Source organism: Diplotaxodon limnothrissa, linkage group LG12 (assembly GCF_057381915.1).
Source record: "Diplotaxodon limnothrissa isolate DT_005_m linkage group LG12, D_limnothrissa_male_GT1.1, whole genome shotgun sequence".
In the NCBI taxonomy this organism is placed as follows: Eukaryota; Metazoa; Chordata; class Actinopteri; order Cichliformes; family Cichlidae; genus Diplotaxodon; species Diplotaxodon limnothrissa.
In genome coordinates, this window is record NC_140607.1 from 9,998,849 (window position 1) to 10,143,022 (window position 144,174).

Below are 144,174 nucleotides of genomic sequence, written 5' to 3' on the forward strand. Positions count from 1 at the left end.
TCAGACAGTGAATGGACTGATTCTTATATGGCGCTTTTCTAATCTCCCAGATTACTCAAAGTGCTCTATACAACATGCCACCCAATCACACAATTTCGCTTAACTGAGGGCATTCATACACATTCATACTCTTGACATGCAGACTGGAGGAGGCAGGGATCTAACCACTAACCTTCCGATCCGTTTGTAACCTGCTTTACCACCTGAGCTACAGCCTCCCACTGGCAAAGATGAGTAAACCCTCACTAGGTTTTGGATAAAGTACACTCACAAACCTGTCAAACCTGCATTTGAGACATTGGCTACCATAGCAGTATAGTATTGCAACATGGCATTTGGGTCTTCTAACTAAAATAGGAAAATAGGAACATAAATAGTGCCATTATTGCCAGACGTGGCCCACATCTGGTTGACATACACCCTGCCATGACACCAGTCAGTCAGAAGTGCCAGCTTGATGCCAGATCCGGGCTAGACCTGTTTTCCATGAGCCTGGGCCCCATAACCCAAACCATAATCGGGCCAGTTATTGCATGCCAACGCATAAACAGTGGCATCATTGACAGACCTGGCACACATCTGGTTGACATACACTCTGCCAAAACACCAGTCAGTCAGAAGTGGCAACTTGATGCCAGATCGGGACCAGACCTGTTTTCTGTGGATCTGGGCCACATAAACCAAACCACAATCGAGCCAAATATGGCATGCCATCACATAGTGCCATCTATGCCAGACCTGGCCCATATCTGGATGACATACGTCTTATCATGCCAGAAGTCAGCTAGCAGTGCTGACTTGATACCAGATCCGGGCCAGACCTGTGGGGGTTGGTTTTGTAATGTGCTAACAAGATGGACTGATGAGAGCACAACATCTGTTTGTTAAACAAGCTGAGGGAACAAATTCAGGCCAGGGACTGTGTTCAATGATTACAGAGTTAAAGCACAGGATGAGCTGCATTTGCAGAAAGATTTGGACCAAAACCAATCCATCTTAGTTGCTTTGTCTTATTAGACATTATGAGACAGCTCTATAGCAATACTTGTCCTAAATACATGTTGCAAATATAGACTGTATATAAAAGATGCACAAACACACTGTTAGTTCACCCACTGATTTCTAGACTGATCATTTTGAAACTTTAGCATTAGCATATTGGCGGCCCATGTTGAATGAGGAGTAACTTTGGAGTAGAGAGTGGTCAGATAACACTAGCATGGTTATCTATTTAGGTTCTCAGTCATCCAGGCCGTGGTAGCCTTGCATGCTCGGTTAGCAATCTGTATCCATAAAATGTACAGGAACAGGTAACATAACTATGTCCCTTTGATACAATTATGAAAACTGCAAAATGTCCAATAATGCCCAACCTGTTTTTGTACCAACTGGGTTATTTTAACATGGGAGGTTATAGGGATGGTCTTAGTTTTAGAAACAACCTCAAGTGTCCATGATAAGATCAAAATGAACCAAGCAAGACAAATTAGCATAATTTGCCACAATCAGGAAAAAAGTGCAGATAGGGAAACATAGACGTGATGGGAGTTTATGTGATTTATAACGCATGCTTCTTTGGTGTTCTTTTTGGAGAGAAGATGAACAAACTTAAATTATACGTTTTCAGTAAGTTTTCAAAATGTATGAAATGGTTGAAGGTTCAAGTTAACATGGCGCCATAGACCTTCGTGTGTTCAGTGGACCAGACAGACAAATGGTGCCACTCCCAGGTGAATAAAGTTTTTACATTATGGTACAAACAAGACATGACTGTGATTGGTTAAAAAGTTGGGGAAGAGCCTTGGCTCTCCCGCATTTGGCACTTGGTTTGACTCCTGGCTCATCTTACATTCAAGTCCAGTTGGGCATTTCCGTGTGAAGAGAAAAAGGGGAAAAAACTCCTCCCTACTTAGTCAAAGGAGCTTGCAAAGAAAAGCGTCTGGACTTCTTTAAGTTGCTTGAAGACGTTTCACCTCTCACCCGAGAAGCTTCTTCAGTTCTAAGGTCAAATGGTGGGGAGTCCTAGATTTAAACCCAGTGGGAGTATCCCCCCACAGAGGGACAAAAGGACCCCCTGATGATCAGCCAGGGTTTCAGGTGAGCTCATTGTGAAACCTGGCCCCACCTTATCATGTGAATTCCTGAGGTCAGATGGCCCAGGATGTGAGTGGGCGTTTCACAATGAGCTCACCCGAAACCCTGGCTGACTGGGACCCACACCCATTTTCACACCTTGGCTCAGGCGATTGGAGGATCATCAGGGGGTTCTAAGCCATTTATCAACAACAGCACAAATAAAAGGAAACTGCATGAATCCAGTCTTGATGACTGTTATGTGACCCCATTAAAAAATCCCTTTGATCCAAAGGCTTTGTCCCCTGACCTCGGGTGTTTTGTGGACTACTGCAGCACTCCTCTGAGACATTAATCAACATCAAATTCTGAACTGACAGATAAGACATAAGATGTGAGCTCTCAGCTGCCCTCAAAGGATGCAAAGTATGGGTCTTCCACAGATCAAGGAGGCAAAAAAGAGACCAAAGCACAAAACTTGATGTGTGAGAGGATGCTCTTAACCTTCCTGCCTTCTTGGGACCTTTTTGTGCCACTGCTATGTGTTAAATGGCTGCCATTTCCACTGTGTTCAGTGGAATATAACCAAACTTGCCACAGGATAGTTTTTACCTGTCAATGTTAATATTCCAGTGTGAATTCCTTAAATCAGCCTAAAATGGCTGAGCAGCAGAAATCCCCACACCCATCACCCTGGGGACCATTTTCTGCCCATTGACTTCCATTATAAACGCTATTTTTCAACCCCAAATTATCATCATATGATTTTATTTTTTCTTCTTTTCTTGGATGTCAATGAAGACTCAGGGCCTTGAAGTTTTAATTTTTAAATTGCAAAAAAAATGCAAAAAAAATAATGGCAGGTCAAAATGTATGTTGGTGCCAATCTTTGGTCCATCTAAAGGCCTACTTATAATGACAATCACATATTACTTCAACTGGTTTTTTGTGGAAATATTTAGTTTCGTTTTTTGGTTTTTGGGGCTTATAACACAGGGCGCTCATGTAATAACACTGGGATTTGAAGGGTTAAAACAACGAAAATATAATTAAAACTTTACATGAATATTTCAGGGAGAAGTAGTTTTACAAGGTTGGCTAATTTAAAGTGGAATAAAATATGGATATATGGTCTTTTTATGGCGTGGCTGAGAATGGTCCCTAGGGTGATGGGTGTGAGTTTTTTAAAGGATGGCAGGAGGGTTAAACCCCTCACCAACATTTGACTACAATGGACATCTTGTTATCCACATTGTATCCCTTTAAGATTTTTGGAAGATGAAGACAGCTACAGTACAAAAATCAAAGTTGCCAAATATTTCAAGATGGACTATTTCCCATTGCTGGACTCACTGTGAAAGATCTGGACCCCACACAGCATTCAGGTGACCACAAAAATGTTCCTTTGTGGTTTGGCACCATGATCTTTTCCTGACACTCAGCTTGCAGCTGACTCCATACTTCACACTCTCTCGTCTCAGGTCCCTGGAATCAGGAAAAGGAAGAAGACGTCGTTAGCACCTGCCCAATCAGCCTTCCTGGCAGAGCACCTTGGCTCCACTGCAACACCGCTCCGCTGCAGCGGAGCCAGAGACCACACCCCTGCCACAGATTTAGACCTCACAAGTTAACTGATAACTTGCCTTTCTATTTTCCGTTCATCCCACAGACTCTCCGGAGCTGAGGGAGGAGGGCGATGCATTCTATCTATCCTGCTAGGAGATCAAACAGAACAGGATTACACTGACTGACTCCCAGAAAAAGAAGAAACTCCTAAAGGAAAAGCAAGAGAGCTCTGAAGAGCATTGTAGTACACAGCAGGTATCGTTAAATAAAAAGGAAAGCAACAGGATGATGTAATTGCCACTGATTAGTTGGCAAAATGTCATATGACATTAGCCTGAAATGTTGGAGTGTTTCAAATCTGCAACTCATTCAGCTTTTAATGACAGAAAAGTCATCTTATCAAAATTCCAAATACTACACACAATGTTTCTGTTAGCAGTTCTATTGTGAAAGAATTGTTCAGTTGTTTTTCTTAAATAATCAAAAGAACCAGATTTTAAAATTCATGATCATTACCACAGAGTAGAGATTACGATAAATACAAACACTGTGATGTGTGTGTTTCACTACTCCCTCTCTCTTTTTTTTCTCCTTGCCTTTCCCTGTATCTACAGGTGCCCGGAAACTCCTGCTGGGAAGGTCTCTGCTGAAGTAGCTCACTGTATATACCGTAATACAGATTTAAAGTTGGTTGTGTCAACAAACAGGTACAATAGGAAAATATTTATGCATTTGTAGAGCAGTTTTAAAGTACAAAAAGTGCATTTTCTATTGTGAAAGAATCAGCTGCTTTTGATAGAAAATCAGTGTAGTGCATAAAACTCTTACTTGACTTCATCACTGCCTGAATGACATGACAATAAACGTATTTTAAAATTACTTTTCTCTGTTTGTTCAATCAAGTATACTTTTTATGTATGGTTTTTACTTACCTTCACTTCAGCATTGTTACTTACACAGGATACTTTCACTTGTATCTACTTGTAAAATATTATATTGGTTCTATTGTGAGATATATACACATTTCTGCAAATACAAAATTGAAATAATCTTCTATATGAATTTGCCCCAAAAAACCACAAGGTGGGAGCATCAGAAAACGGCTCAGCCACTTGAGGTAGATGAACATGTGTTACAATGTTTCTTTCATACTTGAATATAGCCATAATTTGTAAATTATGTCATATACAATGCAGTGAATTTATCAGAGAATGTATCTCTTTATTCATTTATTTAAGCTGGATAAAATAAAGTGGGATCAGCAGGCTCCATTTCCACAGGAAGCTGAGATGTATGCAGTAAAGAGGCCTGTTCTCTGCTGCGGTCAACTGGGGAGCAGCCTCGGAGCTGGGGGAGCTGGGGGAAACCAACAGACTGACTACACTGATTAAGAAGGTTGGCTCTGTGACTGGCTGTAGACTCAACACTTTTAAAGCTGTGATGTGGAGGAGGTCACTGAGCAAACTGTTACCCTTCATGGATAATTGTGACTATCCTATGCTTCACTTACTTGATAGGCAGCAGAGCAGTTTATACGGACAGACAAAAAATCCTTTATACCTCTTGCTGTTCCCCTCTGGCATGTTCTCTGTATTTAAAATGTTCATTGCCATTAAAAGATATACCATATTTATCTATCATTCTATGAGACAGTGAGAGAGATGACACAGAGAGCAATGAGATTTAAAAAACAAAAAACTATATATATATATATATATATATATATATATATATATATATATATATATATATTAGGGGTGCAACGATATTCGTATCGATATTGAACCGTTCGATACAGTGCTTTCGGTTCGGTACGCATATGTATCGAACAATACAACATTTGTAATTTATTTTATCAATTTTCCTTCTGACGATGCTGTCTGTGTTGAGCGCTCAGTGAATCTGTGTTCGACTACTCCGCCTAGGCTGCACTGTCGAGCGCAGATCCACTGAGCGCTCAACACAGACAGCATAGTCAGAGGGAAGAGCGCAGGGCAAGCTAGCGAGACAGAAGTTAAGCTCTCCTTGCAACAGGCAAATTGAACGTCATTCAGATCTGGCGTTTGGAATTATTTTGGTTTTCATGTGACGTATGACCCTGAAGGTAAGCGAGTCATGGACTAAAGTAAAACAGTATGTTGAATGTGCCATGCAATGCTCAATTACATTGGTGTGAACTAGTGTGTTAGCGCAGTTAGCTCGTTAACGTGTTGGCCGTCTAGCCCCATGCACGGAGTGATCGGCGGTAGCTCGTTAACGGAGATTTGCCGTGTTGTGGCGTTAAGGTAATTTCAACGAGATTAACCTGAAAGCACTAGTGGGAACACGACGAATATGACTGCACATTTACGCCGACATCATCGTAGTGCAAAGACAAGTGGAAGCAGACAAAAAAAAGCAAGCATGCTACTAACTTTAGCCGAGTCATTTAGACAGCTGTTAGCACATGATTCTCCTTATGCTGCTGAGAATATAGCCCAGAAGAAGCGGATAGTATAGCTTTTATTTTGGAAAGAGACATTTCTCTGTAATAAACTCTCTTTTCCAAAGATGAGTGATTCCTCAATCAGATACAGGGCTTGCAATATCGCTAGCCCGACGTCCCGGAGCTAGCGATTTTTTCAGTCGGGCTACCAAAATCTCTCTTCCCTGCCCGTCGGGCTATTGTAGGAAAAATATATGTCAATGCTTTTGCATTCTTTCGGAAATGTAGCTGGGTAATTATGTCATTGGCATCGGTGAGCCACTGTCAATATGTGACATATTGAAGTCGCGTTTGAATTTGCGCTTGTTTTTTTGCTTTCACTTTGCAATCGTGCGAACTGTGTATAGAGAGCGACAGCACTGATCTGTGAGTGATGATAATTTGTGCACCAATTCCTCTGACATCGTCTTATTAATCGTTAGCTTACTATGCAAACATGACAAGTGAAATCTCCCGCAGCTTAAACATGTGAGAGGTTGATCGTGCAGAGAATCGCTGAGCTTATGTGAGTGAGTGTGTAAAAGCATTTCAGTTCTGCTGAGCCAAATAAGACAGGTCAGGGTGAAGAAGTGACAGCCAAAGAAAAGCTTACCACAAAACGGAGAAGTTATGACAAATCAGACTATGAGGCAAAAAGAAAGTGCAGCTTTATGGTTTCATGGACAAAAGAATTTCTGTGGCTGCAATATGATGAGCTAAATAACCAGGGCTGCACATAAGTGGTCCGCAGGTGCGCATTCGCTGTCAAAATAAAAAACACGCACAAGGGTTAGGGTTAAATTTAAAAACTGTACTTTTGAGTTAAAATATATATTTATAATTTTAATAAATGACAAATTAAAAATGCATGAACATTTTTTTGTATCGAAAAAATATCGAACCATGACACCAAAGTATCGAACCGAACCGAACCGTGAATTTTGTGTATCGTTGCACCCCTAATATATATATATATATATATATATATATATATATATATATATAAAAAAACACCCAGCACGCCCCTGCGGGCGGTTTATCCTTCAAGCTCGGGTCCTCTACCAGAGGCCTGGGAGCTTGAGGGTCCTGCGCAGTATCTTAGCTGTTCCCAGGACTGCGCTCTTCTGGACAGAGATCTCCGATGTTGTTCCTGGGATCTGCTGGAGCCACTCGCCTAGCTTGGGAGTCACCGCACCTAGTGCTCCGATTACCACGGGGACCACCGTTACCTTCACCCTCCACATCCTCTCGAGCTCTTCTCTGAGCCCTTGGTATTTCTCCAGCTTCTCGTGTTCCTTCTTCCTGATATTGCTGTCATTCGGAACCGCTACATCGATCACTACGGCCATCTTCTTCTGTTTGTCTACCACCACTATGTCCGGTTGGTTAGCCACCACCATTTTGTCCGTCTGTATCTGGAAGTCCCACAGGATCTTAGCTCGGTCATTCTCCACCACCCTTGGGGGCATCTCCCATTTTGACCTCGGGACTTCCAGGTTATACTCGGCACAGATGTTCCTGTACACTATGCCAGCCACTTGGTTATGGCGTTCCATGTATGCCTTGCCTGCTAGCATCTTGCACCCTGCTGTTATGTGCTGGATTGTCTCTGGGGCATCTTTACACAGCCTGCACCTGGGGTCTTGCCTGGTGTGATAGACCCCAGCCTCTATGGATCTTGTGCTCAGAGCTTGTTCTTGTGCTGCCATGATTAGTGCCTCTGTGCTGTCTTTCAGTCCAGCTTTGTCCAGCCACTGGTAGGATTTCTGGATATCAGCCACCTCCTCTATCTGCCGGTGGTACATACCGTGCAGGGGCCTGTCCTTCCATGATGGTTCCTCGTCTCCCTCCTCTTTCTTGGGTTTCTGCTGCCTGAGGTATTCACTGAGCACTCGGTCAGTTGGGGCCATCTTCCTAATGTATTCTTGGATGTTCGTTGTCTCATCCTGGACTGTGGTGCTGACACTCACCAGTCCCCGGCCCCCTTCCTTCCGCTTAGCGTACAGCCTCAGGGTGCTGGATTTGGGGTGAAACCCTCCATGCATGGTAAGGAGCTTTCTTGTCTTTATGTCAGTGGCTTCTATCTCCTCCTTTGGCCAGCCTATTACCCCAGCAGGGTACCTGATCACGGGCAGGGCGTACGTGTTGATGGCCCGGATCTTGTTCTTACCATTCAGCTGACTCCTCAGGACTTGCCTGACCCTCTGCAGGTACTTGGTGGTTGCAGCTTTTCTAGCGGCCTCTTCATGGTTCCCATTCGCCTGTGGGATCCCCAAGTACTTGTAACTGTCCTCTATGTCTGCAATGTTGCCTTCTGGTAGTTCAATCCCCTCAGTTCTGACTACCTTCCCTCTCTTTGTTACCATCCGACTACACTTCTCCAGTCCGAACGACATTCCAATGTCATTGCTGTATAGCCTGGTAGTGTGGATCAGTGAATCGATGTCTCGTTCACTCTTGGCATACAGCTTGATGTCATCCATGTACAGGAGGTGGCTGACAACTGCTCCGTTCTGTAGTCGGTATCCGTAGCCAGTCTTGTTAATGATCTCACTGAGGGGGTTCAGGCCTATGCAGAACAGCAGTATATATATATATATATATATATATATATATATATATATATATATATATATATATATATATATATATATATATATATATATATATATATATATATATATATATATTTAAAAAAGCAGCTGGATAGCGTAGTGGTTAGACTACACGCCTTTGGAACAGAGGATCGCAAGTTCGATTCCTGCCTGGGGCGTCTGTATCCAGTAAGGGTCCTAAGGCTAGACCCCCTATGCTAAGCAAGCCTACCGCAGACATGAGCGAGACAGATAAATATGAAGGCATGCCGGCTCGGACGTCGCCCGGATCAACAAGGTCCGCGTCAGGTGTTGAGGAACCAGGGCACCCTGACGAAAAGTGGGCTACTGGAACAAGAAGGCATCGGTGGGCAAGAGACGAAATATATATATATATATATATATATATATATATATATATATATATATATATATATATATATATATATATATATTTAAAAAATCCCTGAATATAGAATAATAATTATAGTAAATGAAATGGTGACTTGTTATGTCTACCCTTTAGGTAATTTGAGATAAGGTGTCTAAAATAGTATAGCCAGTAGGCTTAATTAAAGTTACAGTTAGAGCTTTGCATTCAGAAATAAACAGTTTAATCCAAAACCTGATAACATATAAACCCTTGGTCCTGAGATTTTAAAGTTTTGACATTATCTTTTTGTCTCTCAGCTTGTTGGTTGGAGCTAAGCTGCTAGGTTTTCTAAGCTGAATCTATAAACCATAGAGGTGCAGGGTAAAGCCAAAACTGACGCTCTAACTTCTTGAACAGTGTGTGGCCATATTATTTGTCAGATAATACCATAAAAAATGCTCTAACATGCACCAACAGCACAAATCCTGTCAAGCGGTCTAGCTCAGTGACTCTAATTAGTGAAGTAAAGCCAAGGAGACGACTACCAGCTATAGCTTTAATTGACAGGTGTGCTGACAAACCTGTTAATTAAAGCATCCACTACCCAAACTGCAAGGCTTACCACTATCAAAATAGAGGAAAAATATATAAAGAAAATTACCTGCACACAGTTGTTACTCTAGCCTCAGAGAGCAAAACAAGTTTTAGTAAAACAGCAATAAAGAGTGCAGTTTCAGTGCATGCACAGTCACATGCAGTTTCACACATAAACTGCAAGCAGCTATCCAGCACATTCAGTGTTAATAATAATAATAATAATAATAATAATAATGGATTGCATTTGTATAGCACTTTTCGGGACCCTCAAAGCGCTGTACAATTCCACTATTCATTCACTCTCACATTCACACACTGGTGGAGGCAGCTACAGTTTCAGCCACAGCTGCCCTGGGGCAGACTGACAGAAGCGAGGCTGCCATATCACACCATCGGCCCCTCTGGCCAACATCAGTAGGCGGTAGGTGAAGTATCTTGCCCAAGGACACAACAACCGAGACTGTCCGAGCCGGGGCTCGAACTGGCAACCTTCTGGTTACAAGACGAACTGCCAACTCTTTGAGCCTAACACCCTTTTAACTACAGGATGACACAAGAAAGCCAGATATGTAGCACTGCAGCTATCCACCCAACACACGCCACCTCCCCTTGGGAAATGAATGATATTCTATCTGGGCTAGTGGCCTGCATCATTCTGTTGGCAAATGGTGGTTTCACCTCTATCATCACACTCTTCTTCCTCCTCCAGGTTTCTCTGGGCTTCTGTGCCATCATATGTCATCTACAACGTAAAACAAAGCAGGTCACTCAGGTAAGTAGGTCATCGCACAGCTGAAGTTGCGAATCCCTCCGGCTTCAGCACATGGCTATGTACTGCGCATGTTGCTACTCTGCCAACTGCTCCCCAAAGACATCAGACATGTGGAGACAAGGCACGTTTCTCTGCTGGAGACTCAATGTGCCAAGTGACCTGCTCATTTTCCACCCGCGTCAGCTCCTGCCTTAATTGAATAAGAGGAATTCTATTTTTTCCTCTCTGTTTGTCTACTTTCTTTACAGCATAGTTTGTACTTGGTGGCAACAACAAACACATTCATTTTAGCTCTTTAGCTATGAACTGCAACCAGCGACATTAATCTTTCATGTATGGAGGAGTAGCTCTCGAGAAAGCTGCGTTCTCCCTGTTCTGAACAGCCTGTTTTTAATGTTCAAAATCTGTTTGCTTGCTTTTTTTTCTGGTCTGGTGCACTGGTAAGGTGCACATTTACCAATTACCTGCATGTCAGTGTATTAGCAAATATCTGTAAACTGTAGTACTTACATAGCAGAGAAATATGGGCACAAGAATAGTTTTCACCACAAACAACTGCATCCCTATGGTTATGCCAGGTTGCCAACTCTTTTAATTATAATGCTTTTGGTGTCTGAAACATTTAGTCTCAGAGCCACAGCATCCATCCATTGAAGTAGAGGGAGCCTCAACCAGGCCTGTGGTTTGATTCCGAGCTCTTTGCACGTCGAAGATACTTGGCAAGATACTGACCCCCTGAGTTACCACAATGTGGACATCACTGTGTGTGTGCATGTGAATGCTTAATAAAAAGTGCTCAAGGTTTTGAATGTGCGTGTGAAAGAGATTTGAGTACTCAGTTACAGTAGAAAAGGACTGTTTAGGTCCTGGTCCATATTCTCACAGTGCTCAAGAAGTTCAAACAACTATTTTCAAAGAGATGAGTTTAGCATCAGCAGTAAGGCCCAGTATAAGGTGAGTAAGGATTATTTTGCACTGCTTTATGCAAAGCTAAGAATAAAGATATGAAGGTATGCAAATGTGCAGAATGGGTTACATTTTAAGAACAAGTCCCCCTTCCCTAAAGAAATATACTCATATGCTTTTGGAACCCGAATTTCCCAGAGGAACCCACCCGAGGGATTAATAAAGTTTTATCTTATCTTATCTTATCTCTTATCTTATCTTATATGGAGAGAGAGAGACAGACAATTTTTCCAACCTTTCCTTTTTGAGATTGCACACTAGTTGAGCCAGAATAATTATACACATGCACCTGCTGCAGGTCTTCTTTTCTCTATGGCCTGCAATTAAATCCTGCTGAACAAGATTAAACACTGTGGTGATGCCTCTATGGACTCACATGGTTCTTTTTCTTTATGGAGGTGTGTAGCCAGTGGTGAGAGTTAATAACATGGTCTTAACCACATGAACTAAATAAGGTTCCTGAGCACACACTTTGTTAACATATACACTGACCAGGACAGAGAAATAAAGTGCAATCCACTCAGTTTGACAGATTAAACTGATTAATAGACTAGTACTGACTTCAATTGACATAACACCTAAATGTTTACCTCTTCTATATCCCCTTTTGTAATAATATTAGCATGTTTGAGCACTAGCTCACAATACGAGTTGTATAGCATGGAATAGGCTAATATTTTTTTCAATATTTAAAACAAGATGTTCATAGAGCATTTTAAAAGCATTGTTTTTTCTAAAGAAATACACCAACTGTGTAGTAAGAGGTTGTTTCTTGTACTGGTTAAGAATGCACTAGCTTATTCTATATTTATCTATTTTAGGATGTTATTAATGCTGAATGATAAATTGAATTTTCATTGATTTTGTTTTTTTATGCTCAATGTAGACACTGCAGATGACTACCTAATGTTACCAGTAAAGAAAGACAGAAAAAAGAAAGAAACATTTACATGTTTTTGCATGACAATGCATTCAATCTCAGCATTTAACCATTTATCAAATTAGCCCTGGATTCATTAAATTAATTCCAATTTCATAACACATAATAACAATTTCTATAATTTTTGATACACCTAAAACTGATTGCTTGATTGAATTTGTTTACTTGATCATATTTTTGGTTTAAAGTTCAGATTTTTGATAGTATCATTAAAAATTTAAAACTTAACTAACAGGTTCAGTACTAACTTGTAATGATGTTGACCTTATTCACACACTAAGCTTTGCATGATATCATTCTAATGTTTACTAATAGTCATTAAACATGAAGTACAGCTAAAGCTGATGGGAATGACAATTTGTTCATTACAATAATGAACTGTGAAGAAACTGTGTGATAGCTTGGAAATTAAGGTATTACTGTCACTTATGAACCTACCATATTCCTCGATGCAAAGGTTATATATTTATGGTTATCTTGATTAATGCTTTGTTTACATGCTAAAGAGCTGCACGCTAATGGCCTAAATCTATTTAGCTGAGGCTATTAAAAATGTAGTTTATAAGGTTGTAACCAATTACTGTAAAGTGGCACTGCAATTAATTTGCAATTAATGATTGCAAAAGATTAGAAGTGAGAAAATGTTTATATGTTGATAATTTACTGCTAGATTTTGTTATGGAAATCCACTTAAAACCAGATCCAGTACTGTCAATTTCATAATTGTGATAGAGAATTGTTACCCTACATGAAGCTAAAACTCTAACAATGACCTAAAAAAAGCAAAGATAATATACTGCGAATCAGCAGTGGAATATTAAGTTCTGTTCTTTGTACAGGTTCCAGCTGGACAGTCCTGTTGGAAATGGATGGTAATTTGGCAGGATTTGCATAGTAATAGGGAACTCAATCTCTAGACCCAGGGACAGTTTAGCCAACTTATCACTTGACTGACAGCTGGAGGGAAAACAAGTAAATAGCACAAACTTTCCTTTGCTCAGTTTTGTGTCCCATGCTCTTGTGTGATGACTTTTGTTGTGTAGCTCAATCAGAGGAAATAATAAGGCTTTTTTAAAATCTGACAATATTTGGAACAGTGCTCATATTTCATATCCAGGGGAAATGATAAGAGAGATAAAGTTGTTTCCACATGAATAAGCCTTCGACTATGCATAATTAATGTGAACAGTAAGTAAGAATGGCTGGAAGATAGGCATTCTGTTTGAAGTTGACCCAAATGTTATCACTTAAACAATTTGGGATTGTATCCTCTGACAGCCAGAACTGAACTGGATTTATTATTTAAAAAACATTTTTTGAGTCAGCGTGTATTTTGGGGTTCACAAGAAACCCAAAACACATGAGTTTCATCAACCTTTGCTGATGAAAATATCATCAGCAAAGGTGAGAGACAGCATAAATTGGTTACTCTGAATTAGACAATAATTGCAGGCCAGGGATGAGCTGAAGTTTGCATGGGTAGGCAGGACTTTAACTAGTGTATGCTACGTACAAACTATTTCAAAAAATGTCTACAAGAAGGATCTTAACACTTTGGAGTCTAAGTCATAACCATGATGAACCTTAACCCTAACTCTACCCCCAGGTAATTGCAATTTGTCCTTTTATTCTAATATGTTTTGCCAATCAAGGAATAAAACAACAATCATTCTAACTGACACATGTTAAAAACAATTTACATTTTTTCCAAAAATCTGTTGAGTACATCACTGCTTTCTGTATGCTGCTGCTAAATGGCCATCCCCAAATATCTGCAGACTTTCCCATTGGTTGGTATTTATCTATAAATCTCTCCTTGGGCTGGTTCCCTCTTATCTGTGTGTTTATATGCATAAAAGCTACCACCAGTATAGCCTTCATTCTCATAATGTTGAATGATTTGTCCTGAAAACAGAATTGTCAAAAAATAAAATTATTTAATACTCTGCACCTGTTTCCTGGAATGGTCTACAGAAGGAAATGAAATTGTCTTCTTATAGTTCAATGGGATTTAGGTGTCGAGCCTCACAAGATGTCCCTATTGCCAATCTTGGCAGCCGGGGGTCAGTCCGCCAGGGCCTCCGCTCCTGGCCGCCACCCGGCACACAGGAGAAGGGAGCCGGAGATCGACAGACGGATTAGGGCTGCAGCTGCAGTAATGCAGACGCTGCACCGGTCCATCGTGGTGAAGAGGGAGCTGAGTGTAAAAGCGAAGCTCTCAATTTACCGGTCGATCTACGTCCCTACCCTCACCTATGGCCACGAGCTGTGGGTAGTGACCGAAAGAACGAGATCGCGGATACAAGCGGCAGAAATGAGCTTCCTCCGAAGGGCGCCTCCTGGGTGAGGTGTCCCACAGGCATGTCCCACCGGGAGGAGGCCCCGGGGCAGACCCAGGACACGCTGGAGAGATTATATCTCTCGGCTGGCCTGGGAACGTCTTGGTGTTCCCCCGGATAAGCTGGAGGAGGTGGCTGGGGAGAGAGAGGTCTGGGCCTCTTTGCTTAGGCTGCTGCCCCCGCGACCCGGCCTCGGATAAAGCGGATGAGGATAGACTGTTCATAGACTGTTCTTGAGCCAATCTGAAGGCAACATGATGTTTGCAGGTCTGTAGCGACTGACTGCAGACACTTGGCGACCACTGCACACATAGCCCCTCAGCACCTACTGACCCCTCTGTGTTATTTTACATCCCCTACCACTTCACGGCTGACTTGCCATCATCCCCAATCCCTTCCACTTTATTATTATACCACTAACAGATGCCCGTGGAACGCAATATACAAACAGAATAAACAAAAGACTTGGCTATATCTGCATTGTATTCATAACTAGCCTAGTGTACTCTACTGGACTCAAGTAAACAGATAAGGTGCTAAACACTTGCAGGTAAAACAATGAAGAAAGAAATACAGGCTCCACTGTCTTCTAAATCTCTATCCTAAGCCACAGATGACATCCTGTGTTTCAATGCCCAGCCTCACCTATTCCTGTGTCAGAGCTGACCTCCCCTGTTCTGGTGTCTAAGGTGGCTTCACCTGTGCCTGTCACTGTGTTGTTCTCCCCTTTTCCTGTTCCATTCACCTGCCTCCCTGTCACATTGCCAGCCTCACAGTTTCTGTCACAATGCTGGTCCTCTCGGCTCCTGTCAATCTGCCACTCCAAACAGTTGAAAATGTAGGCCAGTATACCAGTAACACCTGGGTTAACCAAAGAAATGTTTCTAGGACCAGAGGTTTTCTTTTGGAAATATGCCATCAATATGTTCGGCCTCTTTGGGTTCTCACAGACTAGTTCCAGTATGTTGTGTGACCCAAAAAACAAGTTAGTTTAAATTTTGTTTCCATGTACAAGTACACATCTGTATATGGTGCTTTTGTAAAATATATAAAAAAAAAACAATATGAAGATATGAGGCAGGCATAGTCTCCATTTGTATATGCTTGATCTGTCTTTTTTTTTTTATTTCATTCTGCAGTGTAGCTTGTTTCCTTTGATAGTCTGAATCATATTGCACAAATATTTTCATTGACTAAAAGAAGTGCAATATGGTAAATTACACCCCCACCCCCCCCACCCCCATTTGCAAAAAAAAACAAAAAACAGTCTTTACATGCACAGGTAGACCACTTGTTGTTGTTTCTGGGTTTGCTAATGCTAATGCTGTGAAGAAGAAAAGAGTGAGAACATCTTTTTAAAATCACTGCTATAAATAGCAGCTGCAGAGAACTGTGTATGTCTATTTTGGTTCAGTGATGCTTGCATGCTTAGTTGAGACGTTTGGGGATGGGGGTGGTGGGCCCACTTGGTGTGAGTCATCGAGTCGTCAGACATCTAAAAAAAGCACACTGATCATAATCCTCATGACTGGCGTCACCAAAGAGACCCAGTTTTCACATCAGGTGTAGAAAGTTCTGAATTGTTACTGCAGCAACACCTCGACTCACAAGTTCAATACTATTGCTAAATTTTATAGAAAGGCCTCAGCGTGAAAGAGCTCGAGGCTGTGTGATTAATGACTGCAAACAGCTGTTTATTCATGTGTCTGTCATACACATACTCACTAAATCAGAACATAAAGATTTTAATGTATGCTGGTGTGCTCTGTTCTGTCCATCTATTGAACCATCAGTACAACTGTAGGGGTTTTACGCCTTGTGGTGACAGTTGTTGTGATTTGGTTCTATATAAATAAAAACTGAACCGAACTGAATTGAATTGAATTGAATCTCACTCTGGGCTTAATCCTTTGTCTCATTTATGTCACTTAGATTGATACACTAAATTAGCTCAAGAAGTAAAGTCCAAGGGGCAAACTCTGCAGCTGAAAACTTAAGCCAGAATTGCCAAAAACTGCAGTTCCTCAACAGGCTCTAAAACGCCAACTTTAAAACTATATTTACAGCCTGGTTCAACAAACAGGTTTGACTTCTACGGATAGTTTTGACCTTTATGACAATTCTGCATGTTTTCTATCATCCAGCTGAATTAGGGGTGTGTTCATATTGAGTGACAGGTGTCCCAACACAGAAAGCTAGAGCCTACTGGTGCCTGAGAAGCCTCATCCACTACTTTAGTCATTAAACTGGACATCTTCGCTGTGTGTGCTTTTGGAGCATTTTGGATTCTGTTATTATCTGTTAACAACAATGCGACAACACTCCCCAGATCCCAATCTGATCCAGGATCTTTGAGACTTTCCAGTGAAAACGCTCCAATGAAGGCACAAAAGCCTCAACCACAGAACCTAAAGTCCCCGTTCCAGACTCTGCAGGATGCCCCTTAAGGTCCCAGGTCTATGCTCCAACTTGTCAGAGTTGTTTTGGTGGAAGAAGGGGGAGCTACACAATCTCAGGGGTGAGTGGTTGTTGCTGACTGTATTATCTGCTTCACCATCTGGTTGCTATAAACCTTCATGGACTTGCAGTCCAGCTGCTTTTAGGCAAAAAGCTTTTTACTTTCTGATCTTCTTGTGTACTTGAAAAGTGGTGGCAATAAATTGATCACAAAACTAGTTAGAAGTATGTGACTCTTCACAAAGACAGAGAGAGTGAGAAACTTTAACTACTGCCAAAAAAGAATATGTTCAATATGCCCAATGATCTTGAAAGAACAAGTTCTAATAATTGATTTAATATTATATAACACATTATCCGCAGGTGGGTGTTAAATATTAATCAGTTTATTAATCAGACTATTTAAATCACAGATAATAGACAGCTAAGGTGAATAACTTTATACAGGCTGGATCTGGAACTGAGAAATATGGAGAATGTAGGTTCAAGGATATGCCATCCAAAGCATAAATTGCAACTCTTAACCTCTACGCCATTCTTGGCATGCTCTCAGCATCGCTAGACTAGTGATATATAAATGCATTAATACAGAACTTCCAAGGTTAGAATTTCCCTTTTAAATCAATGAAGGGCAAATAGATCTCTTGGCAAATAACATTACCGTAAGACTAAAGGCCGGTAATGATGCACTCCACACTGTATATAAATGCCACTTGTTTTGCACATATTCAACTCTGTATATTTTATATATTTTATTATTATTATTATTATTATTATTTTATTTTATTTTTTTACTATTTAATTTGTAAAAATGTGTATACACACACACACACACACACACACACACACACACACACACACACACACGTAGGAAAATATTTAGTATACACATCCAGAATTGCATACACTATTATATATTGTACATATATTTATTAGTTTCAGGTTGGCCATTCTTGTATTTTGCTCGTTTGTGTTGTTGTGTTTGCACATCTCTGTTGCTTGTGGGGCTCGCACACAAGAATTTCACTCGCATGTGCTGTGCCAGTGTGCCTGCACATGTGATGTGACAATAAAAAGTGATTTGATTTGATTTGATTTGATTTGATTTGATAAGAAGCTGCTCTGCTAATTCGGTATCCAATATTGTCAGGTGCACTTTTTCAGCTGCATTTTAACACTGGTCAGCAATACCATTTATATTCATAACTCAGGTGTTTGGGAAGACTGTCCTTGAATATTAATTTGTAATTTAGTCACGTGTCACAAGAGTGTGTTCCTATACATATAACTTGGACTAATAACACCAAAAAAAGGTTTTCAGGAAAATTGCACAAATCTTTGAATTATTTTACCACCATACTGCAAAAGCCTGATTTAAAACAGCATTTCTTCCACAATGATATGTTGACCTGCATGTGACCTACTACACAAAACATTTGAAAATATGAAATGAGGTTAGAAAATACGACGTGGACACTGTGAACCTTTGCTGTTTCTTTGTCTGCAACCCTGTAATTTTACAAATCTGCTAAGTGCATTCCCTGCCTCATAAAACATTTATAAAGCAGATTTGTAATGCACTTTAATCTGGCATCAGTGTTTTACACCATGCAGTCTTCTTATTAGCTAGCTTTGACATCAAATTTATGAATCTATGTTGGAATGTATTTATATCTTTATACCATGGTCTGTCTGTCTGTCTGTCTATCTATCTCAATTCATTATTGTCCCACAAGGGGAAATTAGTTTAGCAGCAGGATAAAAATAAACAGAACAATTCTATAAAATAATAATGACAATAATAGTGATAGAAAGTCCAAGGACAGTTCTTTGCCATTAAGGAGACAAGATGCAGTAGGGATAAAAGAGACCTGAAGTCTTTTAGTCTTCCTCACAGGTACTCTAAAACGGCGGCCTGAAGGCAACAACTCAAACTCACTGTGAAGTGGATGGTTCAAACAATTAATAATAGAACGAGCCTTTCTAAGCACATTTCTAATGTAGATGGCCAAAAGACCATCTTGCGAGCGCCCTGAAATTTTTGCTAGCAGTTTTTACCAGAAGTCCCAACCAATTGTTATTCTTCACCGTCAGGTTACCAAACCAGGCAGCTATACAAAAAGACATCACAAATTCGATGAAACTTCTATAAAACAAAGACAACATCTCAGATGAGACATTAAAAGATCTAATTTTCCTTAAAAAGAACAGTCTTTGTTGAACTTTTTTAGTAGTGGCATCAGCATGAGATTCAAAACAGTTTATGGTCAAGTACCACACCTAGATATGTATAACTCTGAACTATCCCAATATTGGCAGTTCTAATGATAGCAGGTGATGAGCTATAAGAGGACTTCCTAAAATCAATAATCATGTCTTTAGTTTTTGCTGGGGGATTCCCATGATGCATTGAGTATTTCCTTTTCAGTCACCTTTCTCACTCAACATGTGTTACAATAGACCTCTCTTCACTGAATCTTCCTTCTTATTACCTCTGTCACTCTTCCACAGCATGTCTTTATCCTGTCTTCCTTCTCTCACCCCAACTGTTCGCAGCAGATGGCCCCGCCCCTCCCTGAGCCTGGTTCTGCTGGAGGTTTCTTCCTGTTAAAAGCGAATTTTTCTTTCCCACTGTCACCAAAGTGCTTGCACATAGGGGGTCATATGACTGTTGGGTTTTTCTCTGTAAGTGTCATTGTAGGGTCGCCTTTACTATATAAAGTGTCTTAATGCTGTATGAATAAAATTGAACTGAACTGAATATAGACTGAGATGCTCATTACTGAATGGATTACATTTCATTACATTGGTTTAGTTGGACGTGCTTTTAGAATCTTTAGTACCAAAAACATTTTTGTTAAGGTCTAGGCGCAGATCGAGAGAAGTTTTCTTTGGGTGGCATGAGGATGGCATAGAAATTGGATACAGACATTCTCAAGGAATTGAGAAAAGATTATCTCATCCTTATCTCAAAAATTAATAACAATAACATTGATATGAATTTGTATTTTGAGTAACAAACAAACAAATTAACCCAATCACATAAGCTTGATGGTGGTAAAATTTTGGTTAAATCTATCTTTACGCAATCCTGGGTATCTTTTAGTCTGCAAATGTTCATGATTTGTTTGTATTATTATAAGATTAATGATTAAAACTATATGCACCCCATATAGTGTAAAAATATAGGTTTTTACTATAAAATTCTTCACAGTCCTAAATTCTGTGTAAGTACCAGTGACAGTATAAGGTCTTCACTCCCTCTGGTTAACATCCACATAAATGCAGTAATTCTGAGCGCTGAATTTAGATCTAGATTTTGTGCTCTTCACCCATCTTTTTCAATGCCTTGGCAGTTACATTGTAATAATGAGGTCAAAGTGATTGAGCATTGCCTGAGAACAGCAAGAGACTCAAAACTTTATAAAACAACAGTTAAAAGCTGACTGTTGCACAGCAAGAACTGGCTGTTGTATCCTTGCCTATAGGCAAACCACAGGTTCTGTACATACATTATGTGACTGCTGCACTCCTTCTCCAAGGAAGGACCAGTGCTGCTGAGCACTGATGGGACTTTTCCCACGGTCAACATTTTTCTTAAACATGTTGATGGGACTTTTTCTTCCTATCGGGTGTCTTATTCACGTAATCTGTGTCACTGAGGTGGCACTCATCTTATAAGGAACACTGGAGACTGGAAACAAACACAGGTAACAGAACTAGAACACGGTCTACTGGCTGAAAATGGCTACTAGCTCACAAGCAGTGTGCAACTTCTTCCTAAGGGAACTCACATAGCTTGTAATATGCTAAGTGTGGTCTGATCAGCAAGCCACTTCTCCTGCCACAACTACAGTGGTTTACATACAGTCAGCCTGAAAACCAGCTCAGCTGGACTAAAACCAAGTGAGTCCTATGTGGTTTCACGAATGGCAGACTACATCAATGACAGCCCACTCTTTGGATTCTACACAATATTTATGTAGCATGGATTTCGAAGCCTGGTAGAAACCTCCTAGCACCCCCTGACTCTCTCAGTGATCGGCACCATGTGCTTAATAGGAAGCTCTGATATGATGACATACCAGATATGTTCAATAGTGAAGACACAGGATGCATTACATGTTTATGTGCCCATGTGTGTGTATGTGTCTGAAGTAGGCAATGAAAATGTCATCAGAATGCTGAGCTGTTCTCTAGCTATAGCACAAACACAAATTATCACTTGGTATTGAAATAACACAAAATTACTTTTTATTTCTGTAGAACATTAGACCCGTTCAAGAATGTGTCTCGAAATGTCCACCAAATCACCAAGCTTATGAGCCTGGGCACACCTAACGATGCATGCCAGAAAAACTGAAGAAACATCAAGCGCAAGCTCAGCATGAACACTCACATCAGTGCTTCTGGAATGGTAAGAAACACTTTCCCTACAGCCAAATCATTACCAAGAATCAGGTCAACCTAGCAACAGGCAGCTGATCCCGCACTGTGCTAGAAAAAATTATAACTGTGTGAAGTGGCAAATGCAAGACACTCATTTTTATTCCCCACACCATCAAATATGAGCCACAGCATGACTGGCTAGAAAAAAAGCACTACATCATGTAGTTCCACATAATGTTTCACACCAGTATCTCTCAAAATAGTCATCGGAACATGAGTCCACCTCATTGTCAGATTGTGAAAAGAAACCCTGAAACACTTCATCTGCTTTATGTGACAGCAGAGTGACACTGAATTGGCCCTACATCAGGCAGACATGGGACAGAGGAAGACTGGTAAAAAAAAAGAAAGATATATTTCGAGGTTAGGTGATTCTTGATGAGCTTTCAAGTGTAGTAGAGAAATGTGATGCTTTGGGTGTATTGGTGTCTCCGGTTGTCTTTGCAGCTCATTGCAAAGATGAATGCAAATATGTGTTTGAATGAAGAAAATGTGATTACATTACTTATATACTTGTAAGTCTTGCCAGGGCAATGATGTGGACATTGTAAAACCTCTGCAGTTTACTTAAGGCATGAGAGGGGAGGGAGAGAGAAGAGCTGGTTTGGTGGCATGACAGTGGCATTACAGTGCCGGTAACAGACAAGGAATGACAACAGGAAAAAGGGGAAGAGACTTTTGACATTTATACCTCACTGACATTTGGGTCCACTACAGGGATATACAATTATCCAAACTACACTAAATATGATCAGAGCTCACTGGTTGAGTAGCATCATCCATCTCTGTTTCAGTCTGAGCATGTGCTGTGCTTTCACGTTCATGAATGGCTCCCCCACAATTGTTCTCATTCCTCCTGCCTATATTTCATCCTTTCCTCCAGTCCTATAGCTTACAGTGGCTGAGAAATGGCAGCAAACTATTGGAGAAGTGGGAGCATCGGGTAAGTCCACGTCTCCAGTCAATTACAGGATCTTGGTTTAATTGTTTAAAGAGATAGAGAAGTGAGAGGACGGGAAAAGAAGCAGTTGGAATATATTTAAATAGGTGCTCATAATCTTCACCAAGTAGTTGACTCATGGAGATTGAATTGACTGCATATCCTTGAGCATTTGTAAGCAGCTTGAATATAAAAGCATCTTTAATGTGCCCCACATTGCACTGGGAGAGATGCTCACAGATGGCCTCTATAAAGCTTTGGTAACCAAAAATACAGGAATTTAGATTCAAAAAGTAAGCAAGACTAGGAAGTCTATGACCATATTCATTCAAGAATAATTTGGAGTATAAAGTCCAAAATGGTTCCAGTGATAATAGGAGTGCCAACCCCCAGACTTGAAGAGTAGCTTCTAAAACATAATATTAAGGTTAGGGTAAGGTTGAGGTTATCACCGATAATAGCTTAAACTTCACACACACTTAAAAAGCACGCCACATCTGAGGGTTCTTCTGCTGTGTCAGGGCTTGCTGTATGCTCATTTAGTATGAATGACCACAGAGATAATATTACCAGGCCCAGGCTGACAGGGTGGTGACTGCAAAGCAGCAAACAGAGTAACATTGAGACAACAGTTACTCATTCTAACTTATTGTACAGAGTGGGCCATTTATATGGATACACCGTAATAACATGGGAATGGTTGGTGATATTAAAGTCCTGTTTGTGACACATTAGTATATGTGAGGGGGCAAACTCCTCAAGATGGGTGGTGACCATGGTGGCCATTTAGAAGTCGGCCATCTTGGATACAACTTTTGTTTTTTCAATAGGAAGAGGGTCATGTGACACATCAAACTTATTGGTAATGTCACAAGAAAAACAATGGTGTGCTTGGTTTCAACGTAACTTTATTCTTTCATGAGTTATTTACAAGTTTCAGACCACTTATAAAATGTGCTCAATGTGCTGCCCATTGTGTTGGATTGTCAGTGCAACCCTCTTCTCCCACTCTTCATACACTGACAGCAACACCGCAGGAGAAATGCCAGCACAGGCATCCAGTATCCGTAGTTTCAGGTGCTGCACATCTCGTATCTTCACACCATAGACAATTGCCTTCAGATGACCCCAAAGATAAAAGTCTAATGGGGTCAGATCGGGAGACCTTGGGGGCCATTCAACTGGCCCACAACGATCAATCCACTTTCCAGGAAACTGTTCATCTAGGAATGCTCAGACCTGGCACCCATAATGTGGTGGTGCACCATGTTGCTGGAAAAACTCAGGGAACGTGCCAGCTTCAGTGCATAAAGAGGGAAACACATCATCATGTAGCAATTTCAAATATCCAGTGGCCTTGAGGTTTCCATTGATGAAGAATAGACACACTATCGTTGTACCCCATATACCACACCAAACCATGACTTTTGTTGTTCCAACAGTCTTGAAGGGATCCATCCAATGTGGGTTAGTGTGAGACCAATAGCGGTGGTTTTGTTTGTTAACTTCACCATTCACATAAAAGTTTGCCTCATCACTGAACAAAATCTTCTGCGTGAACTGAGGTTCCTGTTCCAATTTTTGTTTTGCCCATTCTGCAAATTCTGTGCGCCAATCTGCATCATCCTCGCTGAGATGCTGCAGTAGCTGGAGTTTGTAAGGGTGCCATTTGTGAGTAGCTAATATCCGCTGAAGGGATGTTCGACTAATGCCACTCTCCAGTGACATTTTGAGCCTCGTTAACAACCCGGCATTTCATCTCCGACAAAGTTATCCCAGAGAGAAGTAAAGCAAGTGTGTAAGTTCATCTCTGAATGTTTGTAAAGCATTCCAGCGTTAAGCTTAACAACCGATATATGGGGCGACTGCCTCTCTCTCTCTCCCTCTCCTGCTGCTACTTCAACCAGTCTGAGCGACCCAGGATCCCTGAGCAGTTATGGACTTGTTATTGTGATATGTATTTGTAAGTCTATGCTTCTGTTCCGGTTTTCCACTTGTTGTATGTGTAGGCGTGTGTAGGTATATGTGTATATATATGTGTGTGTGGATGCCAAGCACCTGCAGGCCTGATGGGCGTGGTCCTGCTAGAGGATTGGCCATGCCTGAAGCCCCACACAAACCTGCTGCTGATCAGGCTCGTCGGGGGAGCTATTTAGGAGACTGATGGAGCTCCCACCGACGCGGGATCATTGCATGAGACTTCACCTCAGTCTTAGCTCAGTTAAAGTCTGTGAGTGTATGCCTACTGGAATACAGTGGCACTGAGGTCTGAAAAAGAGGTCTGAAAAAGGAAAAAGCAGTCATTTATATTTGGTGGCACAGCTCTATTCTAAGACCTCCCTGATCTTTCATATGTGACGCGAAGCACAAAGCAATGACAACAGATATGACACTAATTTAGTGAACGGGCACAACTTGAACTCAAAGTGTTTTAACACCATGTCTCAGTCACCCATTCACACACACACAAACATTGGGTGAATGTATTTCTAATAACTTAGGATTCAGTATGTGGCCCAAGGATACTTTGAAATGCAGACTGGAGCAGCCTTCCAATTAGCAGATTACCTGCTCTACCTCCTGAGCCACATCCACCCATGTGCCCGCTGCAAAGTGTTTGCAGATATGCAGCAAAAGTTGGTGGTTACAGCTGTTTTAATAGCATGCATTGCATGAAATAACCAACTGGATATGCAGAAGGGTCTGCCACTGGCTCATCCAATTTAATTGCTCTACAAGACTGTGCTATCAAATATTAGAATATATCCCCCTTAATCCTGTGAGATTGAAGTGAACACTGCTATGACCTTAACCCCTGTGCCATCACAATAGCCTGGTGATGCTATTGTTTAACATGGGCCTGATCATAAAACCTTACAGCCTAATATTTGCATTTCATCATGTCCCCTACTTTCTATGAATAATGTGCACTTTGTACCTATACTTAATCATTCATTTTTAATTCTTAAATGTTTCCTATACAGCTGTTTGTTGATATGAATTGGAAATCAAAAATAATTGCTTTCTAATTATTTCTAATTAGTAGATTGCCTGGAGTGGATAACTGATGCAGGACAAACAGTCTAATTGCTTTTAAATGAAGCAGCAGATCATAAGTAATTTCCACACAGACAATATTGAGCTAAAAGTATAGATCTATTAAACACGATGATTCATTTCTTATTCACTGCGGCACTGACTCTCTGAATTCTCTCGGTGGACTGAATTTGTTTTAGTGTGAAATTTTATGCAGATTTATCGCCCACATGTGGTACTCAGAGGTCATATGAAGACAGTGATCAAACCTGGCTTCAGGCTGTCGATTTCCCCATCAACTTAGGCTCCCAGGTAAGATTGCAGTGTTTAATGTCCCAAGACCTCCATAAAACTTCTCCCAGTCACTTGTAAAATTTCAGATGAGGATCTGCCAGCTGAAACTGAGCAGACCTTCAGTGAGGTTCACCCTCAGGTAACAGAATGCTTCTGGTTATGTGTTTTTTCCCCTCCCCTGTGCCTGTCAGTCTGCTGCCCTTCCCTTATTACTCGACTTGCACGTCGGTGATACAGAAAACATCAGTGCAGCTGATCAGACATGTCGTGCTGCTTTTCAACCTGGAAAGTGTACTCCACAGTTAATCATAATTGCCTCTCCTTATCATCACACCAGACAAAAAACAGTATCTACTTGTGTTAAAAGGTTTTAAACAACTGCAGGTTTCCTGCTAGCTTTGAGTGCATTGGTGGTTCCTAATGGTCTAAAGGTGTGCTTCATGCAGTCCAGCTTCTGCAAACTCTAGTATTTCAGATTCACAGACAGAAACCTCCAGTAACCTTGTGTGACTGTTGCCTCGGTTTTGTAGATGGGTGTGTGAGGCAAACATCAGCATAAAAATCAGTGGTTGATTAAAAATTCATACAGTCGATTTGTTAAAGCGCTCTGCTCACCACTGCCATATCAGCTTCACGTACTGCAGGAGGACATGAAAGTGAGAAAAGCAAAGAAGAGAGAGGAAGGCGGGATAACGAGGGACGAGAAAAGGGTGCAGTAAAGGATGAGGGGACCGAAGGTTCTGTTCCCTCACACGCACACATCCAAGGTGATATGACAGTGCTTTATGAAATTTGAGCTTGCTATTTCCTCTTTCTGATGCTCTCCATTGAGCTTATTAAGATGACAAAAAGCATGGATAATTCAGTGATGTATTTAGTCTTCAAGCCAAACCAAACAGCACTCCTAACACTGTGCATCCAGGCTACTTGAAGTCTGGTCACACTGCTCGTTTTGGATACTCATCAGTCAGTATTATCTGTCACTACACTTTGTAGGGCTGGGAGTTTGGGTGATCCGTCTGACAGATGACAGCACTTTACTCAAACAAATCATGCCATTTATATTCACAGCTGCTCTCAAGGTAATCCAAACCCTTGACTTGCAAACAAGACGTTTCCAGCACTGGACTACCTAAGTTTCCACTTTAAAACACTTTAAATTTGTAGAAATTTATAGATCGTGACTTTAGGCACCAAAGAAATAAGTGCTTGTTTGTGTGTGTGTGTGTGTGTGTGTGTGTGTGTGTGTGTGTGTGTGTGTGTGTGTGTGTGTGTGTGTGAGTAGAGAAATTTGTAGCAATCACACCAAGATACCACTGGATCTATGCATGTAAGCTTTGCTAACCAGTAAGTGTCAGGTTTTGTTGTGCTATTGTGTTATTTTGTTGTATTAGCGCATTAAGCATTTGTGCATATTTAACCCCTTAATAAAGGCCAAAAATTTGCAAAAGTTACTCATTTTTTAAAAAGATCCAAAAATAAAAGCCTGTGATTTTGGCAAACATTCTAAATAGCTGTTGTAACATTTCAGCTTGAGAAAAAGGTTCATTAAGCAAAAAAGCTGATACTGTTCATGTGGACGTAACATGTTCAGTAGGAGAAATGTTTTGTCACTCATACAAGTGACTTCTTCAGTCTTAGCTGACTGCTAAGACTGACACAGTACATTTGCATAATAACTGAAACTAGCACCACTGACAATGAACTGATTCAGAGATGGTCTTTCCCTTTTCACATAAATGGCTTTCTTGACTCTCTGCTCAAACCAGCGTTCCACCCTGTCCAGGACGTCTACATCCTCATCATCAACAGAGTGTCCAGTGTAGGTGTAAAAAGACTGCTGGCCTGACAAGTTAGCTCTTCTGTGTTATGCCATCCATTTAACTAGATCAAGAAACTGACCTCACAGCCCATTATCTGTCAGTGCTGCTAGTTTCAGTAATTGTGCAAAGGTGCCATTGGGGAAACCTGCAGTCAGTCTGAAGAAGTCACTCGTATGAGTACTGAAAACGCTACATCCAGATGAACAGAATCAACTTTTTTGGGATTTCCTTACCTGGATGATATAGCATGCATCAAGACCTATTAAGCTACTATTAAGCTTAAATGTGCAAAGAAGATGAGACCACTTTGATGTCTGCAGCTCTCGACACTCAATGCATGCAATAACTCATGGAGCAATAAACACTCCTGTCAAGGCAAAAATATGTTTCACGGTTTGTCAGCAGTATGCACACTTAGCCCTGCAATATTAATTAGCCAACTGTTTTTTGTGTTTTTTACTTTCAGGTATTACATCAATTACATAGCACTATGTTGTCCTACACATCTGTCACATCAGCTTTTACACACAGATTACACTTTAATACAGAGGAATACTTTGTAGCAAAGCAAACTATTCTTTACATGAACCCTGATTCCAGCTGAGCTGTCCAGGTTACTCTCCCAAGACATTACATATGTTGCAGAACATATTGCTGTCCATTGTGTTGTCTCACACAGGTTGTGAGATTGTTGTTTTTGGAGCGAGGTGCATGTGGAATGTTTGCACTTGTCCTGTATTTTCAGATTGCACGTAACAAGCTGTGCCTGTTTTGCTAATAAATGACTTGCACCCTCATCACATCTGCTGTTTGTGACCCACTAATTTGTGCTGCTCCTGACTGAGTGTGTTGGCCATTATTGGTCATTATCTGCGTTCACAAATTAGGTCACTCAAAGCTTTCCCAACCCATCCACAATTGTGGCCTCACATTATTTGACCTGCCACTTAGTTTCAGAATTGTATTTTAATCTGGACAGGAAGAACCTGAGACAGTTGGAAACAACGATGCAGACTCACATTCACTTCCTGATTAAGTAGCAAGCGTATTGATTCTTTATAGCACTTTTCACTGACAGGAGTTAAAAGTGCCCTAAAGGAGGAAAAGAAATGAAGAAGACAGGAGATGCTCGTATACCTTAGATCACTTTATCCTTCTTGTGTGAGTAGGCTGCTTTATTTGCTTTGACCTGACTCACAAGTCTAGTTTTGTACTACTGCCAGAACTGCCTTATGCTCATGTGTAAGGGTCCCATTATGACCACCCCATAGGTGGCTTTGCACTTGACATCATCACACAGCCATATCTATCAATGCTCGCCATTGAGGCACCGGCTCCCACTGCAGTATTCCACTGAACGGTCGTCACACAGACAAAACCTCCACATCAGCGCAGGTATTGGAGGAGAAGAATTAAAACTAAAAGCAAAGAGGTTTTTAATTACACTTTGTTCAAGTCTGATGTATTCAAACTGTTGTAACATCTCCCCCTGTACAATCTTTGAATCTCTGAGCTTCTGGACTGATATATCATTATACTGATACATCATCTGGCTGTGGTGGCAGCAGCACAATGCACCAGGTTACAAAAATCAAAAGGTGCATGACCAGCAGACACAGCAGCTTGCGACAGCATGTATATTGTCAATTTGATGTCCATTTTGTTGTACGATGCAGTGGACACTGTATAACAGGGCCTTCATAGTTCTAGCTCATCATCCCTTCAAGACTTACTTTCTGCCACTCCTTCTGCTGCTGTATCGTCTGGTAACCCACCAAGTCTTTTTACAATTGTCAGTGTTGGCAGTGGCGTGCTATGATTTTAACAAAAAAGGCAAGCAGAGACAATAACAAATAAATGATCAGTCAATAATTTCAGTGGTAGGTTTATTTGAACAGTGAGAGACAGAACATTAACCAAAAAAATTCAGAAAAATGCATTTCAAAAAAGTTAAAATTCATTTCCACTTCATGAATGAAATAAATACTTGATACCTTTGCAAAACCTACTTGGTCTTGCACATGTCTTGTAGTTGGCCACAAGTTTTGCACATATCTCAGGGGAGATTTTGTTCCATCTGTCTTTGCAGATCCTCTCCAATCCCTAATGTGTCATGGCTGATGTTCGAACCTTCAGCTCCCTCCACAGATTTTCTAAGGTCTGGAGACTGACTAGGCCACTCCAAGACCTTAACATGCTCCTTCTTGAGCCAATCATTTGTTGCCTTGGCCGTGTGTTTTGGATAATTGCTAGAGTGCACTATCTGAGGGAAGGAGGTTCTCACCCAAGATCTGACGGTACATGGCCCCATCCATCCTCTCTTTGATGCAGTGCAGTTGTCCTGTCCCCTTGGCAGAAAAACACCACCAAAGCATAATGTTTCCTTCCCCATGGTTGACGGTGGGAATGGTGTTCTTGGAGTTATAGGCAGCATCATTGAGATGTTCAGTGGCAAACTTCAAACAGGCCTGTGTATGCGCTTTCTTGAGGAGGGGACATCACAGGCAATGAAGGATTTCAGTCCTTCACGCCATAGTGTGTTACCAACTGTTTTCTTGGTAACTATGGTCCCAGCTGGTTTGAGGTCACTGACACGTTCCTCCCAAGTAGTTCTGGGCTGGTTCTACACCATTTTCGTTATGATTGAAACTCCACGTTCTGGGGGCGCTCCGTCTCTGGGCTGGGGCCCGGGCCGGGCCTCGGGGGCTTGGGTCCTGGTTGGTGTGTTGCCGGGGTTGTGGGCGGGTGGGTGCATGGGGGCCCGGCCCTGGAGCAGGGTGCCGCCGGTGCGTCGAGCCGCCTGGGGGGCTCTTCAACTGGTGGGGGGGATGGTCACATCTTGCAGGAGCTTTCTTCTCTTCAGGAACTCTCTGCAGGAGGGGGAGATACAGGAGAGGTGGAGGAAGATCTCAGCCTGGGCGTTTACCGTCTTATGTAGTCTGGAAGATGTGTGGATGGTGGGGTGGGTGCAGTTTTCTCTGTGGTGGGGTTGGGTGGACTGTCCAGGGCTCTGTGGAGCCGGGGGGCGCTACTGCACTGGGCCCCGGTCTGATGGGCCTGGGCCCCCCTTCCCTGGCGGGTCGCGGAGGGTGGGAGTGCCTACTGGGGTCAGCGGGGGAGCTGGCCCCAGGGAGGGGTTACCTGCCCCTCCCTTCCTTCCCTCCCCATCTCCAGCTGCCTCCCTCTTCCCGCTCCTCCACAACCACCCACACATGCAGGGCCTTGGAGTGGGGGTATGTCACCAGGGTGCAGAGGAGGCTACCCCCCCCCCCCCCCCCCCCCCCCCCCCCTGTCCCCTTCTGGCTGCCTCTGCCTCAATTTTATCCCACAACTTAGACATTCACATTATTCACACTCTCATTACACATACATATAGGATCTTGGGGGTGGGCACAATCACGGAGTCCAAATCACCATCAGGGTGTATACCTCACCCCTGACGTCGTTGCCCACCTCTCAATTTTAAATACACTTAGTCATTGAGGGCTAGCAGGAGGGACTATGCGCTTACCTGCTGCTCCTTGGCAGGTAGCTCCATGCCCTCCTGGGTTTTAATTGCACCTTAGAACACATATGCATCAACACTACAATGAGCGGGTGGAGGGAGGTTTGGAGTCTTCTCCCACCCCCATTCTCTGCGGCCTGCTGGAGCGGGAGGGCTAGTAGGAGGAGTTGGCCGTCCGACTGCGGTCTGGGGTGTGGGGCCTCCCTGCTGCTGCGGAGTCGGGGTGGTCTGCCTCTCCCCACCGCAGGGAAAAGGGTAACACCACCTGGGTCTGGGTGCAATTCCCCCCTCCAGGGGCAAGGGTACCTAGACCCGGTTTGTAGAGTACGCTTGGGGAGTGTGATTGTGTGTACAGCGTCTCTTTATGTCTGTCTCCACGTTGGTTGAGTGTGGAGTGAGTGCATATGAGAGCATGAGGGTGGGAATGGATGTTTGTGTCTGTGTGTGCCTGTATGTCTGTGTCTATATGTCAGGTTGGGTATCAGACGCCACCTCTCTGGGGACACCTCAGGCCCTCCAAGGTTTGGAGGCCTATCTCCACCCACCACCACTTCCCCTGCCGGTGGCGGACTCCCTCAGGTGTCGGTGTGTTGGTGGTTCTTTGTGTCTGGGGGTGGGCGTCCGGGTACACACCGGCTCACTCCTTGGCGGCCGCTTGTCGGGGCCTGGGGCCTGGGGCTCGCTCGGGCCCCTTTGGAGGTGGGGTGCCCCCGGCCTCTCGGCCTGGGGCTCGGTCACTCAGGCACAGCTGGGGGCCGGCGGAGCTCACGGGCGCGTCACTGCAACTCCCCCTGACTTCTGCTCCGCGGCTGCTGGGCGAGCCCTCATCTGGGACTCTCCTCAGCTCTTACTGGAACAGTGGCGCGGCTGCCCCTCTGTTGGTCTTCCATGGTCTCTTGTGTTCTGGGGGCCTCTGGATGTCTGGAGTTTTGATCTCCTCCATACCTGCTTCACACCCTGGAGGACGGGGCTGTGGCCCCCCCACACTCCCTAGCAGATCATTACATGGAGAAACCTTTGGAATGCAAGCATGCTGATCCACACAGGTATGCACACATGGGTATTCACAGACGCGGACTAAAGCTTTCTTGGCTGCTGCCTCAAAGCACACTGTGCGCTGTCTATCTTGCGTGCTGCACAATATCGTTTATTATTTAGTAAATATTGATATCTATGACTAGCTAGTTTATTGTGATGGTGCTTTGTTTTCTCTATTATTATGTTGCTCTTTGTTGTTTGCTGTCTCCTCTGTTTGTTTTTTTTTGTTTGTTTGTTTTTTTTTCTCCATACAGGTGACCCAGGAGTTCTTTTTTTTTTCTCTCTCTTCCCCCCCCTTCTCACCGTCTCTTCTCCCCTTTGGTTTTCTTTCTTTCTCTCCCCCTCTTTCTCTCATTCATTCCCCCTGTCCTATTTATTAAAAAAAAAAAAAAAAAAAAAAATGACAAAGGATGAACTGAAGCTCTGCCATCACGTAATGTCGCATACTGCTGTTTCTGATGTCATTTAACAAGAAAAAAAAAAAAAAAAAAAATGATTGAAACTCCACGAGGTGAGATCTTGGGTGGAGTTTGGCAGTTATTTTATGGTTTTTCCATTTGCGAATAATCGCACCTACTGTTGTCACCTTATCACCCAGCTGCTTGGTAATGGTCTTACAACCCATTCCAGCCTTGCCTAGGTCCACAATCTTGTCCCTGTCATCCTTGGAAAGCTCTTTAGTCATAGCTATAGTGCAGAGTTTGGAATCTGGAATGATGAATGATGGACAGCTTTTATACAGGTAACGAATTGAGAAGGCTCCCAATGTCAGCTTGACACCTGTATAAAATACACCTGGGAGCCAGAAGTCTTGCTGGGGATCAAATACTTATTTCATTCATGAAAATGCGAATTAATTTATAACTTTTTTGAAATGCATTTTTCTGTATTTTTTGGTTGTTGTTCTGTCTCTCACTGTTCGGATAAACCTACCACTAAAATTATAGACTGATCATTTCTTTGTTAGTGGGGGAACTTATAAAGTCAGCTTCAGTTCAAATCATTTTTTTTCCCTGACTGTATGTTTAAGGTTGAGCTCATTTACTTGAATATAAATTTACTTGAATATAAAGTATTTACTAAATTCATTATATGTCCTGTGAGGACAACATATCTATTAAAATTAATTGTGTGCAATCTGATAGTGTTGAGAGCCTGTACCTAGTCAACTTCCCTTTTTTTTAGGCCAGACATGGGTATAGCTGCTTTCCCCTCTCCATTAACATCAACATTTTCCTTGCTTATGTACTAAAGGAGTTTTTAACAACTTTTTCATCCATGTTTTCTGTATCACACATATTGGCCAAGGTGGTTAGCAAGAGGAAACGTATCTGTTACGATGCCTACGATGACTTCATTTAAATCAACTTCATTTAATCATGACTTCATGTTCATGACAGTGACTTTCATGAACATGAAAACATAGATTATTGTTTTCATCACTATTTTACAAACTTCTGCATAACCGAGGTGGTCCAAAAGACATTTTTCCAGAAGTCTTGTGTTGTGTTTAATGCAAGTTGTGCATATGATTAAAAAATTGACAATTTATGTTTGCATTTAATGTATGAAATATGATTCAATAAACATGTCTGTGGTTGTTACAAAAATATATATAACTTTTTCTACTCTGACTTTATGTGTTTTGTCTGATTTTAGATCAATTGTGTTAATACAGTATGTCAAAATGAAAACATAACTGTAAATTCAGACACGTGAGGTTGTGCTAAAAAGAATGATACCAAACAAGGCACAGTAAATAGTTTTTAAAGGTGAAATGTAGAGGTCAAATCAAAAAGTAGGTAAAAATGGCCAATTATACCCTGGACTCCAGAGGGTTAAATTTTTTTTTTAAAGTAACGCAATAGTTACTTTTCAACAACTGAGGGGAACAACTGAGATAATCCATCCACAATACAAGGTTAGTCATTAATATTCTGCTGCATGGGCTGGGCTGTAGTAATAGCATAAGGTTTTAAAAATCGAGCTTTAAAATGAATAGTGATAATAAAAACACAGAGAGGCCGACAGTGATCAGTAACTGTTTTCAGGAGCTTGTTCAGATGAAATAGAACAAGATACAAAACAATAAAATATGTTAAAAACACAACAGCTTTAATAAATAAATAGTAGTTTGGACCCGGAAGCAGGGTTCATACGTCACCGCTTAACGAATGGATTGTTTTATACAATAGTGGTTCCTATTAAACCAGAGGATTTGCCCCCTGTTGGCCATTGGAAAGAATATAGGTTCAACATACCCCAAGTGATGCAAAAGGAAGGGAACGCCCTGGACAAAGCACCACTGGGGAAACAAAGAAAATAATCATTCTAACTAAAACTACTTTTAACTCAAAAAAAAAAAGAAGTCATCATTAACAGTGACACAATATCCTCAGTGAAAACCCATGCAGGTTTCATGCTTTAAGATAACACTCACTACTACCCCTCTAGGCCATTTAGCATAAAGATCATGTTGTGTTAATTTTTTGGATGCATCAAAAAATAATGTTGCCAGTGCTATATTGAAGTTCCAATTACCCAGCTCTGTGTGTTGAATTAAGAAATGTCCATGCAGGGAAAAAAAATAAAAACAAAACACTAGTCTGTTGTGCCCACACATTTCATTAGCAGTGACATTCTGATTTTTTTTTCCTTATATTAGAATCAGGGGCTTACAAATCCCTGCCCAAGCACTCAGGGTGATAATCCCAAGTGTTAGCCTTGAGCCCCAGAGCATCCACACTCCAACTGGACAGAAATCTGAAAGGTCATGAGCATTATGTTACATATCTTACATGCTTTCATAAACACAATAGGGAAATGAATTGGCTTCTTCCACAATGGTTGAATATTGACATTGTATTGATTTTGTTTTCCCGGTAAGCAAAACATATTCTGCAAGACTCCCAGGTCAATAGATACAATAGTGGTAGTGGAAATTGATTTTCTTCTGTTTTTCTGTTCTGCTGTTGTCTACTGTTAACCTAATCTAATCACCATCAGCAGCTTTTGATTATTTGCTTGGAGGTACCATCCAGTTGGTTAAATCTTCAGCTATTGCAATGTCCCAAAGTAGCTTAGCCATCATGTGAATGACAGGAAAGTAAAATTAGTTGAGTCATTTTATAATACAAAATGCCACAATAAAGCACTGTTGTGGATAGCCCTTATTACAGAGTGCAGATTTAACACAAACCATGTTAATTTAAAACATTCATATTTCTTAATTGCATGTAGACTGGCCTGTTCCTCAAAAGTAGGGCACTCAGTGCTGCCAGCAAAGGCCAGAGGAGATATATTGAGAGAACTTTCTATGTATTTTCGAGTCGCAGAGAAACCTCATTTCATATTGAATTTTATAGCAATGCACATTGCATTTTTGCTTCATGCTTTTGTGTATTTGCATATGTTCATTTACAAGGAACAAGCAAGAAAGCAGATAAAAAGAAAACAAGGGGCAAAAGGCAACTGTTTATCAGATTACAATAATTGAATTGATACATTTGTGGCTCTAATGACTAATCACTCTGATCATCTCTATCTCTGATTAATTAGCAGGAAAGTTTCATCAACCATTATAATTTAAATTCCAATGACTTGGTGATCCCATAACCTTTTCTTCATTAGGCCTAAATTTCGGTTACTATGATTCTTTGTACTATTGATTTTTTTTTTTACACCAAAGATCAATTCAGATCAACAAACAGAAAAACAACAACAAAGAAACAAAAAACAGAATGATGGGAAGAGAAAAACATGCATCTGAAACAAACATGGTGGAGGTAATGTTATTGCATTGGTATGTCGAATGCGGTCACAAGTGTGTGACTGTTAATAGATATGTCAGGGTGAACTGAAGTGCACAGGGCTATACTCTGCTTAGATTCAGCCAAATGCTCCAAAACTATGTGGACAGAAATTCACAGTTAAAGAAATAATGAGCCAAAGTACACTACAAAAGCAACCAATGGGTTTGTGAAGGCAAAGAGATGGGATATCCTTCAATGGCCAATTCAGTCACATTATCTCCACCCAACAGATTGTGCTTTTCAATTTCTGCCTTCAGTTTTTCCTTCAGTAAGCACCACAAACAAGCAGCAAGTAACTGCTGCTGCAATAACGACCTAACAGATAATGCGAAAGTAAGAAATGTAGCACATCCCTCCATCCCTCCCTCCTCCAATGTCAACAACAGGAGCGAGGCACTGAATGAACTGTACCAGCACATCAGTGAGCAGCAGACAGCCCATCCTGATGCTTTTCTCATCCTGGCTGGGGATTTCAATCATGCAGACTTAAAGTGCGTGTTTCCAAAAATACAACAACACATAGACTTTCCAACAAGGGGAAATAACACACTGGACTTTGTTTACACCACCCAGAGAGGAGCTTACAAAGCTTTTCCCCTCCCCCACCTCGGCGCCTCAGACCATATCACTGTCATGCTAATGCCTGCTTACAGACCGCTCGTTAAAGCCACCAAACCGGTTCGTAAGCAGATACAAGTGTGGCCAGAAGGGTCTTCAGAGGCTTTACAGGACTGCTTTAACACCACAGACTGGAACATGTTTAAGCAGGCTGCCACCTACAACAACACCACTGACCTCCAGGAGTACGCAGAGACTGTTACAGCCTACATCAACAAGTGCATTGAGGATGTAACAGTCACGAAAACCATAACTGTCCGGGCCAATCAAAAACCATGGATGACAGGAGAGGTCTACAGGCTGCTGAAAGCTCGGAATGTTGCCTTCAGAGATGGAGACGAGGCGAGCCTGAGGACAGCTAGGGCCAACCTTTCCCGTGGCATCAGAGAGGCTAAGAGACAGTACTCCAGGAAAATATCCCATCACTTCAAAGACAGCAGAGACTCACGGAGCCTGTGGCGGGGCATTCAGACCATCACAGATTACAAGCCCCCACCACAGACTTGTGACAGTACTATCCCCCTGCTGAACGAGCTGAACACTTTCTTTGCTCGCTTTGAAGTCCGAAACAGCACCACTGCACAGAAGACCCCACCCCCTCCTGGTGACCAGGTGATGACTCTGTCCCCGGACAGCGTGAGGAGATCCCTCAGCAGGATCAATGCACGTAAAGCTCCGGGTCCTGACAACATTCCTGGTCGTGCACTGAGAGACTGTGCAGTGGAACTCACTGATGTCTTCACAGACATCTTCAACATATCACTCATCCAGGCTGTCGTCCCCACATGTTTTAAAGCCACCACAATCATTCCGGTCCCAAAAAAGTCATCTCCCTCCTGCTTTAATGACTACCGTCCTGTTGCACTTACTCCCATCCTGATGAAGTGCTTCGAACGACTAGTCATGCAGCACATCAAGACTGTCCTGCCTCCCTCCCTGGACCCCTTCCAGTTTGCGTATCGGCCCAATCGCTCAACCGATGATGCCATCTCCACTGCACTCCACTCAGCACTCACACACCTGGACAAAAAAGATTCATATGTTCGAATGCTGTTCATAGACTTCAGTTCAGCATTCAACACTATAATCCCCCAACAGCTCACTCAAAAACTGGTCCAGCTGGGGCTCAACACCTCACTGTGCAACTGGCTGTTGGATTTCCTCACCGGAAGACCTCAAGCAGTACGGGTCGGCAGTAATACATCCAGCACCATCATTTTAAACACGGGGGCCCCGCAGGGATGTGTGCTGAGCCCCCTCCTCTTCACTCTGCTGACCCATGACTGCACTCCATCACACAGCTCCAACCTCTTCATCAAGTTTGCGGACGACACAACGGTGGTGGGTCTCATTAGCAACAGGGATGAGACCGACTACAGAAGTGAGGTGAAATGCCTGGCCACGTGGTGTGCTGACAACAATCTCTCTCTGAATGTGGAGAAGACGAAGGAGATTGTTGTGGACTTCAGGAGAATGCACACCCAACATGCTCCTCTGACCATTGATGGAGCGTCTGTGGAGAGAGTGAGCAGCACCAAGTTCTTGGGTGTGCACATCACAGAGGATCTCTCCTGGACGTACAACACCACAGCACTGGCCAAGAAATCACAGCAGCGTCTCTTCTTTCTCCGCAAACTAAGAAGAGCAGGAGCTCCAGCCCCCATCATGTACACTTTCTACAGAGGCACCATCGAGAGCATCCTGTCGAGCTGCATCACTGTGTGGTTTGGAGCCTGCAATGCATCCTGCCATAGAACCCTCCAACGCATAGTGAGAGCTGCAGAGAGGATCATTGGTGTCTCTCTCCCCTCCCTCCAGGACATTTACAGCACCCGTCTCACTAAAAAAGCCCTTTGCATAGCGGCTGATCCCACGCACCCAATGCAAAGCTTCTTCAAGCTGCTGCCGTCAGGGAGGAGACTGCGGAGTCTCCAGGCCAGGACCAGCAGACTGAAGGACAGCTTCATCCATCAGGCTGTCAGGAAGCTAAACTCCCTCCCGATTCTGCCCCCCTCTCCCCTCTTCTCCACCACGGTCTCACTGAACTCTGTCACACACACACTCACTCTCTGACGCACTCACTGGCCTGCTCCAGTCACTTTGTGGAGCATTGGACTGCCATTACCTCATAAGACTTTGCTGTTACACTATCTCTTACCGTACACTACTAAATCTCCATTTGCACTATTTGCCTATTTTGCACCACTATGCCTTCTTACTTGAATATTGTATATTGTATATTTCATAGCTTTTTTTTTTTTTTTGTTATACGTAAAATTGTATTGTATTTATTTAAATTTTTACTTTTTAATTATTTTATTTGCATTTTTCTAATCACTAGGGTTTGAGAGTAACGCAATTTCTATTCTGTGTATGTCCTGTACATGTGGCAGAATTGACAATTAAAGTTGACTTGACTTGACTTGACTTGACTTGACATGCTGATGTTACATGGGTTTGCAGCCACTGCCAGCAAACAATCTTCATCCAAGGATTAAAAACAATGCTTATGTTTTAAATTATGTTAGTTTGTCCAATTGTTTTTGTACCTCTGAAATTGCAGGAAAATGGCTGTAAAGCCACTTTAATTAAAATTGAACATCTGCACTTAAATCATGGACTTAAAATAGTGCATGAAAGCTAAATTGCAAAAATTGTGTCATTGTCCAAATACATAAGGACCTAGATAACGGTACTATCCTTTCATCAGCTGGAACATTTTCTCAACTGCTATTCCAATTCAGGGTCACTGAGGAGCTGAAGTCTATCCCACCTGAAATTTGGGGTACATCCTGAACATGTCACAGGACTCAGAGCAAAATTAAACATTATTATTTGTGAGAAGAGTAACAGATTTGTGCCATCTTTATCTGCTGCAAGAGCATTCAAACCTGTGACAACAAGTACATTTTTTTTCCAACTGAACTAGCTGATAATTGAAGTGACTTGACTTAACCTCCTAGGACCTGGCAGCCACATATGTGGACATCACATTGTGGGTTATTTAGACCAAAATACTCAATTGTGCTCAACAGGGGTCTGATATCCACTTACGAGGACATTATACTGCTACTGTTCTATCAAAATTTCAAATGAATATCCTCATATGTGGCCCTCATTTTTCTTAGAAACAGAAATCAGGTAAAAAAAAAAAATCTGGTTATTCTTTGTTTTTACATTCACTGGGTCCCAATATGCCCAAATATCAAAGATAAATTTAAAATGCATGCCGTGGAAGAGTTCGGGTCTTAGGAGGTTAAAGGCTTTGCTAATGAAAAATAGGACATTACCATCCTTGCATTAGCAAAGTTTCTTGTACATTCTGTATGTTCTAGTTGAGTGACTCACACTCACTTGATGTTTGCAGACCTCTAAACAAACACCAAATAAAAGCAGAGTTTTGGGAGTGACAGATTGCTAACCCTCTTTTGAGGATCAGTACTAACAAGTGACCCACTAAACCACAGACACTTGGAACTGCTAGAGTTCAGACTGGGCCACATCCCACATTATGTACTAATGCAGTCTCCATTCTCAGATGCTTTTGTTAAGAGAACTATCAGAGTGAACAATAATTCCTAATAGCAGAAACGTGTATGGGAAATGGGATCAAAGTACAGCACACATATAAAACATTATAACTGCGCAGTATGCTGTCACACCAACCCAAATGTTACCAAATTTGAGTCGTTTTATGTAAAAGCTTTGCCACATCTCACTGATATGTCACCTCAGACAGAGAATTTTAAAAAGCCCCACTCACGATGTTGGAAACAAAGTAAAACACAAGAAGTATCTCAGCAGGTTTAAAATGTGATATTACTGTTTGCGCCCGTCTGTCCCCACAGTCTCTGAATGATAAGCGGCGTGATTACTTGTGGGCTCGAGTGTCCACACCTCTTTTCATCTCACATACACCCGTGTAATGAAGCAGCGTGTTCTCCTCCTCTCGCTGCTGCCCACCCCGCACCTGTCCGCGCTGTGCGGCAGCCACGAGGGCTGCTCTTCCTTTTATGGTCTGGCTTCCTTTGTGGACACGTTAGTTGGATGAGGAGAGCAGAGCATAGCGCGGTGGTCCATATTCCCCGCATCTTCCAGTTGCGCTCCTGCGCTTTACGCAGAGTCCGCGGCTCCTCTGGAACACTCAGCTTTCTCTTTCTAAACACCGAGATGAACATGAGATGATTGAGCTCGTGGGCCGTGCGCACTGATGCTTCTCATTTTGCCGTTTCCTCGCGGTTTTTTCCTCTCCTGTCTGCATCCTTCGCCGACCAATCTGTGGAATGGTCTGCGTTTTCTCCCCTGGGTTGTTTCCACTTCAGCATGGGAACTGCGGTGTCCAAAAGGAAGAATCTGAGGAGTGATGCGATTTCTTCCGTGGCCGCAAAAGTTAGGTGAGTGCGCCCGGGGGAGCAGGGGATGTGAAGCGGAGGTCTGAGCGCTCTGAAGCCGACGGAGCACAGAGGAGAAGACTCTGGCAGCCGTAGAAGTGATAGTTTGCAGATGACTGCACATTTCCCTAAACTAGTTTAAAGGGATAACGTTCACATGAGAATAATTACTGTAATTTTATATATTTATAATATATTAATGGATACACATAAATTAGGATATATTTCATGGTGTAAAAACAGCTCCTCCACTCTCTCAGGGCTGTTTTAGAGCTTTTAATTTAGCTGCTTTAATTTTGCTTTTCTTCTTCTTCTTCTTCTTCTTCTTCTTCTTCTTATTATTATTATTATTATTATTATTATTATTATTATTGTTATTAATGATATATATATATATATTTACTTTTTATGTCTCTTTTAAGTAAGTGTGACAGAATGAATCAATCTCTTCTTGTTTGTATTGGTTAGTGTACTTGTATTTCTACTGCCTTGCATAAGGTTCTTTGCTTTTTGATTCATGCGTGCAACCTTATGATTAGCAGAAGTAGTGAATCCAAAGAATCAAATCAGGGTTGTTGTTTTTTTCAGGGTTTTTTTTATCATTATTATTATATATGTTTATTTTTATGCTTTTACGTTTGCTGTCTGATGTAAGCCAAACTTTAATTTAAGGACATTTGTGTTATTTTAATTGTCCTGAAGCCCGTTGACAGATTGATGACCTGTCCAGGGTGTACTCTGATATATCCTCTAATTCTGACTCTAACACAGGTCATTAACACACTGGCATTATACGATACACACACACAGTATAGCTGTGACATGTGAAAAGCTTTATTTATCCCCTTAACATCTACTAGCTTACTGGGGACCTATTAATGGAGGTTTGGAAAGTGGAAATCTCTCTGTGACTCACCACATTTCAGTTCACCAACTTAAAATGGTTTAAGGGTCAACAGTTGCAGCAAGTTACTCAGGGGCCCCTAAACTGTGTGTTGCACACAAGAAAAAGCACAGAAATCAAACCCCAAATGGGTCTATTAAAAAATGCTGACCTCAGATCAAAGGTGGGTAGGCTTAGGTGCATATACCAAGCATTTGGGTTTAGATTGGCCAGGCCCTCTGAGATCTAAGTCATCGTCAGCAAAACTCCCTAACCATAACTGTAACCCTGTGATTGGAATATGTCATTTGTGGTTTTATTATATTATTTCAAAGTCTTGGCAAACAGATAACAAAAAAATAAAAATAAAATAAAATAATTATTATAATCAATACACATCAAAATCTACTCATTATATAGACTGTAGGGTTATTGGGAGGATTAGCACCTGTGACTTAGAGCACCATGTTAGAGTTACAGTTTGACCCTCTTTAGGGTGAAACAAATTCACCTTTTGTCATTTTTTCATGTATAATTTTTGTACAAATGAGAATACTATTGAAATGTACGTGTAAGTATTACTTCAGGATTTTGCTTATGTTGTGGTAGATGGAGTGAGCACTTTTTTTCTTAAGGACCCGCTTGGTTCATTTCACTCAGCTTGTGAGTAATTCTGATGACTTTTAGCTTTGAGTCATAACATTAAGGTCACGTCATGGGTGTCAGATCAGTGCGTTCTCAGTCCGAAGGACACAGGATGACCAGGCCTTATGGTAGGAGATTTTGTTGGTGTCACCCACTGATTAATTTCAGACACCACGGTCGAATCAAGCACTTCGTCTCTCAGTGACCTATGTGTGTATGTGCTTTTCTTCTTTAAGTGATCGCATGGTTGAACTGAAGCAAAGGCAAACTGTTTTCTTTCCATCCACTTCTAAAGTCACCTCCATGCTCACTTTTGCACACATTGTCCAATTCTGTTTGTCCTCGTCTTCCTTTTTTCTATTTGTATGTTTATCTCCTTCCTCCTTCCTTCCTTGCTGCCTCACTCACTTTTTCACACCTCACGCTTTAACTCTTCATAAATCATGCTGATCGCAGCCGGTAGCTCAAGACCGTGTATGCAGACCACAGCCAAGGCTCGAACAGTATACGATATACCTCCTCTCTGTCAGTGGTTGTGAGCAGCACTCCAGTTGATGGGGAATTTAATGGCACTCTGAGAACAATAGCACTTCCCCCTGAATCCCAACTGAGCCGGATTAGTAATGTCTCCAGTCTGCCAGATGATCTGAGTTTATCTGTTGTGCAGTGAATGAGCAGGGCAAAGCCATTTCACCTTTTCTACTTCCTTATCTTTGTCTTTCTGTGACTGTGAATAGCAAAAGCAAGGGGATTGTTCTAGAAGAATGTCTAATAGGCCCCTCTTCTTCTCTCTGACCTTAAAACATCTGTCTCTGTGTAATGTCACTCTGTCTCCTATTTCACTGTTCTGAGTAATACAGGCAAGGTTGAGTAGGAACGCACTGATCGGACCCGGTAAGAATAAATTAATAGAACAGTTTTTAACTTTGTCATCTGAAACTGACATTCACATCGCCTGTTTTCACAGTGATTCTTATTAATCACCAAATGGAACTAGAATAGAGTGGATGGCTAAAAGCTTGGTGGTTTATGAGCTGCTTTTCATCCAATGAAGAGGGATGAAATCTAATTCTGAAATTAGGTAAACTGTGAACAAAGATCCATGATTCATGTTCAAAGTGTGGGGCCTTAAGGTTAAAAGAAAATCCACATCGACTAAATTAATCTCACTTGTTAATTGTTTTAAAGCATAAATTATACACTAACATTTTCAATCATTTACATTCATATACATTCATTCACATCAAAGTGTGATGTCATTAACGTTGAATCACTTCAAAGAAGAAGATTCAACAGAAGTCAGCTGATCTGAAGTCAGCAAGCTCCCTGTCCTGAGAAATCTGGGCTTATCATTTTGTTTGTTTTCCTGTCCTGTCGTTTGCTCACTCTTGGTTGGAATGAATCAGAACCGCCAAACAGGTTGACGAGCGCATGTGTGCTGTTTACTGACAACACCTTGCCGGATTTTTGGGGATATTCCTGATGATATTCAGTTTGGAGGATCTCAGCGGGACGTTGTTTTATGGTTTATGAGGATCAGTCCTCCTGTTGTCAGTATTCATGACAGCACTGAATGTTGTCATTAACCAGAAATTAAACCATGGAACTAATTATTTCCAGTACATGCAGCCATGTTCCAGAATGCATCATACTTGTTTTGGCTGCATGTGTGGCCGCTTCCTGGCAGAACTGGGCTCATTAAGAAATAGGGAAGAAGAGTTTCCTTGCATAGAAATGCAGGAAAGAGAAAACAGACATGCATTTGAAAATTGGCTGATTCCGAGTGGACAGCCTCTTATGCATTTTAGTTATCTCTTGCATTGTAATGCTGGTGTCTCTGCACTGGCTCTTTTTTAATATGCTCAACAGATGTGCAGAAAAAGAAAGGTTAAAAAAGTCAATGAAAGTCTTCTAGGCTTTAGGCTTGCTGTCTTTTACTGTGCATTTAATTGTGTGTTTTAATGACCACTTTTTAAGCAAAGTTAGAGGAAAATTTGTTGTCCTTTATGCACCCTATGCCTGAAGCACTTTAGTAATAGGCCAAACTGTCTCCCTGCCCTGTTTATGACAAATCTTTGTGGAGGAGTACGCCAAAACCGACCCGTCTGCTTTGATCAGCCACTTGATAGGAAAGATTACAAGGGCTTTAAAGCTAATGTTGTCTTTAATATTTCAAGAATGTCTGAGTCACTACTGAAAGGAATTGCACAGCACAACACTTTTCAGGCCTTAATAGTTTCCACTTTGGTGAAAATGTGATTTCATGGGCTCTTTCCCACAAGACTCTGTGACCAGCAGCCACCCTGTACTTATTGCTGCACAAATTCGCTCTAGCCACGGTCCAGTGTGGACGTTAGCTATAAAACATCTGGGCACCTCTGTAAAGCATAAACCTGTCACTGGAGGAAAACTATATATGAAACTTCCAAGGTCAAATATAACAGAGTTTTTAAACCAACAGTGTTAATAGAGTCTGTTTAGAATACTTAATATTGGTGTGGTGTGTTTGGGTGTATTACACAGCTCATCTTTAGATTTGAAATCATATGCAGAGAGGTGAGTGTTTCAGGTTATAGTGGATGTGTAAATGTAGCAACACAGACTCACCTTTTCAGGAGAGTCCACATATTTTGAAAGCTGTTCACAGCTTTGGGAAGTCTTGTTTGAAAAGCTTCATTTGAAATTGTTCGTCATCATAACGCACACTAGGTCCCAGGCACCCTGTTTAGGATTAGTGTTACTCGTCTGGCTTGGGTAATGTTTTGTTACCTCCACCAACGAGGTTATTCTTTCTGTCTGTAAATATGATAGGTTTAAAAGCTTTAAATAAATCTTGATAAAATATTGTAGTGTGTGGAGGGGGGTTCATGTTAATAATCCATTCAAATTTGGCTTACACCCACCACAGTCTTAAACTGCAACTCGAAGATTTATTGGTCGAAAATTGACAAAAAGCCTATTCTTACGACTGTGGCGTGTATTGTCGACATAGGTATAAAGATTTTAAATATCATGTTAGGGCTGCTCAATTAATCGAATTTTAATCACGATTACGATCTGGGCTTTCAACGATCATTAAAAATGACTGAGCCGATTATTAGCCCCTCCCTCATTTATCCGCGACACCTTAAAGGCCGGTCCGTGAAAATATTGTCGGGCATAAACCGGTCCGTGGCGCAAAAAAGGTTGGAGACCGCTGATTAAGAGGACCCGAGGGAAGCTCGGAAAGCTAAGCAGAAGTTATTTGGAGAGTGACTGCCGTTGGTTGAAAAGAGAGTTTAAAAAAAAAAACTTCAGTGGTGTTGCACACTATTTTATATTATTTTTTTAAAGTCATTGTTAACCCTTTAAAGCCGGTCAGAGCAGCACGCTCCGTTTTGCGTAACTATTGTTAAATCCCTGTAGAACCTGAACCGTGTAAGCTAGCACAATAATTTGTTTTGCATATGAAACCGGAGGAGTTGTACTTACATCTGATGCCATCAGCTTGTCCTCGGTCACGGTTTCCTTCCACATATAGCTTTGCAAAAATTGCATAAAAAGCGCTTGCAGGAACAAAAACATAATATTCCAGAAACACGCTTCGCCGTTCCTATCAGCTGGTCGTAACACTTCCCACAGTGAAATGATGCATATGCTGTTTTCTTTGCAAATTTGCATCATAGGATTGTTTTTTGTTTTTCCTGCAGTATATAAAAATTGCTGTATCTCCAAAATAAAACTATGAAGACACTCAAAATAAATTTCCTGTGGTGGGAAACTATTTTTTGCAACTTTATTGTATTTAAAGTTTTGAGGGATAAACCTCTTAAATTTCTCCAAGTAGAAATATATGTAAACAAAACAAACGCGATTTTCAATTTTTTTTGTAGTTTATTGCACTTTTTTGCAATTTATGTAATTACTATGCACTTAATGCATACATATTATTAAAATATGGGCTATAACAGTTGTATTGATGTATAGCAACTTGAAATGCTCCCACAAATGGCACTACAGCATGTAAAAAAATAATATAAGCTCTGGTGGACTTGGTTCTATAGTAGGTCTTAAAGGGTTAAATAAATATCGTCAAATAATCGTGATCTCAATTTCAGTGAAAATAATCGTGATTATCATTTTTGCCATAATCGAGCAGCCCTATATCATGTTACATTTGACCTCTCCTTCAAGGTCAATAGATTGATCTGAATGTCAAAGTGACAATAACGCTGCATAGAGCTATTTAAAACTCTGTTTCCTACTGCCATTGTTTGTATTGGCAACATATAGACACATAGGGAATCATATCTGGGTATTGTAAATATCACATTAATTTGGACTTCAGACCTCGTCTTCAATGTCAAATAAGGTCCAACTTTCATAAAATGCTAAATTTAAAATACATGGCTGAATATAAAGTTACATACAAAATTTCCAATGTTCACAAGTGCTCAAGGTGTTGCCCTCTGGACACACAGCCTACGTCTATACAGTGGTCAAGCTCATCCCATAATTTTGTGAGCATGCCTGGTGTTACTGCTGTTCTTATGTTACCTACGATCAACCTCGTGAAACTCACAAACCAGGTCGCTGTATCAGTATGTGTTTCATTCAATCCTGGTAAACTAAACACTGCTCAGACACACACAGATTACCTCTTGGTTCGAACATGTTATGATGCTATCGCACTGGGGTTTTTTCCAGTCTTATTTTTTTTAATGAAGAATTACCTGGTAATCTTCCTTTTGTCACCCTCTTTAAGCTTCGGTTTCAGTGGCAGCAAGCCTCAGAGCATGATACTTATTTAATGATTATTACTTTTTGATTTTATTGTGTCTTTCACAAGGAAATGACAGAAAATGTTGGTTGAAGAATGATAAAGAATGATACGCAGTAAAGTTGGATACAAAAAGGTTGAAGATTTAGGCCAACCAGGGACACCTTAACGTTATTGAAGGCCTTGTGGCCATGAATGTTATGCTCACTGAGTAAAGTTATGTGCATATTGAGTCACTTTCCTCTGGTTTAAGTGCAGTGGGCCTTTTTATTTTGAAGATGACAGAGCTGTCCCTGTCAGACAGTCACCTAACTAGGGGCTCATAAAACATAGAAATTAGAGCTCAAGTCTCACGAGACCCCCGGTTGGTCTCATAACAGTAAGCCTTTGCATTAAGGAAAGGCCAAGTTTGACCTAGTTTTCTGCTCTCAGTATAACCCAATTGAGCTTTTGTGGGAGATACATTCACCTTTGTCCTGTTTTTGCTCAGGTGAAGCCTGTCTGTCTTTTTCGGCGAAAGATTAACAAGTTAACATAGCTGGACTAGCCATCGGACATTTGCAGGATGGGCTGATGACTTTTTTTTTTTTTTTTTTGTAACGGCATGAACAATGAGAGGTGGTGGATTGGCCAGATGCAGGTCGATGTGTAAAAATAACTCAGTTGTTTGGTGGTGGCTATGGCGGAGCTTCCACAGAGGCAACAGGTGGATGAGGGAAGGGGAGGCAGGAGGAGGAGAGACCCGAGGCAGCCGCCGGTCCGAGTATCAGGTGAACTGAACTTCAGGTAAGAAGTTATGACCTGCATTCTATCTGGGTCAGATATAAACCAAGTTTAGGTGGAGTTTATTTTCGTTGTGCTAGCGTGACAGAGTTTCTATACAGCTGTTCGGTTGCTATGATGTTACTGATAGTGAACTTTATATTATTCATAAGGTTAGTTAGTAGAGTTGCCAACGGCTCCTTAAAAAATGGAATGGTCCCTCATTCAGAGAAAATATTATGTGTTTTGTATTGAGCTGAGAAGAGACGCAGTTTGCTTTAGCTAGAATGGAAAAAGACACAAAGCTGGAGTTATTCTGTCTTTACGCTGCACAGCTGCCTCTTCTCTTATCCCCCCCCCCCCCCCCCCCCCCCCTCTCTCTTCTGTTTCTACTTCAATTATGAAACTGATCAATGATCAGCTGATCGGCTTTTCTCTCTTGTTTATTTATCGCCCACTTTCCGCCAGAAACAGGAAACCAGCGGATGTCGCGCTAAACGACAGTAGCACGTTTAAGCTTGATCAGCTGTTGTTAGAATTTATTTAATATTAATTTCTAGTATCAGCTGATGTTTGCTGGAGCCACAGCTGTAAACCTGCTGGTCATGATATCGGTTTGGATATGTGGTGAGAGGGAAACATGAGGATGAAACCAGGAGATGTCCTTACTGAATCATCAGAGCTGAACAGGTGATGGAGAAACAGGTTTACCTTTTAGGTGACATAAATGAGTTGAAGGGAAGTTATGAACTGTTTCTGAGAGACAAATAACACCAGGATCCTTTTCTAAGCAGCTGACAGCTGATAGCTGTGCAGGGGCGGATCTAGCAAAGTGTTGCCAGGGGGCCAGGTAGGGCATTAACAGGGAGAGGTGGGGCACAAAGAAATACTTTTCTTTCTTATTCTCATTTCAAATATTTAGCTTTTATTAAATAATTATCTGAATCTTGCGAACAAAGTTTTTATCTGACGTAAAATGTATAGAAATCATACATATACCATAAGACAGTGTACATCACTGTCACAACAGCATTTGTTTTCATTCAAAGGCTTTATGGCTTTAATACCTGGTGGGCCGGTCTGTAGTGAAAATGCCCGATTTTCTGTCCCAGTCCAGCCCTGCAGGTTAATACTGGCAGTGTCACCATGCCAGCTGACTGTATTTCATCATCAGCCAGTGTTGTTCTTTTTACATCAATATTACCAAAGTTTACCATAAGGCAGCATATAAAGTATTTTCTTGCTTTCAGGTTTTAGTCAAATGTTAGTCTTTTCATTTGTTTCCCCACTTTTTTCCTGTTTCAAAATCAAACACCGGTTTGTGAGAAGATTATCTTCTTTTTTTAATAGGCATTGGTTTTGCATTGGCATTGGCTAATTTGCCAGTTGTATGTTAAAAATGTTCGTATTTTAATATTCAAAAATGTTTTTGCCCAAAACATATGTGCACTGCATGTCAGTAAAAATACTATGCAAATATTGATGTCCTTGACTGCTGAATAAACACTAACTGATTATATCTCTTGTACATTATCAACGCAGTATCTAAAAACTTTGCACCGTAGTGGTTAAAATCTCATTCTAATAAGAGTTAAAAGCGCATTCAGTTATTAGGTTTATAGGGTTATTGAATTATGGTTAACGGTTGGTAGAATTGTTTTTAACATTATCTGCCAATTACATCTGCCACCCTTCTCCAAATCTGTGCCCCTACCTGGCCCCCCCAACAAAAATTTTCTAGACACGCCACTGGGTTCAGCTGTAACCAAATGTTAAGTGTTTGCGTTCCTTTATCACTCAGCAGTTGCCAAGACTAGATAGTGAATCCAAACTAGGAAATAATTAAAAACAGAGCAGTGAACATTAATAAAAAAAATGTTCTCATATTGAGATTAAATTTAGACAATTATAGCACATTAAAGTCAGGGATATTTAAATACTCTTTGTTTGGGGATGCTTAAGACTTGTATGTTTCATTCAAGTTTTTAAGACTGATAATTACAGTCCTGCCAGACTGTGTCATATATGTGGCAGAAAATAACATGCCTGTTTTCAAGGGGGAAAAAAACTCTGGGATAGGTCATGGATGATTGCTACTCACACTCTGTGTTGTAAATGGTCATTAAGTCTTCAGTAACCTTTGCTGACCTTCATCGGGTAGAAGGAATTGGAATATCAGTGAATCAGGGCCATACTCCACCCCACTCCACACTCTCCTGTTAATGGTTACTGAGCTATAATTGACCTTTAATTAAACAGAGCAGAGGTCAAACAGAAATGGATTATGAGCAGATGATGCAGGGTTCTTCAGTTTACTTCAGCACCAAGAATGTGAAACTATCCATAGTTTGTTTTAGAATGTTTGTGAATTGTGTTTGGGGGTTTTGGGAGCATCTTGAAAATCAAGTTGGTGACGAGGCTGGGGAGAATGGGATGGAAAGTGAGTTTTGAAAGCCACAAAACTCATAACCTGGCCAATCTCCAGAGAAATATATTATGGTCATTTAGTGCTTAAGGGCAATAAACCTCTTACCTGGTGCCCCTTTAATGAAAAACCAATAACTGCCCAGTAAGTCCTTGGAGCAACGGAAAAAAATTTCACCCCGTGTGAACCTGAGACTGCTCTGGTTAACCGTAGCATCCCGCCTTGTGTCTCTTTAGATTTTACACTTTACAATTTTTTTTTTTTCATGCCCTATTGTAAATCTCCTGGGAGATAGGGTAATTGCCTGACTCCTGGCCTTTGGAGTGCAGCAGAGCAAATGTCTCCTAATGAAGTCATCTGCCATTACCAGCCAGCCTTCATAGTGTGTGCTTTGCACAGACATGAGGCAAACACGGACACAGAGAAGTAACAGTGAACACAGGTCAAATTGGCATTGTATAAATTTAGAGTAGTGCCCACACTCTGCACCACTACTTTGTTTTGTTCTTTTCTCTGCTATCAATTTGAATAATCATTTAATTCATTTCCGTAATAAATTCATAAATCAGTTTTAATTATACAGTACCAAATCACAACAACAGTGCCTCAAGGTGCTTTATATTGTAAGGTAGACCCTACAATACATACAAACAATGACCATGATGCTTGAGCATGCATCAAGACATTTGCAACTTTTGTTTTCATCCATTTCAAGTACATCACTAAATGAACTGTAAATTTCCTAAGACATAATTATTTTTCACTTGTATTACAGCAGTGTACTATTGCTGTTCTGTTGTGATGAGATGCACTGAGGTAGAGTAACTGAATTATTACCTTTTCTGAACTAAAACTGTTAAAGAGGCCAAAGAAGAGTTTTGATCAGTGGGGCTGTGATAACCTTCTCATCTGCTGAACATGTTGGAGCACCATCAGGTAACCCAGTGAAGCCTCCTGCTGCCTAAAACAGCATCAGACACTCATTTAATCATTTTTACCTCTGTGAGGATGAAAACTTTGCTGTTGTGGAGTTAAGGCATTCTGCCAGAAATCTAATTCTTTTCCCTGTTACGACTTTTCAACAAGGTCCCAGCAGGACAGCAACGTGAAAACAAAGTGTGCCAACCATCATCATTTTTATTTATTTAATGGACCGCGTAGCTGAAGAATACGAAAGAGAAGAGGAGATGTAGGAAAAGCGATATAAAACTAAAAAAGGGCACAAAGAATAGAGCAGAAAAAAGGACAAGCAATGATAACAGTACTAAGAAGGCTGGGAGATATCTTTGCTTTATTCTATTATCTTGACTATTAATGGTCTTGTTTGTGAATTTCACCATCCTGCTATTTGATGTAAACACTTCCCCAGGCATCTGTAAGCTTTGCTTTTTTTCATATGCATAGTCCTCCAATTCCTTCACAAAGAAGGAGGCCTAGAATATGACCAAATTCTAATATCAACTCCTTTCCAGATCATCTGTCTCCCGGCTGTCCCCTACCCCCACTCCTTTTTTAATAGTCTTTCTTTACATATTATGCCTCTGTTCTTCATTACACTTCCCACCCTCATCCCAACTTTATATTTTGGTTTTATAAACACATTTACAGCTTGTTGGCTCTTTTCAAGCCACAGTGAGAGGATTAATACTATGATGTATAATTCACAAGCTAGAAATCTCTGACACATTATTATAACTGTTGTTTCAGAGACCTCTGGAGTTATAAAAAATATCTATTGCCAAGATAAAGCTTCTCTGGTAATCACTTTGGCCTGAGGGGTGTGTGCTAATGTAATACATTAGTGTGTTTCTTTGTCTGAATCTTCCTTATTAACACCCGACTACAGAAAGACAGATTCTAAAGATATGGCTTAAATTCAGCTAAAAACATTAATTTTGACACCAGTTAAACTCTCCATAAAAATGTTAATTAAAAGATTATTATAGTTTAATAATAAATGTGTAACTGTAAATATTAGCAGCCATAGTATAAGATATTGTCTGTAAACCACTAGTTTTCATTGTCCAGTGATGTTTCAAAAATCTTTTCATGTGTGTTGTAAGCCTTGAGTTGGTTAAAAAAAAAAAAAAGGAAAATCAAAAACTGACTTCTATTTTTTAATGGTGAAGGAACAACTTATCCCAGAATGCATTGCAAATCCCAGACTTCACCACAAACTTGCATTCCCCAAGTCATCTGATGTTTGCGGGAATGTTTGCGTAAACCTTAACATGGTAGGAGTGACCAATCAAATCCCTCGCTGTTTCATTTGGTGCAGTAGTTCTTTTCAATGAGTAAAACCTTTTTTGTTGTTGTTGATACAGACACCTAAAGACTTGTGGTTTCTGCAAGAGTGCATGCCATTGTTTTTTTCAGTTTGGATAGTTCCAATATTATCGCTCATAGCAAAATCCATATAGCAAATATAAATGGGGTTTTTACTTCTTACTCCTGGAACCTCTATGGAGTCTACTTGCTGGTTTTTAGAGCCCCCGAGAGCAGCCAGTTGGCTTTTCTACCTTTAAAACCCGCCTTCCAGCCAAATGGCTTTTAGCTAGGCTTTAGCTTCAGCCAAGTGGAAGCTAAATTGGCTAGTCATTCATATGTAAATTAGGTTGTTACCTGAGAATTCTGGAGGGGAGTAGGGGTGTGTGAATGATTGCTAATTTCTAACTGCCAACTGCCTCTTTGTTTGTCGGGGGGGGGGGGGGGGGGGGGGGGGGGGAGCTGCTAAAAGCTGTGAACTTCCTTTTGTGTTCGTCTTGATGCATTCTCAATCATCCAGGGAAATAAATCTCCAAAAGTCACCAACTTGGAGTGTTTCAGTTTGCCATCTTAGGGAGAAATCAACACACATGGGTGTATGTCCTTTGTTGCTGAGATTTATTGATAAAAACAGTACAAAAAACCAACCATTTGTACACATATTTACAAATAATAATAAAAAGTGAGTGAGTACATTTCAACATTTTCAGCAATCACTCACAATCCTGGCACTGCCATGGTATCTGTAGTCTGCATTTACCACATGTGTATCTGTAGCCAAACGGAAGAAGACCGTCTATATTCTTAGCAGCATGCACAGCGTGGTTCAGACTGATAACACTACCAAAAGGAAGCCAAACCCTGTCACCCTTTACAACAAAACAAAGTGTGGCGTGGATGTGATGGACCAGATGTGTCAGGGGTAGACATTTGTTCAAACACAAGTAAGAGAAATGAGACAACTGCAGACCGACTCAGAGTGTAATTAGAAAACGTGCGCACGGGTGAATGTCTCTGAGAAGACAAAACACACCGAGCACAGGCTTGCTTGCTTTATTTATAAGGCAAAAATGGGTTACATAGTACTTCCTCTTTTAACTGTCAGGGAAGAGGTTAAACATTAAATCAGCTTATCTGATCTTTCACACACTGGGATAAGAATACAGAAGTATATCATGCTTTATCTGACATCACAGACACTGAAGTGAAGAATGCATCATTATATCATGCTGTCAAACATCTCAGACACTGAGGTAAGGAATGCATCAGTTTTCCTTTAACAATAGACTTGGTTAGGTGATTCTTCAACAATAGGCTTGGTTATGTGAAAATATATGAACACACAAAATATAAGGCATACTTGGTTAGAATATAAGGCTTACTTGGTTAGAATATAAGGCTTACTTGATTATATTGTATTATAGAGATTTGGTTATAATGTATAATGTAGAAAATCTCTAACAAGATGGTTCGGGAGTACACTGTCCGCAGAGGAACACGGCGCTGGCCAGTTGCCGTGTTTTATAACATGATTGACATGGCAGCACTGAATGCACATGTGCTGTATCAAGCATGCACCGGGACGAAGGAAAGACGGGTGGACTTCCTGGTGGAGCTTGCAAGAGAGTTGGCTCACTCTCATGTAGCTGGGAAGAAGGCAAGAAAAGAACAGTTGCTTTGGACACAACCCTCCACACCTAGCCCTGGAAAAAAAGCCATGTGTCAGGTCAAACACAAATGCAAGAACAATCATGCCACTGTGTGATGTGTTCACTGCTAAAGATACACATGTGGTAAATGCAGACTACAGATACCATGGCAGTGCCAGGATTGTGAGTGATTGCTGAAAATGTTGAAATGTACTCACTCACTTTTTATTATTATTTGTAAATATGTGTACAAATGGTTGGTTTTTTGTACTGTTTTTATCAATAAATCTCAGCAACAAAGGAAATACACCCATGTGTGTTGATTTCTCCCTAAGATGGCAAACTGAAACACTCCAAGTTGGTGACTTTTGGAGATTTATTTCCCTGGATGATTGAGAATGCATCAAGACGAACACAAAAGGAAGTTCACAGCTTTTAGCAGCTCCCCCACCCCCTCATTCACACACCCCCACTCCCCTCCAGAATTCCCAGGTAACAACCTAATTTACATATGAATGACTAGCCAATTCAGCTTCCACTTGGCTGAAGCTAAAGCCTAGCTAAAAGCCTACCAGCCATTTGGCTAGAAGGCGGGTTTTTAAAGGTAGAAAGGTAGAAGCCTGGCCGGCGGGTGTTAACTTCTATATTATTCAGTTCAGATGAGTTCAGTTTTATTTATAGAGTGACAGATTTCAACAACAGTTGCCTCTATTTTACGAGAACGTAAAATAATATAGAGAAAACCCCAACAATCATATGACCCCTTATGGCAGTCCATTATTATCATTTTAAATTATATTTAAATTTGCTAAATAGCTAACATAGTTAGCTAACAAAATTTCTCACCTAACTATGTGTCAGTGATTCACAACTTTTCGGTGAAGTGGTTTATATTCCAACATAGGCCATTAAAAGTAAAAGTTATTTATATTCTATGACTGTAAATGATATTTCATGATATTTCCAGACTTCAACAAACTGTTCCTTCTCTCTTTGACCTTTGACCTTGACTTTGTAATACGTGAATGTGCTTGTGATTCCTGTGGGAAACACTGCAGTACAATTTTCATGATCAGTATAATCATGACAGTGAATTCTAATAGTTTATACCAATCTCAGCTTGAATGAACTTCTGTGCACTGCTGACAGAAAGTGCTGCTGTGTTTTCACATCCTCCTTCTCTCAGCACAGCATATGGCATTTTTATTGGGGGGAGTGCACACAGTCAAGCAGATAGATCACAGATGATTGCATTTTCTTCCTCGTGCCGTCCTTTGCCTTCTCCTCCTTCTCTATATCAGCCAGGGTAGGAGGGGGTTTTCACGAGGAGCACTGCACGTGCTGCCTCATATTTAATTACTTAGGCATGTAGGCTAAAGCAACACAACAATTCCATTTCACTGCAGCCCCCTGAGATTTTATCCCTGTGTACAAAGCATGTTGCATGTGTGTGTGTGTTGCGTACCCTATTTATTTCTCTGCCTGCTGTTCCACATGGAGACTCTGAGCATGGGAGACCTGGTGTGTGTATCTGTGTTTGCAGATGGCAGGAATGCCAGGTCGGAGTGAGTGGGAGGAGAGTGATTATAGGCTGTGTTGCTTCTTTATAGGTGTGTTTGAGGGTAGCCTATATCTTTTATAAGATTGTTATCATATTGTATTTGTATGTGGGTGTTTTACATTATAGAACAACTGCTGATCTTACTGTGTATGCACCAACTAAGAGTCTCACTTGCTTGCAGGATATTATGATTGAAACATATAGCTGAAGTGAAGACTTTTTCTTCTTCTTCTTTTTAAATTGACCATAGCAATAGCTCAGGTAGGCCATTAAATCTAGCTCAGTTCCAATACTGGCAGATCAAGCCATCTTCGTTCAAGCATGCATCACCTGATGCCTCAGTTGATTGTCTTCTATCCAGCTGGCAAATCTCTAATGTGTAATCACACATTACAGAGCATCTGCAAACCACTCTGCAACCCACCTCTACCCCAATGCTTCCTCCCTGTATCTGACATAATCAGTGTAGGATTTGTTGTTGTGGATGTTTTATTGTGGAAAGATACAGACCTCTCCCTGACTCTTTCCTTTTTCTTTTTTTTTCCCGTCTTCTAAAGATATAAAATGTCAATACAAAAATATAACATTATAATCTGTAATTTCACAGTCCACACAAATTTTTGGTATCATTTAAGTAGTTATATGTCTAAAAAGACAAATGATGTTGCTTTACATTTGTAAAGCACAAATAGTGAAAAAATATGCAAAGCTGAAAATAAAGGTGCTGTATTCTTTTTAAAAAATATATTATATCACATAAAATACTTTGATGAACCCACTCCTTCCTGCTGTGTTAGACTAAATCAGTCCTTTGGGTTGTCTTCGTTGCCTGCTCTGTTCTGTGATGGGTTTTGCTCTTCATGCCTTTTACGTTCCATTATTGCACACTGAAGGTGGGAAAGTCTCAGTAAAGAGTTATACCACCGTATATAAATTACTGCAGGTGGAACTAGCAATCTTCTCTTGGCAATAGAGTTGTTAACGCTAGTGTATTTTCAGTTTAAACTATGAATAATTGTGTGACTTATCCTCAAACAAAGGAATTTCAAGCCAAACAGGTTAATACATACCATATAGTGAAGCATTGTGCTGGTGTACTGTGGAGACGTTTTTTGGCTGTGGGAACTGGAACTGAATGCAAGCAATGTACGGAGACATCCTTGATGATAATCTGCTTCAGAGCACCAAAAGGACGACGACCCTAAACACACAGCCAAGATAACAAAGTAGTGGTTTCGGGAAAACTCTGTCAATGTCCTTGAGTCGCTTCAGCCAGACCCAGAGTGGAAGCCAACTGAACATCTATGGAGAAATCTGAAAATGGCTGTGCACTGACCCTCCCCATCCAAGTTGATGAAGCTTGAGAGGTTCTGCAAAGAAGAATGGGAAAAACTGCCTGAAAATGGATGTGCCTAGTTTGTATCATACAGAAAGGCTTGAGGCTGTAATTGCTGTCAAAGTACTTCGATAAAGTACTGAGCAACGACTGAATGCTTCTATGCATTAGCATTCATATTACACATTTCAGCCCACTTTTTTATCGTCATTATGGGGTTTTGTGTGTAGATTTTAAAATGAAAAATGAATGTAACTGTTTTTGAATAAGGCTGTAAGCATGGCAAAATGTGTGACATGATGCACTGCATATCCTTGTGTACAATATACCCTACATACAGAAAGTATGCTGACAAGATGGTGGCTCAGTGGTTTGCACAGCAAAAGACACCTGAGGTTAAACACTGGCCAAGACCCTTTCAATGTGAAGTTTACATGTTGTCCCTATGCTTGCACAGATTTCCTTGAGGATTTGTGATCTCTCCCATCATTAAAAAAAACATGCCGTATAAAGGTGTCCTTGACCGTAGAGGTGGCATTGGTCCCTGGGTCCTGCATGTTTCCCACAGCTAATTCTGAGGATGTGTTAAATACAGAGAGTGAATTTCCCTGTGGGGATTAATAAAGGATAAGTTAATTTATACAGTACAAAGGTTGACTGACCCCATTATTTGCTAGAATAAGAGTTTCTTTTCTTTTCTTTTTTAATTAGCAAGGCATGAAGGCCTTTTGAATCATAGATATGGTTAGTGAGCTAATTGCACTCAATCAAGACTGTTCCTCATTTCAGAGGTAGTAGATTGAACTGCTGTGACTTTTTCTCTTCTGCAGACCCACCCACACTCAGCTATATATGTATTGTATACCGTGCCAGTTCCTCAATGTTCCTGCCATATGGATGTTTTATGCCATACACATGATTGAATTTATTTCCTGTTTTTCTGGATGGCAAAAGCAACGACACCGTCCTCTGTGTAGGGCAGGGGAGATGGATAAGCTTTGTCATGAAAGAAAACTAGAGCAAATTTATGAATTTGTTTGTCTTTAAATCTTTATATATTTCACTTATTTTCATGTAACATAATTATAATAAAATAGAAAGTGAACGTAATGTGTGAGAAAAATACTAAAGTAGTTACTTACATGAATCAATCATATTGATATATAAGACATATTGAGCCACTGACCACCGAAAGGATATGAAAGCAATTAAAATGGTTATTAAAATTGGAAAATCTTCATATAAATGTCAGTTCATTTCCATTTCAATATTTTAGTAAGCTATAAAAATATGTAATAGAAAGCTTTCATTCTTTTTCCCTTCCCGACTTTAGCCAAGATCAGCCTGTAACTGTGTTGAGTGATGGCAGATAGCGAGTATGGATTCAGGACATTAACAGCTCCTCTCACAGAGTGCTGTGGTGATGTAACCTACTTGCAGTGAAGAGGGCCTTAGAGAGAAAAAGCTCAGACAGCCTGTTTAGGTGGAGAGAATCCTGTGAAATGTTTGTGAGTCACTTTGCTATGTTTGACAGCAACAGTTGTGCAAAATAGCTCAGAGTGAAGTCTTGCACTTGTGTCTCTACAGAGCAGCCAGAGCATTTGGAGAATACCTGTCCAATACCAATCCAGAGAACCGCAACGGAGCAGGTAGGTGGCACACTTAGTAGTCCTACAACAATACTATATCAGTATTAGAGCAATATAGTATTTAGTCGGAAATATCAGTTTCTCCGGCTTCACACGTATTTCCTACTCCCAAAAATACCTTAAAATATTTCTGTGTGAAATATTGGCCTGTGACATGTCGGATAATCAGTTATTAAAATATTTTAAAAATGCTGATGTTTATGTAATAAACGCTCAGCTTCAGGGTGCAGTCACACCACAACAGCAATGTTTCACAGGTTATCCCCAAAACCATAAGTATTTGATCACCCTAAAATCAGCTGCAGCGAACTATACTGTCACCTGGTAAGTGCTGAAAAATTGGAATTGGAAATTGGGCAAGTGTAAGGCTCTGAACAATTTTGACAGGGGCCAACCTGTGAGAGCAGGGTGACTGGTTCAGAAAATCAGCACGTATTGTGGGTGGTTCTCAGAATGCAGTGGTTAAAGCTTACCAGAAGTGGCTGCAGACCATGTGGACAAGTTCAAGGCATCAGTGTTCCTTGATGGCAGTGGCTTCTTGAAGGACATGTATGGTATGGCATAAGGAACTTGACAGAGAACTGACTCCAGATTGCTCTATCCTGCTGCTCGATTCCGTTGTGAATCCTGATACTACAGGACACCATCCAAGGTCTTCTAAAGTCCATACCTCAACAATTCTAAGCAGGATATCTTAATGTTGCAGATTACTGATATATCTGCAAGTTCTTCCCCCCTGCTGTTGGCAAGTGCTGTTCATAGAGGATTATCATATTGTAGGGTTTTTACTTTAACATGTAAAGCACTGTAAGATGACTATTTTTGTAAACTGATTATGAAAAAACAAAACTGAATTGGTAATGTAATTGAGGATTTATATTTTCAGTAGTAATTTATATTTGTTAGCATGCTCTTTTTAGTGCAAATATGTGGAATACATAAAGTAGCAGAAAACATGACAATTGAGATGGGGCTGAAGTTAGGTGCAAAGTGGCCTGCAGATACGCAGCATCTGTGGGCAGGCTAAAACAGGATTGTGTGCTTGCCAATTGGGAAGGGTCTGGAAGGGTATCAAGCGAGCTATCAGATGCACTGAGACCAGCTTACCTACTGGGATTGTGGTTGAGCCTAACTTAGTAACCTACTCAGTCTAATACTATGCTCAGTTTAATTATATCCTGGAAAAGCTGTTGTGACTAACTAGCACTTCCCTTTCCCCTACCTTTGCAATATCGCTTTTCTGTGTATGATTTCAACTTTATAAAAGGGAATCTTACAAATCTGTTTGCTTTCCACTCAGTTTTTCTTCAGTATAACTTAGTAAGTAAAGTACAGTAAAATTTTATTTATAAAGCACCTTTCAAGATAAAAATCAAAAAGTGCTTCACAGAAGCTAAAACCTAAAAATAAAAATCAACCAAAAGCAAGTTTAAAAAGATGAGTCTTTAGCTGTTTTTTAAAAGCGACCACGGAGTCCACAGATCTCAGGCTCAAAGGGAGAGAGTTCCACAATCTGGGGGCCACAGTTACAAAAGCTTTGTTGCCTTTTGTTTTCAGCCTCATGTGTAGGATAACCAGCAAGCCCTAGTCACATTACCTCAGGGACCTGCTGGTAATGTATGGATGTAAAAGTTCACTTATACAGGGAGTGCAGAATTATTAGGCAAGTTGTATTTTTGAGGAATAATTTTATTATTGAACAACAACCATGTTCTCAATGAACCCAAAAAACACATTAATATCAAAGCTGAATGTTTTTGGAAGTAGTTTTTAGTTTGTTTTTAGTTTTAGCTATTTTAGGGGGATATCTGTGTGTGCAGGTGACTATTACTGTGCATAATTATTAGGCAACTTAACAAAAAACAAATATATACCCATTTCAATTATTTATTTTTACCAGTGAAACCAATATAACATCTCCACATTCACAAATATACATTTCTGACATTCAAAAACAAAACAAAAACAAATCAGCGACCAATATAGCCACCTTTCTTTGCAAGGACACTCAAAAGCCTGCCATCCATGGATTCTGTCAGTGTTTTGATCTGTTCACCATCAACATTGCGTGCAGCAGCAACCACAGCCTCCCAGACACTGTTCAGAGAGGTGTACTGTTTTCCCTCCTTGTAAATCTCACATTTGATGATGGACCACAGGTTCTCAATGGGGTTCCGATCAGGTGAACAAGGTGGCCATGTCATTAGTTTTTCTTCTTTTATACCCTTTCTTGCCAGCCACGCTGTGGAGTACTTGGACGCGTGTGATGGAGCATTGTCCTGCATGAAAATCATGTTTTTCTTGAAGGATGCAGACTTCTTCCTGTACCACTGCTTGAAGAAGGTGTCTTCCAGGAACTGGCAGTAGGACTGGGAGTTGAGCTTGACTTCATCCTCAACCCGAAAAGGCCCCACAAGCTCATCTTTGATGATACCAGCCCAAACCAGTACTCCACCTCCACCTTGCTGGCGTCTGAGTCAGACTGGAGCTCTCTGCCCTTTACCAATCCAGCCACGGGCCCATCCATCTGGCCCATGAAGACTCACTCTCATTTCATCAGTCCATAAAACCTTAGAAAAATCAGTCTTGAGATATTTCTTGGCCCAGTCTTGACGTTTCAGCTTGTGTGCCTTGTTCAGTGGTGGTCGTCTTTCAGCCTTTCTTACCTTGGCCATGTCTCTGAGTATTGCACACCTTGTGCTTTTGGGCACTCCAGTGATGTTGCAGCTCTGAAATATGGCCAAACTGGTGGCAAGTGGCATCTTGGCAGCTGCACGCTTGACTTTTCTCAGTTCATGGGCAGTTATTTTGCGCCTTGGTTTTTCCACACGCTTCTTGCGACCCTGTTGACTATTTTGAATGAAACGCTTGATTGTTCGATGATCACGCTTCAGAAGTTTTGCAATTTTGAGACTGCTGCATCCCTCTGCAAGACATCTCACTATTTTTGACTTTTCTGAGCCTGTCAAGTCCTTCTTTTGACCCATTTTGCCAAAGGGAAGGACGTTGCCTAATAATTATGCACACCTGATATAGGGTGTTGATGTCATTAGACCACACCCCTTCTCATTACAGCGATGCACATCACCTAATATGCTTAATTGGTAGTAGGCTTTCGAGCCTATACAGCTTGGAGTAAGACAACATGCATGAAGAGGATGATGTGGACAAAATACTCATTTGCCTAATAATTCTGCACTATATATGTTGGCGTTTGTCTATGCAGAGCCCTGAAAGTCAAGGTCAAAACCTTAAAGTGGATTCTGAATTTATCGGGGAGCCAGTGCAGCTGAATCAGCAGGGGTGTGACATGGGAGTACTTGGAGGACTTGGTCAGAAGCTTTGCAGCAGCGTTCTGAACAACTTGCAGATGCTCCAAAGAGGCTTTACATAAACAACTAAGCAAAAAATTACAATAATCCAGACGAGATGAAACAAATGCATGAATGACAATTTCTAATTTGGAGCGCGATACAATGGGACTCAGCTTAGCAGTGTTTCTCAAGTGATAAAAACAGGAGCGAACCAGAGATTTTACATGGGCATCCAAAGTCAGACCTGAGTCAATAGTAACACCAAGGTTCCTGATAGACGGTTTGGCAAATGTAGCAAGTGGACCCAAGTTTTCCATAACACTAGGTACAAAATGTTTAGGAGCACAAACAAGGACTTCAGTCTTCTCCTCATTTAGTTGAAGAAAGTTTACAGCCATCCAACCTCTAATGGAGTCTATGCACTTATGCAAAATCTGTAGCTTGGAAACATCATGGGGCTTAAAGGAGATATATAACTGAATATCATCTGCATAGCAGTGATACGAAATGTCCTTAAAAGTGCTCAATAAGTGTTGAAGAGGAAGTAAATACAGCAAGAACAATAAAGGCCCCAAAACTGAACCTTGTGGCACACCATAGGCAAGAAAAGTAGAAGAGGAACTGTACTTAAAGGTAGCCGCAGAAAAGGATCGTTCATGCAAATAGGATTCAAACCAGGCCAAAGCAGCCCCTGATATACCCGCCCAGTGTCTCAGCCTATCTAGCAGAATATGATGGTCCACAGTATCAAAGGCGGAGGTCAGGTCCAACATCAACAGAACGGAGCATTCTCCTGCATCACATCTCATCAAAATGTCGTTGGAGACTCTAAGAAGTGTAGTTTCAGTAGAGTGAGCTCTACGAAAGCCAGATTGGAATTTATCCAGAATGCTGTATTCTAGAACAGCTATAAGCTTTTCTAAAATCTTAGCAATGAACGGTAATTTTGAAATCGGTCTGTAGCTACTAAGAACAGAAGCATCAAGCTTAGGTTTTTTTAACAGTGGGTGAATGACAGCATTCTTACAATAAACAGGGATCTGACCAGAAACCAGTGAGGTATTGATAATTGTGAGCACACAGGGACCAATAGACCAAAAAGACATTTTTAAATAAAAATCCAGGTAAAATATCCAGAGAGCAGGAGGACGCTTTCATCGAATTAACTAACTTGAACAGCTCTGGTAAGGACACAGGTAAAAATCTTCCTAAAATTACAGGCCTAGCTTGAGTTGGAGCAGATAAGAGAGACACAGAAGGAGAGATATTGTTCCTCACGTTACTGACATTTTCAACGAAGAAAGAAAGAAATTTTTCACAATCTTCATTTGATGAATTTGGGACAGCAGGTGGAGCAGGAGTAACAATATCACTAATGGTGTTGAATAGTACCATAGATAGAAGGTTACCTCTGCTCTTAGACACTAAGTCTGAGAAATACGCAGCCCTCGCATCTCGAAGTGAAGTGTTAAAAGGGACTAAAAGGTCCTTTAAATGAAGGAGATGGACATGCAAACGTGCACAGCAAATCCAGCATGTCCAAATTAACACTGTCGGATTTGATTTCAACACTATTAAAGTGTCTATATGGGTCCACACCAGAGAGTGTTAATTTAACTCTTTTTGGAGAGTTGGTACGTTAACTCTGATTTAGTGTTAAACACCAAATCTGTCTGGAGTTGATAATTTAACACTTGGTGTTAAGAGTTTATATATTAACTCTCAAAGAGTATTTTAGTTTAACTACGTAAGAGTTATCTTCTAATTCATTCTTAAAAGCGGGAATTTTACTGTTCTGAACTTCTAGAAATTTCTTTTGGAAATAAACATTTACTAAAAAGATGCAATGGTTTTTTAAAAACATTTATTCTGAACTGTGCACCACAATTTCAAAACATTTTCTGAAAGATGTAACAGTATACATGTTCTCACTTTCATTAGAACTTTGTTTATCAAAAGGTCTGACATGGTAAATGCAAATAACAGCATTCTCATCACTTATTTCTTCAATACAATATGCATGTCCTTCATTCATCCCTTTGTGGAACTTCAACGCACTTCTGCTCTCCCCCATATTCCATCTTCACAAGCATATCCTGTGCGGAGATTGAATAAAAATTAGTTGACACTAATTAATGGCACAAATAATCCAGTAAACAATTGCAGCACAGTTAAAAAAAAAAAAAAAAGGAATCCTCTTTGAGCCATTACTTGTGTAAAGTATTTTCCCAAAAGACAAAGACACAGGCAGCAGGTAATACTGAACTAAATGTAAAACCTCAACCTTTTTAATTTTTACCTAAACCGTGTGCACAAAACTCTGGAGGGATCTATGCTAACGTAGAACCCAGTCAGGACGTCTGCTACTGCTGTTTGCTCTTTTTTTTTTATGGGCGATCGTTTTCAGGCTTCAAGTAGCACCATTATACCAACATTTCACATTCTAGACATTGTTTTAGGTGTATTTGACCAAAGATTTGACTGAAAATTCACATGCAAGCTTTTTTTCAAGGCTGTGGCATTTGCCCGCAGACAATACCTTTCAGCTAGCTAAAACAGAATATTATGCTATCACCGAGCAACATGGCTAATGCCTTTCACACAGCTTTGTCTCAACTCCAAAGAGCCACAGAAGTAAAAGCTCATAATAATTGAAACAATCTTTGAAAAAATGACTTACCAAGCATGGCAAACAACTCAAATATGTAGAGCAAAATGTTCTGAAACGGCTTCACTTCAGCTTCGATTGGAGCCGTGCTGGGGGCGGAGTCTGTGAATTTACTCTGTTGGTGTCATAGCCCCTGTAGGAGTTCAGAGTTAAGAGGTCAAGAGTTAATGTTTCCATTGTAACACCTCCAGATTTGACAGAGAAACACTCATTTTTAACACTCGATTTTAACTACTATCATTTTACACCTCAGAGTTACATTAAAAGAATGTGACTCTGCTTAGAGTAAAATTAACTCTACTTTTGCAAGAAGACTATTAACACCAAAACATTTAACACTTTTGAATTTGCTGTGTGTTTTCCTCCATAAACGCTCAACCTTACAGCGGCAACGCTTTGAGAGGCGAATGGTGTCATTTATCCAGGGAGACGACTTTGAAACCGGAGCTAGTCTTGTTTAGACAGGACAAACATTGTCTAAAATAGAAAGACAATGATTATTAAAAATATTTGTTAAAAAAATGAACATCGTTATAAGGAGATAAAACTAAATTAAAGGCATCGGAAAATTATCACTATACCCATACTTATTTATCCACAGGACACACAAAATGAAAAACTAGCAAGTCCCATCAGATTACACTTGCTTTCAAGCCTGCAGCATTGCAACCATTTATACAGTGAGAAGAACTATTCATCCTTCATGATCCTACAGGACAACTGGGCTTCTTGGACTGTACCGGCTCATCCATTTCTGAATCTTTCATCTTTCCGCTATTTGTTTTTTTTCCATCACTATGCCACCTCTCTATTTTCCTCATGTGCTCACAAAAGCTTTGCAGCTAGTAAATGTTTACCACTCTGCTGCCAGAGCTACAAATCCCAAAGAGACACAAGCAAGCTCCCTGTTAACTCTATTTACATAGAAAGCATTTATCTGATGTCCGTTTATGAAAGCTATATAGAAAACAGACAGCATGATTTATCTCTCACTTGCTATGTTTTCTTGTTAATTTTGCTTCATCCCCTTTCTCTTTATCCCCAGATCATCTACTGTCTGAAACTTTCTCTGGCCAGGACTCTCCAGACGTCAGTCACTTGCATAACAACAATCTGCCACCACAGAGCCGTTGTTTATCCATAGCTAAACCCGCCCAGTCCAGCCAGTCTAATCCCAGCACTAACCCACAGTCTCAATCTCAAGTCAACACTCTCCAGGCTCAAGCATCACTTGGCCCCTCCAAACGGCGACTCTCTGCCGAACGCAGTCTTTCCATAGAGGACCCACCTGCTGCCAGGGGTTCACAGGGGCCTGTTGCTGTGAAGCCAGCCAGGGTGTACACAATCACCAGGGAAGGCGGGATGACCCTCGGGGGCCGTGGCAGTGAGGAGAGCCTGGAGTTGGAGGTGCTGAAGGGCTCCCGGGAGCAGCCTCTCTCACAGAGCACTTCTGCTGCCAGTCATGGCCTATCCTGCACCAGCCAACCAACCGCCTCAGCTGCCCGTGGCAGCCATCACCGTAGCAGCCATCACCGCAGTAACCAACATCATGCCCAGCAGCATCACGGAGGCCCAACGTCATCATCGCAGCCGCTGCAGAGCTCAGGTAGCGCTGGCAACATTCGTGATTGGGGAATGAGGAGAGGTGGGTCGCGGGATGACTACACCCCAGACTGCGTTGCCTGCATTCGGGCTCCATGCCAAAGTCAGCGCTCCCTGGACCTAGATACCTCACCCCGAGATGGAGGGAAGCAACGCAAAAAACTGGAGAGAATGTACAGCGAGGACAGAGCATCTACAGATGACAGGGGTATAAAACTAAATGTGAAGGTTTAAACGAATAAACAAACTGAGCCTAAATTTAAACACGTTCTCACCATGTTTTTATTCACCTCCACTGCTATTTGTAAGGCCTGTGTTTGAATGTAATGCTCACTGACACACACCTTCCTTTTCTTATTTGTGTTTGCAGAGGACAATCCTAACAGCTGGTTCCCCAAAGAGAATATGTTCAGCTTTCAGACAGCCACCACCACCATGCAGGCGTGAGTATGGCATGGAAATCCACCTTCACTCCCACTCTGTGCATCACAGCATCTCGCTGCCATGTTGGCAGGATACGGCCCCAGTCTTTTCCTTCCAAGAGACAAATGTAACATTCTAATACAAAGTCTTAATGAGCTTTCACACCTTTATGCTCGTTGGTTTTATTAATATAGGAAGCCACTTTGACATTTTTTTTAGAAATAAGCAGTTGCCCATAGAAAAACTGGATGTTTTAGATCTGTACTGGTAGAAGCACAGTTTAGTAATTTTAACAACATGGTCCAACAAGTGTCCCAGTAAACAATGATACCAGCTGAATGGAACGCACCTGTTTCCAGTGTTGTGCATAGTACTTGTTCCTCTAAATTGAGCAGCCAAGAGTCTTTGAAATCAACACATTTAGAAAGCTGGAAATGTGTTGGTCTAGATCGTGTACGTGCCTTAACCAAGACACACATACACGCAGACACACAACTCCGTTCCAGTCTTGCTGACAGGTTAATTATCACCTATCACCCTGACCTTATAATTATGACTCTCAAACAGACAAAGCGCACCCACCATGATCTTTTTTTCCCTTCTTCTCTCCCACACTCCCTCTTTGCTATCCATATGTCTCACCTTCCTTTCCCCATCTGTTTCCGACTGCCTGTGTCCGTATTAGAGTCAAACTGATATATGGGTCTGACTCTCACTTTTGATTTAAATGGCAGGCTGAATGATGGATATATCACAGTTTAATTGACTACACATTATTGACTACACATTAAACTAAGTGTTTGGTTATAGCCAGTCCTTGAGAACCAACTGGTGAGATATTTTGGTACACTTTAGATGTACATACATGTACATATTTCATCAGTCATCATCTCCTCTTCCTCACTTCTTTCAATGTGCATGTCATATTTGAATCCCAGTCCCTGCTCACTTATTTATAGGTAGGATTCTTCCATTTTGTCTCTCCTGAAAATGAGAACTGGAACATAAATCTCACTCCAAAATTTGGGTATGTGGAGTATTTGGCTGGCCCTATTGCTAACTTCTCTTTCATTTTTGTCTCCTCTTCTTCCTCTCCACACTGTGTGGCGGCCTTCCAAACCACGACTGTAGAATATCGTGAGTAAATCTTTCAAACGCCCCCACTGTTCTTCCTTGTTGCTTTTTCTTTTTTTTTTGCTATGCCAGTTAGGTAACTCGCATTGAACTCTGTTCCTCATGTGGCTTTGTGCTAGTCAGTCTACTGTGTCCTTATTCCCCAACCTCGATGTCTGCTGGATGGGATGTCAATATGTGGATGTAAGATTAAAGGCAAGGAAGGTTTGGTAGGAATGAAAAGTAGGTCATGCCAAGCATTATTTAAATAGCAACAATTCTTTGTTGAAATGAACTCCTTTGATATATTTCTGATAAAGACAGTGTAGCAGTGGTGACTTGACTACCAAAGTTACGTCTGAAAACTAAAACCATGAACTCAAAGCTGTTTTCTTGTGCATAAGTCTATAGATAAATCTTAGTAATGCTGTTTAACCCTCTGAGGTCTGAGTCGTACAGCAACCCTAAAAGGTCAAATGCATAGCAACTTAAGAAAACAATGGCAAATAGAAAAAAGCTGAATAAAACACATAAGAAAAAGGAAAAACACAACATAAGCTCACAAAAAAATAGCTCACAAAACACAGCGGAGGCTTTTTTGGGGAGACAATACTATAGAAAACTTGCAGAGATAAGTTAGCTATAGCTAACTAGCTATAAGCAGTGAACAGCTAATAGCAGACGTGTTTTTACAGTGTTTTATAAATCATGTGATTAAATCACACGTCACCTGCCTCTTTTGTCCCTCACAACACCAATGAAACCTTTGTTTCATTCTTGTAATGTCTCAGTGCAGTCCTTTGCACATTTTGCTTCCTGTCCCTTCCATAGCTATACTGTCACATTCATATCTCCACGAAAACACTTTGGTTGTTTTATAAGATTTTATTTTTTTTTACTCTATGAAACTACACCTGCCTCCTGCTAAAAGATAGTGTAAACTGTATTTTAGCAGGCTGTCAGCTTTTAAATATTGTGATGATGGTTTCAGAGTAAGAACCAGATTATAATGTGTGGTTTCAAAGAGGTTAAGGTGAGAACAGTTCGGTGACCCAGCTTGAGGCTTCAAAAATGGGAATTCAAAAACAAGAAGGGTTGGTGGCAACATCCAGCTAGTCTAAGTGTGGGCATTTGATTTTCCCAAGGGGTCACAATTAGGATCTACTTGTAACATCTACTATTACCATTAGTGGTTTATAAAGGGATAACATTTCCAATAAAATTACTATTGAGCAGAATTGGACTGAATATATCCGTAGCAGTCCCAGTTTCTCATTTCTCTTTGGGAAAATTATTTTCCTGGCCCCAGCAATCTATGGTCACATCACTATGTTCTGCAAAAACAGTTGTCTAGTCAGTATCTAACACCATTACTTACATACAGGGGATGTGACTGTGAATCACTTATCTTTAAAGGAATTTAAAGGAATTTAATAAAGGGACATGAGCGTTTTCATACATTATGTGTTTGAACAAGCAGTAATCTAAACTGCAATGTGACCAATCAACGACCAGGTGATAATTTTAGTCTTTTTTTTTAATAAGGTTGATCACACATGTGATATCCGTTCTTGCTGGTGTCAAAAGTAGACTGTATGGCTTTACTGTAGAGAAAGATAAACAAGAGTCTCTAAGGCTTTTTGGTTGCTAATGATTCCATCTATTAAGGTAAACTGGGAACTCCTATTAAACTTAGATTACTGGACTTGGTTGATCAAATTCTGGAAACAACATTTTTCCCAAGTTTCTTGGTAAACTTTCAAGGTGACCATGCATCATGTGAGACATGATGAAATTCTAGATCATACACTTTTTCAAATGTTTGCTAACTCTCATTTGCAACTACCAATCTAGCTGTCAGCAGACATAAAGCCGCCCCCAGTACTGCTTAAGTTTCAATACTTTAATATCTTCAGATCTTTAGTATTATAACTTATCTTCTCATATTTAACTCTCTAAGGTCTAAGTCACCATCATCAGCAAATAACCCAAACCTTAACTCAGAATATGTAGGTCACTTTTGCTTTTAGTGTTTTCACCTTTGATGGCTTAGACTTCACAGGCTTAAGCTTATGTAAACCACTGTTTGAAACTATAAAACCGCATGTGCCTACTGCCAAAGACAGTGAAAAATCTGTTTTTCTTCTTCTCTCTCTGCTGGCTGCTTGATAAATTTGGCAGAAAATTTAAAGGATTGCTTTATCGCACAATAGAGGAAGTAGGCTGTCAGCTTTTAAATATACTTGTGATAGCAGATGGTGGAAGGAGGGACAGGCTGAAGGAAACATCTCTTCCAACCTGTTTGTTTTTGCAGTGAGAAGGAACAAAACGTGAGTGAATTCACGAGGGGGAAAAATTCTGCAATAGCAATGCAGAGAGCTTTTGGATAATAATCAGACTCCAGTGAATTCAGCCTCATGTTTTGTCATCCCAGGGCTCATCAGCTGCCTGCCTGTCTGTCTGTCCGTTGGTGAAAACCAGACCGTAGGACCGGACTTTGTTTTTGACATACGCTGTCACAGATGATTCTCATTATGTCTGACGCCCTGTCAGAACCATTACTGTCCCTACTGGGAAAGGCACCTCGGTGTAGGCATACTGTTACACACTTGGCAGAATGGTTAATAATGTGTTGCAAAAATTGTGGTGCAGAAATATTTCTCAGTACATCAAAATGTGAAACAGAGGATGTCACATCTCAGCACTGGTCTGATAATCCATTTCTGAAGTTTAACTGGGTTCTCTTTCAACCTCCTACAAGTAAGGGAACACAATGAGTTTCTGTGCTATCAGGAAATAGCTAGTCTTTCCTAGAGGCTTTTCATAAAGATGAGATAAATTGGTCAGAAGACAGCCAGGGCAACAAGTTCTAAAAGTCTTGATTAGGCCTGACCTTTTGAGACCTACACAAAATAATACGACCCCACCAACCAAGAAAAAAACCAATACATCCCATAATGGCTGTTGAAGCTGCACAAAAAAGAATTTAACATTCATATTTAAATGAATATAAAGTCGTCTTTTGTTCCCTCAGTGTCTTTTCCTACATTGTGGTTGTAGTTTGTGAGTGTGTGTGCGTGAGTGTACATGCAATTATCCTCAATGTCCTCTGCCTTTGGTGGATTAGATGTCCCTGTGCTGCTAACTTTAACTACTCACCAAAGCTAACTAAACTCTCACTAACCCTACTGGACTTCAAACCTCTCACCTTTGACACCTTTAGTGTCTTCCCATACCACCCTAACTAAACTTTATGCCCGAACCCAACTAGACCCTATGGGCTTTTTAGTTTCCTTTTGTTACTGTGTGGCATTTTAGTTAGTTTTGTTTATAACAAACATCAACTTAAAAGCTGCATTAATTTCTAAGCTCACCAGATATAGCAAGTAATAGTAGAGCTTTTTAGCCCTTGGGTCAGATTGGGTTCAGACAAAAAAATCCTTGGTTGCTGTCAGGCGAAGCTAAAACGAAAACCTATATTTCCAAACAAAACAACTTAATGCTTTGACGTCCCGGCAGGGCTTTCCGAGGCATTGCTGAGAGAAAGAGACGGAAAAGAGAGCAGGAGGCAGCCACCATGATGGAGAGGTACCGTGCCCTGTCCTGTCCTGTGTGGTGCTGTTATAGTTACCCTATTACCCAACAAAGAAAACAACTTCTTGAACAGAAATGCCTTTTATCCGATTTTAAAATAATTTTTTTCGTAGTCTTTTCAACCTCGTTTCTATTTATATTTCAAGTGTTGTAGACCAGGGGCCGGCAACCCTGGGCACTCATGCTGGCACGCGAAGGGTTAACTGATGGCACAACATGCACAGAGAAGGTGCATTAAAAACTAAATATCTATTACCAGTGCATATCACAAATTAGCTTGCATAGACACATCAGTTGCGCCATTTCTTAATCATTGCATCTTAGCTAACAACCCCACCCACCGAGTTCAACTTGTAATTGGCTAAAAATCACTTAGCCTACCGGCGAGAGGGATGTTGCTAACTAATCAGTCCTGTGAAATATGGCCTTGAAGCAAGCGAAAAAAAGATAATTTTATGATCTTGTATTCGCCAAATCGTCTTTTAAGACGGGGGTTTTGTTCAACAGAAAGATAGTGCTGTATGTGCTCTTTTCCTTGAGAGTGTTATTTGCCAAGTATGATCTCCAGATAAGAGAACTGGCAAAATACAAAGCAGGGGGGGATCACATTAACATGTATATCCCTGTAATAACAAGCATGTCTTATTGGCCCAGTTTATTTTTTCTTATCATTGTTATGAGGAGAGCATAAATAGCATTTGCATTTTCTGTTGTATAGTTTCTTTGCTGTTCTTGTTATGGATAAAAAGTGTTTTTTGAGTAACTGTTGCTATGCAGAGTTATTAAATTTATCGTTAATACAATGGTTATTATGGCACATTGACTTCACTGGACATGACCTGAACTATGGTGCATGCATTCTGTGATAGCAGAACTTCATTGAGAAGTTTTTGGTATGACCACACAATTTTCATTTACCAGCTGTCCTAATTGCACAACTTGTAAGTCCATTCACTTCCTCACGATGAAATGAACATTTTTCTTTTGTTTTTCAACAAACTGGAGGACAACTACTCTCTATTGCACAGTCACATTTACCAAGGAACATGATCAGACTTCTATGGCGTGACCTAAAAAAACTCTGAAAAAAGTTCAGAGTTGCAAGAGAAGATGACCTTGATGTGAGGTCAGCCACGTAAAAAGAAAATTAAAATATCTCCTAGTAATGATGAACATCTAATCATGCTTTCTGTATTAATGTTCCTGTTACTCTAATCTAGACCATCTGAATCTTGATAGGGTGATGTTTCACCATAGACTATGTCTAACCAGCGCACAGTAAACCCAGCACTCAAGTGTTTTTCCTGTTACCATATTCTGCTCTGACTGTTTGCTGGTGAACATTCACTTTGTGTATTTTGACTCTCTGCATGAGGAACTCACCGTGCCTTCCAATCCCTACCTAAGGGGTATTTATTATTTTCTTCTTAAGGGGTATTTATTATTTTCTTCTTTTTTTTGGGTTGTATGGAAGCCCCAAACGCAATTTCATTGTTCTTGACAATGACAATAAATAAATAAATACTAAATACTAAAAAAAAAAAAAATCACATGGCTCGTAAAAGCATTCTCCGGCGCACATGTGTGTGTGTGTGTGTGTGTGTGTGTGTGTGTGTGTGTGTGTGTGTGTGTGTGTGTGTGTGTGTGTGTGTCGTGAATCGTGGAGGCTGTGGGTGGCAGGTTTAATAAATGTTCCTCACTGAACACTGAAGTGTAAAAACGGATCTGTCAATATACTGCTGCAGCTCTGCACTCTGTGGCTGGCAGTCAAAGCCAATGAATTGATCAATATTTGGCAACGGGCCTCACATCCACCAAGGCTGAGACATTCCATATGCTGTATGAGCTTGTGTGTGTGTGTGTGTGTGTGTGTGTGTGTGTGTGTGTGTGTGTGCGTGCGTGCGTGCGTGCGTGCATACCGAGCTGTGTCACATAGAGTGCAATGCTTTTAATAGAAAGGTACATCTCAGTTAGTTTCAAAAATTAAATTATTCATGGTTTAATGAGGATAATTTTGCAAAGTGTTTTGTAAGGTCACAGAAGGAAAGCGAAGGTTAGGGGCGATTTATTTGCAGAAATATGAATTCACACATACATATACTGGCAGGAATTTGACTTTATTATCTTGGTGTGCAGGTGGTAGATTTAAAAAGCTAGTTGTCACACAGTATGAAAATACAACTCTGACTGACGGATGGGTCCCCCTCTCCTCTGAGTCATCTCTCTATTTTAGGCGCTGCCTTCACCATTCCTGCAATCAACACTGACATGTCAGGGGTGTTTTTGGATTGCCTCCAACTGTGCTCTGGATTCAAATATCTTTAAATGGTGCATGTAGGGATGTGAGCTTTGCATTTTGCTTTTGCACGTTTCTTTTTGCTATTTAGCCATGATGAAACTAGAAAATTATGTTGGTAGTTTTTTGCTATGTTACCCCTGCATCAGATTGATGACCTGTCCGGGGTGCACCCAGTGTTGTGCAGTGCCACCAAAAACAGATACTATATGGGGCAGACAACCTTTAATAGAGGTGGGGCTTATTATAAATAATTAGCTATAGGGTTGCGACCCATTCTCATCAGTTTCCGTGAACCTTATCACAGTACCATGTGCCTCAACTACATAGAGCAGAAGAGTCCACACACTGATTTACCCGTTCATCCTATTTTTGATGTGATTTTTTCAGAAAGCTAGATAGGCAACCTTAGCTACCCAACAGCGAGGAAGACAAAATAGACACACAAAACAAAATAGAATCTATGGCTTAACCTCTAGGAAGTAGAAGCAAACCAATGCCACAAACAAAACCACAAAGTTATCCTTTGAGAATATGGTTAAGTTTAGGCTGTTGCCTAAACTTAACCATATTCTCAAAAGATAACTTTGTGGTTTTGTAAGCATAAAGGCCTTTAAACACTGAGCACATTGCAGAAAATTAAAAAGATTCACAATAATTAAGACATGATTGAAAAATTTATTCTCACAAAATGCACTACAAAAAAAAAAAAAATAAATAAATAAATAAATATATATATATATATATATATATATATATGTGTGTGTATATATATATATATATATATATATATATATATATATATATATATATATATATATATATATATATATGTGTGCACTGCCTGGATTGATTACAAGAAGGCCTATGACTCAATGCCCCACAGCTGGATACTGGAATGCCTAGAATTGTACAAGATCAATGGGACCCTAAGAGCCTTCATCAGGAACTCAATGGGGATGTGGCGTACAACACTAGAGGCCAACTCCAAGCCCATAGCACAAGTCACCATCAAGTGCGGGATCTACCAAGGAGATGCTCTGTCCCCACTGCTGTTCTGCATAGGCCTGAACCCCCTCAGTGAGATCATTAATAAGACTGGCTACGGATACCGACTACAGAACGGAGCAGTTGTCAGCCACCTCCTGTACATGGATGACATCAAGCTGTATGCCAAGAGTGAACGAGACATCGACTCACTGATCCACACTACCAGGCTATACAGCAATGACATTGGAATGTCGTTCGGACTGGAGAAGTGTAGTCGGATGGTAACAAAGAGAGGGAAGGTAGTCAGAACTGAGGGGATTGAACTACCAGAAGGCAACATTGCAGACATAGAGGACAGTTACAAGTACTTGGGGATCCCACAGGCAAATGGGAACCATGAAGAGGCCGCTAGAAAAGCTGCAACCACCAAGTACCTGCAGAGGGTCAGGCAAGTCCTGAGGAGTCAGCTGAATGGTAAGAACAAGATCCGGGCCATCAACACGTACGCCCTGCCCGTGATCAGGTACCCTGCTGGGGTAATAGGCTGGCCAAAGGAGGAGATAGAAGCCACTGACATAAAGACAAGAAAGCTCCTTACCATGCATGGAGGGTTTCACCCCAAATCCAGCACCCTGAGGCTGTACGCTAAGCGGAAGGAAGGGGGCCGGGGACTGGTGAGTGTCAGCACCACAGTCCAGGATGAGACAACGAACATCCAAGAATACATTAGGAAGATGGCCCCAACTGACCGAGTGCTCAGTGAATACCTCAGGCAGCAGAAACCCAAGAAAGAGGAGGGAGACGAGGAACCATCATGGAAGGACAGGCCCCTGCACGGTATGTACCACCGGCAGATAGAGGAGGTGGCTGATATCCAGAAATCCTACCAGTGGCTGGACAAAGCTGGACTGAAAGACAGCACAGAGGCACTAATCATGGCAGCACAAGAACAAGCTCTGAGCACAAGATCCATAGAGGCTGGGGTCTATCACACCAGGCAAGACCCCAGGTGCAGGCTGTGTAAAGATGCCCCAGAGACAATCCAGCACATAACAGCAGGGTGCAAGATGCTAGCAGGCAAGGCATACATGGAACGCCATAACCAAGTGGCCGGCATAGTGTACAGGAACATCTGTGCCGAGTATAACCTGGAAGTCCCGAGGTCAAAATGGGAGATGCCCCCAAGGGTGGTGGAGAATGACCGAGCTAAGATCCTGTGGGACTTCCAGATACAGACGGACAAAATGGTGGTGGCTAACCAACCGGACATAGTGGTGGTAGACAAACAGAAGAAGATGGCCGTAGTGATCGATGTAGCGGTTCCGAATGACAGCAATATCAGGAAGAAGGAACACGAGAAGCTGGAGAAATACCAAGGGCTCAGAGAAGAGCTCGAGAGGATGTGGAGGGTGAAGGTAACGGTGGTCCCCGTGGTAATCGGAGCACTAGGTGCGGTGACTCCCAAGCTAGGCGAGTGGCTCCAGCAGATCCCAGGAACAACATCGGAGATCTCTGTCCAGAAGAGCGCAGTCCTGGGAACAGCTAAGATACTGCGCAGGACCCTCAAGCTCCCAGGCCTCTGGTAGAGGACCCGAGCTTGAAGGATAAACCGCCCGTAGGGGCGTGCTGGGTGTTTTATATATATATATATATACACACACACAAATACTGGTGGCCACCAATGCTCACCCTCAACCTGGTATAAATATGAAAATCCTAAGTGACTTCCTTCTTGAGTTATGCCATTCATAAGATTTTCACAAAACTTGACCTCTAAGCTTGATCTTGAGGTGGAGGTGACTGTGATTTGAACTCCTCCAAGATTTTTAGTAGATGCACTTATGGTGTCAGTTTGAACCCTCTATGTCACATTGTTGGAGTCAAAAATGGAGTCAACATCAAGTGATTATGAGAATGTTGTAATGTTTCTAAACAAGTGAAGGAAGAAACAGAGATTTTGGGTTCATTCAGTTCTCACGAGAACAAAGCAGCAGGGAGAATTTCATGGAATCCGGAAAACTTTTGTACATATTTCAGGATGTCAGTGGGACAGTTTGATCCCATCTGATTTTCATTGAATTTATCTCAATTTTTTATTTATTTTCATAAAAAAGACTTTTATATACCTTTATACTATACTTAGCATGCATGTGTTAGGACTATAGGAGGAAGTCAGAGTAACCAGAGGGAATCCACATAAGCACGAAGAAGAATAGACATGAGTCTAAGCCCCAAGAAGCTCAGCTGCATATCTGCAGTGGATAAGACGTGCAAAAACAATACAATCTATATTGTACTAAAATGAAGCAGACTTGCAAAAGTCTGCTTCATTTTAATAAAATAACTTTTCTTTACCATTTTATCATGTATCCAAAGAAAACTGTGATGATTTTTCTAAACTGTGAAAAATAAACAACAAACTGCAGACTTTGTTTACTGTTTTGAGCTTTTGAGTTCGGACATCTGCCATGAACTGGAATGGTTCACCTCAAACACCAGCTCACTGTCAGTGAAGTATGTAGTACACAAATGTAATTGTGATTATTAACCATGGTGAACTGATGAAGCTTTTGGACATTTGTAATTTTCAATGGTAGCTTGAAAGTTGGGGAGTGGCTGCAGCTCAGAGGGTAGAGCAGGTCTCTACTAATTGGAAGGTTGGTGGTTTGATCCCTGGATGCAAGATACTGAACCCCAAGTAGATCTCTGATGCATCCATTGGAGTGTGAATGTTGGATAGAAAACACTGAAATAAGGGGAAAAGTGCTTGTGTGAACGAGACATGTTGTATAAAGCACTTTGGCTGCTCGGGTAGAGTAGAAAGGCCCTATATAAAGAGCCAATCCTTTTACGTTATAAAATATACTGTTAAAACCCTGGTCCTCTATTCCCGATTAACATCCACTTTTTTGTTGTTGGGGATTTTTTTTAAATGATTTTCTATTTGAGTGGCTAAAACAGGTGACAATTCTATGAAATGTTTTGATGTTAAGCACCCCACTTCCTAACCCTAGATGAATTTCAGTCCATATGCACAAAACACCCACTGGATATTTAGATGTGATCACTGGTAATTTATCAGTAGCCTGACCCTAATCAAGATGCCCCATCATCTTCTGCTCTGTTCTTCTCTATGTATGTTTTTAAGTTTGAAGCATTTTCTCTCTTATTTTTTTTATATTCTTAATATGCTTCGTCTTCTTCTTTTTTTCTCTAAATTGATAGAAATTTTCGCAAGCACCTTCGGATGGTGGGCAGTCGCAGGATGAAGGCCCAGAGTGAGTCTTTGCATTTGTTTCTGTTGGCATGTGTGTGCATTGTCAAAACACTACCATGCATTCATGCTCTCGAGTGTGTACCATGACATCACAGTGGATGTTCATTTGATGTTTTTCATGCTTTATGCACGTAGCATCAGTAGTGTGGACGTGTGTATATATTTTGTTAGAGTATACTAAACATTATTCCTTAAACTGCTAGTTGATGGTAATTTTATCGCTATGCAGTGTTTAGACGGTCTTTGTATTTGTTCATTGTTGTGAGACTTGTACCATTTGTATGATATTGATTGTGCACTATATTGAACTGAAAGGCAATTTCTGTTTAACAAGACAGAATCCCAGCTAGTTTACGTGTGGTGTTTGTTTAGCTGTGCAGTTCTGAGTATGTGCTATTTTTGAAATATCTGATATGTTTTTTTTTTCTTTTTTAATGTGTAAAGTATTTCCTCTGAATATATTCACATTGTTATTTGACATTAAGGGAAAAAAGCGTCCTTGGTTTGAACTCCCACCAGGCTAATCTCAAGACTCTGATGATGAGATTTTATACATTTTTATTACAAATGGTTTAAATATTTACAAAATACAAACATAAAGCAAAACAAAACAAAATACAGCTGTAATGCTTTAATAATTTAAAGATACTTGTGTTTTGGGTATGTTCATAGAAAATCTGTGAAATAAATGCTAAAAAACAGTTAATAATCATTTTGTATCTGATGAAGGTCAGTTGCACTGAAACAGCACGATTCAGTGAAATGGTGTTAAGTAAGAAAGTGTGTGGTGGAGGTTATATTTCTTTTTAACCCTTTTCTACCTTCTACACACCTATCAGGTGTGCAGAGAGTCTGAACTACTTAAAAATACTGATAAAAGAAATCAATATGTATTAAATTGTATATAACGATATCTATAAATTAAAAGTGCATTACTGCAATTTCGTTTAAACAACTTTTTTAATTTTAATGACTTTTTTATCTTGGAATCATTAAGACAACAGAAAAACTGAAAAATGATCAACCATTTGCTAATACAATGTAAACTCTTACTGTTCTGTTAATATGAAGCAACATGACCTGATATCCAACCGGGACAATGGAATTGACTGATTCACAAGCTAGGTCAATAAGACAGAGCTCTTGATTACTGGGTTTGATTATCCTTTGGAGACTGTATATATGTGTGCGTGTGAGTCATTCTCTGCCTCCCCCCAACTTCATCAGCCTTCGTCGATCGTCGAGCCAAGAGCTTCAGCCGCTCGTGGAGTGACCCCACCCCCGTCAAGCCTGAGTCACTGCATGAATCCAGAGACAGTGAGTCCATGCTCTCTTAGTTATTCACAAGCAAACACACGGTATACAATATATACCTTAGGCCTTTCTTAAACTTGGCTTCTTACACATGTATGTATAAACACCTACAGGTAAGCACACAGACAACTGCACTCAAGCATAATAAGGCTGCACACACATTAAAACAAGAACAAACACTGATTGACAGGTGCCCTGTCACGCAAACATGCTGTCTCTTTTTATTTTATATTGCCATTTTTAAAGTATGCTTTATTCTGCGTACCACTACTCAACTGTTACCATCCATCCGCACAGCTCTACTCATCCTGCGGCCTGTCGTCCATCTGCCTGTTGTTTTGTGTTGTATCTGTCTGTATCTGGCTGGGCAGATAAGGAGCCTGTTATTGTGTCCTTTTGTGTCGTGTGCCGTTTGTTTTTAACTCCTCCATTTCTCCCCTCTGTGCTGGGAAAAGAAAATAACAGGTGCAGCGTTTTCAAATGGAGCACCCCGCTCTACTAATCTTGTTTGTGTATTATCCTTTCATCTCGCCCTTTGTTCCCATGTGTGAACCAGGTGGCGAGCTTCAGACCTCCTCAGGGACGCTGGATGAAGGGCTGGACGAGGATGCCGACTGGGAGGAGGAGAGGGAAATGGAAAGAGTGGCCTGCGACGGAGAAGACTTTATCCCTCCCAAAATCATGGTGAAGTTCCTGGCAATTAAATTAACATATAGATTAATGAAGTTTGAATATATGTGCAATCAAAGTCTATCTGCATGCTTTTCTTCTCTCCATAGCTGATATCTTCCAAGGTCCCAAAGGCTGAATATGTTCCCAACATAATTCGTAGGGACGACCCCTCCATCATCCCCATCCTTTATGTGAGTATCTGCTAGTGAGTTTCCACTACATATAGATTTTGATTGACTGGTAGATTTTTTATTTGGTGTTGTTTCTTGATGAGATGCCACAGGAGCTGATGGATAAGTGTTAAGATTGACTTTTTTTTAATCTTGTCCCTGGCAGGTTGTTGGGTTTTTAAAGCAAGCCAGCCAACATAAATTTGGCTGAAATACAAATGGTTGGAGCCTTTAAATAAGTGTTTTAACTTCTCTGTGCAATCTGTGCTGAGAGTGGTCTGTTTAGTAAAACCATCTCATCTTTTTCGAATACGCTGCATGCAACAGTGACATCTGTTAGTACCATTAGATGAAGTCAGGTGACAACATTACTAGAATTCTGTGGGTACCTTGAAAATCTGTATTAAATTTCATACAAATCCATTTGTGGATAAAACTGACATTTTAGTCAATTTAGAAACTTTAATGACTTTTTTAAAACTTCCAGTAGCTTCTAGTTTGAAAGTTAAAAGCAAAGATCAAATGGAAGCTCAGTAAATGATTCGTTCAGTCAAGTGCTCAGAGTTCATTTTTGTTCGAGTGTAGAAAAGCACCGTCAATCATCCACTTGAAGTGACATGTCTCCTCAGCAAAATACAGACTCATCACAGCCTGGCTTTGAGGTTCTGCTAAGTGGCACCATGTTGTTTGTCTGCTCAGATGAAAATATAAAGGCACTCCTTTGCTGTGTACCAGCTGGCATTTTCCAGTAAAGAGAATTATACGACGGAAAGTGTAGCGTTCTTTCAAGTACTGCCAAAATACAAATGTCTTCTTTTTTTTGGTTCTAAATGACAGTTCATTATAGAACCATGGTTTCCCGACCTTTCTAGCAACACTAAAGAGTCCATTTGGTTTTCTGTTTTCTGCTGAAACATCTCGGTGACTGCTGGTCAGGTTGCTGTGGAATTTTCCATGAAAATTTATGTTCCTATCTCGGTAAATTTCAATATGTTGGCTTTTCCTTTTTTAGCAGTATCAAGTCATTTTATTTTGTCCACTGTTCTGGTTTATTAACTTATTTATTACGTTATCCATATGCCCCAAACAACTAGAGCTAATTAGCAAATATTCATATGCTACCACACTAAAATAAGACCATGAATTCTCCTGACTAAACCATTAGATTTATTTCATTTGTTTGTTTGTTAAATTCTATTAGAGAGAGATTAGTTGAGTTTTAATTTTAAGATAGGTACTGTGTTAAATATTGATATGAGTTAGCATTTAGCCTATCCTCAAACTACATGACAGTTAACTAAAAGAAATCAAGTAAGACAGTGAGACATGCATTGCTCTTGTAGTGCAGTGTCAACCTTACAAAAATATTTCCAGTTGTATCAAAATCTTTAGGAAATTGGCTCCTCAGCTGCCTTACTCTTTGACTTCAGGAAACCCTTTTCTGATGAGTTCATGGCAGAGGTGTGGACTCGAGTCACATGACTTGGACTCGAGTCAGACTCGAGTCATTAATTTTATGACTTTAGACTTGACTTGAAAAAATGTTCTAAGACTTGTGACTTGACTTGGACTTTTACACCAATGACCTGGGACTTGAATTGGACTTGAACCGGTTTACTTGAAAAGACTTGATATTTTACCCCAAATATAAAATTTAACATGCATATTATATAGAGATTGAAAATGTGACGTCATTCACGGGTAGAACCGCAAAGGATTCTGGGAACTCGTGGCAAGAGGTACTAGCGCACGCAGGCTTTCAATTGAAATCAGTTATACAGCGATAAAAAGAAACACAAAAATGGCAAGAAGCTGTTGTATTATTAACTGCAATAGCCGGTCGCATGACAGCCACGGGAAGCCGACGGGTAAAGAGATCGGTTGTTATCGGATTACGTCGTTGAAGAGAAATTGTTCGAGCCATGTTTCCGAAGTAACAAAGAGGCGACTGGATTGCAGCCATTCAAAGATCAAAAATAACGTCCCAGAACCCTCCAGCTCACAGGTTAGTCTGCTCAAGCATTTACACGAAGGTCAGTCTGCTGTTGTAGTTAATACGTCATTTTCATAACATAATTGGTGATATAGGTTACAAGCAAGTCTGGCGCTGAACAGAAATTGTCACGCTATGCTCCTTTGTTTATTGTGCATAAATAGTGAATTGTCCTGACATAATATTGCGTTTCGCTTCTGTTATTACCATGGTACATTGACAAAAACATATACTTTTATTCACAGGGTAAAACAGTTGTTTTGTATCACTAATTGTCCAGTGCGATTACAGCATACAATATTATTGTCACTGCTACATTTCTGTGATGCTACCAGAAATTATTTCCACTGCTAATTAATTACCATTGAGCTCAAAGGTCCTATTAATAAACGGTTAACGAATGTGTATTTATGAAGACGATTTGTGAGACTGGTAAACTTATGATATGTACGATGGTCTTTCGTTCTACACGGTGCATTTCAAGGTCCTGTACCCATCCGTCGGTAAACTGTACCTGGGCTTGTTGCAGTGACCGGAAGTTACTAAACTTCACGAGTGTATGCACTCACTCCAAGAACCGTATAATTATAAATATGCATATAAATATGCTAGGATGAGATAGCTGACTTCATCTAACTAGCAAATGTTTTCCAGGCTACGTTGGTGATGCAGTTTTTTTTTAATGTGTATGATATTTTTGTCATGCGATTTTAAAGCCGGTCCTACAAGCGCATCCAAGAATAACATGCAGCTTATCTCAGAACTGTCGGTGAAAATTATTCTTGGAGCTAGGTTTAATTGAGCTGCATTTTAAAGAGGTGCAATTTCACAATTTGTGTATATTTTCTACGTTCACTATTTTGTCATGTGTTGAGAAAAACACAGATTTAAAAATTACATGGTCTAATATTTACATTTAGCATATAACTGCAACCAGGCCCGGCCCTAACCAATCTGGCGCCCTAGGCAAGATTTTAGGTGGTGCCCCCGTACATCGGCAGTGTAGTGTATGTACTCACAAGAAACCGAATAGCTTTGTCTTTGACCTTTTTTTTTTTACTTAAAGAAAGCAAATTCACAATCAGAATAATTAACAAGATAAAAAAATATATATGAATAAATAAATGAATACAAAAAATAAAAAATGAATATATGAAATACAATAAATTTCATTTCATTTATTTATTTTTTTCACACTTGGTACAACAGATCAAACAAACCAACCACACTTTCTATCAATAAAGCACTACAACCATGTGTGAAAAGGAGCAGGAAGAAGAAAATATTCTTATTAAACCCCGCCCCCTATCTACATTCCAACTTATATTACAAGTGGGCACCAAAAATCAGGGAACAAACTAATATTAACATTTCTCTCCGGTCCTAACCCAAACCAAACAACAAATATACCACTCCACATAGTAACAAGGAGAAAAATAAAATTAAATAAATAAAACAAAAAATTATAATGGATCCATTTTCAATGAACTCCAATTTCATTCGCATTCTTCATATTGAGTTATCGTTTTAAGCATGTAACACTTTTTAAAACAATGTAAACTTATACAATTCTTTAAATTATAATGAAGAGAGTTCCACAGTCGTATACCCCTAACCGTTGTACTCATTAATCTTTGTGTAGTCCTAGCTAACTGATGCTTAAAATAAAATTTCCTTCTGCTATCTTCTCCCCCTGAACACATTAAAAATACTCTTTGTAACTTAAAGGGCAAAATATTATTTTTAGCCTTAAACATAATTAATAGTGTCCGTAATTTCACTAAATCTCCTAATTTTAATCATTTTGATTTTATAAATAATTTATTTGTATGTTCTCTATATTTAATGTTATGAATCATTCGTATCACTTTCTTCTGTAATAAGTTTAGAGGTTTTATAGTATTCTCATATGTATTCCCCCAAACTTCAACACAGTAACTAAAATATGAGAAAAACAATGAAAAATATAAAATGCGCATTGTTTTATGATCTAATAAATCTCTTAAATTTCCCAAAATATAAATGCTTTTGACCATCTTCTTTCTAATATACTCAATATGAGATTTCCATGTCAAATTTTCATCTACTATTACACCCAAAAAACGAAATTTCTCCTCCTCTTCTTTTCTCTTTTTTCTTCCCTGGGCACCTGACAGTTTTGGCCGTTTTGACACCTTGTGTTGATTTTTTGATGTGGTGACGTCCAAAAGGAACCATGATACGGGAAGGGAGGGGGCGCACCGTGCGGGGAGGGGGGGGCGTAATGTTGTAACAAATAATATTTCTATTAAATAAGCTTTACTTTGCATTTTAATTAACGTGGGATTATTTTTTGTATTTAGAAATAATAGTACCAGCTTTTTTTTTTTTTTTCAATGATGGACGGCGCCCTTACCATTTGCCTATACGGCCTATGCCACGGGCCGGCCCTGACTGCAACATTCTTTTTTTTCGTTTTTTTTTTTTTAAAGACTCGAAAGGACTTGAAATTCAAAATTTCAGACTTGTGACTTTACTCGGACTTTTACACCAGTGACTTGAGACTCGACTCTGACTTGCCTGACATTGCAGGTGAAGGGAGCATGCATGTGCATGTGACAAATAAAGAACCTTGAACCTTGAAGCCTTCATTCTGAAGAAGGAGTCCCTTGGAAGGTGGTCTCAAAATGTCAACGCTGCTCTTTAAAGATGATGAGGTTTGGTTGGCTTCATCAGGTGGTGGCCTCCAGCTCAGACTGGAGAATCTTGAATGTAAAGCGACAAGAATGAGAATTCTGAGGCCATGGCCATTAGCCGGAAAAGGGTGAGAGTCCACTCTGGGTCAGGTACGAGTTACTGTCCCAAGTGGATGAGTTTAAGTATCTTGTGCCGGTCCATTGTAATGAAGAGAGAGCAAGGATAAAAGTGAAGCTCTTGGTTTACTAGTCGATCTACGTCCTTACCCTCATCTATGGTCACAACATTTGGGTGGTGACCGAAAGAATGAGATCACGGATACAAGTGATGGAAATGCGCTTTCTCCGAAGGGTGGCTAGCCTCTCCCTTAGATATAGGGTGAGGGGTTTGGCCAACCAGTAGGGGCTCAGAGTAGAGCCGTTACTCCTCCTCATCAAAAGGAGCCAGTTGAGATGGTTCGGGGATCTTGGGTGGGTGCCTCTTGGGTGAGGTGTTCTGGGCATGTCCCACCAGGAGGAGGCCCCGGGGCAGACCCAGGACACACTGGAGAGATTATATCTCTCAGCTGGCCTGGGAACGCCTTGGTGTTCCCTCGGACAAGCTGAAGGAAGTGGCCAGGGAGAGGAAGGCCTGGTCTTCTCATCTTGGGCTCTTGCCCCTGTGACCCGGGTGGATAGATATTAGCAAAGATACAGCAACAGCTAACTAATCAGAAACAAATCTCACTCAGTGGTTTGAAAAGATAGAAGAAGTTAGCCTAAAATATCATCATTAACTTGTATTATTGTGTACTGTAAATTTGATTGGTATTTTTATCATTAACAACTTATTATTCTCCAGGTTTACTGTTTGGTGGGGTCCTTACCTGAGGAACTTTTGCGCTGCTGTACAGAATAGAGACTCTATTAGGTGTTAAAGTGTATCATGTTGTAATCTGTTAGAGTCAGCACTCAGAAAAAAGCTTGTTGTCCTTTTAGATTCAGTTTTTGAATGAATAATTTTGTTTTTCTCCATTTTATTTAAAGGACCATGAACATGCCACATTTGATGACATTCTGGGTGAGTGCAATACTTGTTTTCTTTTTTAATTTTAGACCTCAAGTGAAAATTACTCTGCGTAAATGTGGACAGGATGAGGGTGGAATAAGTTTCATCTTGCTGGAGTGCACAGATGACTCATTGTTTTTCTACTCCCCTGTGTGTGTGTGTGTGTGTGTGTGTGTGTGTGTGTGTGTGTGTGTGTGTGTGTGTGTGTGTGTGTGTGTGTGTGTGTGTGTGTGTCTCAAGGGACAGCCAATTTGTGTGTGTCACCATTATGGCTGAGTGGGAAAAGTGACACCTCTCTTTCTCTCTCACCCAGAGGAGATCGAGAAGAAGCTGACTGCCTACAGGAAAGGCTGTAAAATCTGGAACATGCTCATTTTCTGCCAGGTGAGTGAAAACGAAGACAGAGTATGAAAATATTTTGACATCATTGTGTCACATGTCCCTTTAAAATAGCATTCTATTAAGTCACAATAGTCCTCTAACCACTAATTACAAACTGACTGATAAGTGATATCCCTGAATGAAATTATTAGTGTGTGTATTCTCTTCATCACATCAATTAATAGTGGTTATATAGTACTGTCCAGACAGGATTTTAATGCACATAATTTAGCCTTTTCAGATTTTTTTTTTGGGATCAGAATTCCAACAAAATTTTCAAATACAGGTAATACTCGGAAGCTGAGGGATAGCACCACAGTCTGCCACTTGTCAATTTTTTTCTTTGTTTTTTTTAAGGACATTGAACACTATGGTGAGATATTCAATGTTTTTATGTCTTTGTATTGTTGTTGCAACAGTACTATTTTATGTCAGTTGACCTGTGGTATCTTTGACATTTTTCAAAGATTTATCTAAAAAAAAAAAAAAAAGATTTGTTTTTGCAAAAAGGCTGCTAACTTTGAATAATCTTCAGAAAACCTGGAGAGCCTGTCTTCTAGAACAATTTAAAAAGCCTGTTTGCTTTGAAGATAAGTATGAAGAAATGAGGAGCTGCTCAAGACATTTTCACAGTTTTGTGTATGCGATGGAATAACCCCATCAGTTTTCAAGTCTACAGCGTACGGTACAACGTTGTCTATCATAACACAGACACCTTTCTGCAGGGAGGTCCGGGACATTTATACCTGCTGAAGAATAAAGTGGCAACCTTTGCCAAGGTGGAGAAAGAAGAAGATATGATCCAGTAAGTCTCGCCTGAGGGAAGGATATATGTTTTTTTGTAAAGTACGGGTGAAGAAACAAACAGTGAGTTTATGAAAAGAAATGGAAAAAAGAGACAGAATTCACTCCAGTGCATTAATATTAATTTTACATTCGTAGCAAAAGAGTAAAGTTATAGGTTATAACTTATAGGTCATAAGTCAAGCGTTTATTGTTCATCATAACATAACATAAAGAATTTTTTTTACATTTTGTACATGGTTTAATTTAAATGGGTTCTGCTCCTCTCATTGTGAATATAATTAATACAGCTGTGGAAATGTCCACAGCAAAACCAAGAGGAAAATTCTTCAAAGGATAATGTGGTTAAATTCGCAACTGCCAAATTCAAATGAACACAAAACAACAGAAGATCTGTGTCAGCTCAGATGAGTACAGTCTGATTCGCAAAGAGGGATGCTCATAGTCAAGACTGCGGTCCTTGCTGTGGTCTGAAAATATTCATTTCAAATGGCATTTGAAATTTGAACTTGAAAGAAAATACTCTGATTTGCATCTGCTGTTACAAACTTAATCATTACTTGGAGTATTGAACCATCAAGAGGCCTGGGACCAGAAAATATTGGAACAGACATCAATAAAAATAAAATATATAAAGTGCATTAGAGTTATTCCAGGCCACATGCAGTTTGCATTAATAGTGGTTTAATGAAACAAATTAACTTTTCATTCCCACTTTTCTTTTTAATTTGCTCACACACACACCAGTATATTTTCATGTGTGAGCTGAGATTCTGCTCCTGATCTCTATTGGACTTTGAAGGGTTTTTTTGTTTTGTTTTGTTTTTTTTGCAGTTACAAGATAACACGGCAGGCAAATACGACTGAAACAGGAACAAACGTTTTGTCCTTAGATTGAGTATTTTAGCTATCTGTTATCTAACTTTTAAATATTTAAGACTGTTATTTAAATATATGATGACTGTTTTTCATGTAAACCCACTTTGAAAACCTTAACCATAGGCAGACACCTCAACTTCTTGCTTCTTCGTTTTAGCAGGGTCCTTCAGCTTTGCAGTAATCTGTTTTAGATAGTATTATGCAAAAGAAAGTTTAAGTAGTCTTAATGTGCACCACGGCTGACTGTCTTTAAAGGTATGGGGTCTGATAGGGTGTAATACATGCATTCTTGAGTGCACTTGTAGTTTTAAGCTTTTAGCTTAACCTTAAAACCACCCAAGTGGGTGGAATCCCAATTTGGTGACATTGTCATTAACATTGTACTACCAAAATACGGTACCTAAAGCACCATAATATTTGGTCTTTATAAGGGAAGTCTAGTTTGAGTCTGTGTTATGCTGAGAGCTGGTCAGCTTACTGATTACAGGTTTTTATTTGTAACACAGGTCTAGTCAGTGTTGCTCACTATTGACAGACCATAAGCATCAAATCTGCATTATAATAGAAAAAAATCACACAGGCTATTGAAAGCAAAAAAAAGAGTTACTTCTTAATCTGCAAGCTAATCTGTTTAAACACTGGCAATAAATAGTATTTTATCGTAACCTTAACCCTTACCTATGCTGATTGTCGTCACCTCTCGCCTCTCCTGTGTGACCAGGTTCTGGCGGCGACTCAGCAGGCTGATGAGCAAGCTGAACCCAGAGCCCAACCTCATCCACATTATGGGCTGCTATGTGCTGGGAAGTGCTAATGGAGAAAAGGTAGCTGTCTTTGCTTGTATCCTCGAGAACAAGTAAGAGCCCCATAGTCCGCTACTCAGTGCAAAAGTGGACCAAAACTGTCTGCATGCATATGCAGCATGCTTAGTTGATACCACAGATATGCACGCACACGCACTCCCAGCCAGATACTGTCTATAGGCACATGCAGAGAAATTATTTTTTTTGTTTTCTTACTTCTTGATTTCACAGCTTCTCACAATGTCTAATGAGGTCACTGCAGGAAAGTTTTTGCACATGAACAGCAAATAGGAATTTTAGATGCAAAGGAATAAATTCCAACTTTACCATCACCCCCCAGCTTGCTCATCCAGATCTCATTCTACTACACAGCATAAATGTGTGTGTGTGTGTGTGTGTGTGTGTGTGTGTGTGTGTGCGTGTGTGTGTGTGTGTGTGTGTGTGTGTGTGTGTGTGTGTGTGTGTGTGTGTGTGTGTGAGAGAGAGAGAGTGCGTGCTTGGTGGGGTAAAGAAAGCATACACAGCACTTTGGAATGACAGGAAAATAAAATCTTTTGACACCTACTTAATTACACTGCACGCACTACACTGATACACTTTTTTCACATCAGTACCTAAACATTGACCTGCCCCAACCCTCCTATCCCCCACAGAGACAGGCAGACACTTACCATATGCAGATACAATCGCATGGAGCATATGCACATGAAACGTGCTCACACACTAAAATATTCAGCAAACCCATCTCCACATGCCGATTACTGTGGCATTTGCTTACTGCAGTATTCTTTTGCCCCATGGTAGTAAAAACTCATAAAGGCAATTGTTTCCTCACTGCACAAATATGAGCTGAAATGAACACTTACCTTAAATGATCTTAAATCTAGTGTTCAAAAACTGTGTGAAACTGTGAAGGGAGTGGAACCAAGTAACTGCAGAAATTATAAAACTTATTATGGTGGCATATTATGGTGAAATTTATAAATAATTTCAAGTGCATTAAGACAATACACATATTGATGAATGATGATATTTTGTACATATTGCAAAAACAAAATGGACTTTTTACTTTTTACTTAAGCTTAATCATAACTTAATTAAAAACTAAATGGCAGCTTTATAGCAGTGACTCTGTGACACTGATGTTATTGCATATGACATTTGAAGGAGGTTACAGCTTCTCTATCTCTCCCCTGAGATATTTTGTATAGCATGCAGCTATTTTTCAACTCTTCAGTAAAATCATGAGTGACAAATGAGCCACTTGATTATGGTACTTCAACATTTCTTTTGTAAATCTGTTTCCATTTAACTGTGTCACACAGCCAAGAAGTTGAAAACCATACAGCTTTTTAAAATTTAAATTCCTACTTGTATTATTCTTGTATTATTCTCTAACAATGAGAAACAACACCGAGAAGTATCTTTGTGCAAGGTGGATAATGTTGAGCACTGCAAGAGCTACAAAGTGACCTCCAGCATGCCACTGGTGTGAATGCCTCTGACCAAACAGTCAGAAACACACTTCATGAGGGTGGTCTAAGGATCCAACATCCTTTAGTGAGTCCTGTGCTCACTGCCTGGCACCTTGGAGCCCGTGTGAAAGTGAGGAGGAGCCGGGAAAACGTTATGCCAGTAATGACATCATTCAGCATGACCAATATGGTAGTGGGTCAGTGACGGCCTGTAGAGGCATATCCACAGAGGGATGCACAGATCTCTGCAGGCAACAGCACCAACTGCTATTAGGTATCGGATCATACCTAATGGCAGGTAGGACCCATTGTCAGACCCTGCTGTAGTACAGTGGGTCCTGGGTTCCTCCTGGTACGTGACTGCCCAGCCTCATGTGGCAATAGTATGCAAGCAATTTCTGGAGGATGAAGGAATTAATTCCACTGACCCCCATGCTCACCTGATATAAATCCAACAGAACACCTATGGAACATTTTGTTTCTGTCCATCCGATGCTGCCAGGTTGCACTTTAGATTGTCCATGAGCTCAGTGATGCTCTTGTCCACATCTGGATGGAGATCCCTCAGGACACAAAATGCGGGTCCTACAAACTACCATTTTGAGTTGCTGCAGTGAAATGTAAGCAATTTCTCACTTTGATTTTTGGGGCGTCTTTGAGTTCAGCTCTCTGTAGGTTGACCATTTTATTTTCTATCAAGCGATGTGGCATCCTTTCAACCCATTTAACACATTTCCCAGTCCATATCGGTGTTTCTATCCAGCATGATGTTTTCCCCTTTGAGATCTGATGTGTTTTCTAAGTTTCAACAGTGTCGACATTTTGAGCCTCAGAGTCTTGAAGCATAAAGTGAAACCATCCTGAGTGGAGTTCTGTGAGCCTGCGAGCCATTAATCTCCATCCACTCTTGATTTATTTTATGGAAATCACAACAACATGTTAGCGCTAATTGGAAAGTAATGCATAATGCTTCAAAATGCAGCTTCTGACATATTTATTGGAATCATTGTTTAATTGTGTGTTGGATGTGTACCTTCTAGAACATCCAGCAGCGTACTATAACACTCCCTCTGACATTTGGCTTCTCATTCACGGTGATTCAGTTCAAAGACAAAGAGGGTGGGCTTGGCGTGCGGTGGCAAGGAAGGGCTTATTCGCTGCATTTAACAATTTTCCCCCTGCTGCTGCCTGTGTGTGCTCCTACAGGCTCAGCTGGAGAGCCACTATTAATAGACTGACTGACGGAGCTGAGCTGAGAAGATGCTCCACCCCACTCATCAGTCCTTATAGCTCTACTATTCTGTTATCAGCCATCTTATTTAAGGGTTTCCAAAGCCAATCCGTAGAGATCGTATTAATTCTCCTCCTTTAGGAAGATTTTAAAGAGTTAGATTTTACCTGAAATTCTGTTTTCATGTTACTTAACAGCTTACAAACCATACACAATGTCAGACAAATTATGTCATCACTTTACAACACCATACTTTAACTTAGAATTATAGAAAGAAAGCCAATCAGCTATGGCGAGTACATACATTGCAAGTGATAGGACAGCAAACAATAGTGTGCTAAAGAAGACATTATTTTTACTAATGGGCGATCACAGTATGGATCGATCTGCATGTTTGACAGAGTTTGGCCTCCATGACACAATTATCCCATTAATCCAGGCCTGGGAGTAGTACTAAGTATATAGGATAGGTTTGTGTCTCCTCCCAGTCTCAAATTGGGGATTTGAGACTGGGAAATGAGTTAACCACTAAACCAGGGTGCCACTACATAAGCAATAGTACATGAAATTGCTTTTTTTTCACAACATAAGCCTGACCCACATAGTATTAAAGGGATTTTTTTTTTCAGTTCAAACTGACCTTACCAAGCATCAATATGAAATGGGTTTATGGTGATGACTGGTTGCCAAAACAAGCCTGACCCAGTGAGGTATAGACTCAACTGAAACACAACAAACATTAGCTACATTTAAAAAAAAATAAAAAAGAAGTCTGTTTTATATGTTTTCCAAAATAGGGTTAGAGTTAGGATTAATCCAACTCAATAAAAACAGGAGTTTTAGAACCATGAAATACTACGTAACTGCTGTTTTGTCACAAACCGTATGTTTTTAAAATTTTTAATTTGTCCAACTATGTTGGTCCGTGAGTCCTTTGGTACCGGACCGCGAAAGTTGAGGCTCAGGTGTGAAATGTATGGTTTTCAGGGTTTTTATCGGTTTTCAGCGTTATTTTGTCATCGTTTTTATCGTTAACTCAGTTTTCCTGGGTCTTTTCATGTGTGTTATGAATAAATCTTCTTTTTTCCGGTACCGGTACTAGTTTTATTTTGTTGTATTTATCCGCGACACCTTAAAGGCCGGTCCGTGAAAATATTGTCGGGCATAAACCGGTCTGTGGCGCAAAAAAGGTTGGAGTAAGGTATGGAAGAGAAGAGGGGGTCTGGCTGTGTTTTAATTGATCGATGGTGTAATTCTGGGTGCTTAACTGTAAAAGGGAAGCAGGTAGGAAGTAAGTCCTCTGAAGTAAGGACAATGAGCTTCTAGCTGTTAGCATGAGGGCATATTATCTACCGTGGGAGTTTACACATGTTACCGTTATAACGGTGTGTGTCCTCTCCTGTTATCCAAACTGTTACCAGCGGATTTCAAACACAGTATCTTCAGGCCCTTTTTCTGATCTCTGGGGATTTTAATCATCTCTCCCTGTCCTCCACTCTGCCCACCTTCACCCAATATGTAACCTGCCAAACCAGAGACAATAAAACACTAGACTTATTGTATGCCAACATCAGCTCATCACCTCTCCCTCCTCTGGGGCAATCACAACCTGATTCATCTCCAGCCTGTGTATAAACGCCTTGTACACAGAGAATCAGCTGTGTTGCGCACAGTGAAGAGTCTGAGGAGACTGAAGCTCTGAGGTACTGCTTCAGTTCTACTGTGTGGGAAGAGCTCTGTGCTCATCACAGAGAGGATATTGACAGCATAACAGACTAAATCACACAGGGGCATAACACTGTGCCCCTCTTGAAGTTACAGTGTTTTTCCGATAACAAGCCCTGAATTAACCCTGAAATCAACGCTTTCCTTAAGCAGAAGAAGAGAGACTTTAGGTCAGGAAATAAGGAGGAGCTGGGACTTGTGCTGAAGGAGCTGAGAAGGTGGACAACCAACTGCAGTAGAGCAACATCAGTGTAGTTTGGAAGAGGCTGAAAACAATTTCAAATCACAAACCAAACTCCCAGGCTCTAGGAGATTTAGGGTGGGTGAATGATCTGAAGAACTGGTTCAGCTCATTCACCCACCCACAGACACTTACCCCTCAGACCCAATCATCTCTGCTGCAAACCTCCCATCTTCAACGAGTGCCTGCTTTTCTTCCCATGACTATACACCTCTTAGCCATCACCCAGCCCCTCTGCTTCAGAATACTCCATCCCATAGCCCACCTCCCCCACCACCATCCTATCCCTTTCAACACAGGTGGGGAACGAGCAGCAAAATATCAGGGTGCTGTGCAGACCAACTGTATGGTACATGTTCAACATGAGCCTGAATCTGGGTAAAGTACCACAGCTGTGGACAACCTTCTGTGTGGTACCAGTGATGAGGACCACACAGCCAAAGGACCTCAGCAGCTATAGGCCGGTAGCACTCAGCTCGCATCTGATGAAGACCCTCGAGAGGCTGGTCCTCAAACATCTTAGTCCCCTGGTGAGGTCCATTGTAGTTCGCCTACCAGCCTACCATTGGAGTGGATGATGCCATATCATCTACCTCCTGCACCAAGGTCTGACCCACCTGGAGACGCGTGGAAGCACTGTGAAGATAATGTTCTTTAATTTCTCCAGTGCTTTTAACATCATTCAGCCTGGACATCTGAGGGACAAGCTAGAGCTGTCAGGAGTGGACCTCCATCTGTCACAGTGGATGCTGGACTACCTCACTGGCTGACCACAGTATATGAGGTCAAAGGGCTGGCCCTGCAGGGAACTGTGCTGGCATTGTTACTGTTCACCCTCTACACTGCAGACTTCTCCATCAACTATCCAGGCTGCCATCTACACTACAAAAGTCCTCTGATAGTTCTGCCATAGTTGGCCTCATTACAGGTGAGGATGACTCAGAGTGCAGACAGTGGATTCAGGACTTTGTGGACTGGTGCCAGCGGAACCATTTCCTGATCAATGCAGGGAAAACCAAGGAGCTGGCAATGGATTTACGCAGGTGCAGAGCCACCACACCAACACCAGTGAACAGTGCCGTTTCGTACTGTACAGCCTCTTATTTCTTTTGTACGAATCTGTCACTTCGCTGCTGCAGCCAGGATCCACCATCAGCCAGCAGGCCCAGCCAGGCTCCACTATCAGCCAGCAGGCCACAGCCAGGATCCACCATCAGCCAGCAGGCCACAGCCAGGATCCACCATCAGCCAGCAGGCCCAGCCAGGCTCCACTATCAGCCAGCAGGCCACAGCCAGGATCCACCATCAGCCAGCAGGCCACAGCCAGGCTCCACCATCAGCCAGCAGGCCACAGCCAGGCTCCACCATCAGCCAGCAGGCCTAGCCAGGCGCCATCATCAGAAATTCCGCTTCCGGGTCCCTCGTGGTGGCCGCCTCGTGCTCTCGCTTCAGTATGCCACCCAAGAAAGGCCCAACACCAGAGGAGGTTGAGGACATTAAAACCTCCCTCGGAGCGCTGTGCGGAGACGTGGCCGCAGTCAGGGCGCAGCAGGAGCTGCTTCTGGGGCTTCTGGAGGAGGTAAAACAGCTACGCCTCCAAAATGCCGAGAAGGACAGACGGATCATGGATCTCGAGCGGCGGGTGGATGAGCTGGAGCAGTACACCCGTACGAACGACGTGGTCATCAGCGGTATTAAAATCAAGCCGCGCTCATACGCGCGCGCGGTGGCCGGGAACGTCGGGGAGCCCAGCGACGAGGAGACCCGCTCGGTGGAGCAACAGGTGGCGTCCTTCCTCCAAAGCAAGGGGATAGAGATGGACCTGGAGCACATAGAAGCATGTCACTCACTGCCCAGGAGGAGTGACAGACCGCCGGCCGTCATTATGAGATTTGTCAATCGGAAGAACAAGGTCGCACTGCTGAAACAAGGACGCAAACTGAAAGGCACGGACGTTTTCATTAATGAGCATCTGACACGAAAAAACGCAGATATCGCGAGGAAGGCAAGGCAACTGAAGAAGAACGGTAAAATACAACATACATGGGTAACAAACTGTAAGATTTTCATTAAGCTAAACGGGACACCAGAAGAGGCAAAAGTACTGATAGTGAGGAACATGGAGGATCTGGACAAGTATAACTGACACCAATGTATCAATTACACCAGGAAATGACATGGACACGTTGAAATCAATTCTTCAACAGAAAGTAATTGATCTAGATTGTGAATATAAGGAGCATAATATAATAGATCCAGAAATAGATTCTGAAAGTAACTTTCTCTCTACTTTTGTTAAAAATTGTAATTATTTCACTCAGGAACAATATGAAAAAGAAATTAACCTAGACGGGAAGCTCTCATTAATTCACTTTAACAGCAGAAGTATGTACTCTAATTTTGATTTCATTAAGGACTATTTACAACAATTTTCTCGCCCCTTTAGTGTTATAGCCATCACTGAAACTTGGTTCAATGTCGATAAAGGAATAGATTTTTGTTTGAATGGATATGATTTAAAATACATGAATAGATTAAATAAGGCGGGCGGCGGGGTTGCTATATATGTTCATAACTCTATAAACTATAATGTTGTAACAACTATGTCTATGGCTATTGATGGAATTTTGGAATGTTTGACTATTGAGATTATGAATGACAAAAAGAGAAATGTTATAATAAGTTGCATATATCGGACACCCAGTTCAAGTATTGACACTTTTAATGAATGGATAGAAAAAACGTTTGCTTCGGTGAACCAAAAATTACTATTTATCTGTGGTGATTTTAATATTGATTTGCTAAATCCAACAAGGTTAAAAGCCATTGATGACTTTACTGACACGATGTACAGCTTATCACTATATCCAACAATAACAAAGCCAAGCAGAATAACTTCACATAGCGCCACTATTATTGACAACATTTTTACTAATGTCATGGATTTCCAAATTAATAGTGGCCTGCTTGTCTGTGATATAACTGACCACTTACCAGTTTTTACTTTGTGTGACTGTGATTTAAAAAAAATAGATACCAAGATCATGATAGCAAAGCGAACAATAAATGAAGAAGCAATTCATGCCTTCAATTTCGATTTAGCACAACAAGATTGGAATTCGGTGTATGAAGAGTCAGATGTAGACAAGGCTTATGATAATTTCCTAGATATTTTTACTATGTGGTACAATAAACATTGTCCTGTAAACGAACACATGACAAAGAAAAAAAAGATAAAAAGTCCTTGGCTCACAAAAGGAATTATTAATGCTTGCAAAAAGAAAAACAATCTGTATAAACAGTTCATCAAAGTAAAAACAAAAGAAGTGGAACAAAGATATAAAGCATATAGAAATAAATTGACTGATATTATAAGAACGAGCAAACAACTTTATTATAGAAGAAGATTATATGAAAATAAAAACAATATAAAAGGAACTTGGGATGTGTTAAACAACTTAATTAAACAAGGATCTTCTGGAACATCATATCCTGAATATTTTACTGATGCAAATGGTGAAAATCACAACATGAGTAATATTGTCGATGGGTTCAATAAATTCTTCATAAATGTTGGCCCTGAACTAGCAGCGGACATCCCGTGTCATAAAAATGAAAATATCAGTAATATAAAATCAAATCCCTTTTCACTGTTCCTCTCAGCTACAAATGAGCAAGAAGTAATAAATATCACATTAAAATGTAAAAGTAAGTCTTCAATGGATTATCATGACATAAATATGTCTGTAGTTAAACAGGTTATTCTGAATATTGCTAGTCCCTTAACATATATCTGTAATTTATCATTTCAGTCTGGTTGTTTTCCAAAAAAAATGAAAATTGCGAAAGTAATACCACTATATAAAAGTAATGACAAACACAGTTTTACCAATTATAGGCCTATTTCTCTACTGCCTCAATTCTCAAAAATTCTAGAAAAACTTTTTAATTCAAGATTAGAAAAATTCCCTGAAAAACATCAAATAATAAATGTTGGTCAGTATGGTTTCAGAACGCAAAGAACCACTTCAATGGCGATAATTGAGGCAGTAGAAGAAATTACTGATACACTGGATAAAAATAAATATGCAGTTGGTATTTTTGTTGATCTCAAAAAGGCCTTCGACACAATCAATCACTCAATATTATTGGATAAATTGGAAAGATATGGTATTCGAGGGAAAGCTGGTAACTGGTTAAAAAGTTACCTAACGGGTCGGGAACAATATGTTAGCATAGGGCATTACCATTCAGAGAAACTTGGTATTACATGTGGTGTTCCCCAAGGGTCAGTGTTGGGACCAAAACTTTTCAATGTATACATAAATGATATTTTTGATGTTTCTCAAGTACTTAAACTCATACTGTTCGCAGATGACACCAACATATTTTTCAGTAGCGATGATTATACTGATCTTGTAATGACCGTAAACAGGGAGCTAAAATTAATAAAAAAATGGATGGACATAAATAAATTATCATTAAATATAAATAAAACTAAAGCAAAGTTTTTTGGTAATTTAAAATATAATGTAGAATTACCAATTATCATTGAAGGTGTACCAATTGATAATGTGAGTGAAAACAAATTTTTGGGAGTCGTAATTGATAATAAAATTTCATGGAAACCCCACGTCAGACACATAAAAACCAAAATTTCTAGAAGCCTCGCAGTTTTGAACAAAGTGAAACAATTCCTTGATAAAGATGCACTTTGTACTCTGTACTGTACCCTGGTTCTTCCATAGCTTACATATTGTGTGGAAGTGTGGGGAAACACATATAAAAATACAACTAATCCATTAGTCACAGTACAGAAATGAGCACTGCGTATTATTCACAAGGCTGGTTATCTAGATCATACTCACAAATTCTTTCTTCAGGCAAAGTTACTTAAATTCCAGGATCTGGTTAATTACAATACATCCATAATTTTGTATAAAGCTTTTACTAAACTTTTACCGGCAAATTTACAAACTAGATTTGAAATTCGAGAAAAGGTTTATAATGTGAGAGGCTTTGGAGAATTCAAATTACCCAGAACTCGAACAACCCGTAAAGGTTTTTGTGTGTCTGTATGTGGTGTGAAAATCTGGAACAGTCTGAGTTTACAATTGAAACAATGCAAAAATATTCATAGATTTAAATTTCTCTACAAACAGTTGGTCTGGTCACAGTATACTCAATGATGCTTTTAGTGTGCTCTGTAATGTCTGTCCTCTTACCATTGCTGGTATGGATTCCAAAAAAAAAAAAAAAAAAAAAGTGTGCGTATGTATGTACATATATGTACATGTGTGTGTAGATATATATGTATGTATATGTATGTGTGTTTGTTACTTGTAGTTATTACTGCCTGTTACCTGTGGTAATGCAATTTATAATTTATATATTCTGTATTCAGTTATGAAGGCTCTAATTGTTGTTTGCGAGCTGCTGTTTAGATGCTTGTATCTGCCCGGGGCTGTTGATGGGTCTGTATGCAATGATGGGCGTAGCTGCGGGAAGTTTGTTTTTTTTGTTGATGAGTGAGTATAGGGGTGGGATTTAATAAGTTTTCTTCGTCCCACTCCTTTTTCAGGCAATTTTTGTATTTTGTTTTGTGCATTTTATGTTCAATATAGGTATTTGTTGTGCCTGAAAATGAACAAATAAATGAAATGAAATGAAATGAATGAAAAAAATAACAAAGAGCTGAAGTGAAACAAAGTGGTAAAAAACAATGAAAAGTGTTCACTGCAACTTCTGGCTGTATGTTTCATGCTTTGTTTTTGAAGGTTTTCTCACGTTCTCTGTGAACTCTGCTGTTCACCAGGAGCGGGATACCTTCCTTCCCAATTTGACAGACACATAGGTCCTCTACTGCTAATGTGTATGCAGACAGACACATTTGCTGAACCATAAATTACGATTCAGTCTGCACCATTTCTCAGATCTGCTCCTTTGGCCTGAAGCCCACCTAATTTGGCTGCTCTGCTCTGGGTTTCACTCCTTTATTTGTTTGCATTAGTACTCCACACTCTTGGCTCTCACACTTTCAGAATTTCTGTACATCTACAACATCATCATTGGTCTCTAATCAGTATACTGTGTTGCATTATTACCAGACAGACCTATCACTGTTCTTGAGTTTTTCATCACAAACGTTTAACACAACTTCATCTCAGCTTGGATAGTAGTTTGTAACTGGTCTGTCAAATAGAGTCGTATTTTGATAACAGTTTTATAGACTTATTGATCTTATAGCAATTGAGACTATAAGCAAGATTTAACAGCGTCGTACAAGCAAATTATTTAGTCATGGACTGTTTAGCATTTCCTGTTTACCAAACATGCATGTCTCTGGACTGTGGAAAGAAGCAACAATACTTGGATTAAAACCAAAGAGACTTTGGTCTTTAGATTCCTTGTCTTTTTTATAGTACTTAGAATAGAATAGAATAGAATAGAATAGAATAGAATAGAATAGAATAGAATAATCCTTTAATTGTCCCACAAGGGGAAATTTGGTTGTAACAGCAGCCAAAAAGACACATATACAAACAAACAGTACACAGGACACGGAACAGAAACATACACAATTTCTCTTACATATTTACATTAAGGACAGTGGTTACTATATACAGAGAGTACTGTACAGTTATTAAATTAAATAAAAATAACTACAGATAAGAGGCAAAGCAGGTTGTAGTGCGAATCGGTTAATTAACTTATTGCAGTTACAGCGCAGATGTAAACATCTATGTTTGTTGGGAGCAGTTCTGATTGTACAGTCTGACAGCTGCAGGGAGGAAGGACCTGCGGAAACACTCCTTCATGCATCTAGGATGCAGCAGTCTGTCACTGAAGGAGCTCTGCAGTTCAGCAACATTTACATGCATGGTTAGTATCTTTGATTGTATTCATAGTAGGCACAGGTTATTCCCACTCCAGTAAGGAGAGATCATTTATAATCTAGCGCATAGGTGACAAACTCTGGCCCGCGGGCCAAATTTGGCCCGCAGCCTACTTACATTTGGCCCGCGAAGCCATACCAAATTACTATCAGAGCTGGCCTACTGGTATTATACAGCTAATATATATATTGTTTAGTATTAAGCTTTGCTTGTTCCATATTCAGTTTTTCAGCAAAACGTGTTTGAGTCCATAAGAAAAGATTCATTCTTATATCTGGAGAAATAAAAATATTTAAATAAATAGTAACGTTAGCCCGTGGCTTTGTTCCAGTTTTGAATTTTGGCCCACTGTGTATTTGACTTTGACATCCCTGATCTAGCTGCTCATCAGACTACAATGAAACTACACAGAAGAGCTGAGTCCAATAATAGTAAGAAGTAGGGCATGACCCACTGATGTTGACTTGGATAAGAATCTCTGTCTGGTTAGAATGATGTTGAGATTGACACGAGGTGGGTCACATAAATGAGAGTCTGGAAGGTAGGATGACACAAGTACTGAGATGTAAAGCAAGTGGAATAGAGACTAACTCGAGAAAATGACTGGGCCTAAGTAATGACGACTGTATTGAGTTTGACATTGTGGGAAAGCAGGAGTGTTGTGAAGAACAGAATGGAAGAATTAGTGATTACAGATCTTTCCTATTAACCTTACACATGAGCTTTTTTCTATCACACACATCATGGTGATGCATTAAAAACTGAAAACAAGCACATTATACTTGAGTAGTGCTTATTTAAGCTGCACAGTACTTCAGTTAATTGACTCAAAAGGAAGAAAATGGCAACTAATAAAAAAAATTCAAAATACATAATTTCATTAAAAAATATATAAACAAATTAATTTGATAACTGTCTGTGTAGGTTCTCAGTCATTCAGGTCATGGTGATCTTAGGAGCTTGGAAAGAAAAATCATCTGGACGTTTCACCTCTCATCCAAGAAGCTTCTATAGTTTTAAAACCAATTGATGGCGAGTCCCAGGTATTTAAGTCCTACTGGGAGTTTTCCCTTATCAGGCTTGTTGACCCACTATTGATCATGTACCACATCACATGAGCCAAGGTATATGAAAAAGTGTGTGGGTCACTATCAGCAGAGGTTTGGGGTGAAACCATTGTGAGACCTTGCCCCACCCTATCATGTGACTTAGTTAAGTCACATGATAGGCTTGTACCAAAAGGTCTGGCTCAGCATTCAAAAGCAGCTACAGTGAGTTTAAGTGGGTTTGTCTTCACTACAGCTACTGTGCTGCAAGTGGCACATTGACCTTTTTTGCATACACCTGGCTGAACAGAAGTGCTGCAGGGTCTGCTCCAGCTCTCTGCACACAGTGCTATCTACCGCATTACCACTGCTTTGTTTGTTTTCATCTCACAATGCTGGTGGCATTTGGAACAGAGCGTTCTCTCTGTCTCTAACTCTTTCTCCTTTCTTCCCTGCAGCTTATTCAGACTCTGAAGAGGTTGATGAGACCCACCTCCGTTGAATTTAAGTCTCCACTAGAGCTGTCAGCACAGGGTGAGAGTAAAACATGCTCATCTGTAAATGGTTTCATTTAAGCTCTGGTAATAACTTTTTGCTGCAGATAACCCACTGATTCGACCTGTGATGCAGAACCACAACGTGCACACACACTAAAAAAACACATGTACAGTGTTTGTATTGATTTAATGCTACCATCCTCAGTGGTACTCTTTCTGAATGTTAATAGTGGGTATTAGTCAATGCCAGGAAGCTGCTTAGCTATAAAGAAAGCTTGTTAGGGAATATGAGCAAACACAGACTTGCAAACTCTTCTGAGCTTTTAACAGATACCTCATCAATCATTTCCCTGACATCTATGGATGCCACGCTAATTATTTTCCTATTAAAACATAATTATCCCAGCTGTGCTTTTTCCCGTCCTCCGCTGACCCACCACACTCTGCTCCATCACCACTTTTGTCTCTTTTTCTCCACATACATAGAAAATGCAGCAGTGTGATAAAGCATGAAGCACTTGCTGTCGAAAGAAAAAAATTGACAAGATAATCCAGCAAGCCAAAGATCATCTCTGGAACCTGATGACAGCCAGAAGATGAAACTTGGCATCCACGTTGGAGTTTATTATACACATTTTAAGGTCAACGTATGCAGTGTAGATTGCATTCTGCATATTGAATAGTTGGCTAAGTGCACATATATTGCCTTGAGCACAGTGAAGCACTCATGCTTTCTAGGTCATTGATGAAAAAATATGAATTCCATAAATGGTAAATGGCCTGTATTTGCATAGCACTTTACTTAGTCCCTATGGACCCCAAAGCGCTTTACACTACATTCAGTCATCCAACCATTCACACACTGGTGATGGCAAGCTACTTTGTAGCCACAGCTGCCCTGGGGCACACTGACAGAGGCGAGGCTGCCGGACACTGGCGCCACCACCAGTAGGCAACAGGTGAAGTGTCTTGCCCAGGACACAACAACCGAGACTGTGAGAGCCAGGGCGCAAACCGGCAACCTTCCGATTTCAAGACGAACTGCCATGTCTTGAACCACGATCGCCCCGTAAAATAAAAACATGAATATAAAATCCCTGTATATGAGGGGAGCGATTTTATCCTCTGAGAAAAGAACGTCTTATCCATTTTACTTTCAAGAGGTCAACAGCAACTAGAGGCAACTGGTGACTCAAAAAATGGAAGAGAGGAAGAAAACCAAACTGCGGCACCATGTTCCTTACAATAGCTGCTTAAGCTTTACTTTTTGTGACTAGTAGACAGTATATAGTCAGCTTTGGTCCTTGTTATGCCGTTTATTTGTTTATTCCAACCAGTCATTTTATGTAATATATTGATCTCCCACTGTTTCTCATAAAAAACCTCATTGCACTCAGCTTTCACTTTCTATGAGCCATCAAATGTTGGGGGTAGAGTTTGGGTTAAGTTCGTGTCCAACCCTTTTATATAATTTTCACCTATTTGGATTACCCATATAATAAGGTTTATGACAAATAGACTGTAATGTAAAAGCAATGTATCGATCTTTCACTGAAAGGTAACGTCTAGTTTCTGAAAAACTGCCTTTTAGCATGTGATTAAATAAAAACCCAACCCTAAAGCTACTCCTAACCTTAGACTGTTTGCTAGTGACCTGGTGGATGTTAAAAGGCTGAAATATGAATGCATTCCCTTTAACTTCAAAGCACTGTTCAACTGAAAGAAAAATCAAAGTATTTAACCACATAGTCAGACCTGCAAGCAGCCAATCCAGTTCTGTGACTTATCTCCAAGTGCAGATAAGAGAATTCAACATGCTGAGTGCACTATCGACATATCAAAGGCTCATTAAAATTTTTGATTTTGCACCATGTAAAAAATGCCTCCTCCTCATCAATGCTTCATCTTTCTAACAATAACAGCAGCAACAGCAGTGAGAGTCACGACATCAGCCTGAGCTGCTGTTGTTAGCTTTGCCAGTCAAACACACATACACACTCCCAACAGCTGCTGAGAACCACGAAGCAGGACCAAAAAAGCATGTTTCTTCAGTGATGTGGAAACTTCAGTTTTACAAAGTCTGACATCAAACACCAACTTATCCTGTGTAAAGTTGTTAAACCTCAGTTTGAACTAACAGTAGCAGCACAACACATCTGTTCCAACATCTAAGACTACAGTACCAGTGAAATGACAGTAACGTGTTTCGTACCTTTTCATTTCCCCTCTGGTCTGATTTTTTTTTTTTTTTTTTTTTACATTTTCTAAATAATAATTAATATTTTTTCTAGTTGGACTTGAAACTGATATTTCCGTAAGCATTAAAATAGTCCTTCAACTCCATTTGGTTGTAATATTACTGGAACAGTGACAGATTATACCACCACACACAGCCAATGGCCCCAACTCTGACCCATATTTTGCTTCTTCCATAATCACAGTGATTTCAGCTAATTACATGGCGTGTCCGTTGTTCATACTTTCACATTCATTAGGCATGTTTTCATCTACCTTTATGTGCACAACACTGTGTGGATAATCTGAGCGTAAGATAAATCACCTTTTTGAACAAATTTTGGGAAAAAACATTCATCCTATTATGAAAGTTTACCTCAGATTCCATATATGTTAAACTGGCGGTGGCACTCCGTTGCAAAGTGAGTTGAAGATCCAATGCAGCCATGTGCAGGTTAATCTCAACAAGAAATTTAGACTGGGATTGGATTCTGACTGGATGAGCCATCAGCTGATGTGTGCTTATGTTGAGAGTTGCCTGAATTGCTACTAAATATCTAGACCTACAAAAACTAACATCCAAATTCAGTCATCATAAATTTCACTAATTTCATGTAGGTCTTTCTCTGACCTGTCAAAGCATGGATACAGGACTTCTGTAGGGGTTCTGTGGTATCTGGCACTGGGACTTTGGTAGCAGATGCTCTGCATCCTGGGGGTTGCATGTTGACGCTTGTTGTGGCACATTCTATAGATGCCTGATTGGTTTGGGATGTGGGGAGTTTGCCATGCTCCCTGAACCTTTGAAAAAAGTTCTAAATAGTTTTTCATCAACTCTCTGGGTGAAGAGGGGAAGTTAGCTACTGCTAGGGTGTGTCTGATATGCCCGTTGGTGGTGTTTCTGCATCATCATAATAATGTTGGTCCAGGATCAACATTGCAATTGATCAGTCATTTGTTTGCAATATGGGGAAAAAAAAAACACATGCCCTGTTTATATAAAACTTTCTTCTGGAACACATTTCAGGTGTTTTCTTCATTCATTTATACAGTATAGTAAATATTTAGATTTAGATTGCTCATGATGTTTGCTAGTGACAGTTTTTAATAGGATTAGCTAATTTCATTCCTAATGCTTCCTAATTGCTCAGGCCACGTGAGTGGTCAGTTGCATTGTTGATCCTGGACCAAAGATATTATGATGACGGGGACATTAGATTGTGCGCTGCCCCTCAAGCCTTTGTTGGCATTCAAAAGGTGGAGGGTGGGGGTGGTGACTCAGTCTGCAGTAGTGTTTAGGTGGGTGGTATGCTTCAAAGAAACATGGTTTCAGTCACACCAATAAAGATGAGACTGAGCCAAATATTGAAAGCTGAAAGCACGCAACCCATATATTTTCTACATATACAAACACAATGTAACTCATCTTCAGTTATATGGTATGGAATTACTGTCACACAAGCCTAAAGATTGCCTTATATTCAGGCCAGTATGGCCAAGATAAATGTGAGTCAGGTAAAACCACCCAGCAAATGATGCCTCCAAAACATTTTTAAGAGTTAAGAGTAATTTGCTATTTACACACTCTGCATTTTCTAAGCATGCTTAATCTCTCTTTGGATGGATGCCAACAGCTGCACAGGTCAGGCCAGATAAACTGAAACACCTGAACACAAATGCACTCTTCGTGATGTGCTCATTATTTGAGGTGAATGACCTGCAGTGTGCACAAAAACACTTATGTGGTCCCCAGAGTAACAAATAATGTAGCAGGCAAAGGATGATGTAACATACCTGAATTGTAGGGGTGATGCTGGATGAGTTCGGGTGATTTTGCCAGTATAGTGTGTGTGTGTGTGTGTGTGTGTGTGTGTGTGTGTGTGTGTGTGTGTGTTTCTAACCAAGGCTTCTTTTTGTTTTCCTCTGGCTGCAGGCAAAGAGATGATCGAAATGTATTTTGACTTCCGCTTGTTTCGCCTGTGGAAAAGCCGCCAGCACTCCAAGCTACTGGACTACGACGACCTCTTGTGACACCACCCAATGTTCTGTTGGCTTGTCGGCCAGTTATTGCGAATCTGAGCCTACCTTTGTATGGCGTCAAGGCATTTGGTTGAAGTGGGGGGGCTCCTCTCCTCTCCAGAGAGGTTCCTAGACCGGCTCTGTGTGCGCAGCTAGAAGCTGGAGCAGCAGTGGAGGCAGCAGCAGTTGGGTCTGTTTTTGTAAGCCCTTCTGAAGCGACGGGGTGTGGCCCTGTAGATTCAGCCGGCGGTGTGCTTTCTCACCTGCACCTATTTTCACTTTCTGCCTCTGCCTAACCCTAGAAAAGAGAAAGAAGGGGGACAAGAGTGAGTTGGAGAAGCAAGTGACTCATCATCCTAGCCTAAATGTGTCAGAAACACCAACTACACTTAGATTTCTGAGTTCAGAGAGACTATTAGATACAAGAGTGACAGTGGAGAATCTCTGTCTGAGATTTGAGGATGTTTTTTTCTTGTCCCACCTTTAGCCAACCTATCTACTCTTGTTAGGAGGCTTATAAGTATGGATTTATAAGTTATTTACAAAGGAATTAGAGCTTATATGTAAATAAACAAGTGCTTGCTAGAGCATTAGAGAATACATTTTCAGCATCTCTCGCCATGCTGTCATGTGATAATCTGGACATGTGATTAGTCTTATTAAGAATTAGAGTTGTCTATTTACTGCAGTCTTTTTTTAAACCTTCATATAAATGTAATAGTGTTTCTTACAGACTGTTGTAATAACTCAGGTCAAATTCTTTTGTTTTCTACTAAGAATTGTACTCACCTGTACAACATACTGTAGATCAGAATCAAAGGCCTTCATACTCCACACAGAGTCATCTTCAGTGGAACATCAGGGATGAGCGGAGCTTTTCTCCATTTTCATCTCGCCTTTTGAGTCAGCTGTAGCCAAACAGACAGATGCATCCATGCATATTTTTCATAACATTACAGCATTGTGTTTTAGCCCACTGAGCCACTGCTAGCTGATTTTTCTTGAGCTATTGGTTCGTGGGCTCAAAGCCTTTTGCAGTGTTTGTATTGCACATGTGCATTCAAACCCTTCTTGCATAGCTAGCCTCTAAAGAGGTTTCAGTTGGAGGCTGACATCAGACTCTTTACAGTGAGTGTAATATAGTGCATATTTAGTTCATTCCAACAGTTTTTCACATTTTTGGAGAACTTTCATTCTTTATTTAGCTTGGACATCCAGTGGAGTGGTAGGGGCGATGCGATCCTTTGACTTATTTTTGTTTCCCCTCACCACCAGCTTGTTGTTTCCATCTCAACATACTCTTAATCTTAATCATATAACAGCAACAATGTGTCCCAAACGCTGTCTTTGCCATGCTTATTTCCAGCATTACAGTCCACTGTAAAATGTTTTGCTGTAGCAAGATTTTAAAGATGCACAGGTGTGATTTTGTGTTTTGCAGTTGGGGCGTTTCAGTCAGACTGACAAATGGTTCAAGCTGAGGCAGCAGAGGCTGAGATAGCTTCATCTTCATTCTTCTTGTTCCATTCGCAAGATCCTACATTTCCCACAATGCAACATGACTGCTTTTTTTCTTGAGCTCCTCTTGGAATGACAAATGTCTGAATTCTAAATTTAAACTTTGTGTGACACAAAGTTTTGCGGTACTGTTTTTCCTTTTCTTTCTTTCAAAAAAATGTGTCATCCAAGCTAAATGACATCATCTGTAGGAATATTAAGCTCCACTCAGGGGCTTAGTGTTGTGTAGATCAACAAATACAATAATGCCATATAGCTGATCATTGCACACTTAGTTTACAATAATAATAAAAGTTTTGGGGGACTGTGCTGTTTAGAAATACATGTACTGGTATTGAATATGAGTATTGAATATGAGTAAAAATGGACAGGATGAGTGATATTTACATTGTCTCATCTCAAACTTGTGCTGATGTGGTCATGTCCTCTGTTATATAATAACTTTTTCCTCCCTTCTGCACCCTCAGACCAAAGCACTCTTTCTTATCTGCAGCGCAAGCTGAGAAAAAGCGCTTTGTTTCTTGTTTCTTCTGTGCAGTTTGCTCGCAGAATGAAAATTAGTGTTTGGATTTGGGATGAGTTGTGATATTTTTAAAGTAACACAAGGTGTGTTGTTCATGATATGTTTACTAGTCTCTTATACTGTGTCCTGTCTGCATTGTAAACATAGTTCACTGCTTATTTTTCCACAAATTCCAAGCTTTGTTGCAGCTTCTTGGGCCATCCACGTCAGCTGACCTGGAATTAGTTTTCATGAAGCAGTCTTGATAGGTAGAAATTACAAAAGACCTCTGAAATCTATTTTATGTACTACATTTAACTACCAAACAGCTTAAAATATGTCCCTCTTGTTTAACTGTTATTGCGAGAGTTTTTGTGTTCATGGGACCGAAATCTCAAATTTAGAATAGTGGGTCATAATTATGAGTGGTATTGTATAAGCTGCAGAGATAAGGTCTCTTACATGTTTGATTGAATGCAATCTTCTTCCACATATACCTGTTACCATGACATTTGCTATGTTTGCTGTGTCTTAAATCACATACTTCTATATTTAAACTCATTAATTTGAGTTCGACATTGTGTTCAATATCAAGTACTGCTCCACAAAGTGCTGCTTGAGTACCTAGAAATGTGGAACATTTCTCAAGCTCAAGGGTCACTGTTAGCTAGCAGATAGACTGCTAGCTAACTGGTAGTCCTTCCATAAGAGATTTTTATTTATTTATTTTTTGTTAAGGGTAGATTTTTTTTTCTTCAGGCACTGAAACTAGCTTTGTTAAATTGTTTTGCATATTGCAAATGCCATTAATGGTGAGTGCATGACTGGTCAGCTCTGATTTGAAACAAGCCTATCTGGTAAATCCATTTACTAAACAAGTAGCTATATAGTGTACATAAAGCACTAAATGAAAAAGTATTTGAATTGAGACACACTGTACTTAAACAGGCAGGGATACAATGCTGCTACATACTATTTTATTCCACGAAGCATGTATCACCCAATCTCTGTCACAAGCATTGTGATAATTTGGTGTAATCAAAGGAAAAACGAAGACCTTTCTAGTTCCATGGCTGCTCCTGGTTTGCACCATTAAGTCACGCAGCATACTGTCTCACATGGCATCTGGGTCTTCGAATTACCTCAAATGCAGAGAGAACCAGGGATTTATTTGTTAGGGAATATTTAATGGTATTTTCTCTACTGCTACCTTTTTAATTTTCATAAATGTTATGCTCAGTAGAAAATATTGTACATTTTCATTGTACAGTTTGTGTTTTCTTTTTTTGTTTGGTGTTGGTGGATTACGTGTAAGGACTTCATTATACTTTCCATGTGAGTGAGTCTATTAGGCTCAGGTTGGGTCTAAATGATTTTGGTCATGAGACAGTGAGCCAGTCTATGCAGATGTCTGCATGGCATCCCTCTCCTCCTTTGTTATTCAATCAGCCTTTGATTGTGTTTGCTGATCAAACCGCCAACTGTTACTTCAAACAGGGAGCCGCTGTTCAGTATTTAAATTGTAGTAGTATTTTACAGCCGTTGTGTACAGTCTGGCTAGTTTTGCCTGTTCACCTTGTTTACATTAACGTCAAAGTTAGTTGAGGTTGGTGTAAGTTAGTGTAACTCTCAGGCAATTATACAACTTTCAATGTTTCTTTTCCCTTTGTTCAGGCTTTATGAGCGTTTTGGACTAATCATGTGAGGTCGTGCCTGTCCTTTGTGCCCAGTGATCTCTTTGCTTAAAGGTGGTTCTGATCTTAAAAATCATTGTACATTCATGACTTTCCTTCATGAAGATATGTATTTGTTTAAAGATCAAATACTTTCCCAGTTTGTATTCTGTAGCAGTAATCAGTGTAAGAATATTTCTGTATTGGTATTTCAATTTGTATATTTGTATGTACAAGAGCATTGTTGGAGGTACTGTACAAGATACCTTTGGATTTTAATGACTGTCTTACAATTCTGTGGACAGAAACAGACACTGCAGTGCGTGCAGTGTGCTCGCTGCTCGGCTTCTTTATATTCTGCAGCGGTTATCGCAGCCCCAGTTCTGCTCATATGACCCTCTTCTTTCTCCTCTGCTGCGAGTTTAAATAAAGGCCAAAGCCCAGAGCGTAATTACACACCTCTGTTCGACACTTGTAACCACATCTTAAGTCGAGGTGTTTAATCGTGCTCTTATACTAAAAACTGGCACAAGTTTGATGGATTTCTAATGAGTTTTCTGATAACAAAGACAACAGAGACTTTACTGGAGATTCATTATCTGCTGTCAAGCCCACAACATTTTCCCCATGGCTCTGATCAGATAAAACACTTAGCTCTCCTGCTGGAACATAACGCATCAGTGCTAACATTGAGGAAGAGCCCGAGCAGTGTAAAACAACTCGCAGACTTTGTAGACTAGAGCGGTTTTGAGTCACATTCCCATGGCAAAGTCAGTTATGTGGGACATCAGAGATAATAGATCAGATCTTTGAATATTACCAGTGAAACACCAAACAGAATTTTACAATGCTGCTACAAAAATCTTTTACATGAAACAATTAGGCTGATTGGTTTGAACTTACTAAGACGAGTTGAGCAAAGATTTTTTTTTTTTTTAAAGATCTTTGTTCCAAAAACTTGCACTGTACTGAAAAATGATAGTTAAAGTATATTATGTCATTTTGAGAAATATTCAAATAATAACCTTTGCTTTGAGGATAATTGCTTTAAGAAGCAGAGTGACTCTTCCATTAAGTAAATTGGGTCAAAAAGGTTAGACTACATGAGTTATTCTGCTGCTTGCCAGAATCGCAGGTTAGACATTTCTGGCATTTTTAGTGCCTAAAAATATGAAAGTTTACGCAGTGACTACATATCAACCACAGTTATCTTGAACTGGCCATTGTTACATACACAGACTACGAAAACTCCAGTATCACAGAATCACACAATGAAAGTCAATAATTATGCTTTGTGATTGGAGTAGTAATTGCCTTTAATTTTTTATGAAATGAAGGCGTAATCAATTTTCTTTCTCAGTTGTCCCCTTTCACTTTTGTTTGTCCCTTTCATTTAAATATGATCAGCAAGTGGAGAAACCCCTAACCAAGGTCACATGAAATACTTCTGAAGATAATACTTTATCTAATGGGAGAAATTTTGTTTCCAAATATCTAAAATCACCGGGAGAAGCTTCAGTGTCAGGTATCTATAGGCTACTGGGTTTGTTACTACAGTATCCTCCCAATTCAGAAACAAAGCATACATTATTTCATTAACAATGTTATTGATCAGCAATATTGACCAGTGTCGCTTTAAGATAAAAAGTAAACACCTGTACATATTGGCAGTGGAGAAAGCAGGAAACATCATATTTTTTAAAGGAGTTGAGCAGCGACTGCCTTGGCAAACTTCGGTTTGGGAAGCTTTGACAAAACTCTGGCATTAAAACATGACTCATGTCTGGGATGTTAAGCCTCTTCTAATAAGGTCAGGTATTCATATACGTGCAGATGTATTTCAGGGGGAAATGACCACACGCAGTTTGACTTCTCGTGATGGTTCACCGAAGCAGCCATTTCCATTTCTTGAGAGGATAATTACATAAATCAAGAGTTTGAGCTTTGCCTCCTCTCTTGTTATTTTCCACGTGAAACTGTGTGTCATATTGACAATTGCAAAGATTGCTCAAATTATTATTAAGCATTGTTGTGCCCTCCCTCCTGCTTTGTTCCAGTTTCAGTGAAGATTTCCAAGGCTCAGTTGGGAATGAGTGTGATGAGGATGATGAATTGACACTGCTTTGATTGCCCTGACATCTCCAGTTGGGCTGTGATTGTATTTCTGGAAGTTTTGAAAATAATATGTCTATGTAATGTCTGTGTCATTTTGGATCAACTTCTAAATAATTTAACTGAGCATTACATTTTGGAATAGATTTTTTAGTCCAACACAGTAGAGTGTGAGATTTATAAATGTTACAGTGAGCTTCATCCATGTATATGGATAGAGAAAATCTTAAAGGTATGATAGCAATTAACATTACTGCATATAGTGATTTTGATACTAGCATAAGTTAAAACTATTATCTGGGTAGCTTTCCTGAGCTTTGGGGTTTCTTCCTTAGAATAGACATTAGAGAATGCTTCTTATTTCAAGGGCAATGTGTTGTATCTGAACTAATAGCAAGGAAATGTTTTTGCATTGCATAATGTTGGTAATAACCTGTGAGAAAAAGTATTGTTTCTACAGCATTTCCTCCCCCAAGTAAACTATAGTTAAACACAGCTTGTGTCTTTGTCTTATCATTGATTCAGTGGTGTCATTTTGGCTCCCAGGAAGTTTTACCTGGTTTACATTTCGTGTCGCTTCATAAGTAAAAAGATCCTCTCATGCTAAAAATGCAGGTTGGGTTGTGATGCCACAGTGCACTTTGGGATAAAAGTCCCCATCTTATTAAACTTTCTCTTTGTGTGCAGAATGCATGAAATTTTCTTCTGAGCACTCATGCAGTGAAATAGCCACATTAACATATTTAGCATAAAATTGTGCAAACATGTATCAGTTACAGAGTGTTGCTAAGGCTCTGTAATGCAGAAGTAAATGCTAAATCTAATATAGCAGCACAGTCACAATGATGCACTAACAAGGAACTTCTAACTACTCAAGAACATGCACTTTCTGGACCTCCAGTTTCACTGGGGGTACTCACAAGATCGTTCCAAATGAATGGGGACCTATGGAGTTGAAGCATAAAAATGTTCATTTTGTGGGGTAAATGTTCTTTTTTTCACATAAATGGAAGCATTACAAGTACCTAGAGGATGGATGGCCATCAAATTCTGGTTCTCAGAGGATAAACTCGAAATACTTCAATAACACTTTAACATTTATCACACTTTGTCTTGTCATTTTCCATTTATGGTATGGAAAATGTCTGGATTACTATGGGCTGTGTTCCCATGGTGATTTTCAAAGCAGATTCACCATATTCAAATTGGTTGTTTTAAGATGTTAAAAAGCCAGAAGCGGAGTTTAGCAATGATAAATATTAGTGTGCATACAAAAAGACTTGGAATAATGATGCATATGATAATGTTTTCTTTTAAAGGCAAAAATACCCAATCACATTTGTCAAGACTGATATTGATGTAAAATTAAATATTACATAAATCAAAAATAAAATCTGTACAGTTATCCTAGTTCTCCAGAATCAGACAGAAATTATATACACCAGAGATTTTTGAAGTTCATAATATAGAAGCATCCTAGAGTACAAATATGCATATGCTGCTCTGCTGTGAGTATCAAATATAGTTATTGTGTTAACAGATGGAAGTAGCATATGTTCAGAGGCTGCAGTGATGCATTGTAAGCTGCAGCTACAAATTTTCCAGATGGAACAGCCATTGATAGCACGCAAGAACTCATAACTAGCTGTGTTGCAGACTAAGGTAACATGTTAAATGTGCAGGGCAATCAAAAACACTTCATTCTACTTTATTATGAACACACATCATGAATTCAGTACTACCCTACTCAGTTACACAGGGACACTGCAGCCAGCACATGTTGGCAGCCTTACAGCAACCACCATGTATGAATAATAGAAGAAAGGGTGGAGAGGACCAGACTACAGAAGCACAAGACCAGAGTTAGTGCTCAACACTCAGGGGGGTCAAATTGCAGAAGTGTATGTGTGTACCATACCATACTCTACTCACAAGCAATTTATTATAGACCTGTTAAACTGCTCGTTAATACAAACGTCTAATCAGTCAGTCTATGGCACCACCTGCTTATCTTAGGCATGTAAACATGGTTGAGATGTTCTGCTGAATTTCCGCTGCAGTATTTTTTTGAAGAATAGGTGTTGCCACTCAGACACTACCTCCACATCAGTGCTGTGTTGTGTTTTTTCCAGGATATCTCTTCTTTTCAAACTGTTGCAACATCTCCCTTTGTATAATCTGTGAGTCTGTGAGCATCTGTACTGACATATCTTTATAAAAGCATTACAGCTGTATACAATTGTGTCTTCATCCCACAATGTGCAAGGTTATAAAAATCAAGAGAGAGAAACTAGTGACAGTGCACATGACATCAATTAGACATCAACTCTATCATACAGTGCTGTTCACGAGCCACTGGTGGTGGGTATACTGGGGCCCTTCAGTTCTGCTTTGAAATTCAGATAGCAGGATCAGAATTTTGCATGAACAACATGAAAGCATGGATCCATCCCGTCTTTAGACTGGTGGATTAATGGTATGGGAAATGTTTTCTTCCCACACTTTGAGCCTCGTACTACGAATTACTTGCTAAAACACCAAGGCCTACATGAGTATTATTGCTGAACATGCCCTTCTCTTTATGACCGCAGAGTATCCGATTTCTGATGGCTGCCTGTCACTAAGCTCAAATCCTCTCAAACTAGTTTCTTGAACATGACAATAAGTCCACTGTACTCAAATGGCCAAAGAGCATCTCTGGGATTTAGTGGAACAGGACAGTTGTATCATGGATGTGCAGTTGGCAAATATGCAGAAATTGTGACGCTATCATGTCAGCTTTTGGCTGTTCCCTTGTTACAAGGGGTCACCACAGCACATAGCTCTGCATTTTTGATTTGGCCAGATGGAGGCAAAAAAGTTACTATTCAGTACAAGATAATGCTTTAATTTAATACAATCCAGTACTGTCTACTGCTACTTCGGTTTTCATGTGTATGAAACATTCAGAAAATAACTGATCTCATAGCAGTGAAAGCTGAGCCAGTGACATGCTTCATTTAGATTAGCAGAGTTGATGTCTTGATGTATTGTATTTTATTGCCTTGCCAGTCCCCTCCCTTTCACTCCTCTTCAAGGTGGTCACAGAGCAGATTTTATTGATTATAAAAAGGGTGATGTTGTTTCTCAAGGAGATCCTTTACGGTCTGGATGATGTAGTCATGCATTACGAGATCTTATTAAGTGGTGAAATGTTTCACAAGCGTGTTTTACTTTTCCTCGAAGAATAGGGAAGGTTTAGACTTTGGGTTTCAGGTTGACACCAAATCTTGGCAAATCAATAATAATACATATTCAGTTTCTAGTCATGTAGAAGAGATTTGTGAACACCTGGGAAGTAACACAGAGGATGACAAGCAGACGGTCTGACAAGGAACAGAGGGAAACACACTATTATATAAACACACAAAGGTAATGAGGACAATAGGAAACAGGAAGGGAACACAGATGAGACCAATAAGACAAGACTAGACAAGGAGGAGAGCAAAACTAAAAACATTAACAGTGGGAAATACAGGAAAACAGGAAATACGCAAACTTAGAGACAAGGATGACTAGAGGTAACACAAGGGAGGCACAGTAACAAAACCTAAAGACTAGAAAACCAAAACACTAAAGAATGACTAAAGGAGCTAGAAATACAAAACTAAAATATGAAAACTAAATTACAGAATTCAACAAAAAACTGGTTCTCAAGGCCCAGGACCATGACAGATTTCTTACTGAGTCTCCTATTGATTGGGTTCTCGTTGGCTCTGGGTTGAGAGTCACCACTACTGCTAAGCAGCATATCAAAGACATTGCATTTGTGGAAATTAATTGCACAGAGTGTGGTCAAATGTTTGTAGATGCTGGAGGTATTTCCCCCATTTGCAATGATCAGTGTGGTGTCATTACTGAAATGTATTATGTAATGTATTGTTTGCATGTGCGTCATCTTTCTGTCTATAAACACGATAGTCTGTTTGGATCGAAATCAGATAAAACTGTGCAGGGTGTAGAGTGGGGTCATGCTAACAATCCATTACAATCTGGCTAACATCCACCAAGGTCTTTAGGGTCAACTTAATGATTAATTGGACTAAAATTGACAAGAAGCCTTATAACATGATACTCAGTGTGGTGTGTGCATCTATAGAACATTAAGGAGCTACCATATAAAGATTATATTTTTCATCATATCACATTTGACCTCTGACCTCTCCTATGATGTCAATTGATGTAAAAAAGGATCTCAAGTTCATATGTTATGTAAAACTATTTGAAACTATGTCTTACAGCCACTGTTTGCACTGACTGCATATAGACATACAGGGAATAATATATGAGGATTCTAAACATGTTACTTAAATGTCAATCTTTCATCAAATGTCTTAAAACTATGCTTAAAATGGTACAGCCTTTGTTTATGTTGGCAACATTTAGGAAATGATACTGGTAAAAGTAATTAGTGTTCAGAGATTGAGCTGCCTTGGCAGAGGTATTGGAGGGGCCAATGCAGTGCTTAACCTCCTTAGTTTTTCCAGTGAGGTCAGTTTTGGCAGAACCCAGTCTGAGACAAGCAGAGGAGCTCTGGAGAAGGCTAGAAAGAAACACATAATCAAAACTGATAGAGTACAAGGACTGACTTTTGAGCAATCCCAGATGAGAAAGAAGACACACACTGTCAGGGCAAGTTTTTAAAAAGACCAACATCTTTGTTAAAGACACTGCTTCACACTACCAGTTAAACTGGCTGAGGAGGGAGAACGTGTTCACGAATTCTGAAACTGAAAAGAAGTTTAAAAATGTCCCTACAATTACAGGGAGTGCAGAATTATTAGGCAAGTTGTATTTTTGAGGAATAATTTTATTATTGAACAACAACCATGTTCTCAATGAACCCAAAAAACTCATTAATATCAAAGCTGAATGTTTTTGGAAGTAGTTTTTAGTTTGTTTTTAGTTTTAGCTATTTTAGGGGGATATCTGTGTGTGCAGGTGACTATTACTGTGCATAATTATTAGGCAACTTAACAAAAAACAAATATATACCCATTTCAATTATTTATTTTTACTAGTGAAACCAATATAACATCTCCACATTCACAAATATACATTTCTGACATTCAAAAACAAAACAAAAACAAATCAGCGACCAATATAGCCACCTTTCTTTGCAAGGACACTCAAAAGCCTGCCATCCATGGATTCTGTCAGTGTTTTGATCTGTTCACCATCAACATTGCGTGCAGCAGCAACCACAGCCTCCCAGACACTGTTCAGAGAGGTGTACTGTTTTCCCTCCTTGTAAATCTCACATTTGATGATGGACCACAGGTTCTCAACGGGGTTCAGATCAGGTGAACAAGGAGGCCATGTCATTAGTTTTTCTTCTTTTATACCCTTTCTTGCCAGCCACGCTGTGGAGTACTTGGACGCGTGTGATGGAGCATTGTCCTGCATGAAAATCATGTTTTTCTTGAAGGATGCAGACTTCTTCCTGTACCACTGCTTGAAGAAGGTGTCTTCCAGAAACTGGCAGTAGGACTGGGAGTTGAGCTTGACTCCATCCTCAACCCAAAAAGGCCCCACAAGCTCATCTTTGATGATACCAGCCCAAACCAGTACTCCACCTCCACCTTGCTGGCGTCTGAGTCGGACTGGAGCTCTCTGCCCTTTACCAATCCAGCCACGGGCCCATCCATCTGGCCCATCAAGACTCACTCTCATTTCATCAGTCCATAAAACCTTAGAAAAACCAGTCTTGAGATATTTCTTGGCCCAGTCTTGACGTTTCAGCTTGTGTGCCTTGTTCAGTGGTGGTCGTCTTTCAGCCTTTCTTACCTTGGCCATGTCTCTGAGTATTGCACACCTTGTGCTTTTGGGCACTCCAGTGATGTTGCAGCTCTGAAATATGGCCAAACTGGTGGCAAGTGGCATCTTGGCAGCTGCACGCTTGACTTTTCTCAGTTCATGGGCAGTTATTTTGCGCCTTGGTTTTTCCACACGCTTCTTGCGACCCTGTTGACTATTTTGAATGAAACGCTTGATTGTTCGATGATCACGCTTCAGAAGTTTTGCAATTTTGAGACTGCTGCATCCCTCTGCAAGACATCTCACTATTTTTGACTTTTCTGAGCCTGTCAAGTCCTTCTTTTGACCCATTTTGCCAAAGGGAAGGACGTTGCCTAATAATTATGCACACCTGATATAGGGTGTTGATGTCATTAGACCACACCCCTTCTCATTACAGAGATGCACATCACCTAATATGCTTAATTGGTAGTAGGCTTTCGAGCCTAACAAGCTTGGAGTAAGACAACATGCATGAAGAGGATAATGTGGATAAAATACTCATTTGCCTAATAATTCTGCACTCCCTGTACTTTTAAATACTCTAGGAACAACAAGTAGGCCTGCAGAGCGAGAGCGAAGTGCTCTAATAGGGTGATATGGTACTACAAGGTCATTAAGATAAGATGGGGCCTGATTATTTAAGACCTTGTATGTGAGGAGCAAGATTTTGAATTCAATTCTGGATTTAACAGGAAGCCAATGACGGGAAGCCAAAACAGGAGAAATATGCTCTCTCTTTCTAGTCCCTGTCAGGACTCTTGCTGCAGCATTTTGGATTAGCTGAAGGCTTTTCAGTGAGTTTTTTGGACATCCTGATAATAATGAATTACAGTAGTCCAGCCTGGAAGTAATAAATGCATGAACTAGTTTTTCAGCGTCACTCTGAGACAGAATATTTCTAACTTTAGAGACGTTGCGCAAATGGAAGAACGCAGTCTTACATATTTGTTTAATATGTGCATTGAAGGACATATCCTGGTCAAAAATGACTCCAAGGTTCCTCACAGCGTTACTGGAGGCCAAGGTAATGCCATCCAGAGTAAGAATCTGGTTAGATACCATATTTCTAAGCTTTTCAGGGCCGAGTACAATAACCTCAGTTTTATCTGAATTAAGAAGCAGAAAGTTAGCGGCCATCCAGATCTTTATGTCTTTAAGACATTCCTGCAGTTTAACTAATTGGTGTGTGTTATCTGGCTTCATGAACAGATAGAACTGGGTGTCATCTGCATAGCAGTGAAAATGTATGCTATGTCTTCTAATGATGCTGCCTAAGGGAAGCATGTATAAGGTAAACAGAATTGGTCCTAGCACTGAACCCTGTGGAACTCCATAATTAACCTCAGTGTGTGAAGAGGACTCTCCATTTAAATGCACAAATTGGAGTCTATTAGATAGATATGATACAAACCACTGCAGTGCAGTACCTGTAATACCTACAGCATGTTCTAATCGCTCTAATAGGATATTATGGTCAACAGTATCGAATGCTGCACTAAGGTCTAGCAGGACAAGCACAGAGATGAGTCCATTGTCAGAGGCCATAAGAAGATCATTTGTAATCTTAACTAAAGCTGTTTCTGTGCTGTGATGAGCTCTGAAACCGGACTGAAACTCTTCAAATAAACCATTCCTCTGCAGATGATCTGTTAGCTGTTTGACAACTACTCTTTCAAGGATTTTTGATATGAAAGGAAGGTTGGAGATTGGCCTATAATTAGTAGAGATGGACCGATCCGATATTACGTATCGGTATCGGTCTGATACTGACCTACTACTCCTTGAAAGAGTAGACCTAAATTACTGGATCGGATATCGGAGAAAAATAAAAAATGTAATCCGATCCATTAAATATCACGAAAGCAGCTCACAAAACTTGCGACATGCCGTAACTCACCTCAGAACGTTAGCACGTCGGAGCAGTATGCATCACGTGATAGAGCGGCTGTGGCATACGGGACCTGTCAGTGGTCTGGATAGCATTTGGAGCTTCGCTACCAACCCGGCATTTCATCTCCGACAAAGTTATCCCCGAGAGAAGTAAAGCAAGTGTGTAAGTCCATCTCTGAATGTTTGTAAAGCATTCCTGCGTTAAGCTTAACCAGCGATATATGGAGCGACTGCCTCTTCTTGCTGCTACTTCAATCATGAAACGATTGATCAGTATTGCTGAAATATGAAATATTTTTTTTACATACAGGTATAACAGAATAGCTTTAGTGTAGTTGTTGTTTTAAACTTGAGTATGAACTTATACAAAATGCAGCAAGATATTTAAAAAAACAGTTTTGTTGATTAAAAAACACTATATCGGATTCATATCGGTATCGGCAGATATCCAAATTTATGATATCGGTATCAGACATAAAAAAGTGGTATCGTGCCATCTCTAATAATTAGCTAAGACTGCTGGGTCTATATATAAACATATATAAATAAAACCACTTTTTTTTTACGTTAGTAATTCCTTTTGTGCATAATTTTATATTGTTGTTAATAATAAATTTATTAAAGCAACAAAACAACCCGAAGAGCCGTTTCGGAGCCGAAAGAGCCGGCTCTTTTTAGTGAGCCGAACCGAAAAAGCCGGATCTCTAAAAAGAGCCGGAAATCCCATCACTACAAAGTACTGATAGTGCTGGTAGAGAAGAACGAAAGATTTCCATGCCCCTGGAGTCAAATAAACTAGATCTGAGATACAACATCACACTAATAAGGACAGAACGCACCTTTTTTTTTTTTTAACTCCAGCACAGCAATGCTTCCTGTTAACAATATGTACAAATGGGTAAAATAATAAAGGTTTAATGCCTCTGTACTTTGATTGATAAATACAGAATACCTATTTTAATGAGGGCAAATGTATGCTCCACTGACTTCCTTTCACCATGGTAACAGCTCGTCAACAACACTTTAAAGCATCCTGCTTTATCCGTCCTGTTGCCTGCAGAGAGGACCATCATTTTCTTCTATAAAGACAGACTTGGAACCAGATCAGTTGACTGCTCCTGACCTTTAAAGTCTTTTTAAGGTACCCCAACATTTGCTTCACTTATCAGAACCGGAGTTTTTAAAGTTGGTTTTTGAAGAGACAAACAGGCACTCACAGGTGCCTCATTAGAAGAACCTGTGAGCATGGACCCTGCTACAGCAGTCAGTTGTTGTTTTCTCCAAGTGTTCCACATTTGACTGATCTAGATAGGATCCATGCCACAGGCCATCTTCAAACTAGTGTTGTGCAAAACCAGGCTGCAGCATTTTTGAGAGTGAGGCTTAGAACCATCTCCAAATTGAAGGCCAAGTTCCAAATAGGAGATGTACTAGATGCACTTAGGAACTGTAGTCTTTTACACATGTGCAGTCAATTTTTGCAGGACGATATTGATGATGGCTCGCTACCCTTTCTAGTGGTTTTCTCCAACTGAAAACGTTACGTCTAGATAAACAGAATCAGCTTTTTGGGATTTCCTTATCTAGATGATTAAGCATGCCTCAAGACTCTCTACCTAGACAATCCGGACCAGACTGCATACTGGTGTAATGGATCCTGAACATGTGGAGGAATGTTATGTTTAACAATGAGCCAGATTCTGTTTATCAAAGACTACCTCCAAATTGGAGATGATGGATTGGCCTGCTTGCAGTCCTGACCGCAACCCCATTGAAAACTTGTGCGATCAGTTTGGTGACCGACACAACCCTACTGGCTGACTTGTGACAAATGCTGATTGCAGAATTGGTGCCAACTGTCAGCAGTGTGTGACTAAGCTGGAAGCCGTTAAAGTTGCTGACCGCATCAGTGACATTAGACAACGTTTGTTTTGTATTGGACAGATTAGAGGAGGCAGCTAACACCCTAATACTTTGTCTGAGGGTAGTCAACAACTTTTAACTGGCATTGATTATTAGATATTTGCAATTACAAGCTTAATCAAACAAATGGAAAAAAGCAAAGGTTGCATACTTAATGTGTCCAGCACTTTGACTGGTACAATAATCTGCATAGAATTTTGAAATGGATTAAATTGTGACAGCAGTGGATCATTTTAATAGATGATTTCAAGATCTTATTTTCTGAAATTTAAATTTAAGATCTTCATATTGATTAAAAAAAATGATAATCTGTAAAATGTTATAAACCTGATACACTATGTTGTGCTCAGTGGAGTAATTTTAATGATGTTATTTATAGTAAAATACTGATTGCATCTGATTTTGGGGGGGGGGGAGAAAACTGGCTGCAAGAGTAGTTTTTGACAGGATGAAGGGTTTCCTTGCTGTGAACTGGAAGACCTCAGCTGCTGCTACAGGTGGTTGGTGAAGCTACAGAGCCTTTTATTTTATTTTATAGCTTTAAACTTGCGGCACTTCAGTTCATAGCTAGGCATTGATAAATGAGGACATTTAGAAATCGTGCATTTAAGGTGTACTTTATGCCAATAACTTACTCTAGGTCGTACATCATTGTAGACTTTTACTGTGCTCCTGTTTTTAGGAGAGTGCCTCACCATGAATGCTCAATGAATAGGCAGGTTCATGTCACGGTGAGTGAGATGAGCCGTGTGGAGAAATAAAGGAGGATCCCAACCCAGGCACTTGTAAAGGTGTGAGGGTGGTTTATTAAACACAAAATAAAAATCGACAAATGGCGAACGGAGCAAAGACTAAACTATACTGGGAACAAACTGACTACAGAACACGAACCTGAACATGAATGAGAGCGAGTGGTTGGTGGTTGACGGTTGACGGTTAGCGGTTAGCGGTTAACGGCAGGGAAACACACAGATGAAGCAGAGTAAATACACAGACGGACCAGCAACTACAAAGACAGAGGACGCGACTTAAATACACAGAGAAACACAGGGAGATTACACTTACACACACACACACACACACACACACACACACACACACACACACACACACACACACACAGGTGGGGGACACAGCTGGGAGTAATCAACAAGAAAAGACAGAGGTGAAACTGAACACATTCACTTTAGACGCAGACCTTCACAATAAAACGGGAAACAAGAACACTACACAAGGACGCAGACCAGACACAGAACTAAACCCACACAAAACATGAGAACACAAACCCTGTGAACAAAACCCTGAAACCAGAACCACAGTAATAAAATCTATCGTAAATAATCAAAACACCAGAGAACCCCAAAATACTCCATAATGCAAAAATAAACCCAAAACATAATAAACTCAAAAATGCTGGGTCGAATCTGTCACGGTCCTGGGTCAGTGACCCAGTGTTTTGAGTTTCTTGTGCCTCTGAGTTTTCTGTATTATGTTCTTAGTTCTCTTTGTTGTCCCAGCTTGTTCTTTAGTGTAGTGTCTTAGTTTGGTGTTCTTGTATTCTGTTTAGTTCTCTGAGTATTTAGTAGCTCTCTGTATTTCTTATTTGCTCTGTCTCCCCTAGTCTAGTTTGCATCTGTGCTAATTCCTGTTTTACTTTGATGGTCCGTGTCTTATGTGAATGCGTCCTGCTTTGCTTGTCTCGTCAGTTCTGATTTCTCCCAGCTGTGCTCTCCTTCTGTGTCTCATTCCCCTCATTACTTCCCATTGTATTTAAACCCTGTGTTTCGCTGAGTCAGTGTTGCGTCATCTCTCATGCTGTGTGGATTGCCCTGTGTCTTGCTGTGAGTTTTAGGTTGTTGTTTCCCAGTTTAGTTTAGATGGTTTTTTCCTGCCAGCCAATAAAGCTGTGACTTTGAGTTAACACCTTGAGTCTGAGCGCTTGCATTTTGGGTCCACATCTCCTGCCTGCCACACAGCGATTCATGACAGAACCGACCCAGAACCGTGACATTTCAGCAACATTTGGGTTGAGGACCAAAAACTGGCATTATTTTCAGTAGTTATTGTATAAGATAATGAAGCACACTGGCTTTGATGAAGTGTAGCACCTCAACAAATTGTGGCAGAAAGACGGGCATGGGGGGATTTAATTTTTTTTAGTTCTTTCACTGCTGTTATGTCACTTCTGTAAGGTTGATCAACAGGAACACCAGGAAAATGGCAATAATGGTGCCAGTGTAACAGTAAACCTGTGAAAAGAAGTAAGACAAGACAGCCAGTATCATATAAACCACTTCAATTGCCATCAATGTTTTACTTTTCCCAGAAATTGTGGGCCATCACCTCCTTTCTTCATTGTTGAAAGAAGGCGAGTGCAATTGATCGGTGTATGACATGTAGTCCATCATATCTCTCAGTCATGAAAAGGCACGATCGACAATCTGACACAGTGACTGTTGTAACAGACTAAAATATTGTGTTGTCTGACCCGGCATGGGAGTGAATTTTACTGCCTAAACCAGCTCCACTTTTTGCAGCAAATTACATCAATCAGTTGGCACTAAAGGTTCGTTTGTCTTTGCAATTTGGGCTTTTTTTTGTACTCCACACATATGTCCTGCTGTTTCCCTGCTTCTCATCTCTTTTTCCCTTCTTTCTCCCACTCAGGCTGACAAACAGAATGACCTTTAACTAAGGTGGCTTGGACTATGAGATAGTCGTGACTGTTGAGAAAGAAGCAGTGGGAGGTGCAGACTTTTCACAGCACACGGTGCTCAACTGCCTTTCTGGGATGATGATGATGATTCTTCTTCTTCTTCTTCTTCTTCTTCTTCTTCTTCTTCTTCTTCTTCTTTTTTTTTTTTTTTTTTTTTTTTTTTTAACTATTATCGCTGTCTGAATTCACTGTTTGCTTTGGAGTTTCTAAACAGAAATGCTGTTCTTGTAAACTCAGCTGAGTAATGTATCAGTGAAATGGCTCCTTTCTGATAGCAGGTGAAGTCAGAAAATGACTTTGTAACAGCTTCTCATTTCTAACGGTGAACCATTAGGGATCTGTGGTATGTAAATAAAAAGCAGGGCAAGTAATCCAGTTTATTTGCATACATTTATCCATATAAATCAATGTTATGGGTTCATCTGTTGTGTCTGGAAATTACAGTGAAACCGAGGGATAGAATGAAAAGTCAGACCTCGTTCTTTGTTGTTGGGGTGTTGCAGCTGATGTGGTGTTTGTCAGTGTGACAAAAAATTGAGCACCATCTTCAGGACAATTAAAGCTCCCCCAAAAATTAGTGAACACCTTTGTGTTGTCACAGTTGAATTTGCAGGTTTATATATAAAGCACATTTTGTAGAGCATCAATATCAATATTTGCAACATAATGTATTGCAGGACTTTTATTTTTTGCTTCTGTGGTATCTGCTTTGGACCTGAAAGACAAAACTTTTATATAAATGATGGAAATTTGTATGTGAAAGGAGCTGTTTGATAGAGAAGCATGGCTGACTCTGAAGTTCTTTTCTGTTTCATGAAACACCTTTGCATTTTTCATGTTATTATTACACTGATCTAATTAACCATCTGACCCCAGAAGGTCATTTAACTAAACAAAAATCTGTGTAGTTCAGGAGATGGTGTGGGTCATCCAATAACAACAAGGTCAGTGGTTCAGTCCCCCCAGAAAACGTCCTTGAGCATGACTCTGAAACCCAGATTGTCCCTGAGTCAATCATGTGTGTGTGTGTGCATGATAGAAAGCACATACAGGAAGATAATAAAGAGCTATGTGAATGTGTCTTATAGACTTTGTGGGGCTAGAGATGAAGTAATGACAACAATGTAAGGCAATCTATCAAGGTCATATTGTTTAGTTAGAAGTGTTCTAAAACTCATGTAATCAGTTTGTATTTGATTCATGAATGCTATGAAAGTACAATGAGTGTTTAAGGTCGAGGACAGTGTTAAGCTACCTTATCTAATTTAGCTAACTTATCGTTGGTAGCTTAACTTAACACTGTCTAGATACAAAAAACTTAATTTAGCTATGAAGTCATCCATTATTTTTAAAGCCTCAAAGTTAGCAATTAAATAGCTGGGCCCACATCGTCATTTCAGGTTTGACATGGCTTAAACGTGAATTGAGCTGTGGTTTGGGGAAGGCCTCGGAGGGGACTGGCAGCAGCTTCTGGGCCTGGCAGATCCCCATGTACTAATGAGAAGTAAAGAAGTGAAAAAAATTGAAAAAGACAAGCGTGGGTGGGGCACGAGCGAACAGCTTGTAAAACTGGGGAATCATATACAGATAAGAACCGGAAGGGGCGTGTTTGGAGGTGTGGACGGCCTCCTGAAATTCAGATACTTTATCTCCAATTGGCCACCAACATGTTGGTTAGAAATTAGCATATTTAGAACAGAAGGTAGGTCATACTACCTGAGAGAACATGTTACCAGGCGGCACTAGCTAGATTGATTGGCAAGCTGGATCTATAAACTGTATAGACTTTTAATTACTGCTAAGTAAGAGTAATAGGAAACTTCAGATACTTCCATTCAAAAATATTCCATAAGACATCCACTTCGGTGATTTCAATTACAAGAGAGAGCGAAAAATAATTGGCTAAACCTGTCTGTGTCAGTAAACCTGCAAATCAGAGCCGCTTCACCCCTAACTTCATTGTTATAAAAGGCTAAAATTGTCATGGTCCTGGGCCATGTTGGCCCAGTGTTCTTAGTTTCCTTGTATGTTTGTATTTTGTTCCTTGCTTAGGCCATGTTTTCTGAGTTGCCCTGTTGTGTTGTTCCCTAAGTGTTCTCCCTTCATGGCTCTTACCCCCTGTGTGCCCCTCTGTGTATCTGTGAGCCCTCGTCTCTCCTCATGTTTTATTCCATGCTTCCCCTGCCCATTATGTCTAAGTTCTCCCCGTGCTCTCTCTTCCCCCTGTGTGCCCTCTATGTATTTATGAGCCCTCGTCCCCTTTCGTGTTTATTCCGTGTCTCCCCTGCCTGTTACGTTGGTGTTCTACTCGTGCTCTCTCTCCTCCTGTCTGAACCTCTGTACTTCCTGTTTCACCTCTCCCGTCAGTGTTCAGTTCACCCCGCCCTGTCTCGTTATGATTATCAGTGTCACCTGTGTTCCCCGTGTGTTCCCACTTCCCTCGTTAACCCTCTGTGTATTTCTGTCTGCGTCTCCCTCTGTTCGGTGTGACGTCGTCCCTCATGCTGCGTGGATTTCCCTGTGTCTCTCTCTCCGAGTGTTAGTTTACTTTTCCCAGTTTAGTTTTGTATTTCCTATGTTCTGCCTCTTCAGCAATAAAGCTGCCCTTTTGAGTTCATTCCCTCGTGCCTGTGAGTCCTGCATTTTGGGTCCTCCTCCTGCCTGCCACACAGCCGAGCCTTGACAAAAATAGTATTTCTATCGATTCTGTTAACGAGGCAGTTAACTGTGTCTGGAGTGATTCTCTCCAGGAGCCGGCAGAGGATCTGCAACAACTTTGAGTTGAAGTGAATGAGTAACACAGGGATATCATGAAAGTGGGACAGGGTTAAGTTTGCCATTCACACTTTAATAAATTGGTGAGTTATACATTTTATTAGCTTTCATCATCATCATGGTAACTCCACAGAGTTGATACCTGTTGATACGTACCTAAAACATATATGCTTCCCTTTATTTCTCTGATGAGTTTCTGTTTCTTCATTTCATGTTATGTTACTGCTTAGTTGCCCTGTGGCCCCTTTAAGTCGATATTTTGTGACAGTAGAAGACGAGTTAGACAGGAAGTTCATGTTTTCTTGCTATGCTGTTTCAAGATGGCCGCTCCACATTCATGTCTTTCTTTGGGTGTTTGTTAAAGCATTGTCAGTAAGTATTTAATGGTAAAAAGCAATGAGACATTCCAAGTGTTGTCTTTATGTATGATGGATCACAGTTAACAAGCTTTCAATGTGCTATTCATATGCTAATTAGCGGTGCTAATTGTCATGCTAGCTTCTCAAATGCATTGTTAGGTCATTGGTTTAAGGCACACGTTGTTGTTAACAGTACAGAAGAGTAATGTACATTTCCACATATGCTTTATTGTTACAGTTTCACAAAATGAAAGAACCAGTAAACTTCATAAGATCTCATCTATTGTCTGGAGTTCCTGGGTTCATGTTTAGCTGTTTGGATAGCTAGTCAGACTTCTAGCGAGGCCAATTACATTTCACAATAGGTAACATTGCACCTGACTTCTATGTGGAATAACTTGCAAATAGTGCAAATAATAAAGATGTGAAACCCAGTCTTGTGTATGCGTATACACATTGACATATATCAGCGAGGACCACAACTGCTTACTGAACTGAACACCTCTCTTGAGCTCGACTCACATTCTTCTGCATCCTTCTGACTCTCCTTGAACAAAGTTTTTAATTTTCAAACATTTAATTTTTGAATGCTTCCTAATGGTGTAGTTCAGGAAAGGATGTAAAACACATAAAATACTTGCCCAAATAAATTCAAATCCACTTAGAAGAGAGAACACTTTAAAGGACACTTGCTTATTTATCTTCTTGTTGGCGTTCTTGTAGCATCATATTCATCAGCAACAGAAGAGGTGGCCTTTTGCTTGGTCAGGGACCTAATTAATATTTCAGATACACATTTTATAATTTTACATTAAGAGCATTTGACCTTTCAGCCACACAACTATAAATCTACTGCACAGTGTGAAGTGCAGGGTAATTCCAGAGACTGAACTAAAGGACTGACCTGCTATAAGTTATGCTGCATACTGGATTTCACTCATTTACTCTTCAAGGATCACCTGTCTACTCTGTCGTAGTTACATTTTACCAGTCAGTTTTCCAGGGCAGATGTATATGTGATACTCTGGTTTCCCATGTTGAAGTTACCCAGAAAAAAACAATGTATTTATTTTTATCTTTTTTCTTCACCACACTCAAAGTAAAGTATAAAAAGAGAACATTTAATGCAAAGTAACAATACACCTACCACATGAGAATCAAATGGCACTTAACTTTCATATACCTGGCATATCTTGATTCTCAGGTCTCTGTGAAGTCAGTTCAAATAAATTATTTATTCAGAAAGAACTTCATTTTCTCTTTTACCTAGTAACTAGTAACAGAAAACAGCAGTTTATCAGCAGCCAGCATGTGGCTGACTCTTCATGATGAGTGGAAGTTGAAGAAGGAAGAATGTTGCACAGAGTTTTAGGGAGAATTCAGTTCAGTTCAGTTCAGTTCAATTCAATTTAGTTTTATTTATACAGCACCAAATAACAACAACAGCGCCTTAAGGCGCTTTGTATTGTAAGGTAGACCCTACAATAATATATACAGAGAAAAACCCAACAATCATATGACCCCCTATGAGCAAGCACGTTGGCGACAGTGGGAAGGAAAAACTCCCTTTTAACAGGAAGAAACCTCCAGCAGAACCAGGCTCAGCAAGGGGCGGCCATCTGTGGTGACCGGTTGGGGAGAGAAGGAAGACAGGTTAAAAGACATGGTCTATTAAGGTCTATTAACACAGTGAGTGGGAAATGTGACTGAAGGAGAAATACTCAATGCATCCTGGGAATCCCCTAACATATTGCAGCATAACTAAGGGAGGATTCAGGGTCACCTGGGCCAGCCTTAACTATGTGCTTTATCAAAAAGGAAAGTTTTAAGCCTAATCTTAAAAGTAGAGATAGTGTCTGTCTCTCGAATCCAAGCCATTGTGAAATCTATAATAATAGATTTTCACAATGGCAAAAATGTGAAAAACGAAAGAAAACATTTTTTTTTAAATGACTCTTCTGCCAAAACCAAACAATCTGCTAAAAAACACCTTTGTGGTTTTAAAAATTCAGTATTTTAAGAAAATTCATACAAGTCAAAAGAAAAACACTTGAGATCATTCATAACACTACCATATCAAAAAAAAAAAAGTAAAATCTTTTTGATGACATGTAGCAGCAGAAAAAAAAATGTCTGTTTATAATACAGTGAATGCATTTTCTGTTTGATCATTGATCTTGCTTTGATCCTGCCTCAAAGGGTATTCTGATTCAATGTCAGCCTGTTGCACTTGGTTAATGTGATATCCACCTCATTTTATATTAGTCTCTGGTCTGTTTGAAATATCTTAATGGAAAAGCTTTTAATAGAAAACCTCAAATGCCAGAATGAATGTATTAGATTTCATTTAAAAGATATCAATTTAATTCATTTTCATCTATTTTAATTTTAATGTTATTATATATATATATAGTGCCAAATCACAACAACAGTTGTCTTAAGGCACTTTGCATTGCAATTTAAAGACCCTGTGATAATACAAAGAAAACAGACAACCCCAACAGTTCCTCCCCACTGTTGCCAAGATCTTTGGCGACAGTGGGAAGTAGGGCTGCTCGATTATGGCAAAAATGATAATCACGATTATTTTCACTGAAATTGAGATCACGATTATTTGACGATATTTATTTAACCCTTTAAGACCTACTATAGAACCAAGTCCACCAGAGCTTATATTATTTTTTTACATGCTGTAGTGCCATTTGTGGGAGCATTTCAAGTTGCTATACATCAATACAACTGTTATAGCCCATATTTTAATAATATGTATGCATTAAGTGCATAGTAATTACATAAATTGCAAAAAAGTGCAATAAACTACAAAAAAAATTGAAAATCGCATTTGTTTTGTTTACATATATTTCTACTTGGAGAAATTTAAGAGGTTTATCCCTCAAAACTTTAAATACAATAAAGTTGCAAAAAATAGTTTCCCACCACAGGAAATTTATTTTGAGTGTCTTCATAGTTTTATTTTGGAGATACAGCAATTTTTATATACTGCAGGAAAAACAAAAAACAATCCTATGATGCAAATTTGCAAAGAAAACAGCATATGCATCATTTCACTGTGGGAAGTGTTACGACCAGCTGATCGGAACCGCGAAGCGTGTTTCTGGAATATTATGTTTTTGTTCCTGCAAGCGCTTTTTATGCAATTTTTGCAAAGCTATATGTGGAAGGAAACCGTGACCGAGGACAAGCTGATGGCATCAGATGTAAGTACAACTCCTCCGGTTTCATATGCAAAACAAATTATTGTGCTAGCTTACACGGTTCAGGTTCTACAGGGATTTAACAATAGTTACGCAAAACGGAGCGTGCTGCTCTGACCGGCTTTAAAGGGTTAACAATGACTTTTAAAAAATAATATAAAATAGTGTGCAACACCACTGAAGTTTTTTTTTTTAAACTCTCTTTTCAACCAACGGCAGTCACTCTCCAAATAACTTCTGCTTAGCTTTCCGAGCTTCCCTCGGGTCCTCTTAATCAGCGGTCTCCAACCTTTTTTGCGCCACGGACCGGTTTATGCCCGACAATATTTTCACGGACAGGTGTTGTGCCAAAAAGTGATTGTCTGCCAGAAACTGATTGCCGTCCGCGGGAGCGCGCGCAGCTGCTTAAAGCTGTAGCGCCCGGATTACTTGCGTTGCCAGCTACTTCCGTGCAACTGATATAACGGGCGGGGGGGGGGGGGCAAACAAACACATTTATGCCTTTGTTATTAGGCAAAGGTATGCATTTATGAAACTTCAACGTTTCTTGTAACTGAATTATGACGCTTTTCAGAACGTTGCTTTCAGTGTGTAGCGCAGTCACGAATGACTACACGCATCACGATGGAATAATTAATGCCTACAGGTTTAGTATGTCTACTCTCGTTGTTCATATTTGTTATAAGACTGTCGAATAGTAGTTAAAACAATAAAGACCATTTGTGCCAGTATCACCATGACTCTTTCTTGTTTGTTCAGAATAACGACTGAGAACATGGCATTTTAGCGCTACCAAAAAGTGATTGTGGCCTATAACTCGTCACTGAAACAATATTTCTGCTTCAAACTTGGCGGATGTCATTCAGAAGGGTCATATGCCAAATATTACATCTCAAACAGTCCCTCAGAACTGCTGGATAACCTGTAAAGGAACATTAACATTGATAATATGCCATTTTCAGCCTGCCAAAAAGTGATTGTGGCCTATATCCTGTCACTGAAGCAATGTTTCTGCTTCAAACTTGGTGGATGTCATTCAGAAGGGTCCTATGTGACATATTATATCTCAAACACTCTCCAAGAACTGCTGAAAAACTTTTAAAATAACATTAATACCGATAATATCTCATTTTCAACCTGCCAAAAAGTGATTGTGGCCTATATCTAGTTAATGAAATACTATTTCTGCTTCAAACTTGCTGCATGTCATTCTGAAGGGTCCTATGTGACATATTATATCTCAAACAGTCCCTTAGAACTGCTGGATAACCTGTAAAGGAACATTAACATTGATAATATGCCATTTTCAGCCTGCCAAAAAGTGATTGTGGCCTATATCCTGTCACTGAAGCAATGTTTCTGCTTCAAACTTGTTGGGTATCATCCAAAAGGATGATATGTGGCACATCATATCCCAAACAGTCCCTTAGAACTGCTGGATAACCCGTAAAGGAACATTAACATTGATAATATGCCATTTTCAGCCTGCCAAAAAGTGATTGCCGCCTATATCTTGTCACTGAAACAATATTTCTGCATCAAACTTGTTGGGTATCATCCAAAAGGGTTACATGTGACACATTATATCTCAAACAGTCTCTAAGGACTGTTGAATAACTATTAAAGGACCATTAATACCCATAACATGCCATTTTCGACCTGCCAAAAAGTGATTGTGGACTATAACTTGTCACTGAGATACTATTTCTGCTTCAAACTTGGTGGATGTCATTCAGACGGGTCATATGTCAAATATTACATCTCAAACAGTCCCTCAGAACTGCTAAATTACCATTAAGGGAACAATAAAACTGACAATATGCAATTTTCAGCCTGCCAAAAAGTGATTGTGGCCTATATCCTGTCACTGAAGCAATGTTTCTGCTTCAAACTTGTTGGGTATCATCCAAAAGGATGATATGTGGCACATCATATCCCAAACAGTCTCTAAGAAATGCTGAATAACCTTTAAAGGATCATTAATACCCATAATATGCCATTTTCACCCTGCCAAAAAGTGATTGCCACCTATATCTTGTCACTGAAACAATGTTTCTGCTTCAAAATTGTTGGATATCATCCAGAAGGGTTACATGTGACACATTATATCTCAAACAGTCTCTAAGGACTGTTGAATAACTATTAAAGGACCATTAATACCCATAACATGCCATTTTCGACCTGCCAAAAAGTGATTGTGGACTATAACTTGTCACTGAGATACTATTTCTGCTTCAAACTTGGTGGATGTCAATCAGAAGGGTCATATGTCAAATATTACATCTCAAACAGTCCCTCAGAACTGCTAAATTACCATTAAGGGAACAATAAAACTGACAATATGCAATTTTCAGCCTGCCAAAAAGTGATTGCCACCTATATCTTGTCACTGAAACAATGTTTCTGCTTCAAAATTGTTGGATATCATCCAGAAGGGTTACATGTGACATATTATATCTCAAACAGTCTCTAAGGACTGTTGAGTAACTATTAAAGGACCATTAATACCCATAACATGCCATTTTCGACCTGCCAAAAAGTGATTGTGGACTATAACTTGTCACTGAGATACTATTTCTGCTTCAAACTTGGTGGATGTCATTCAGAAGGGTCATATGTCAAATATTACATCTCAAACAGTCCCTCAGAACTGCTAAATTACCATTAAGGGAACAATAAAACTGACAATATGCAATTTTCAGCCTGCCAAAAAGTGATTGTGGCCTATATCCTGTCACTGAAGCAATGTTTCTGCTTCAAACTTGTTGGGTATCATCCAAAAGGATGATATGTGGCACATCATATCCCAAACAGTCTCTAAGAAATGCTGAATAACCTTTAAAGGATCATTAATACGTGCTGGTGGATGGTTCAGAGGTGGAAGTGGTGTTGGATGGTTCAGAGGCTGAGGTGGTGTTGGATGGTTCAGAGGCTGAGGTGGTGTTGGATGGTTCAGAGGCTGACGTGGTGGTGGATGTTTCAGAGGTAGATGTGGTGGTGGATGGTTCAGAACTGGACGTGGTGGTGGATGTTTCAGAGGTGGATGTGGTGGTGGATGGTTCAGAACTGGACGTGGTGGTGGATGTTTCAGAGGTGGACGTGGTGGTGGATGTTTCAGAGGTGGATGTGGTGGTGGATGGTTCAGAATTGGACGTGCTGGTGGATGGTTCAGAGGTGGAAGTGGTGTTGGATGGTTCAGAGGCTGAGGTGGTGTTGGATGGTTCAGAGGCTGACGTGGTGGTGGATGGTTCAGAGGTGGACGTGGTGGTTGGGGGCCCGACTGTGGATGTGGTAGTGGTGGATGGCTCAGAAGAAGAAGCATTAGACAACTTATGTGGAATTCTTGGCTGTTCCTCTGTGAACACCATTAAATGATCAATGTTAATTTTTGGTATTGTCACACCTTTGCTGTCCAAAAGATCCACACTTTTTCCTGCTATTGCAGCAATTGTGTAGGGGCCGAGGTAATTGCGATCTAACTTGCCCCCTTTCCTCTGCTGGCTCCTCGTGTTCATCCTCCACACTTTCATGCCGACTGTAAAACTCGGACTAGGTCTGCCTTTATTTTTGTTTTGATATTTTTACTGTGTTTTTTTGCTATTGGAAATAGCAGTCTGAAGGACTTCATCCAGCCTAAGAATTTCTTCTGTTGCCTCTTCAACAGACAAAATGTCCTCCACACTGCTGTCCACCTGTAAGATGTAGAAAAGGGATGTGTTATTATATGACAATCAAAAAAAAATTCAAGAAAAGACATTTAAAGTCTTATGTATTTAATCCAACAATGTTATTTAAAATAACTTACTCTGTATTCATCTGGGATTTGAGTAGGGTACCTCGCCTCTCTACCAAACATTAAAAAAAAGGGTGAGTACTTAGTGGTCATATGGCGCTTGGTTCTCAGGCCGAACATGACAGGATCCAAATGTTTGTCCCATTCCTCTGGCTTTTCATTTACCAACTTGGAAAGTGCTCTACAAAATTAAATAACAAAGCAGTTATTGGGATATGAAGGAAAACCAAATTAAAAATATAAACATATTAAATGCGTAAATAACATTATACCTCTGTATGGTCCCATTCATCCTTTCTACCAACCCATTTGTCTGTGGGTGGTATGGGGCACAGAGACTCCTTTGAATGTTTAGGATTTTGCAAACATTTCGGTTGATCTGAATTCAGAAAGAAATAACCACATTACACTAGTAAAACAAGATGACACTTTGTTAGACAGTTAATTTAATTCTAACTGAGTAATGGATTTTATGTGTTTCTTACTTACTTCATTCACAAACTCCTTCCCCTGGTCTGTTAGAATGCGCTTCGGTGCTTCAAACTGGTAAAAGAACTTCAGAATGCATTTTGCTACCTCTTCAGCACTTTTGGACTTCAACGGATATGCCTGGGGCCATTTTGTCAAGTAGTCAATAAGTACACATATGTACTGGTTGTTATTTGAAGTCGTTTTTAGTGGACCAATTAAATCCATTCCAATAAGCTCAAATGGCTGGCTGACCTATTAAACACAGAAATCATTAGCAATGCCTTATTTTCAATATAGTAATTTGAATTTTAATCAATGTTTTTTATTTTATGTATTATGTCACAAACCATTTACAGGAAAAAATACAACTAAAATGTTTACCTGTATCGGTGTGTACTCCACCTCCTTTTTAATGATGACACTGCTGGCCTGGCATGCCACACACTGAGTCACCTGAAAGGAGGGCAAAATAAATAAAATAATATTATTATACTATAATCAGTGTAATAATTTTAATCATATAAATCTCAATAAAAAGACTTTTAATTTTTTTCTGATACAAAACGTATAAGACATCGACAGCTAACTAGTACACTTGTTAACTTGAAATTTAAGACAATAAAGGACATTTTGCGAGACAAACAATATGCATGTATAATCAAGTTGTATACAGACCCATAAATTTATTTCCTCTGACATTCCAGGCCAATAAAATCTTTTTGAGATTGCCTCTCTTGTTTTTTTCTGGCCACAGTGCGAACCACCACTGCTGGCATGAAAATCAAGGAAAACTTCATTGGCTTTGTTGGGCCCACACAGCACTTTTGCCTTAATGCAGTGATTTGTGCCTTTGTACCTTATGTAGTACAACTCGCCATCTGTAAGAAATAAAAGAAATACATGAGTAGTTTTAATCAGCTATAATATAGTCATAAATGTTGAATTATTACAGTACTGTAACATGCTCAAAAACACATGATGTGTATTTGTAAATAGAATTATTTCCACAATATCAATGTACCACACCAAAGAGTTAATGTTTAATTATAAATATTTCCTGAATAACACACCATAGTTCATTATGAATTACAGTTATGAGCCAATGCACGCATTTAAAAATCAAAAGCAGGGCATTTTTCTGTTTACTTGAAATTAAAAACTTCATTAAGGGGGAGCGACTGTTGTATTGCTGACACGTGTATTTATTAGCACAGCAAAATAAAAAACAACACACGAACAGAACACGTGACCTCACGATATAAATTCCCTTTTTTCTAAATTATTCCTTTTTTTCAAATTACGTCTTTCACTTTAGAAAAATTACAAGACAACAATAATATGTTGTTGGTGTCATTAACAAAATCCCCATTTAAATTTTTCAAACAGAATTAAGTTGTAAACACTACGAACTTCCAAAGCTAGTCAGTACTAGTTACAACACCGTCACCACGTCAGCCTCTGAACCATCCAACACCACCTCAGCCTCTGAACCATCCAACACCACTTCCACCTCTGAACCATCCACCAGCACGTCCAATTCTGAACCATCCACCACCACATCCACCTCTGAAACATCCACCACCACGTCCACCTCTGAAACATCCACCACCACGTCCAGTTCTGAACCATCCACCACCACATCCACCTCTGAAACATCCACCACCACGTCCAGTTCTGAACCATCCACCACCACATCTACCTCTGAAACATCCACCACCACGTCAGCCTCTGAACCATCCAACACCACCTCAGCCTCTGAACCATCCAACACCACTTCCACCTCTGAACCATCCACCAGCACGTATTAATGATCCTTTAAAGGTTATTCAGCATTTCTTAGAGACTGTTTGGGATATGATGTGCCACATATCATCCTTTTGGATGATACCCAACAAGTTTGAAGCAGAAACATTGCTTCAGTGACAGGATATAGGCCACAATCACTTTTTGGCAGGCTGAAAATTGCATATTGTCAGTTTTATTGTTCCCTTAATGGTAATTTAGCAGTTCTAAGGGACTGTTTGAGATGTAATATTTGGCATATGACCCTTCTGAATGACATCCGCCAAGTTTGAAGCAGAAATATTGTTTCAGTGACGAGTTATAGGCCACAATCACTTTTTGGTAGCGCTAAAATGCCATGTTCTCAGTCGTTATTCTGAACAAACAAGAAAGAGTCATGGTGATACTGGCACAAATGGTCTTTATTGTTTTGACTACTATTCGACAGTCTTATAACAAATATGAACAACGAGAGTAGACATACTAATCCTGTAGGCATTAATTATTCCATCGTGATGCGTGTAGTCATTCGTGACTGCGCTACACACTGAAAGCAACGTTCTGAAAAGCGTCACAATTCAGTTACAAGAAACGTTGAAGTTTCATAAATGCATACCTTTGCCTAATAACAAAGGCATAAATGTGTTTGTTTGCCCCCCCGCCCGTTATATCAGTTGCACGGAAGTAGCTGGCAACGCAAGTAATCCGGGCGCTACAGCTTTAAGCAGCTGCGCGCGCTCCCGCGGACGGCAATCAGTTTCTGGCAGACAATCACTTTTTGGCACAACACCGGCCTTTAAGGTGTCGCGGATAAATGAGGGAGGGGCTAATAATCGGCTCAGTCATTTTTAATGATCGTTGAAAGCCCAGATCGTAATCGTGATTAAAATTCGATTAATTGAGCAGCCCTAGTGGGAAGAAAAAAAAATCTTTAACAGGAAGAAACCTCCAGTAGACATAGGCTCAGGGTGGGTGGTGTCATCTGCCATCTGGCCAGTTGGGATGAGATATCATGTTCTATTTTCTGAATATTTGCCTATTGTAGCTAGTGTAGCTGAAAGAAAACTTTATCAAACTCTGGTGTGTTTTATTTCCCCCGTGTCATTCTGTCTATTAGTCCCAGCTGTGTTTCCTGCCTGTGTGTACTTCCTTTGTTATGTCTCATGTATTTAAGCCCTGTGTTTTCCTCTTCCTTTTGTTGCGTCGTCCCATGCATGTGTGTGTTCTCTGTGTTGTGGGTTTTCCTTGCTCCTGGTTTCCCAGTTTTCTAGTTAAGGTTTGTTTTTTGTGAGTTTATTTTTTGAGTGTTTTTTTGCCCAGTACCTCTTTAAGTTCAACCATCTGTGTCTGTGAGTCCTGCATTTTGCGTCCAATCCACAGCATCTTACATGACACTTGCGATCGATTGGAGAATATGCATTTTTCCTTAGCAACTCTAGACCTGTGACTGAGGTATAACAGCTACCAGAACAGGTTGCATTTTCTCCACATACTACAGTAGCATAGTCTAAGAGTCTAGAAAATCTTTCAGATCAAGTCTCATACGTGTGTTTCAGAGTCACAGTTCTTCATTTTTAGACACCACATTGGTGAATTCCCATGTAGAGCCGGATTTGAACCTAACCCTCACACTCAGAAGTCACTAATGACCTTATGTCTTGAAGTTAAGACATTAATGTGCAGCTGAGTTTATTATTTAAGGGAAAAGTTAATTCCTTAACTAAGGTGGATGCTTTGCTAAGGCTTTTTTACAGTACTATTTAGTCAGTTTTTTGTCAGTTTGTAAAGATTACACAAAAACTACCAGGATGAATTTCATGAAATGTAGAGATTAAGCATAAGCAAAGAAATTTTTGTGTAGATGGGGTTGTGTTTCTGTAAAACCGTAAGCCACAGCTTGGCCTTAAGGGTGGGCTGTAAATAAATAATAAAAGCTAGGCATGTTGACTATTCTCACTGATGCGTGTTATTTCCTCTACATGACTAATGGATCAAATAACTTTCCCTGGTATTCAGCTGAAGCATGTCCTTATATTTATTCATGCGAATGAGCAGCATTTAAAAATAGCTTTTAGGAAACAGAGTTAACCTTTTCAGCCTTTTCAGCCTTCTGCCTTTGCATTGTAAATGCACATAGACGTGCTGCCAAGAGACTGAACTTCTTCTGCATCCTCTTCCTGACATTCCTTTGGGCTGACCTGACACATTTTCTCACAGCTGTAGCAGTAATTAATCCAGTTTTCTTTTGTCCACATATTTTCTGTTAATTACAGTTAGACTGTATACATTTATTAAACAGTTATTTAAAGCTTATATTTAACGTTTCAGGAAAGATTTTCAATTTAAAGTTAAAGTGAGATGTATAACCTCATCTCTGTTGTCCTTGTTTCCACATTAGAGCATTAAACGTGTTGTCACATGCCAGCATCTCAACAACATAACACAGAAGTGCCCTCTAAACTGAATATGTGTAGGGAGCATTACACCGATCATCATTATCTCACAACAACTAAAAACGGGAGGATTGTTTTGCCTATTGGTTTGGTTTTAAATTAAAAAGACACTAGTTTATCCCCTCTTCCCCTACTTAGCTGTTCAGCTGACATATGCTGATGTCTGAGATCTGTTACACTAGGTTAAATTGTTCATTCTTGAATTTGAACGAGGTTCTCCAGAAGGTCTAGCATACAGCCTTTCTCTTTGTGCTGAAAGTGAGAAATGAACTCGAGTGTCTTGGTACCTCTCACCACCGGTGTGAAGCACTGTTGCATGCTTTTGTCATTGGGTCTCACATCATTATGAAGGATGGATACTACTACCTTAATGAATGCATATTTAACACCACCTAACACCCCACATGTGTGGTGATCTGTCAGTCAAAATGGACATGTTGAGTTTACTCTCCTTTACTAGGATAAACACAGTGTTCACATTTAAGAAACTCATAACAGCTGGTTTCTTTTCCTACTTTGCATGCCACATTACCTTTCCCTAATGCAAAACACTCTATCTGGGAATGGTTCTGTACCTCGTGTACCTGTGTAATACATTACTTTTCCTAAGTAGCAACCCCAACACTGACCACAACTCATCCTCTTATTCACTGGACCAGATACAGAGTTGCGTTTGGCTGAGATATGACATATGAAAGCATTGGGTTAGGTTCAGCCAGTGATGGGGTAGACCTCACACCAAGGGTTACAGTTACTTGTTGACATCATGTGATTTTTGCAGTTTGTCACTGCCAAATATATATAAAGTATTATGGCTCTAAATGCCCTACATTTAGATGAAATGTAACATCCTCTAGTTTCTGAAACTTTGTATATTTGGAATTAGCCAAAGCTTTGATTTGACACTGTTGCTGACACAAATACAGGCAGCTGGAGACACCATAGCTGATAGCAAAAGACTCACGGGCACAGTAAGCATAATCAAGGCTTCAAACAAAACCCAGTATTAACCCAAGACATGTTGCTCTGACCGGGCAGATGTAAAGAGGTTAGGCCTCAGTCTTCTTTTTATTAACACCTTGGGAAATTCAACCCTATTGTGTCTCAGAACTCCCTCCCCCTTCTCCTACTGCAGTCACTTTAAATCCCTTCTTGCTTGCACTTCATCACCGTTTGCAGAGCTCGGAGTGGCTTTCAGCAAATAACAAACTGCTCTGCTGCAGTTCCGCCAACCCTGATCTACCTTCCATCCTCTGCTGTGGCATACCACTAAATCCTCTGAGAGCAGCTGCACCCCACTCACAGAAAACACTAGTAATGTACAGTTTCTTTTGTATGCACTGGATGCTGATGGAAAGCTTTACAAGAATACTAATGATGTTTCTTTGGTGGGGGGAAGTGTTGGAAGTGGGGACTAGGGGGGTGTCATCTGTACTGTACAACCTCTGGGATTGGCCATATTTCCTCTGTCCCCTCCTTCGTAATACCATGCCCTTTATAGATCTCTCCTTCCAGCTATTCATCAACGGCACGTATTTGCGGCCAGGCACGTTTGCTCTTCCTTCCAGCTCTGTCAGCACTTTAAGGGTCAGTGAACTGCAGGAAGTCAAATGAATAACACAGCCCCAAACTGAGGCCCCTGAGCCATTCATTGAATGGGTGATGTGCGAAGGAGCTCCACATCAATGACTCTGCCTGTGTATGCTGGTCAGATCATTGAAAAATCTTACTTTTTGGACACCACAGATGAGAAATGCTGAAGCCATTTTTTTTCCCCAAAATGGAAAGTGCAAGCTATTTGGAGGTGTGAGAGGAGGCACAGTGGTGCAGCGGTTGGTAGTGATACCCTGCAAAAAGGTTTAGACCGTGGCTGGAGTGGAGTTTGCATGTTCTCTCTGTACCTGCCTGGGATTACACCAGCTTCCTCCAGCAGTCCAGACAATAGGTACATTTGGCTAATTGATGAATAAATTGACAGCGGGTGTGAAGTCTATAACTTTTTCTCTGATTTTTTCTGACGCAGCATTACAGTTCATTCTTACTGCACTACTCTGTCCCCTTTTTTAGGACCTCAAAGTATGTACCAGCATGTACTCCACTACAAGATAAGAGATGTAGCTGGGAGCAAGATCGCTGAAGGTAATCAATAAAATCTTACAATGCATTCTAACACACACGGTGAAGTTGTCAATTCTATTCGGTTTTAGTTAAAAGCCTGGCAGCTGAGTTATGTACAGTTTGGAGTCAATGGATAGATTTTTTTTGGGGGGGGGGTCATAGGCAGAACATGCAAACTTTACACAGAAAAGCCCCAACCCTCAGCCTGCAAGCATGTGGTACTGATAACTACACCAACCTGCTGCCCCAGTTATTTGGTTTTTTATTTTTTGTTTTTTCTATCCCCTAAAGGGTTTAGAAAGGACATATTTAAAATTTTAGAAAAATTCCAGCCAGGTTTAAAAAGCCTGGTTTGCATTTTCACTTGGCACCTGCTGTTTTAGATGGCTGGTTTCTCATCCATCTGCCTCAGTCTGACACAAATGTCCTTCCAGAAATCCATTCTCTAAAATCAATTTGTGCTTCATTCTTTGATATTAGGTCACCTTCACTGGCCTCCTCTCTGTGGACCAGGGAGTCCTCTCCTGGCCTATTTAAACATAAGCACACACGCACACAAACACACTTACACAACCAATCCATGATTCTCGACTTTGACCTTAAAACGAACCACTTCACCGCATAAAAACATGAGAAATCCATACAGACTTATGTCACCAGATGTTCTATTTTAATACACATGTCACCAGCCCTTTTTTTTTTTGATTGATCAAAAAAGCTGACCCACATTGCAACACACCTTCACACGCTGTTTCACCAGTGGCCCATCTTACTGACTCATTCAGGCCATTCATTGTGAATCTACAGGGAATGGACCTGATGCCATGCAGAATCGCGCTGTATCCCTCTGGCCTGTTTTTTCCATGCCTGTGGCGTGACATTTCCAACCTATTCATCAGTCAAAGGCTGTGTGTGTTCCATAGCATGTTGAAAGAGCCAAACACATGCAGAGGTAAAAAGATTATTCAAATACGTGAGTTAAGGAATGTTATTTTTCCAACGTGCTACTTTGTTTTGAGGCTTATACTAAAATATTTGTGAATAGTGCAGTAAAGCAGCTGTTTTACTAGCCTAGCCTTGAGCTTTGTCACTAAGGTACAAAAGTAGTGCTAAAGATAGCTAGTAGGTTAAATGAGCCTAAGCCCACCTTTTGTCCAGAGGGCTGGTAATACTAAGAGTTTTATGTAAAGATCAGGTAAATCACTGTGAAAGTCCTCATATTTATGTGATTAATAGAACTGACCAATTATTTTTATATTTATATATCAAGCGGCCTTGCTAACATGAATCTTTCCTGACTTTTGTCCAATGGATAAACATCTGGATTGTGTTTTAAGGGTTTTTTGTATTTGTTTTTTGTTTTTTTTTTATCATCTTAAAGAGACACTTCGGCAGAGCAAACACAGTATTGACATTATATGCTAGTGGTTAGCAAGTATGTAGCATAACATTTTTTTTAAGTGACATTGCTGGCCTTTTTTGGTTTCCAGTAATGCGTGATATCTTTAGCTGCTAACATTTAATTAGATAACTGGTTAGGTGCTAACTGCTTTGTAATGTTGTACTCTGTTTAATGTACTCTGACAGATAAGGGCTTTCTTGACTTTTTTTTATAAAAAACATTAAAGAATTGCTTTATCAATTATCAGGTCAATTACTATAATTTGTAGGGTAAAATTGCTTCCGCGGGTTTTGTACACACAACCTCTCATGGCCTTAGCACTTAGGTTAATGTATAAAAGTTATTATATCTTGTACTAGATAGTAGTCTATTTTTAACTGCTATGCTCTTTAAATTCTTTTTTCAGTAGAGTGTAGAGTACAGTAAACTCATTGCCATGTTCAAGAAACCAGTCTGAGATGATTTGAGTATTGTACCAGCTGAGCATTGTTCAAACACTGCAGACATTTTGAGTATTGCTGCTAATCACGTCCAGTGTACCTGTCATGTGACTGCTGCTTCCACAAACACACTGGCCCGTCTAGCCCTGACAATGGATCCCTGCCTTCACGTTGTTTACAGCAAATTCTGACCTTACCATTTGACTGTTGCAGCAGAAATAGAGACTCATCAGACCAGGCAACATTTTTCTAGTCTTTATTGTCTAACTTTCATGAGTTTGTGCAAATTGAAGTTTCAGTTCCCTGTTTTTAGCTGACAGGAGTGTTACCCAGAGTGGTCTTCTGCTGTTAAAGCCCATCTTAAAGGTTAGGTATTTTTGATTTTCACCCAGAAAATTGCCATTCACTAGTTGATTTCTTGTCAGACCTTAGAGATGGTTGTTTGGGGAAAAATCCCAGCAGATCAGCAGTTTCTGAAATGCTCAGAATAGCCTATCTGACACGAACAACCATGACATGTTCAAAATCAATTAACTCACCTTTCTTCCCCATTCTGATTAACCCAACACTGCAAATGGGCCAGTCATGGTTATATGAAACATTGTACAGTAAATGGTACTATGGGAGAGATCTGATTACTGACCAGCAGAGTGTAAACCAGAATATTTCCCACATCCTTGCATTATATGTTATCTCATTCTATGATTTCCTGTCTTAACCTAATTTCTTACAGTAACTCAGTTTCTTCTGCATCATTCACCTTTCACAGATCCTCCCCAGAAGCTCATCAACAGAAAAATGTTTCTCAGAGATCATCAGTGCATCAAGAGCT

General features: G+C 40.2%; 1 protein-coding gene across 2 annotated transcripts; it reads left to right on the forward strand.

Moving 5' to 3' along the window:
• The first annotated feature begins 40,964 nt into the window (after nucleotides 1-40,964).
• On the forward strand, nucleotides 40,965-106,374 carry nsmfb (NMDA receptor synaptonuclear signaling and neuronal migration factor b). Of its 2 annotated transcripts, XM_085367916.1 has the most exons (16): nucleotides 40,980-41,050; nucleotides 58,920-58,981; nucleotides 66,009-66,773; nucleotides 66,936-67,008; nucleotides 68,120-68,125; nucleotides 71,621-71,689; nucleotides 78,207-78,259; nucleotides 79,486-79,575; nucleotides 80,129-80,256; nucleotides 80,352-80,435; nucleotides 86,109-86,142; nucleotides 86,444-86,514; nucleotides 87,237-87,316; nucleotides 88,916-89,018; nucleotides 102,070-102,145; nucleotides 106,277-106,374. In XM_085367916.1, the coding sequence occupies exons 1-16, from the start codon at nucleotides 40,980-40,982 to the stop codon at nucleotides 106,372-106,374; spliced, it is 1,863 nt and encodes a 620-aa protein (XP_085224042.1). The 2 variants fall into 2 exon arrangements, with proteins under 2 accessions (XP_085224043.1, XP_085224042.1); XM_085367917.1 differs by lacking the exon at nucleotides 71,621-71,689 and having other exon boundaries at nucleotides 40,965-41,050.
• The last annotated feature ends 37,800 nt before the right edge of the window (nucleotides 106,375-144,174 follow it).

Excerpts from the sequence above, each read along its gene's own strand:
- nsmfb (XM_085367916.1), top strand. The coding sequence starts at position 40,980 with ATGGGAACTGCGGTGTCCAAAAGGAAGAATCTGAGGAGTGATGCGATT. Across the intron at positions 41,051-58,919 it reads TCCGTGGCCGCAAAAGTTAG|AGCAGCCAGAGCATTTGGAG; the intron begins GTGAGTGCGCCC and ends GTGTCTCTACAG. Across the intron at positions 80,436-86,108 it reads CCATCATCCCCATCCTTTAT|GACCATGAACATGCCACATT; the intron begins GTGAGTATCTGC and ends TTTTATTTAAAG.